Source organism: Cyprinus carpio, chromosome A6 (assembly GCF_018340385.1).
Source record: "Cyprinus carpio isolate SPL01 chromosome A6, ASM1834038v1, whole genome shotgun sequence".
Taxonomy (NCBI): Eukaryota; Metazoa; Chordata; class Actinopteri; order Cypriniformes; family Cyprinidae; genus Cyprinus; species Cyprinus carpio.
The window spans coordinates 26628143-26750038 of NC_056577.1; the positions used below are offsets into that span (position 1 = coordinate 26628143).

The 121896-nt window shown below is 35.0% G+C and overlaps 1 protein-coding gene and 1 long non-coding RNA gene across 12 annotated transcripts; one reads left to right on the forward strand and one right to left on the reverse strand.

Moving 5' to 3' along the window:
- Positions 1 to 21957: 21957 nt before the first annotated feature.
- Positions 21958 to 23204, reverse strand: LOC122145348. Its single transcript, XR_006160292.1, has 2 exons — positions 22247 to 23204; positions 21958 to 22054 (listed from the first exon to the last, which is right to left on the reverse strand). It is a non-coding gene; the product is annotated as an uncharacterized LOC122145348 (long non-coding RNA).
- Positions 23205 to 33470: 10266 nt separating this feature from the next.
- Positions 33471 to 113833, forward strand: LOC109049337 (neural cell adhesion molecule L1-like protein). 11 transcript variants are annotated; one of them, XM_042758761.1, is made up of 32 exons: positions 68094 to 68318; positions 79601 to 79795; positions 81134 to 81151; positions 82146 to 82254; positions 83632 to 83822; positions 84359 to 84481; positions 85247 to 85417; positions 85718 to 85756; positions 86280 to 86391; positions 86652 to 86836; positions 87669 to 87800; positions 88112 to 88255; positions 89279 to 89390; positions 90316 to 90482; positions 90600 to 90759; positions 90840 to 90964; positions 91379 to 91480; positions 92323 to 92520; positions 92747 to 92817; positions 94277 to 94499; positions 96459 to 96574; positions 96768 to 96972; positions 97794 to 97916; positions 103236 to 103412; positions 105111 to 105140; positions 105631 to 105705; positions 108285 to 108392; positions 108872 to 109033; positions 109398 to 109529; positions 110301 to 110373; positions 110480 to 110536; positions 112598 to 112732. In XM_042758761.1, the coding sequence occupies exons 2-31, from the start codon at positions 79702 to 79704 to the stop codon at positions 110520 to 110522; spliced, it is 3720 nt and encodes a 1239-aa protein (XP_042614695.1). In that variant the 5' UTR covers positions 68094 to 68318; positions 79601 to 79701; the 3' UTR covers positions 110523 to 110536; positions 112598 to 112732. The 11 variants fall into 11 exon arrangements, with proteins under 11 accessions (XP_042614688.1, XP_042614689.1, XP_042614695.1 ...); XM_042758754.1 differs by lacking the exons at positions 68094 to 68318; positions 110480 to 110536 and adding an exon at positions 33471 to 33711 and having other exon boundaries at positions 112598 to 113833; XM_042758755.1 differs by lacking the exons at positions 68094 to 68318; positions 110480 to 110536 and adding an exon at positions 52975 to 53107 and having other exon boundaries at positions 112598 to 113833.
- Positions 113834 to 121896: the final 8063 nt, after the last annotated feature.

The window sequence follows — 121896 nt, forward strand, 5'->3', positions numbered from 1 at the left end:
TTTAATAACTAAGGATAACAACTATTCATTTTTAAATATTGTCAAAACATTGTGCAAATGAACACCTTGCCCCTTCCACAGTTTTTTTTTTTTTTTCTGGATTGCTACAAAGTAACTGTCAAATAGAAGTGTACAGTATTTTACATAACTTCTTTTTGACATATGCTTATTAATAGCATGTGCATCACCATTAGGGATTCTGAATTTCCTATGGGGATCTTTAAAACTGGATCATATCCCAGGAGACCCCTGCAAGCCTGCATCTGACAGCTAAAAGATCACTATATTTATATGCTCAACAACAAATCATATGCACATAGAAGCCAGAAAGGCAAAACCTTAATGCAAACTAGCACTTTGAATACATCTCCTTATCCTGCTCTGTTTGTAATCAGAAGTGTTTTAAATGATGCTGTATTCCCATGGAGCTGTTCTATGCTGGAAGAACAGGAAGTGAGTGAGCTTTTGATGGTTTGTTCCTTATCTTTATCAATGTACGTTAAAGAAATTGTGAGGCCCAGGTGCTGCATGATTCTACAGAGCATTGTCTGAACCAATACATATGCTATTATAGTGTGGCATTTCTACTGTTTATGCCTTTGGAAAGAAAATGCAATATGGAAGCACCAAATTTATGCATGAATGTATATATGCATGTGTTAAACGTTTGGCTATTCCAAAACAGAAACAGGGTTTTATTTCTCATTTCTTTTTCTCTCTTTCTCACTCTCTCTGATAGCAGTTAATTAGTTTTAATTGAACATACATTTGGGTTTGTTACTCATCCACGTATCACTCTTGTGCATTATTGTATTTTAAAGTGAATTACAATTGGTTGCTTTGTAGATTTCTAGACATATGGCAGTTATTTATTTAATCTTTTTTCTTTCTTTCTTTTTTTTCACATATATTAGATCACCAGTATGCATCTGTATTATGCATCAAATCTGACTGCAGCCTACACAGAAAGCAGCAGAAAATCAGAAAACCTGGAGGCAATGACATGAGTTTGGCAAACAGGGAATGTTTGTGAAATGTGCTTTGCAAAAGTCATTATTATGCTCAGACATTTTTTAAAAACACCTGACTGCAAGTATTAAATGTAGACACATCGCGTTACATAACATGATACTTCAGTCAATCAATGAACACTTAACTAACATTCTAGTTAAGAGAAAAGCTGTGTATTTGTAACAAACATTTTCTCTTTAATGCGTTGCTTCTGGGCAAAATACCAGCCCATAATCCATAATAACGCTTCCTCCAGTGAAAAAGACCATCCCCTGTTTTTCTCACATCAAAATAAAACCACTAATATTTGTTTAGAACTGGTTTCACTTGTAAACGGTGCATGGTCTGTGCATATTTCTCTCCCGATTTTTTTTTTATTTTTTTTTACCAGAGGACACAATATTATGTTTAGAAGACTCATATTTTACCCAGAAGTTGAAGTTGAAAATGTCTTGATGAAGTCACTTTCGAAGTGAGCAGGTTTTTGTTACTCTACATGGCAAATTCAAGTGACCAGCTAGAAAATGAGTGAAATTTGCATGGGGAAGTTTCTTGATTGGGGATTCCTTTTAGAATTACTGGATTTCACACGCAAAATTCTTGCAGAGCAACAGTAAATGTAACCACACCTTTTAGGTCAATTGATCTAATTTTTCTTTTGTTATGACCTTATTTGATTAAACACTTGTGAACATTGTCTCTGAACCAATGCTTTTGCTTAGTGTGAAGCAGGAAGGCAGGTCAAGAAGGCAGGATACAGTAGCGAATCTCCCGTTATCACTCCTTTGTCTCATGATAAAGGGGCACCCCAGCCACCACCAATATCTTCACTTATTCAGCATGGCATCCTTTCAAGCCAGGGCGTGCCATTTGCCTATTTATTTAAACGTCATCAATATTTAATTTGCAAACGTGTTGCAGAAGATCACAAGAGCACTCACAAAGGACCTCAGGCTGAATATGCAATGCCTTGATAAATATTTCAGCACTCAATTTCCCCAGCTCCCCCACTGACTCACTGTGTGTCTCGAGCTGATGCATGCAAGAATTAAACATGTTATAGCAGTATTTGTTCATGAAAAAAGGAACAAAACAAGCAGGGCATTGCTGAGGTGAGCCATTCAGAAGAAGAGCATTTAGGCTTGATATTGCTACATTATTTGAATTATAGACACACATTCAAACACTCTGACATACTGAAAAACAGTGCATTTATGTCAACCATTTCACTTATATGCATATGTCATTTCTATTATGCAGTATGCTGTCTTTTTAATATATGGGATATAATATTAAAATCACAGTTTTTTTTTTTTTTTTTTTTTTTTTTTACAAGATCACAATAAAGTGTTTATAGGCTAACACATGAAATTGATCAAGAAATATTCCAGGGCTATTTTCTGTCTCTAATTAAAAAGCATGGTTTATTAATATTGTTTTAATTGTTAATAAATGTATAGGCTTTTCCTCTGTCCTCAGTTTTACTAGTTTTAGCAATGTTTCAAATGATATGCTGAGGTTTAAGTCATAATTTAAAAAACAACAAGCAAACATTTTATTTTGTTTTATGTCATTATGTAAATAATGAAAATATAAATATTGAAGTTGCATATATTAAACAGGGCATATTTTTGAAAGTCTAAAATACCCTTTTATAGAAATATTACAAGTGTATTCATTTTTGAGAAGTTCAGGTGCTGAATGGCCCACATAATCTTCTGTGTTCCCTTATAGTACTTCTAAGAATCCATAATAATAAGAGGAATTACAGTCGTATTAACTTCAAATATATGTTTGAATTGAAAATGCATAATACATAAATGCACTTTTGCACTATATACATATATATACACATTGAGGGGATGTAGTCAACAAACTACACAATTCGCAAGGCCTTAAGGAGCAGCTCCAGTAAAGATTCTCTCTCCACTCATACGTGGGCATCCATCAATAAGGCAATTGTTTAAGCTCCCAGCAGAGCTTGGCTCTGCCTGTGAAATTTATGAGAGCCAGAGCAAAGAGACGAGTGGATGAATGGAGAGAGTGAATCCCGCAGGCAGACGGAACAGAGTCCTTAACAATAACAACACAATCAATCAGGTCATACACGCTTCACACTCAAACCCAAGAATGCTCCCAACATCCCCTCCGCATCTTCTGCCTAGCTCATCATTGCGCTTCATGGTAAAAGGTTTTTGAGAATGAATGATAGGACACAGGCTGCTCTATTTATACCAGATTAAGTGACTCAAAGGTGGCATTTGTTACCATCATCATCAAGTAACTGAGCAAATGGGTGCAACTTCCTTTGCATATTTTATCTGTTGTTGCATGTCTCTGGATGATTGGAGAAAGATTTATGCTACAGTAACAACCTGAAATGGCAAAATTGAGTGTAGATGTAAGAAAGCAGTTTGCACTAAATTACACAAATTCACAGTGTGGATGATGTTACCGTCTTCATGTTGTTTTCATACTGGAAACAGCCTCATGGTTAGCCAAATAGCCGCTGGCATCCTAACAGCAATCAGTCACTGTATTTTACTCATTATGCAGCCCACAGGCTGCTGAGAGAAGCTCGGAGGAGGGTTTTTTCCACATCACAGCTGTGAATAACACAGCTTAGCCAGGGTTCAGGTGATGGCTCTTGAATTCACAAAGGGTACAGTTTGTACATGGCTACAACTGTGCATAGATTACTACTAGCATGAAGACTGGAGGCAATGCAGAAAATCTGAGGTCTAGGGTTGCAAGTGCACAAGGGATAGAAGAACAGACAGCATAAAGTCTTGCTACAGAGAGCAATTGTGTTTTGCCCACAAACAATGATGTATCTTTTGAATACAAAAGATGTTACAGGATCGAGACAGAATCTGTCCCCACAGCAGTGTGGCAACACGGTGCATGGGGACTTCATTACAATCTTGACTGGAAAACTTTGAGATGATCACAGAGAATTTTGTCTATTTGTTTGTTTCTTTTCTCTTTGTCTTTTTTTCTCATCTCTCTCACTTTTGCCTCTTTGTTTAGCATGGATTTTGTTCCCACCTGACAGTGTTAATTGCCAGTTCTACTTTAGCAACTCTGGCCATCCGCACTATTATCAGACAACTTTTTGATCTTTTCTAAAAGAAGCCTTTGAAAGTGTTTGTAAAAGTGTTTGTTAGTTTTATAATGGAATCTTGTGGAAATTATCCAGAATACAGTAAAACATTGCTGCTGGGCCACTTGTAATAGTAACCCAGAGATTAAATGCATTTCTCCTTTTTCCAAATCTTTAGATCCTGAGAAGTTAATGCTTCTGCAAACTGTTCACTGCTCATTTCCAAATGAACATGAGATAGTACAGTTATCAGTAACATCAGTAATGTCTACTCCCGTAAAGCTTAAATTACATTCATTTACATACATATTAATATAGTAAGTAGAACAGAATTGTGAGTATATGATGTAGAAACATAAACATGTCTATTAATTTTCATGGTCTGTGTGATGTTTGCTGTAATAACTTTGCAATCTCGGCCATTTTAATCACATTACTCTGTATCTATTCTACTGTTTAATAAGTAAGAAAAGAAATAAATGAATACTATTATTCCGCAAGGACACACTAAAGTTATCAAAAGTGACAGTAAAGACATTTATAACGTTACAAAAGGTTTCCATTTCAAATGCTGTTCTTTTGAACTTCATATTAATTTAATAAAAAAAACATTTAAATATAAATAAATAATAATAATAATAACTGTTTTTTACTCTGTTTAAACGAATGCAGCTTTGTTGACCATAAGATACTTTCAAAAAAAAAAAAAAAAAAATTCTTATACAGACCTCAAACTTTCAAATAATAGTGTACCTATTTCTTTAAAGAAATAGGGCAGTCTGTTCCTTCCAGCTCACCTAAGAATAATAACTACTCAATTTGTATCACTTCATGAGCATATTTTTAAGCATGCTGACAGAAATCTCCAGTTCATTCCTATTGGATGTTGTATAAAGCTTGTCTGAGCAATCAACAGTAACCAAGAGTTTAGCAAAGGCATAGTTCCCTATTTCTAAAATTCTCTACTTGCCTAGTTTTGTGCACCTCGATCCTTTTTGCATGCTCTCCCGCAAGTATCTATCACCATGGTGACTATTTTCTTCTTCTGTTGGAGCACTATATCATAATGTTAAGGAATCCTGAAGCAAAAACATGCAGCCTGCTAAGCTCAAAGATGACAGTCATTTAAAAAAAATATATATATAAATTTGCTAAATTGACAATCCTAATAATAATAAAATATGAAAAAAATATATATTATCAATTAAATATTATCAATAAAAATATATACACATATAATTAGGTTGAGTATACACCTATCTGGTATATTTTTATTGTTGTTTCCATTAAAATGCAAAATGCACATCAGTGGTGACTAGAATTTAACTTTATACTATTTCCCATTTTATGGTATGGTATCCCACTATATATTTGTTTATCTACATGAAACATGAAATGAAACTGTGCTGTGTGCCTGAGAGTTGCGTAAAGTTTGGAGTTCCTAATTGTATGTCAGTGTTTGTTGAGGAAGCTCTTACATCACCAAGGCCTGTCAGTTTTAAGCAGATTTCTCTACACCTCTCTCTCAAATTAAATTTGGTTTAGACTCTCTAAAGCGGTTGTCTTGCTTTAGATGTATGCAGAATAAGCTCTGCAAAAAGAGAAATAGAATTTATTTCTGGGTTGAATAAGACCTGAGGGACAGAAAGTTTCTCCTAAAACACGTTAAGCATCCTTAGCCACACACCTACTCACCTTAAAAAAAAACTAAAAAAAAAAAAAAAAAAAACTGAATATATGCAACCAGAGGCAAATGAGACAGGCTTTCTATGCCAACACTTCACAGCTTCAAACTTTTAAATACACAGGAGGTATTTCAAAGCTCTCATTCAAAATTGATCATGAAGTTCAACACTTGCTTAAAAGCCTAGAAAAAATGCACACTCTACACAGAATCCATAAAATATGCTCGTGACTATGACTAAAAGGCTTGTTAATGCCTTGGACTGCACTATGACAAGCCTTGCATACATTAAAGCGGCTAAAGAATTGCTTTGCTGTATTGATTTTCACTGTGAAGTTATTCACATGTTTGTGCTATACTGCAATGCATTTACCATAAGTAAAACAATTGTGCAAATGAAAGGAATAGGAGGACTCTAATTAGCTGCAGTTATTTCTTCATTTCTCTTATTGATCAAGCTGGTGTGCAAATTATTTAATACAAGCTAAAGAATCAAACATGTTCTTAAGTGTCTAACAGCTGAGAAAAGGCGTCTGTTCTCTATGGCTGGCACAAACACTGTGTCCTTGTCCTTCAGCTGTATTTATCTGCTTTGCTTTGGGAATCCAAATAAACCATCTCACTACTCTTGTAAATAATGAGAATAGGGACTTGCATTCCTCTGTTGCTATTAATCACATCATTTCTCAATCTAATTTGGCTTATATGGCTGACGGGGAATGTGATGCTTGATGGAGTAATCCCACAAAGGTGAGACCAGTTCAATCAGTAGTGGAATATATGTACTGAAATTCAAAGATCTCGTTACCTTAAAGGAATGGAATAACCCAGAATTTAAAATTTGCTGAAAATTTACCAACCTTTAGGCCAAAATGTAGAGTTTATTCCTTCATCAGAACTGATTTGGAGATATTTAGCATTCTGTCAAGCTTGTTTGTAATTGGATCCTCTACTGTGAATGGGTGCTGTCAGAATGAGTCAAACCCATTGTTAATCAATTGATTCCGAAATTAGAAATTAATAATGGAAAATTAAAATAACCATTGAAATAAAATAAATATATTTTGCATTATTCTACCACCAGTGGTACTAAGCAACACTGATCTAGGCTATAGGCATTTTGAGCACAGTTTCAGACAGTAACAGCGGACTTCTATCTGTTGTTGCACATCTCTGGATGATTGGAGAAAGATTTATGCTATAGTAACAACCTGAAATGGCAAAATTGAGTGTAGATGTAAGAAAGCAGTTTGCAGTAGTGGGTGTAATGTGAAGACTGCTGCTCCCAAATAAAGATTCAGGAAACCAGCCTTGTTTCCCAGAGCCTCTTTAGGCATCTCAGGAACATTCTGGGCTGAGATCACTGGCTTGTGTAATCCTTTATAGCGACAAAGGGGTTGTCTTTAGTGCTTCACTGATGCTTTGCTTGGTGTAAGCTTCTTGAAAGTACTTTCACAAAGTCATTTCATCATAAAACCAGGATTTTGAGGAACTCACAGAATGATGGTTTTGCTGTCATTATGGCCTTTCTGAATAGTGTTGGGGATTACTGCACTCAGCTAGCTGAAGTAACAGCAAAGAAACATAGCTCTGATTGGTATCTCAGGCCAACAGGTTGAAATTTTGTTATAGCGGCTGGAACGGGAAGGTCATTTTTAGAAAATACTAGATAAATAACCATTGTGAACAGGAAGAATGGTTTGAAATAGTTCTGTTATCAGCAATGTGTTATCTCTGTTCTCTGCCCATTTGTGATCGTTATGTTCATAAGGTTTCTAACATGAAAGGTCTAAACTTTGTGTGGCTATAATAGTACAAAGGAAGTAACATGATAGAACAACTGCTTGTGCAACTAAAATACACAAAAAATAATTTTGCTCCCTTACGTATCAATGACTCATAATGACTAAGTTTGACATAAAGTAAAAACATCTTATTGACCTGTATTTATCCAATAATTATATGTTTCAGGGACAGTGAAACTCACTTGATTGCCCATGTGTATTTGTACAAACAAGACTTGAGTTTTTTTCCTAGTTAAAATAATCAAAATGGAGATAAACTAGTCATTTTGGAAGAAAATTCAAATGTTTTTTTGCTTTTCTATGTAGTTGCTAAAATGATCATAGTTAGTTTCTCACATAGCATTAACAGGAAAACATCTATTTCACTTTCACAAGTTATATTATTAGCAATTTGAGGAGAAATAAGGGCACATAAAATGTATATAAGGGTCTGGCAAAGATTTTGTGCAATAACTGCCAATAATTGGTGCATTGACCTTCAGTGTGCCCATTTAATCACAGAGAAGATGTTACAAAGCTCAAAAAAACCCTCTGCTGTGGCACTGAAAATCAAAGTTTTAAGCTTAAGTCAAGCTTTAATGAGAAAGATCAGCATTTTATACTTCATTTGACTGACTGCTTGAGGTAGTGTTTTTTTCTTTGTCTTGTATAACCCCAGAACCATATCATTAAGACTCGAGTTCAAGTTCAAGTTCCACAGCTACCCAGGTTTGTGTTCTTTTAGACAAATTAGCATTAATGCTATTATCATTAAGTTAGTGTTAAATAAAAACACCATGAAAAACACAGTATCATTAATTTTACATCTTTACATCTTTACTTTAAAAAAGTACATGCATTTTACCAGTAAAGGAGTTTGCAATACACGTTATCAGTGCAAAAAGCTTTTTTTTATATATATATTGAGTGGATTAGACCACCTAGCTAATGTTCATTATATACAGTATATATATATATATATATATATATATATATATATATATATATATATATATATATATATATATATATATATATATATATATAAACTGCCATTTAAAAATATATAAAAGTTATGCAAACCATTTATTAAGCTTATATGATTTCTTTGTGTTGTTTTTGAAGCATAAAAGCCTTATTCCCTATTTTTTTGTAAATCTATGGAAAAGAGCGACCAGTACAGTCCTTCAAGATCTCTCCTTTTGAGTTCCACAGAAGAAAGTAAGTTGTGGGGTGACAAAATGTTCTTTGTTGTTGTTGTTAAAACCTTATTATAGTAAGATAAAATGATAAGGAATGGGCTTATAGACAGGGGTGCACATAAGTGATCCACAGGTCTGCGTGCGCGACCAAAATAAGAAATGTGCTGTGTAAATTGTAATAATAATAATAATAATAATAATAATAATAATAATAGTAATAGCATTTTATTTTTAAGTTTACTATAAAATATTTGTATTTGTATTTAATACTCCCTTTTTATTTTCAAATAAAATAGTATTATCACACTTTTAGTTAATTATTTTATTTAAAAAAAAAAAATTGTTAATAGTTATATTTGATGGGTCACGCCATGTGCTGTGTGAGGACTAAACCAAATCTCCAGGTTCTCATATGAGAACCAGGCTGAAAAACTTATGTGCACTTCTGCTTATAGATTTTGCAATATGGAGTAATAATACACTGTTTAATTTGCATCCATATTTCACAAACTTGTCATAGCTGTTACATATCTGGGATTAAAAATAATTTAAATAAAGTTTTGTCTTTTCTGAAATGAAGTGTGCAGATGGCTCTGGCCTCATAGAAAGATCTCTCTGTATGTTCTCTGCCCAAGTGCCCATCTGTGATTGTATTCATTTCTAGAAATTCTGGCTCATGTCATACACGTTTATAATAAATGATAAAAAAATAAAAAATAAACATAGAACAATAAACGGTGGTAACTAATAAACGATGCTCAAGTGAGTGTGCAGTTATATTTGCTCTTTATACATGTTTATATTATAATTTCTACTCTGAAACCTAGATTATATATGTTTAGAATAAGATTTCTAACATGAAATCTTTGCTCTACAAAATTTTGTGCGACTATGTGGGAGTACAAAGGAAATAACATAGAACAATCAGTTGTGTGACTAAATATGTTTTCACCATAAAAATGGCCAAACAAGTTAGTGTGGCATTTAAAATTAAATAAATACAACTATTTTAAAAAGCTTGTCAAAGTAAAAAGAAGCATGATGCAGTCAGATGGTGTAGTTATGACATCCAGCAGGTACTGAGCCATGCTAACCAGCCAAACCATGACTCCTTGACCTGCTCCTTATGCAAAGAAATACATACTTGCTGGGTCACTTGATCAGCATGCATCATCAGGGCATGACACATCTTCCATTACCAGTAAAAAAAAATGAATGCAAATATGCAGAGCAGATAAGCAGAGCACATTAAAATCCTCCAAAGTGATGTGACATCCTGCTCCTTAAACCTATAACCATTGCTGCAACTTGTGACAACAAATGCAAGCTCCTTAGAAAGATCAGAGAGAGTACAATTTGGTAAGTTGAAGTGAAATTGCCAACCATGTCCACATAAATTCTTCTATGTGAAAAATTCAGCACTTGACAAGCAGCTATGTCTGCGTATGTGACTGTGAGCATGGATATGTGAGTGTTCTGATACAAAAATGAAAGACTTTTGACACAATCCTTGTTCTTATGAATCATCTTCACAGTAGGTTAAAGTATAAAGGTGCCCCATGGATTGCAATAAGTCACGTATTTCTCTCTTTTCACTTGAAAGTCTCAAATGGTTTGATTAGGGTCTGGTTTGCTTAGGAAGTTGCAAATGTGTGCAGTCTTAAAAGAAATAGCTCAAGATTTGAGTTCTTGATGAAATTTCAAAGAACAAGGACACAGCAGGGCAGAGACACAGCTGCTGTTTTACTTCTCCCTTTCTTAAATGTTCTTTTGTAGTGCTTGTACTGAAAGACAGTTCTGAAGCCAAAGGTGACAGGCGCTTGATGAAAAAACTATGTAACATCACCAGCGTTCACATTTTTTCAGCTCTTTCTGAATCATCCAGTTGCTTACATTCAGGGAACATTGACTGTCAAGAGTCTTCCTTTATTATTACAGCTAAATCACAGAATTATAAGGATGTGCTTACAGCTGGTCCCTTCATGTACAGAATGGAGAGCTGTTTGATCATGAAAAAAACAAGTGTAAATGGCCTTCAAGATGTATTCTTGGAGACGGATGGCAGTCTGTTCATTCAGTGTTCAAGTGAAAAAGACAATTTGATTTAGTAAAAGATGTACAGTAAGCAAAGCAACAAGCTCTTGGCTGAATACAAAGAATGCAAACTTCAAAATTGCATGGCTTGCAATGTTGCAGGATTTTTAAGTTGATCATATAGAATTATTATTATTATTATTATTTTATTTTGTTATTTGTTTATTTATTTGCTTATTGGGATTTAAATCCTAATATTAGAAAATTTTGCTCTGTGACATTATTTTTAGGGAGTTTTTCCCTTAAAGGGCTCATATGATGTTGCTAAAAAAGAACATTATTTTATGTAAAACTTGAAATCGCATCATATGACCCCTTTAATTCCCTTTAAATAAAAAAGGGTCTTATTTTTACTACAGAGAATCATACTGTAAACCATTTATTGTGTTACCCATTTTCTTTACGCAACTTTTTTTATTATTATTATTTTGGTGTTGGGGAAAAATGTGACCATTACATTCCTTGACAGGTTTTGCGACGTTCACTCTGAATTTTCAGCAGATTTCCTCAGACATGCATAATTTATTCCAGATATCCTGGCCAAAATTGGACTCCAAGTTTAGCTACTTTTCGGACAATAGCATCCAGCATTATAGAGGTGGCAGCCCTCAATACCCAGAGAAGAAAAAACAATGAAAAGCCCATCTCTGGGTTCAAACGAGAGGGAAGCGTGATTCATTATGCAGTTGAGAGAGTTGTACAGCTGTTGAACATCACCCAGGACAGACAGAAGTGCCACCAAATTAATTTGAAATCGCACCCTCCATTATGAATGAGGGCCAGGTGTTTCTCATTAAAAGTGGGCACACTGTCAGGAACACTTCAAACTTACATGTGTGCCCACACACACGCACACACACAACATTTTTGGTTGGTGTTAAATTATACACTACAAATAAGCTGGTGGCAGAATTAACCTCTGCCATAAGATTGTGTGTGGATGTAAATGTGTGGGGTTTTGCTACTCTTAGGTTATAAAAATTCTATAAACCTTGTTAGGGCAGTTCTCGTCAAAAATACAGAAAAGGTATATTTAAGGGTTATGTCTATAGTATTATAAGTAGATTTTTAAATTTTTAAGGAAATATGTTTCATTCTCATAGATAGCTTGCTGCTATGATACCAGGATGTTGCTATGTTGTTGCTAAGGTGTTTTGGTTGTTTGCTTACTGGCCCAAAAGACCACACTAGTCTAAATATTCTGGGCCTTTATATGTAAATGTATACTATAGTCAAATGATTGAATAATTAAAATATTATAAATGAAATAAGTCTTATGCTCGCCAATGCTGCAAAGAGTAATGTTGTGGACAATTATAACAGTTTAAAGTAACTTGTTAATATATATATATATATATATATATATATATATATATATATATATATATATATATATATATATATATATATATATATATATATATATAATTTATTTCTATGACGGCAAACGTGAACTTTCAAAGCTAAATCATTCTGCTGATTAGGTGCTCATTTATTCTAAATATGTATTATTGTTAATTTAATAATAATGATTTTTATCATGATCAGTGTTGAACATAATAACAAGGAAAACTTTAGCAATGGCAGTTGAAAATCCAGCTGTACCATCACAGGAATAATTTACATTTTAATATATATCTACTAAATATAAACCAGTTATTTTAAACTGTATTAATTTTTCACAGTATTACAGTTTTTACTGCATTTTTGACCAAATGAATGCAGCCTTGGTGAGAATATAGAGACCTTTCTCAGAAACAAAAAAATTTGCCGTTAGTTTATATAATATAGTATTAAAATGATATATCATAAAACACTTTCACATCAGTGATGAGTTGAGCCATCCTATTGGTCCATTCTCAGTTTCCAGACAGTCAGTTGTGTTCGGAATATGCAGATCCCTCCATCTGGTGTCCTAGACAAGCACCCTTAGCGGCCTGCCCAGTGCCAGAGTGCCCGGTCTCACCCGCACTCCTGCTTCATGAGTTGATCTAGGGTGCCAATGTGACCTGATCCTCAATCAGTGCCAGGTGTTTCTGCCAACAGAATGTGCTGAAAATAAACCTACAATTCATCATGGGAAATAGCCAGCTGGGTGTGTGTGTGTGAGTGAGTGAGTAGAGTATGAATGTGGTTTGCAATGGTTTTTCAACAGGGGCAAGAGAGACAGCTTCAGTGAAAACAATCAGCAGCATCCCATATACTGCACCTATAATGTATTATATAAGTTCATTTTAAATTTTTTAATTGCAAATCCTTGTGTGAGAGAGCTGATTTTAGTGACCACTCAGCAGTTTTAATCATGATTATCATGATGCCAGCAGACTTTACTGAGGATCTGACTGATCAGGAAGTGTGGTACTATTAATAATAATAATAATAATAATAATAATAATAATAATAATAATAATAATAATAATAATAATATATAATCATAATCATAATAAAATTTTAAGATAATCAGATATAAATATTAACATTATTATATATATATATATATATATATATATATAGTGTGGTACTATTAATAATATATATATATATATATATATATATATATATATATATATATATATATATATATATATATATATATATATATATATATATATATATTATACTTTATAATATAAGCAACTGCTATTCAAATATCACCATTAAAAAGTCCCTTTTATAGACTTTATATATAAAATATGATTTCAGAAGTCCATCATAAGCAACTGCTATTCAAATAGCATCATTCAAAGTCCTTTTCCTTCTTTTAGACTTGAATGACAAAATCTGGTGTAATAGCAGCAAATATCTTGACAGGTTTGGATGCGGTTGCTAAAAATGTGTCCTGGGGGTAATTATTGCCACTCAAGTTCATTCATACATCTCTGAGAAGAAAAAAAAATCCACATCTCTGAAAGGTGATAGCATACCAATCAGTTTACAAAAGCATTATGCACTGGCAATCCATCTATCCGGGTGACTCCATTCTTTAAAACCACAGTAATGTTTTTCTTCTTGCACAGGTCTAGGCTTGTTTAAGTGAAATTATTCTTCTGTTGTTGACGGCCAACTGTTATTATTCTCTACTGAAGTGGAGAAGCAGCTGCTTTATCATTTCCTCAGCGTTGCGGGTGGATAGATGCCAGATATGATTGAGTGAGGCTGCAACTTACACCTGTCTCCAAACATCGTGGAACCGCAACAACAGGGAACTCTTTCATAAACACATAACAAGAGGTCATAGGAAACTTGTGATAAAAGAATATTAAGGGATGTGACTGCCTCCTACATTTCAGATTAGATGGATACACACACACACAGCAATTGTTTTATTTTCTGCATATGGCATCACAAACCCGTTGGTGTAGGAAAATGCATTTTGTCATCTATTTTGGTTGTCACAGAAGAATATTTTATTGCTCAGAAGTTATTTTCTTGAAGCTCAAGAATATTAATGAAGTTTTGTTTCATTAAGTACCAACTTTGAGTTTTTTTTATACATATTTTTAAAATAAAAAAAAATTACCATAACTGTCATACACTAAGAGTAGTTACAGAGCTAAAACAAATGAAATAATTTGGTCTTTAAAGAATTTAATGGGAAGTTCTTGAGTTCATATTGAAACCTCTGAGTGATTTTACTAAATGATTGCACCGCTATTGCACACAAGATTACAGTTCAAAAACTGCCGTCTTATTTACTAACCACCCGCAATCCAGTTTAACCAGGCACTAAATGTGCTGAAATAGTGTGACGCTGAGAGCATTTACATTTAATTATTGGAAAATTGTTCTTTACAAATTGCATTCAGCACAAATTTTGGCTGTGGTTGCACCATTTCCTATTTGCATTGAACACATCTCTGTGCAAGCAAACAAACAACACTATCAGTGGGTGAAATTCAATCTTGGTAAATTAAACACTGTATTTTGATTAAGATTTATATTTAGTCATAAAAGGGGTTTTTCAAATTATGTTTACAAGTGTGTGCTAGGAGGTCCATGGAATTTTGAGAAAGAGAATTATTATTATTATTATTATTATTATTATTGTTGTTTTTGTTTTTTTTATTGTTATTATTACTATTATTATTATTTTTATTATTATTTTTTTTTTTTTATAGTTTTATTTATCATTTTATTTTATGCATTAAATTATTTTATGCATGTATGTATGTATGTATAATGTAATTATATATAAATTAAAGGTTTTTTTTTTTTGTTTGTTTTTTTTTTTTGCTTATAGTTGCCATGGTTACTGTGACAGTGATAACTTTCATGTCTGCAGGTGTACAGCTCTGGCAAAGTTTCAGTCCCTAGTTTTCTGATGTCTTCTTTAATAGTTCAAAGCCCTGTAGATGATCTGCAGTACACGTGTCATGTTATGTCACATGTCTTTCTTACAACTCGCATTAATGATGTTACATGAGAAATTTCCTCATTTCACCAAGTTCAGGGTGACAAAATGACTCTGTACTCTTTTAAGTGCTAACCTTTGTGTACTCTGCCTGAGTCTAGCAAAATCTTCAAATGCTTCTCAGCATTAGTAAGCAAAAAAGACCGTGCTTCCGCTTCCATATTCTATTTGTGTTTTTAGACTGCAGCTGAAGTATCGTGAGACTAAACCCTGGAAATGGACATCACTGACTTCACCTGAACTGACCAAATCCAAAGCAAGTTTGCACCTGCTGCAAGATCTGTCTTGTGTTGAAACTGGAGTAGTATAGAAAAAGTACTCTTTTGGTTACATTCGGAAATTTGCTGAGATTTAAGTGCATTTAAAGGAAAAGTTCTAAATGAATGAATGAATGAATGAATGAATGAATGAATGAATGAATCATGTATTCACCCTGCATGCCACTCCAAACCCATTTTCCTTTTGCATTCATTCGCTATTATCAATACGGTCAATGGCACAATATGTGCACACTATATGGGGAAGGAGTGAATAAATAAAATTGCCATGTGTAATATGTTATTCACAGTGATCAGAGTGAATGAAGTTGGCAAACACTATTGTTCATTGTTAATTTGATTTAAAATAACTCATGTTAATTAGACTTAAGTGTTAAGATGTGTTACTATACATTACTGCTTAAAATTTTGGGGTCAGTATTTTTTTTTTCTATTTTATTTATTATTATTATTATTATTATTTTCTATGCATTAAATTGATCCAAACTGAGAGTAAGGACATTTATTTCAAATAAATGATGTTTTTTTCAAACTTTTGTCACAGGAATTAATTACATTTTAAACTATATTCAAATAGAAAACATTTATTTTAAATTGTATTAATATTTCACCATACAATATTACTGATTTTACTGTTTTTTCCTGTTTTTTTTATTTTTTATTATTATTATTATTAAAAAAAAAAATGCTTGGTGAGCATAAGAGACATCTTTCAAAAATATAAAAAATCTTACCAACCCCAAATTTGTAAAATAAATGCTGAAAAATTATTGTTCACTGTTCATTATATCTAATGCATTAAGCAATATTAACAAACTGAACTTTGTTGAGCCTAAAATGGTACCTCATAGCACCAAAATCAATCAATCATATTTGCAAATTAATAAAGAAAGATTTTAATGCAATGTTAATCATCAACCAGGAAGATTAGAACCTAAGATATTTTTCAGTGAAAAAGTCTTTAATCACTAGTATTCAGATGTAATATGTTTGCATTAAGATTGAAGATTACTTGAGGAACATCTGCTCTAAACACAGCTTGTATGGAGCCGTGTGAGTGACTCTTATGTGGCTGTTTTCCATTTCAATAATGGCTGATACTGCAGCATAGCACCCCAGATCTTTGAGCCGACACCGGTCCCTTCACTCAGCTCTAAGGAGAAACGTCAGACTATTTAAAACTCTCAACCAGTCAGTGAAGCACCCTTCAAACCAGCACTGCTCCCTGTGTAACAGGACGCAGGTGCAGACTGTACTGTACTGCTAAAGCCAATTAACAGGGTAGTCTGCTTCAAGAGATGTTTGAATTATGAAATTACCGGACGGTCACAACAAACCATGGCTGGATATGATTCGGAGGCCCTTGACATCTGCCAAAAATCAATGTTCTGTAGCACATTAGAGGACCTTGTCATGGTAAATATATAAAGTACTTATGCAATGCAAACTATATTGTCTAATAATTTTTTCTTGATAATTGGTCTATATTGAGCCAGAGAATAGATTATGAAGAATGTTAGTAACCAAACAATTAATGATAGCCATTGACTTCCATAGTATGATAAAAAAAAAAAAAAAAAAAAAAAAAAAATGCAATGGATGTCAATGGATACTGTCAACTGTTTAGTTACCAACATTCTTCAAAATATCTTCTTTTGTATTCAGCAGAAAGGGTATTTTAATTTAATTTAATTTAATTTAATTTAATTTAATTTAATTTAATTCTATTCTATTCTATTTTATTTTATTTTATTTTATTTTATTTTATTTTATTTTATTTTATTTTATTTTAAAGCTTTCATTTAAACAGTCTGTTAACTTAGATACAATCATTGGGATATTTGTAGTTTATCAGTTTAAACATTTAAATATATTTTATAGAAATGGAACCTTTGCATGTAGTTTAAATGTTGACTATTTATTCATTTGCATACTCAGCACAGTATACTGGGCACTGCAGAAAAGATAAGAATAGTATGGTGATATGCTATTTTGAGCATAGCCATTGGCTTGAGATGGGGTTATAGGCTTCTGCTGTCAGTTCCAGTAAAATAACAAAATAAAATGCAACCAGACACCCCCGATTCTGATATATATTCATTGATATGCAGTATGCAGTTTTTAAGTATTCACAGGCTGGTTATGAACCCATATAGACACCAGTGGTTTTTGTATGTATTTTTCCATTTTTGCTTCTTTCCTTCTCTCTCACACGCCCTCTTTCTACTATTATACATCCTTTCTCTTTACTATTTAATAAGCATCACTCTAGTCCTGTGGTCTAGAGTGTGTGGTCAAGAGACATTATGTGTAATTAGAGATGTATCTGGTCTTTATTGCATCAGTGTTGTCACAATAAACCAGGTTCCTTACATACAAGTACAATATGTCCTGAAGGTCCATATAAGATCAACACAGTCTTCAGTTAAAGGGATAGTTCATCCAAAAATGAAACTCACTGTCATGTCATTCTAAACCTGCATGACTGACTTTCATTTGTGAAACACAAAAGATTTTTAACAAGACAACACTGGACCCTATTAAGTATTGTATATTAAAATAATAATAATAATAATAATAATACATCACTGAGACATGAATGACATTAGGGTGAGTTAATGACAATATCATTATTTATTTATTTATTTATTTTTTGTGTGAACTATCCGTTTAACACAACAGAAGGTCTGTTGTTTTGGTGGGGTGTTTGTGAAATGTACAGGAAGTGTAGCTGTGCTTGGAGCAGTCCATGATCAGTTTCAATACATGGCCAAGAAAGTCATCACATATGCATAATTACAGTGCAAAAATGCAAAGTTTCTTTGGCATACTCAAAGCAACAGATTTTGAAATGCTTGACTGACAAGGTCGCTTATGACGACCTTGGCTTGCATTCGCCTCATAGCGATTGGCTGCCTTCCGGCATTTTTCGCCTTTCATTTGCATAAAGTTTCTCAACTTTTTGACATTCTCAACATTTGCTCTACTCCACCATCAATCTCACAATCCCCTGCTCAAGCCTCCCACCAAGCTCCCATAGAGAGTGAATTGGAAATACCCTCGCCTTGTAGAGTCACAAAATAACAGCATCCTCTTTTGTTAGACCCCTCTGGACATTCCCAACCTCTTACTTGGACACTTTTTGCTTTTGCACTCGTTTTGGTTAGGATTTTTTTTTACTTTTGATGCATCGCCCTTAATCCCAAAATTGCTGTCGTCAGCTCCCGACACACGCTTCCACTTTTATCTTCTTGTCCTCATTGCAGTCAATAAACTAAGTCTCTAGGGGGGAGCAGAGGGAGGAGGACAGAGCAACATGCAGTATAAAAAAGGAAATAACAAAGTTGTACACAAACTTTTGTCAGTGCTGGGCCATGTTGATAATTAGTGTCAAAACAGTGCAGTGGTATGGGGTAGCAGTGGCTTCATTTTGAGCCTGACATGGTCGCAGTGCTCCAGCAGGCTTCAGAGAGCTTCCAGGGCTGCAGAAGAGACATATTCCAGCAGAATGCACCGCCAAGCCCTGCCACTGCCCCTCTAATGAGGAGCGGGACTGTCAACAGTCGCTTCTCTTGCTCCCTAGTCAAGCCTCGCTTCCTTATTCATTCTCTTTCCATCTCTCTCTCACTCCCCATGGGATCCCAGATCCCCATAGGCCTTTTCTGCCATTCACACTGACTTCACAGATGAATTAAATGTCCTCTGAATTGCCCTCAGATGTTCAAAAGTAGTTACAATCAGTCAATAGGCTTGTCCGACTGCAAAATAAATAAATACATAAATAAAAATACTACTTCATGCATTTTTAATTAGTCGTGACAGGTGCATTTACTTTTAAGTATATTTGATCTTGTTTCAAGGATTTTTAGATATTTCAACTGGAAAATTAGATAAGAACACTCATTAAGAATAGGAATTTATGCTGTTTAGAGGTAGACAATACCGTTCTCTATGTGCTTAATGAACTTCACATATTTTAATATTTTCCCTCAAGAACAATAGCTTCTAAATTTGGCAAATTGTTAGCAGATGGTGCTTGGCATGAGACTACCCAAACACTGACAGGTGGCGTCATTGATATTTGATAGGGAGATGGCCTATTCTATATTCCCTACTTTTTCTAGATTACCAGTGACATCAAATGTGTTACTAGATCTAACACCATGCTTGCTACAAATGTTCAAATAAGGGGGGCTGTGGAGGTTATCTAACCCTGAAGGGCGAAAATTAGGCAACATGCTGTGTAAAAGTGCTTCAGTGGTCAGTGCACCAAATGGCCTGCTTTATGTATGAGCGTGACCTGCAGAATGTTTTTGCATATTTTGAGGTCCAAAGTTGATTTTATAGATAACTAATCAGCATAAATCCAAGACAAGAAGGTATTTTTTTTTTTTTTTTTTTTACAGAGCTTTTTAAAGATCTGTGTGGTATGAGACTTATAGAGAGTAACAGCAATACATTTAGAAACACTATTGGTTTCTGTTTGGTGATTTAAAAGCAATAACAACAACAACAACAACAACAACAACAACAATAATATAATAATAATAATAATACTAATAATAATAATAATAATAATAATAATAATAATAATAATAATAATTACGGAAAAGCTTGTTTTTATTCAAACAGCCTCTTGATAATGCTAAAGAGCTGTGGCTAGTCAGCACGTCCATTCTGAAAGCACCTGAATGAGCAATGACATTTTTTGCTGGTCAGGAGCTCTATTTAAAATCAGCCACAGCAAAAGCAATGCATTGCACAGTATAAACCCATGCTGGGTCTCATTGGTGTGACAGAGCCCATGCTGAAGTAATTAAGGACAGGGTCTTTGCTGAAGGGCAAAATAAACAGTCCTCCAGAGACCAAATGCAGCACCATTAAGGCAGCAGGCCATTGCTTCTCTGGAGAACCACTCGCTGACATGGACAGAAACGGGTCGTAATTATAAATTCGAGAAAGAAATGGGGAAAATACACATGGGGAGACACTCTATTAGCTAAGGGACATTGAAAGTCAATGGAGATATAATGTGTGACTGTAGTCATCCGTGATTGATCATAGACATGTTTAATTTTGTTCACTCACTTCATGTGCTTTTAATGAGTTTTTTTTTTTCTCTCTCAATTTTGTGATATCACCCACATAAAGCAGTTTTTATAAGTATGTAATGGTTTTAGAAATTTCAAGCTTTGAATTGATCAAATGTCCACTTCAACTACAATGTCCATGTGCATGGAGAAAGTGTTAATAGTGTACAAGTTTATGATTTAATCCTAATGTCTTTGGTCTAGTGGTGCACCTTTCAAATAATAAGCCCATATGGCCTCTATGATGTCACTTTCTGAAAATTGTTCATTAGGCCCATGGCAATTCACTTTTTCCACCAATAGGGGGCGTCCTATACTTAAAAATGCTTTCAAGTTTGTGATAATGCAATAAAAAAAAGCATTGTTGGTGCTAGACAGAGGATGGCAGCACATGCCCACTCTTAACACAGAGGTTCAATTCAGAACAGGATACTAGCATAATACTCTCAATATTTCTGCCATATGTTTATATTTGAAATATATTTAAATATATGTATATTTTTATATATGCAAATATATTTAACCTCTTAAGCACAGGGCTATTTTGGGGATTTCCGCCTGGCATTTTTCCTACCCAAATTCAAAAGCTTCCCATACCCACATGCAGAGGTGTACATACAAAAGTTTGGTATCATTTTACAGGAAATCCTTTGAAATTACATAAAGCACTGTTGAAATTGATAAAAATGGTTTTATATGTTGTCTGTGTTATAATAAATGGAAAAAAAGAAAGGCGCTTTTTGATTTTTTTTTTTTTTTATAAACTGAAGTTTGAAATTGTATAGCGCAGGTTCTGAGAGGTCCAGCATCCTTCAAACAATTGTATTTGTTTCCAGCACATGTCAGCTAATAGAGGAAAAAGGAAATTTGTTTCTATCATAATCTATGCAAAAGTTATTCTATTCCATCTAAAGGGAGGAATAATACCCTTTTTGTATACATTTTCCGCCTACCCATATTTGAAGTCTACCCATACCCATATTATAGTGGAATAAATGCAATATCTTTATATCCTTTTACAGAAAACCCTTTGAAGTGACATAAAAAGCTGCTGTTTGTGACAAATAGTATTATGTTGTTTCACATATGATGAACCACCTCAATACAATGTGCTTTTTTTGTGTGTGTGTTTTCAGAACAGTCTTTGAAAGAGGATAAGTCACACTGCAAACTAGCAAACTGCTTTAAATTATTAAATATATCTGGTCTATCACAATCTAAAATAGAATCCACAATCTCCAGCTTCATATCATTTCATTTATGTCCATTCTGCATTGGTGTAATGATTGGGAGATCTTACCTGTCTCAATCATCTGTAATATTTCATATTCCAGCGTCCCTTCTGTTGTTTTGACGCATTATCAGCGCTTATCCGCTGCCCGAAGCTTGTACACGACCTTCGGAACGTCAACAAACGAATATATGTTCATCCACACAGTACTGTAATAATCCATGTGTATTTACTGTACTTTCACTGAGATGCATAATATACTGTACTTTTCTGTCAATAAACAGCTGTTAGCGGAGCATACACGCTTCAAAATAAAGAGTCAAATATATAAAAGTAACTAACACGCGTATAGCCTCACCAGATGCGCGTCCTGTCCTCTCCACGGCGACGGTGGTCATCCATAACTTGTAGTATGATTATTATACATTTGATAATCACCGCGACGCGAGTTATTCCGCGTGTGATCTTTGTTTACGGACACTTGAGGACTCAGTATCCCATCAGCCAGTGCTTCACCGGCTGAGGAGGATGTGGTCATCACTGTCCACTCCATCCCCCCGCTGTTGACGCAGAGGTGTCAAATTCAGCAGCTCTGAGTGGAGCACACAGCTCAGACTGACAGCTGAAGGGACAAATAGTGGTTCACAAAAGAGATCCGATCGATATATCAGAAGAAAGCCGCTTAGGCTTGTCTTATGACATGAAGAGCGCTTCTGTCTCAAAGAACTGCGTCTTTCTCTTTGAGCGCGTCTGGACATAACGCTTTATATCTCACCAATGGAAGCACGCAGAAACGTAAAAATGGTCTTGTTTGAAAGAAGAGATTCTAATCTAAAAGATTATATCGAGTATATAGGTATGTGTGGCTGTTTGCGGGTGACTGAAGCGGTGCTAAGATGGATAAATAATAATTTGCAATGAGGTGAGAAATTTTACATCGCGATTCTGTTGAAGATCATTCGATCTGTGATTGTCACACAATAAAATGATCTACATCGTCAGATTCCTGAGAATGAGAGCTTTCTTGTGATATATGACTTGACTGTTTTGTGAAAAATATTTTAAATACACATTCTTATGGAAAAAATATTCCTAATCGTTAGACGGAAATGTGTGTGGGGGGGAAATATATTTCTTAGCTTAATTTTACTACTTTATGAATCATAAAACCCCAATTAATGGTATTCTTTGTAAAGAAAACACTCTAAACTTTCAAATGAACCCATATATGGGCTGATACCATATAAGGAAGGCTTTGCAAATGAAACACGAACATTTTGCATGCTATTTTTGGACCCGGTACCGGGTCCGCAGAGTTTAATACATATTAAAATATATTACTTCACATAATGTCACATATAATGATCTAGCACATAGGTCTTCAATCCTGCTACTGGGGATCCACTGTTCTGCAGAGTTCAGTTCCAACCCTAATCAAACACCCGAGAACCAGCTAAACAAGGTCTTCAGGATCACTTGAATAGTCACAGGTCAGGTGTGCTGAAGATGGTTGGAAATAAACTTTGCAGGACAGTGGGTCCCCAGGAGCCGGGTTGAAGACCTGTGATCTAGCACATATGAGTTTTATAGATAACCAGGCAAATATTTAATATCTTCTGTGCTTATTAAAGTAAAATCATTATTGTTACAATACTTATTACTATTACCACCCTGCAGAAGTTCCCATAACATCTGTTCAGAAGCACACATCTGAATACATGCTCTTCCACCTCATTACAGACTTGTTGCTGTTGCAATGAATAATGCAGAGATTGAAATGCAACGAACTTAATAATAGTTTTGCACTTCTGAACACTACTGAAATTCTGCATGGTCCACAGTATTCTGAACAAACAGACAGCAGACAAAAACACTCTTTAGTTTGTAAAGGATTCTCTAGAGCATAGTTTATTCATTACTCAGTCTAGACCTCCATGTCTGTCTCATACAAACTAATGCATTCACACACACACACACACACACACACACACACACACACACACACACACACACACACACACACACACACACACACACACACACACACACACACACGCGCGCGCAGACTGCACAGACAGGAACCTGATTAGTGGGAAATGCGATTCCGCTGTTTGGTGTGACTGACAGTGTCAGAGAACGAAGGTCTCATCTCTGGATGATACCATCAAAGTGCTGCTTTATTTGTCTTGATGAGGAGGAAATGCCATGTCTCCTCTGCTCAGGGGGGGTGGCTGATGTCATCAGAGTGGCAATGGGAACGTCTGCCTATCTCTGCAGCTGCCAGTAGCCACAGTGCAATCTCACATCATGATGTAGTTTGTTGGCCCACCAGAAGTAGAATTTATTCCATATCCGTTTACTTTCCTGTTCATGATTTAAACCTACAAAAAGGGTTTGCTTATAGTTGTATACAGTAGCTTCAATGTTGTACAGGTACATTCCTAGCAAAATGACTGCATTTATCAGTGGTACTTGCTAAGTGAAGTGTCCATTAAGTGCATACTTAAAGGTGCAGTAAGAAATTTCTGAGAAATGCTGTTGATATTTGAAATCACCAAAACAAACATATCCCTACCAAAAATAATCACACCCCTATCTTGCCTCCACCCCCAATTTTCTGAACATGCTATTCAACACATGCACCTCCCCCATCACTACTGGACACGCCCCTTACTAGTGATTGGCTACAAGTGTGTTTTGGTGCTCAGTCCGATCCACTTTCAACAACGTTTCTCAGAAATCGCTTACTGCACATAAATAATAATCTCCAGTTGCAAGGGACCCTCTTCATAAATCATAAAGGCAGTTGTATATTTTCATGTAAAAGAATGCTGTGAGAAATATACACTACAAAGTGGGGTTGGAAAGATATTTTTATTTTTTTAAAGAAACTGGATCAAAAAAAAAAATCAGTAATTAAATACTATTACGGTTTCAAATAACTGTTTTCTATTATAGGTATATTTTAAAATGTAATTTATTCCTGTGATGGTAAAGCTGAATTTTCAGCAACCATTACTCCAATGTCTACATTTATTCTTTTTGAATAAATTTTTTAAATTTTATATACTATTTATATATTATTTTATTTATTTTATTACAGAAACTGAATAGCAACATACCTAAAAACTACATATGCCCTGACAGCCATTCACAACACTGTAGCATCTTGCAAAAATGCATTGAACGTAATCGTGAACATTCATCTTCTATTTTTCAGCAGAGTTTGTGGATAATGGGTCTACGATTAGAATGTTGTTTTATGTGTCCCATGCTGTGCTGTTTTGATCTGAAAGTAGTTGTGAGACGGAGCGTCTGGCTTCCATGCCGCTGCCAGGCTGATTCCGAAGAGGCACATGCAAATTTCACACAACACTGCCTGGCTTTGTGCGTGCGAGCAGACATCTTTGAGCGCAAGGGACAAGACACTTTCTCCACCCTGATAGATTTATCAGTCGTCCTTTTGTGTGCTTGTTTTACTCCACTGTGGATCCTCACACTGAAACCTGAAATAATCGCATAAGGTCCATCAAGATTATCCCTTGGTGGAGATGTAAAAAAAAAATCTATATATAAGAGCTTTAAAGGGCCCCCGAATCTAAAGGCCCCTTCAGGCATGGTGCAGATGCATATGGTTTGCATGTGATTATAATGGGAATGCACTTTAAAAACAAAGCAATTGATGAATGTGTTAAAAGCAAGGCTTTGCTGAAAAATAAATCCTATATTCATCACCCTCACAACTGAATGCTACGCAAGCTCTAATGATATGCATTTGGATAGCTAGCTAATGAACTTCCTGCATGCCACCTAGATTGAATTTCCATAGCAACCGCTGTGTGCTTTTAAAACAGTTGCGGCAGTAGCTGGGGGAGGAGAATATAAAAAGAGAAAGTGGAAGAAGATGAAGAACTTTGCATCCCCTCTTAAAGACCTCTAAATGAAGATGAAGGTTTTTTTTTTTTTTTACCCTAACTTTGTATTTAATTTTATTTGATGTAGTCTTGTGTACTAATCTCCCATTTATCCACAGGCAACAGGCTAAGCATTAGCCTTGAGAACCGGCAAAAGTGGAGCAGCAATGTTTATTATTTGTGGTCGGTGTTAATGCAATATCATTTTTACTTTTGATCATGGGATTTAAAAAGACCCCAAAACCTAAGTATTAAACTTTAGTGCATAACTGCTCAGTTAGATACCTCAAATTGCATCCCTTGAGGACAGGTCTGCTGTTAGTTTTTAGAGTGATTGGATTTATAATTTTCTCCTGGCAGATGGGTGAATAAAATGGGTGAAAAACGCTTGACATAAAGGGATAGTTCACCCAAAAATGAAAATTGGCATCATTTACTCACTCTTTCTTTCTTCTGGCAAAAAATTATATATTTTAAAGAATGTTGGTAAAAGAACAGTTGCTGGTAGCCATTGACTTCCATATTATTTTTCCATATATGGAAGTCAATGGCTGCTGTCAACTGTTTAGTTACTGATATTCTTCAGAATATCTTTTTCACCAGAAGAAAAAAACTTTGGAACAACTTATAGGTGAGTAAATTATGACAGAACTTTCATTTTTGCCATTAAACTTTGCCTTTAAATTGAAGGACGGACACAAGCCATATACCATTAATACTTGCAAGTCAAATCAGATTACTAACAAATAAGAAACCACAAAGTAACCATCCAGAACACCCTAGCAAACACATAACAATGTGCTAAAAACACTTACAGCCTGTTAGCAACTGCATAGCAGCACTCAACACCCTAGTAACTACATAGAAATGTGTTAAAAATTATTTAGAACACATTATTTAAAGCATGGCGTAGCAATGGCATCAACCTCTCAACCTACACTACCATACACATGTTTGGGGTCAGAATTGATACTTCTATTCGGCAAGCATACATTAAATCAAAAATGGCAATGAAAAAAAAAAAAGAAAATGCTTTAAATTATTTTGAACTTTCTGTTCATCAGTGGTGAAAAAACACTATGGTGTCTTCCACATTAAGTTATGAAGCACAATCGTTTTCAACTGTGCTAATAATAATAAATGTTTCTTGAGTACCAGATCAGCATATTATAATTATTTCTGAAAGATTATGTGAAGACTAGAGTTATGGCTGCTGAAAATTCAGCTTTGTCATAGGCAGTGGCGGCTCATCAGGGGAGGCAGAATTTTGAGGTGAAAATGGGAGGAGGACAAGAATGTGTATTTTTTGTTTGTAATTTCACAGTTGTAATACCATAAAATGTTAATGAAGTTGGAAAGCCTGCATTTCTATTGCTAATGTGCCGAATCTACTGATATAATTACAACCGCTAAGTGATAGAGAAGGGGAGGGGAGGCCGGGGGAGAGTTGAGCTCTCGTGCCTCCGTTGGTAAAAAAAAAAACAATATTTTTCACTTCAGAGCGGATGCATGTTGAGAAAAGAAACCTCGTAGAGGAGGCAAGCCTCCCTTCTGGTATCAACCAATCATCATAGAGAAGTAAATTACGTAAGTTTGAACGTCTCGCGCTGCACTGATAATGCACTAATTACTTATGATGAGCAGCGATATTGAATATTTGATCGCCAACAAATTTACCAAGCTGTCATTCAAACAGTACATATACAAATTTAAAAAAGGGAAGACACGTCTAAGCTTGATATAGAATACAGCAATCGGCTTAATTAAACAGCACAACAGGCAGCTCTCTTTTAACACAGACTTTTAAGAAGGGATGGATGTTTGCTTCAGGTGATAGAACTGGTAAGTGAAATTATATTATATTGTTGTATGTGTGTTGTTTTCTTTACGTTTTCTGACTAAAAGCAACCAAAAAGCCATTTTAAAGCGGTTAAGCAAATAATAATAATAATCGGTAGGGATCCCAGACCAACACAATTAGTGTGCCTCCTCTATTTTAAGACCCACGAGCCGCCACTGATAATAGAAACAGATTATTATTATTATTATTATTATTATTATTTTAATTATTTACATATTAAAACAGAAGACAGTTATTTTAAGCTGTACTCATATTTAACAATATTACTGTTTTCACTGTACATTTGAGCAAATATATATATATTTTTATTTTATTTTTTATTTTTTTAGGCTTCAGAATGCACACAAAGAGACAGACCTATCAGATCTTCTGTCTGGATGGCGGAACAGTGGCGGCCATTGTTTAAAGAAAAAAGAAAAAAACGGAAGGGAGAAAGAGAAAAGGGGGATGCGTGAGTCCATTGACTCCGACATGTGGGTGTTGTTTGTTCCTGTCAGAAACAAATGTCATTCTACCACCATCCAGTCATGTCTGACCAGTCCTATTTCCCATAAGGATGACCATTCGCTGATTCACGTGCTGATCTGTGGGTTTAATTCTTCACATAGCTGTGTCTTATACCAGTCATTCATGTTTCACTTTTTCTTTACAACAGAGTAGTATTTTCAGGGATTTCTATAACGCCTTATGCCTCGTGTTGCAAAGCATTCTGGGACTGCACGTCCAAGAACTTGCTGATAAGACCTGCCATATCACTTAAAGCCCATTAAAAGAACTACTTGCATGTCACTTTATAAATGTCAGGAAATTCTTATGAGATTCTACAGCGTACGCCAAGGGCTATATTTGATGGCTGTCTGTCAGCCAGTGTAAATGACTCAGGTGCAGAATACAGAGAGCAACACGGCTGCTGACTGCAGGCGACAGGGAAAGGGGTGAAAACACCAGGTCAGACTTCAGTGCTTGTCACTCAGCTGAGAAGCGGTATACAGTTTTTTATTTTATTTTATTTACCGTGCACTATAAAATACAGAACATAATAGGAGGTGAAGACCTTCTCTGTCTTTTCCATCTGTATTTTACTGTCACTACTACCTGGTATGTCTGTCACTTAACAATGTTATTTTAGTTTATTGTATATACTATTACTGCATTGTTTGTATTTTATACTGTAAAATATATACTGTCTAGTATATATTTTATTATGTATTTTTTTATAGCAGTTTGGTATATATATATGACCTGGATTAGGTAATGTGATTCCAATGATTTTGTACTTGTAATTGGATTATATTACATTTTAAAATGCTCAGAATCAGATCAGTTACTTTTGGATTGGATTACAAATTATATACCCAGTGGCAGTAAATTATCATAATTTATTGATTCTCCTTTCAAAACTCTTCTAAACTGTGTGACTTTCAGTACAGTTTTCATCTGGTGGACGATAAATAAATGGGCAAAAACATCCATTAGATTTGTGTAAAGAGGAAGATTGAGGCCATAGCAACCATAGCAACCACACAGCAACACACATTAGGAAAAATATCCCTTAGAACACCATAGGAACCACATTAGAAACAACCTAGCAACCATTCTCAAAGTCCCTTTTTTGGGGACTGTTTTGATCGGAAGACATCTTTTAATTGAATTTATTTCATTCGGGAGCCTTTTTTTGAATGTGTTGGTATTAAATTCTCCAAAACTGTTTGCCAATTTAATATTTTAAATCACGCATGCGTAGTCCTAAGCATGCGTCTCAGAATGCTGACTGTTTCTATAGCAACCCGGACTTTTAATAGCAGCTGCAGTGACACGATGAGTTTACAGATTTTCGATTGGCTCTTTTTTTCAGAAGGTGGGGCTTCCTTCGATAGAGCGGCCATACTGAGCGTTTTTCTCTGCCTCTTCCGTGCTTTCCACCCTTCCTTCACATAACCAGCGATCCCTACCCCCAAACTGAAGCCCTAAACCATCTGTCTCACCTTTAATATCCAATTACAAATCACTGCGTGGGCATAAAATGTAGAGACAATATACTGGGGACCATTCTTATTGATTTTTGTCTCTTTTCTTTAATTAGCTGTGCGGCTTAAATTGTGATTTCATCTGCCCCCTGGTCTAACCATATTGATTGCCTGTACTTTCCCATACTTATTCATGCCTTTTTTTTCTCTCTCTCGAGCCCTTGCGGTTTGGCGTGCTAACTGCTATGCTTCTGTCTGATGGGCTGAGATGTGGCAAAATCTCATCCCTCGGGAGAGAAAATCTATTACCATGTTTTGAGCCACCAGTGGGATTTGGGGGGCAAACAGCAAAACTGTTGTGTTTTCTCATCTCTGAATTTCATCAGGGGAATCGAGCAAACATGTCAATGAAATGCCTGAGGGGCCGTGTTGAATTTTTGATGAAGCGAAGCCTCTTCTGAAGAATAGCAACAGCATCTCAGAGTGTTCAGTTGCTGTGGCTACATTCACCCAACAATAAGTTCAGATGTACGAGATCAATCTTGGAGGTTTTCATTTTGGAAGAGTGAAGTCTCTTTTGTTTTCCGACGACATCGGATATGGAGATATCTCTCTTTGGCGCATCAGGGTAAGAAATAAAAGTCATTATTTGCATGAACACACTGTCATTGTGCAGTAATCATCCACTGAGAAATGTAATTATGCCACATTCAATTCTCAGAGACCAGTGGCGGAGCTCGGGAGACAACTTCAAATGTTATGCTTCCGTGAGCTTTACAGAAATGTCTTTGCATTGTACGGTTAAATCACAAGAATTTTTATAAAACCTATCAAAGTCTTGTTTTTGGAGACATTTTTCATCTCTCAAGCTGCCCGTCTTCTCCTCTTCATTGCTTCATTACCATTTAATGATTCTTTGAAAGCATGTAATTAAGTTCTTCATCAACACCACAGATCTCTCCAGTGTCTGCACATCTTTTGTCCAGTGTGGAATTGGAAAATGCTTTTCCACATTGCTATCCACACATTTTAATTGCAAACTTACCACCAGTTATGGCCCCTGCTTCAGCTCAATGATGAGGTCATCCAATAGGATCCAGACTGACAAAATCCACGCCTTCCTGTGACATTTGCTTGGGTTTCGGAGGGAGGAGGTTTACAGGAAGCAGCATATGAAATGGTGATAATGGTATTATGTGGTTATTAAGGGAACCTCTAGTCAATAGCCTGCCATATGAGAATCTCATAATCTGGTTGTAATCAGATGAGAGTGCTGGAGCAAAAGTACATTAAATGGTGTTTCAGCAGGAAGATGATGTGAGATGATTATGTAGTATAAAAAATGGTTATATTGGTTTACGCTTTCATTTTTCAGTAAACATGGATACATCCCAGTACTTTGAAGTAGAATGATTGACAGTATGTTTCTTATCTTTTTGTGTCTGCAGGTAATGGAAGATTTGACATCCACCCAGGAAACCAACATGCTATTAGCCTGATGAATCAAAAATCCAGCCTTGATGTACCACACACTCTGAGATGGAAAGGAAGGAAGACCATAGGTCTACTTAAAACCCTTCAAAGGTTCCTAATGGCAAATGAAAACAACAGAGTAATCCCTTTTGCAAACCAGATGTGTGTGTGTGTGTGTGTGTGTGTGTGTGTGTGTGTGTGTGTGTGTGTGTGTGTGTGTGTGTGTGTGTGTGTGTGTGTGTGTGTGTGTGTGTGTGTTTGTTTGAGTAAAACATAATTTTTGTTTTATTCTGTAACTACTTATGGCATTTCTTCCAAATTTTAAATAAAAATTTTGCAATTTAGAGCATGAAATGACAACTGGGCAAAATAACAAAAAAGATGCCATGTTTTCAGACATGTTTGTTTGATTTAGGGCTTTACTCCCCTGTTACAAACGTAAAGGATCGTATGAAGTTCTCGCAAAATATTGCATTCTAATTGTAGTCTGTCTGCAGAGGCAGAAGTCTAGCGTTTTCTTTACCTCAGAGGGAAATGAATATTCAGACCTAGCATAAGGTCAGCAGACCACAAACAGGCTGCATACTTATTTCCACATCATTTATTCTCATTACACAGTCCTCAGGATGTCAATGGAGCCATTTCTGCTCCACTGATACACCAGTGCGTGAGAGAGAGAGAGAGGCGAGATAAAAGGCATTATTGTGTTCAGGTTGAACTGGTGAACTCTGACACTTCTGAAAGAGGTTGTAACTCTTTGCTAAACTAGTGGTGACTGTTCAGTCCTCCATTTGTCACTGGAAAATGCAAGAATTTCGAAAAGAAAAATCTCTTTAAAAAAATACTTTAATTATTAGAATAGTAGGAAACGGATATGTTAATAGTACAATTTAAATGTTTGTCTCATATATAATGTATCAGTTTTTCAGGTTGTCTGTTTTACTTTGCACACCCTTTGAATCCACAGCGATATTCACACTGCAATTAAGCTTGACTTACAAAAATCCTACTAAAATACCAATCTGCCTCCAGCTGAGCAACATGTTCTGCTACACTAGCCATAACTCAGTGTTACTCCCCTAACCTTTTAGTCATCACATGTCTGATACTCATCACTATAGATTGGTGTAGTGCAAGCACTTTCCTGCCCCTGCAGTAGACGCTTAGATGTGACACGTGTCTGCCGGCTGACAATAAATCAATTTGGATTTAAGAGAGCACCTACTGAGGGCAGTGGGCCTCATGAAAAGATCCAATTACATTTTGTGCTGGGTGAATCTATGATCTTGTAAGCCTCTCAATTAGATTAGATCAGCCCAAATTAGATTAGATTAGATTTTCGCTGCTCATTTGCTGCCTTTGAGGGGATCCACTAGAATGAGTTAGGCACTCGTTTACCAGTTTAGCAGGTATGAATTTCCTCTGTTAATTCTGATGTGTTGGCTATAATAAATAAACTCAACTAAATGGGTTCAAATAGGGGTATAACTGACAAAAGCTATCCACACCAGCGATGGCAAGGTTTAAGAGAAGGGCTACACTGGCCCATTTTAGACATGTTACATTCATTTTATATCCATTTAATGTATATAAAATGGATGTAAAATGTAACAAGTGTAATGGTACACTAAAAATTTATAAATGTCACTTGGTTTGATATATTATATAATGGAAATTAAATTTTGCATTTAAATTGTCCTTTTTGGGACTTTTTTCACTGTATGTAACCTTAAACCCATGGTAATTTCAGTGTATATTTCCATGACAATGTAGTGCCTGTAAATGTTAAGGCATACTATATATAGTCCAGAAGCCACCAACTGTGTTGCTGTCTAAGGTGCTGAAAATACAACGGGCCTCTCTCTCTCTCTCTCTCTCTCTCTCTCTCTCTCTCTCTCTCTCTCTCTCTCTCTCTCTCTCTCTCTCTCTCTCTATATTTATTTATGTATCTATGTGATGTGAATTAACACAACCCTATTTTGACTCTGCTGGTCTTAGCTGGTTTTAGCTGGTCTCCCAGCTCAGTCAAGCTGATCTCCAAGCCTGAAAATGCTCTAAACCCCTCTAAAAACAGCCAACCGGCTACTGTAAGCCCAAAAAATAAAGAAAAATAGCGTGGTTTAAACTTTTAAGGGAACAACATTTTAAGTCATGTTTTTCAAGTCATGTTTTCAAGTTATGTTTAAGTCATGTGTCCATTTGATAAAAAAAAAAAAATAATAAAATAAAATAAAAGTGTATATTCACACATATTCGAACTGTAAAAACTGAGGAAAGAGTGACGTTATACAGTGATTCAGTGCCCTATAAATACCCATAAGACTGAGAAATTCATAGTCACCAACTGGCATATTGTTGGTGTGTAGAGTCACTGTCATTGAGAAAGGGGGTGTGTTAACCCTGGTCACAATATAGCGAAGTTGTGGAGGGTTTTCTCGGTTGCCATGGATTTGTAAAAGCTATTGACTGCGTTCAGTCTTTCACTGAACGTATTTGTAAGAGAAACGCACCACTGAAGGGAAAGCATCATCGCTTGAGACATTCCAGTGTTGCGCGCTGACCTAACAGCTCGATCTCTGCGCACTTCGCACGCAAACTGTTGCGAAAGGTAGGTAATTCTTTGTTTGTTTTTTGGAGAAGAGAGGATTTATTTTCGATTTTTTATTAGATACGCATGTTTTAACACTTTGAAAGCCTGTTATGGGATGTATGAGAGTAAAGCGTTATCTGCGTTCTCTTGCGCATCTGGCAGGTGAAATCAAAGCCGGTTGTTCCTTGAGTAGCTTAATTGCTCTGGACTCCAGCTGTGTAGGACACCCTACCGGGGTTATCCTTTATTTATTTATTTTTGTAAACCTAATGTGTGCTTTCACGGCTATTAAGGATATTTAGACGATTCAGATATGGACACAGAGCTGTTTGATGTTTCTGTCAACGTTTCAGTGTAGGCATTATAGTCAGAACTGCATCGTGTGTCAATGGATTTAACCGATCTTGTGTATATTGTATATTGTATTGCTTTTTTGCTTGAGCCATATAGATGTATAAAGAATGAAACTGTTAGATTTGCAGCTCCTTTTTTCTTGGTTTATTGCAGCAGCATTTGTACTCATGAGACTTAAGGGTGTAGTGCAGTATGTGAATCTAAAATTTATACTGGCTTGCAGTTCTTTCTATGCAGTACTGTACATACAGGTATGTGGTACTTTCATTGCACTTGTGGTGCTTTAAGAAGATTGTGCTTTTGAAACATGCCCTTGGTAGCCCTTGACATCCTTACCACCAACATTAGACTTGAATAGATGCTAATTTTCCTCTACAGGATTGATCTCTTCATTACTTATTTATTTTTTTATTTTTATTATTTATTGCAAGTGCTTGGCTTGCTCTTGGGTTCTGAACCCCATCATACTATAAAATAGTGAACTTTTTAAATAGATATGTCATCAAACTCTCTGCAGACATAATTTCTATATGAAGTCATTTCAGATACATTTTGATTCAGATGTGACCAAATGTCTGAGTGGGTAAGTTGTTTACTTTGTTCATTTTCACCAGTTTCAGGCTGATTTGCACATCTTTTTTAAACATCATAGGCAGGTATTATTATTTTGCCAATGTGATTAATAACCAGTCATAGCAATATGGAGGCACTGCCTCCTCTCATGTGACTTTTCACTTACAGTATATCACTAAAGATTCTTTTAGAGAAGGCAACACTACCTGTTCTTCCTTTGAGAAAACCCTGATGTTTTTGTATTTTCAAGAAACTAATACATTGATGGAAATAACTTATAGCCTGATGTAACATCAAAAACCATTGCAGAACCTTTAATTTTAAGAGTTATAGTTGTAGAAAAGCCATTTACATAACATGTTGGCTCTGTGAACTCCTTAAGTAGGCTCTTTAATGTAAAACATATTGAATAGCCCTCAGAGTTGAATTTTAATGTGCTTATGAAGCCTTTCCGCCTATTATGAAAATCAGATTCTTTCTAAATCTGTGTCATGACAGCAAGATAAGTTACTCTACTGTAATGAAAACAATTAAACTCGCATTAGAGACAGAAGGCAGCCTTGCGTGCTTTGAGACTTCACGAGTGAATTCGGTAGGATGAATTAGCACGATGATTGGTTTCTTCTTCTAAAGAGTGTGGAAAAGCCGGATAAGAAATGAGTTGGATGTTCTTCCACTGAGACAGTGGGTGTGATTTGCTACTAATGAGTGGTGGCAGAGGAATGAACATTGTGCTCATCTGTGCTTGTGAGAACACCATAGATTGCTGGTTTTCTATTAAACCTTTTTAAAATTCCCATTACAAGGAGCAACAGGCCTCATTTATATCAAATTCAAATCTTGCTTATGTCTGATATCCAGTAGGGCTGATTATCATTATCATTATTATGCAACAGTTAACCTGATAAATTGGGTTGGGTCACACATTTGTGTTATTTACTGGACGATTTAACTGTGAATAATGATATTTTATAATAGCAAAGTTCAGTGTACTTTATAGTAACAAAGTTCAAGGTTTCAGAAATTGTAGTTCTAATGAACATTGTCATCCTTTCAAACCGATGGGTGGTAATGTTTCATTTTGGATTTGATGACCAAGAGCTAACTTACCCATTTTAGCAATTCAAATTTTAAAGGAAAATCAAATGAATGATCAACTATTGTTCATTTGAATGTTCGTGACGTCTTATCTGAGTTTAAACTGGGATTCTTCATGGAATAAAGGCGATTTATTTGCCAAATTCTGCCAGTTGAGGCCACTGTGAGGAAACTAGGCCAAATTCCTCTCACCAACAGTCCACAAATAGAACAATGCAGTATGGCACCATAATAATGAACAGTATTGTGTGCCTATCAGATGCCTGCCACCCAATAAAATGATTTTCTATGCATAATGTTTATGTGATGATCAAGTAGTGTCGCTTATTGTGGAGAGTTGTGCTGTTCTCTAAGCATTAAAAATTTATGATTTAACCTGGCGGGTGATAAAATTACTAGTGAAGAAAGGACCAGAACATCTTGGCAACTGCATAGGAACCTCCCACAACACCCTAGTTTTGTGCTAACGGGTCTTGCAGTCATGCACCAAAACTCAAGTTCTTTGTACTCTTTGAGAGTCACTTTAAATCAATGTGTGATAAAACCTTTTTCTTATTCATGATATACTTTTATCTTATTCAAAGTTTGCAAAAACAATCCACATTTCATTTTGTTTGGGAGATAACCTCTGTGGCTGAGTGCAATGTAGGCTAACTGATTTTCACTGTGGATTCGAACCATCGCAGACAGAGATGAAACCTACAGCGAGGCCTCTCATCTCCATGTGTGATGCCATATTCACTCAGACATACAAATTCAACTGAGGAACACCTGCGCCCTAAGCTAAAAATTGTGCTGCATCTCGCTTTTCATTTCCATGCAAGCTTAATGCAGGCACCAAAGTTTTCTAAAGCAGAATTACACTAAATAAATAAATAAATAAATAGATAAATAAATGAGGGTGGCATGCCTGAAAGGAAGCTAAGATGTGATGTGAATCCATGTGAAAGGGAATTTGAGAGGGAGGAAAAGTTATTCAGAATGATCTTTTCAGTCTGGTTTACAAAAGCAACATTACTGGAAATGTCACAGAGCTGACATTTCCAAACTCTGCATACTGGTTTGTAACAAAAGATTTGGTAACAAACAAACTTTAAGAAATAAAATTTTTCTCAAGGGCTAAGTTAGAGTACTGTTGTTAAGCTAAACTTATAAACCGCTTCAAAAGGATATTTCGATCCAAAAATGCAATACAAAACATTATGTATTTACTTATTCACCCTTATGTTGTTCAAAACCTTAATGACTTTTTCGCCTTCTTTTTTTTTTTTTTTTTTGTAAAAACATTCTTAAATAAATCTAAAAATATACATGACATGCACACTGTTTGAAGTTATGACATAGCTTTGTGTGTGGAAACAGAATCAAATTAATGCATAAATGAAATTTAAGAGATACAGTTTGTAAAACGTAATGGTTTATTTATACAGTGTTTACAAAGTGCTTTGCATATATATATATATAAACAAATATACAATAATATATGTAAACAGTAAAAACAAAATATGATTAACATTAGATAACTTTTTATATAAAATAATGTAAAAATATATACAAATATTTTAAATGTATTATATTATTATTTTCTAATTTCACTACTATGTATATATATAAAACTTTAGATTTTAGTACTTCAGAATTTCGAATGTTGTTTAGCAAAATTGTGTTGACTACCCCTTTCATAATTTGAACACCTTGGACCTATGCTGTACTTGTTTGTCTATTACATGACATTACAATATAAGCTTCTGTTGTCAATAATAAGACATTGCTCACAGTGGCAGCACCTATAGATACTCTTTTTCATGATTACTGGCTTGAAACCACTATCTCTAAGATCCACTTATTTTCTATTAAATTATTTTCTCTGAAGGAGAGGGCAGCGGCTGTGTGTTTGTGTGTAGCCTGTGCATGTTGTGGTTTTGAATGTGGGTGTGAAATAGATCAATTCTTCAGCAATGGGGGAGGGGAGTAAAGATGCAGTGATTATAGTGATGGAGATTCTCCCCCATACCTTATTTAACAGGCTGGTTGTCATTGGAGTTGCTCGGTCACCGTCATCAATTGCACCAAAAAGAGAATTAATATGATGAGGTAATACTGAAGGACAAACCTGAGAAGTAGGTCAGTCTTACAAGACATGTTCAGCGTTCCCTTTATTCATCCTTTCCCAGGAGGTAAACAGAAAGCAGGGAGAACACCAGGCCGGTAAATTTTGCAAATGCCTAAGGCAGTAGGAAAGCACAGTTTCTGTACCAATCATCTAGCATTAGATGTTGTTTGATCATTGAGGGTGTTTTTTTTTTTTTTTTTTGATCTTGAAATACTGGATCGTTAAATACTGGAGTTAATAGTCATTTATGATTCTGAGAAAGTGCCCTTCAGCTGCTTGTGTATTTGAGGTAATATAATATCTGTCATGCACTATATTTCAGAGAGAATCACCATTCCTTTTTAGGGTTAAGTCAAGATTGCAACTTAAACATTGTAAACGTTTACCACAGTATTGTTTACCACAGATTATTTTACTCAAGATTTTAAACAAAGATATGATTCTGAATCTGATTCTGGTTCTGAAAATCTCAAAAGGACGGGTGGTGAAAGAGTCTTCAAGGTTTTGACATAGTGGCTGCAGCACTTTATAGCTATTTGTTTGTTCATTTTTTATTTATTTATTTATTTATTATTATTATTATTATTATTATTATTATTATTTTTTTATTTATTTATTATTATTATTACTTCATTCTGGTGTGTAATGCCCATTATTCACTATCCAGTCAATTCTCGATAGAAAAAGTCTCCCTATATATATAGTTTTTCATTCAAACATATGTCACAAGTATGTTTCTTGTAATTTGTAATTTCAGCTTTATATCTAGCAATTGTGATTTTAGCTCCTAGTGTACTACTTTTTTTGTGTTTTATTCTGAGGCAGAACCTGACCATACCTCTCAAAGTATAATTTGAGTTATGTTAAAAAAAAGCACACACATTCCCCAGGATGAATAAAGGTAACAAAAAAAGAAAATAGCTTCTTATTAACATCATGCCTTTGCATCCTTATTCATGTGTAACCTTATCAGGTTAGCTTGGATGTAGGATGTTGAAAGATCAGCATCTTTTTTAAAATAAAACATCACATTGTTGCACAGGCCTGTGAGGAAAAATAATGCCAGCGGCAACATTTCCTGCAGGTGCCCATCCCCCGGCATGCCTGCGGTCAGAGTTTGATTAATGGTCCTATCTCTTTCACAAATCTCCACTTCCACAGATGCACTTTAAATCTTATTCATGAGGCAGGACATATCGGTTAAACAACAGGAGATACGATTCTGAACTTTTCAAGACTGATCTCGTACTGCACCGCAGGGTGCCACATTAAAAAATCATGCTAGTATATGTCCCATAACATGGTGTGAAATATAGCATGCTCATGATATCTATGATATAATATTCCCAGTGATAGAGATATGAAATGCAAAGCATGTGACACTGATGGAATTTATACGAGCCATTATTCAAATCAGCAAGACCCAAACTGTGAAGAGAGAGGATTATATAAATAAAGACAAAAAATGATAAATGGGCTTTGACCGCTTATGGAATAGTGACATCTTTGTCCCTGGGGTTCTCATAAAGGAGGTTGTGTTATGGGCAAGCCTGGAAAGGCACTGCAAAGATGGAGTAAAGGGAAAGAAAGGATTCTAGAAAGAAAGGATGAAGGAGGATAGATGTGACAGCCATAGGGACCTAAAAGTTCATGGCAGTGAAAAGGCTCATTGTGTCCAGGGACGTGATATGAAACATGCAGAGGTTTGCTTTTGCACCAGTTTGTCCTCTCGCTATGTAAACAAGGATGTACCAGTCACAGGACCTGCAAGAAGACCTTTAATGAAGAAACCTTTAGATGTTGCGTTAACAAGCTCCTTTATAAATTTAAAAGGACAGTTCACCCAAAAATGAAAATTCTGTCATGTTCTTCCAAACCTGTATGATTTTCTTCTTCTTCTGTGGAACACAAATAGAGATGTTTTAACTTTTACGTTTAGTTCAGTGTGTTATGTACTTGACATTTCTTTGTTTTTAATTAATTGTTAAATTTACTAGCAATTTCTAAGAAAAATAAACCACAGGTTTTTGTTGTGTGTGTGTGTGTGTGTGTGTGTGTGTGTGTGTGTGTGTGTGTGTGTGTGTGTGTGTGTGTGTGTGTGTGTGTGTGTGTGTGTGTGTATTTATGAAAGTATTTTTATGAGCCTTAATTTTAGATTTTTTTTTTCTTATTATATATGTTTAAATATGCTTATTATTTTTTAATGATTATGTATGCAGTGTGTTTAAATGGAAATGTATTATTGTTTACAGATATTTGAATTTTAAGAAAGGCTGTTGCAACCCTAATCTCAAAAATTGACAAAAAATCACCATAAAAGCAGTCAGTACAACTCAGGATCTATATTTCAAGTCTTCTGAATCCAAATGATAGTTTTTTAAGTAAATATAAAAAACGTAATTATTGACTGAATCTTGCTTGACAGCTATGTTTGACATATTCACTATAATTGTTTGTAGTGTTTTCTTCAATACAACTTCTCCTTTTGTATCGCTAGGACGAAAGAAAGTCATACATGTTTTGAATAACAGAAGATTTTTTTAATGAATTATCCCTTGATTTAATGATTTAAGCATGACTTAAATCGATAGAGCAGCGAAAACTAAGGTAAATAATTTAGCAAGGGCTTGTGGGTCATTAACTTGTTTTATTGTCTGAGGTCAACCTTCATGCCAGAGCTAAGGACTTCAGCTTGTCTTCCATCACATTGTAAATCAGTTCTAATGGGTATGAACTTCATATGTGCATACATAAACAAAAACAAGACCAGCAGGTGCAATCCCCATGTGAATGAAGCCATTTCTACATTCTCTAATGCCCACTTCAATTTGTTTAGCATACCCTATGGTCTTAACAAGCCTCTTTATACAGTATAACCAACTCAGAAACCATCAGAATGACAAAGTGTGAGACCAAAATATAACACCCCCATTAATTGGTACCCATTACATTGAAGGTGTTATAAAGAGATGCACAAATTCACAAAAAAAAAAAAAAAAAAAAAAAAAAAAAAAATTCCATAGACAGAAGATGTTTACTGGCTAAGAGCGGTAAAACGCCATTAGCCAGGCATCAGAGGGTTGATGAGCATTGATTAGAAAGAAAGCATGGAAGGCATAATAAATGGCTCACAAAATGAACTTCAGTCTCTGTCAGTCTCTCAGTGTGCACTTAAACCTTAAAGACACTGTTGCAAAGAAAAGCGTCTTTAAGTAATTAGATTTAGCCATTTATATGTGAAGTGTTGCACAAATCCCAACATATGACCAAAGTTTTCCTGGAAATGTGATTGGATTTAACCCAACGCTAATCGAATTTGCTAGTTAAATTATCAAAGTAATTACATTTGACTCATTTGGCAAACACTCATTGTTGATGTGAGAAGAACTTGCATCAGTTCTCAAAACATTGTGGAACTAATGCATCCCAATAAAGCCATAAAAGCTTTAACTTAAATGTAAATTTATGTTCTGAACCAACCAATCTGGACATTTTGTTGCTGGATAGCTAGCCATCATTCAGCTATTGTTCTGTCTGTCTGTCATTCTGAATGTCTGTCTGTCTGTTCATAAACATTCAAATGTTAAAGCTTTTAAAACTTTCAAACAAGGATTTGCAAAATTCTTAAAAACATTGCCTTTTCTAATTAATAATTTTAGTTATAAAAATGTTAAATATTTTTATCTGTTTTTTTTTTTTCATTTAAATTTGAATGACAATTCTACATCCTGTTTGCTACCTCAATTCAAATTAATTTCATGATTCAGGAATAGAATGCGAATTCAAAAAACATTCTTTGTGTGACAAATTTCTCTGGAGATTTACTGTGTTACTCCTGGTTACGACACCGTTTAATCTCTGACAAAGAGTTTGCGGAAGGATAAGACAATCTTTGTGTCTGTCCTTGGCACTGTGCACACCTAATCGTGCTTAGAGCCAGAAGCACAGCGATATTCAAGATCTCAGTGTTAACATCCTGCAGGAACAGCAACTGTTGTACAAGAACGCTGCCAAACCTATAATTCAGCACTGCATTCTGGGACCAAAACCCCATGTCCCTTACTGACCCCACCAAAAGCCCACAGCCCTGTGACCTCATTACAATTTCTTCTACAGGTCCCACTGAAATCCCTTAAATTCAAGACAGATTCCAATCAGTTCAATTTAGCTTTGTATTTAGAGGGAATACAGATGTGCTGTTAGTTCCCATAAGGGTGATTTGTCACTAATTTGGGAAGCCTTGGGAAATAAGGAAACTGGGTTCTTGAGTTACTTGGGTAACAAGCTTTTGCATGCAGCTAATTGTGATGAAAAATGCTGTTATTGCTTTAGTTTCCTACATCCCGTCCCTGTAGCTCAACTGGTGCTAGCTTGATTCCAATACACAAACTGATAAAATGTATGTTTTCATGCACTTGAACACAAGCATCTGGAAAATGAATAAATGTAAATATACATCTTAAAAGCTTAAACACTGCTGCAGTTACATTATTGCAGATGCCATTATAGCAGAACTCAGGAGGGAATAGCATTTGATTTAGACTTTATTTGAAGAAATGTAATCACTATAGCTACATGGCAGATTTAGGTACATAAAGTAGCAGAAAATAGAGCATAAGAGATGGTAATTTCAGCTTAATTGTTTTAGCAAATTACAAACATGCAGGTACATCAGCAGAATGCTTTAGAGTAGAACAAACAAAGTCTACTGATGCAAGATGCTGACGGTTTACAGTACTAAACTGTAATGTTGCTAACTTTGCAGTAGTGCTTTCATAGGATACATAGGATAAAGGCAGAATGATGTAAGCAGATGCAGCAGGCACATGTTTAGATTTTTTGTTTGTTTGTTTGTTTGTTTTTTAGAAATCTAGTGTTGTGTTTGGAAGCACATTTCCATTTTTTTTTTTTTTTTTTTTTAATGTGGCAGAAATGGGGTTTGTATGTTGTGCGCAGATCAAATCCTGAATGTTTACATGCAAAATTGTACTTATGTAGTGTTTTAAAATGATGTTGAAGTGTGTTGGCTGCAAATGTAAAAAATTTAAAGTCTACAGAAACACTGATTACATTTAATTTATGCATTCTGCAGAAGGTGAAAATCTCAAGACCCTTAAGTCTCATGAAACATTTAATGGTTTAATAAAAGTTCAGAGTAATATTTTATGTTATGTATCCTGGGAAATGATTGTCCTACTTTAGAATGAGGATATTATAACAGTTATCAACTAATCACATAGACACAATGGCAATGAAATCAGCATAGTTGCTTAAAAGCTGAAACTAAGCACTTCACAAGCTGAGTGCCAAGTTTTGTTTTTTATGTTGTTTAGTAGTAGTAGCTACTCAACTGTTGTATTAAATCTTAAGTTGCTATATGTGTGATCACCCCTTAACAGTCAGATTCAAATGTGAAAGACCATGTTTGTATGGTTGTTTTAAGAAACATATAGGATACTAATCTGATTCTTTATCATTCTCAGGCCAAAAGAATGACAAAAAAAATAAAATAAATAAATAAATAAAAAAAGAGCTATTATTGGGTTTCATTATAGGCTGTCCTTGACAAAAGAATTTCAAGCAAAACATCTCACAATTAACCCTAATTAGTGCATACTGATCCTTTTTTTTGCCATTCTGCAATTCATCTTCTCTTTTTCTTCTAAGCTTTAGCTGTCTACCTATTACCTGTGTCTTGAGCAGGTTGCTGCGCTCTCCTAATTAGCATCTAGCTGGGAAAGCGAGCACGGATGCGTTACTGTCAGCGCCGAAGCCCCTCAGAGACCTGCTGTTATATGACTCACCTCAAACATGGCTGCCAAAGTGGTTTCACTTTTTTGTCAGTCATTGTGCTGGCTGACATGGATGAGAAGAGACATGAACAAAGCAGTTTCGCACACTTCTTTCCAGCTAACAATGTTTGAGGAGAATCGGTATGTTAGCTTTCAACACATTCTTTTTCTATATGCTCATGTGTCTACATGCATAGAGAGGCTTTGTGTTGGGCTAAATGTGTATGACAGCATAACAATAACCGTTAGGCATTTCATCAACATCATTTGCATAGATTGTTCAGATCAAAAAAGGTCTTTTGTGTCACTGACAAGCATCATTATAACTGTCGATTTATATTTTAATTATATATTTACAAAATAGTTTTTCTATTACAAACCAGTTTCAGCCTGTTGTATAGCGTACATTTCAACATTCAGCAAAGGTTATTCGACCCCCCCCCCCCCCCCCACCTTCATTTAGAAATGTCACAGATCCAGAACTGTCAACAAACCCAGTGGTAAATTGCACGATGCAGGTGTTCTTCCTGCACCCGAGGTCTGTTAAATGCGACCCTTGTGTGCATGTGGTGGTAATTGGACAACGGGGCTGTCCATCATACAAATGGGGTCGGGAATCAAAAAAAGACCTGCCTATGTTTTCACAGGCCATCAGCTATGATTGACACGTTGAGCTCTGCTGTGCTAGAACAGCCCCGAGTGGTTTGTATCTGATTCATTACATCCACTAACTGAATCTTTCAAGACTGCTGTATTTGAAGTTGTTTTTGCTACTCTTTAATGTACTATTTTCCATTGACTGCAGCTAAGCCGGTTACTATGGGCAACCTGTGTCACATGGGACCCTTGATAGAACTACTAGCATGTGAGGTGCCTGTGGCGTAAATACACCGTTTCTCCACATGTGCACACAATAGAAGGAAAGGAACACTATTTCATCTGGCTGGTACCATGAGACAGAATTCATGCAGTGCGTATTGGTGTGATAAGAAGGGTTTTTTTTTTTTTTGCATTTTTAACATTATTAATAAGAGCTGCTTTTCATTTTCAGATGGGTTTGACACTTTAGCGCTATTATTGAGCAAAAAAAATATTTAATCTTTTATTCACCCTCATGTCGCTCCTAATCCATATGACTTGTTTCTTCCATGCAACCTAATCTGCACTGTAAAAAATAAATGTTCAATGTTGAAAATAAAACAAAGATTATTGGAGTATGTTTTACAAAAAAAAAAAAAAAAAGATACTAGTATTTTTACTTTAAAATTTCATGTTTAATTCAGTGTGATAATTGCTTTTTTTTTTTTTTTTTTTTTTTTTTTTTTTGTGAAATATAGTAGCGATTTCTGAGTAAAAATTTTAAATTCTACACCAAAATATTTTTCAGTGTGGAAACAAGTCTTTTGAAGTCATATGATAGATTTGTGTGATATACTGACTGAAATTTGCATCATTATTCACAGATAATCTTCCCTTCCAGCTGTTAACCACTGTAATCAGATCACTGAGTCACTGAGAACTAGTAACCAGATTAGTCAGCTTTCCTGAAATAATTCTGGAAACTGAATCATTATGTGAATTGGATAATTGTTTAAACTCACTCAAAAGAATGATTTGTTCACAAACTGGACAGTGCTACCTCTCTCATAAATATGTCAATTGGAGAAATAGGGCAGAGAACCAATCAGCTGTACTAATTTAATTTTTAATATTGCAGCTATTATTGTTATTTATTTATTTATTTATTTATTTTTGAAGTTTGAATGCTCTAGTCCTTTAATTGCATGGAAAGAGTGACCTGCTCCACAGAAAAGAAAAAAAGTCTATGGATTTGGGAAACATGGGTTGATTAAATAATGTAAGAATTTTCTTTTTAAGACTTCTATGATAAACTTGTCCTCATGCAGTCATTCACAATCGTCACCAACCAAAAACAAATTTGAGATCTAGTGTGCCAGCTCATGCATTAAAACTCACATTCCACTAAATCTTTTATGCCACCCCCTAAAGGGTACTTGGGCAAGCTCTTATCCATTCAGTCCCAAGTGCTCAGCATTCCTCTCACTTGACATGAACATCCTTTGCTGGACCCAAGCGGCCTTTTATTTGAATTGTGTCTTCAAACAGAAACTATGCTGTTTTGGTCGTGTTAGTAACTTTCTCAACCAGCCTAATTTGGAATAGATGCACTTCTACTTGTTTTCTATCAAAGGCATTCTGAAGAACTTCAATATTCTCGAAATGATTTGAGTATTCCAATTAGCCACAAAATTAGCAACCAAAAAAAAAAAAACATCTTTAAAATTAATGTAGGTTGACATTTGCAACCCATTTTTCTGCAGCAATATGACATAAAAAGAAAGAAAAATAACCAAAAAGGATCATAATTTTAGAGGCAGATAAACTTTAATAAAGTACATTTTGACATTTTTTATTTATTTATTTGTATTTATTTATTTATTTTTATCATGGATCGATAACTAGGCTTCAATTCACATAACGCTATGTCATTTTGGGAGTGTTGGATAAAAATGCTGGATGGAAACACAGATACACATATAATATTACAAAGTTTATATGAAATCTTTATACACACATATATATATATATATATATATATATATATATATATATATATATATATATATATATAAATCAGTCCACAGATGTGCATAAACCATGATGGAATCACATTTATGAATACATTTCTAGAAGTGTATCAGAAAGGTCATTTGACTGAATAATTCACTCAGAGAAGTATTGATTTTAAAATATAGATTTTTTATTAAAATTGCAACCTGTTTATGAAATGTCAAATAGTGTTTATGACATTCTATTCATAACTACTAAGTATCAGTCTATTAATAATGTAGAAAGTGCTCTAGAATGATAAATAATGCATAATCTTAAACATAGTATTTGCTATGGTAGTCAGAAAATTGCCATGTTGCTGTACACTGCTGTAAGTAATTTAACATTAGCAGTGGAGTCACGTCACCAAATTGCTTTTGTGCTGTGAAGTGTGTATGACACAGTGAGCTTAACCAAACCTAGCAGTGAATGCTAACAACAGACTTTACCTTCACTAGTGAGCACAAATATCATCTGTTTTGCAGAGCGAAAGCGCGGTTTTTGGGATACAACAGCTTTAGCAGATTAGTAGAGCGACACCTAGCACATTAGTGTAAAGACCTTAGTCTTAAGGTTATCATTCCATGCATTACTAGCATGATTGTTGCCATTTTAACCTCCACTTCACATATTATCACATGCACAGTTTCATCGGTACTTGAAGCTAAAGGATTGAAAGATGTGGCATTGCAAATGGATTTGTCTCAAATCTACTAGCGGTTCAGAACAAAGTAAAAAGGAGTGTGTCAAAAGTGGCAAGATATGATTTTTAAACATTTTTTTCATTTTTTTATTTAGTGAGCATACATATTTGTCCACTTGGTCTTGTCCACCCTGCACAGACTATGAGGGGTAAATGATAACGGATTGGAAGAGTCGTGTCTACCTGCCGTTATCAATGGAAGACAGCTGTTGTGAGGAGATATGCTGGGAATTCATAAAGGTCCCAAGCTTGGCAAGATGATTGCTCTCCACACTGCCTGAAATGAAACCCCTCCTCCCTTGTATTATTTTATATAGACATGCATTAAAGGATCTGTAAAGCAAATGGAATTTGAGAACGCAGCTGGCAAGATCCAGCATGATTTCGGAAAAACAATCATATCTTTGGGGAAAATGGGGAAAATAACAAATTCTGTGAACAGATGTTCACAACACAATGGCAGTACTTCACTTCTAAATAGCTTGTGCTAATTTTTAATATTAAAAAATATTATTTCTTTAATCTGTAATATTTAGATTTTTGTGGATGTAATTATTTTAAAAAGCATGTATTTTTTCCTCAAAATATTGATGTCACAGTTTTATAGCATACTGTTCAATAGCAAGTAAATGTATACTATAATACTGTGATATATATATTTATATAAAATGTCATATTCAGTGAATCTTTATGCATCAGCTAATTGGTTTAACATTGAATGAGTGAACAATTAACTGGTCTGATCAATTCTTTCTTTTACAAAATGAGAAGAATACTTAATCATGTGAAGTGCACCAGTGACCAGAGGGATGAAATCTGTCTCATGTGGCACAAAAATTAGAGCACAATCAATGCTAACTGAACACGCAATCAAAGACTAACAGACAGAGAGCAAGAATGAGCCTGATGCATGTGGCATCACAAACATTCAGGGACAGTTTCCTGTTACCCTGCATGCTTAAAGCTTGAATTAAGACAGGCAGCACAATCAGCAACCTTGCTAGCCAGGATTGGGGGGATGCAATCCCAGAGCTACCACGAAGTAGAAACCATACAGCCATCATCATTAAAATGCCACCAGTGGCTCAGAGACCATAATGCGCCCTTTCTGCAAGTGCTGCAGTTTTATCTGGCTCATTTGAGACCGAGGAGACCAGAGCACTATGAATTATCAGCTATGGGATGTTCCTTCCTGCTAGCTCTTGGTGGTATCCAGGAACAACCGCAAGAAGGAAGCATGTCATCCTACTGCAACAGTTTTTTGCCCTTTCTTTTCAACCCTACCACCCGTCAGCCATCTAATAGGGGTTTTAGTCTTCATTTATCTTCATTTAGGGTGGGGAGAGGGGATGGTTTTGTTTACTGTTCAAAATATTACACGTCTGGAGAAAAAGGGAGGAGGGGTGGCCAATGTAGACTGGGTTTGAGTGGGGGGAAGGGTGCTTTCGAAAGACTCCTATACTCGCTTTTCCCCCAGACTCCTAATTACTCTGAAACATTCTTCCATCGTCTCATAGTCAGTGCTGACAACAGTTCAGAATTAAAGATCCTGGATGCCCACAAATGGCATTAACATGTAGATACAAAAATGCTATGTGCATTTATCATGCTGTCGACAACGCTATTGAAAATGGAGTTAGTATAATAAGATGACAATACACATTAATCAACTCTATTTACCAACTACAGTGTATATATATATATATATATATATATATATATATATATATATATATATATATTTTTTTTTTTTTTTTTTTTTTTTTTTTTTTTTCACTACAATCCAATAGTTCAATGGTCCCCAGTTCTTCCCTCCCCCATCAAATTGAACACCACACAATCAATGAGAGGTTGACTTAACACCTGCAGCTCCAAAAGCCACGAAGGAGCTTCAGCATGTCCCGCGCTTAGCAATGCCATTGATTGTTACTCTTAGTTGAGCCACTGCTATCCGGTACGGCTGATCAATTCAAGCAGCTATAGTGCACAGAGTGTGTCAGATACTGAGAGTGTATTTCAGGGAGAGGCACACTGTTAAACAAATTAAATTTGCTCATTTGGATCTCTTGGTTAGCACTACAAGTATTAGAGAAATTCTTGGCAAATCAGACCATGGATTCCTCATCAAATGCTTAGATAAGGGACATTGCAGAGTACAAGAAACACGCTACAACATATTCAATATATTATTTATGAAAACATTGTAATGTCTTATACAGTTTTGCTTCTAAAGTAAATTTATATTCTTTAAGGATTTTTAGATGTTAAAAGAAAAAAACACGTTTCTCTCCAAAGTGGTTCACACAAAAAAAAAAATGTTAGCAAGCATTCTGTGTTGAAAATACACATCTTTGCAGTACACAGAATGTGGTGATACATATCATATTAGCAAATGAGTTTAATGAGTGTATGAACATTTCAAACTACTCTGATCGACTGATAGTTTGCCACTACTTAAGAGATTAAGATTTTATCAGTGCACAAAATAAATGCACATTAAGTGCACTGTAATGATTTGCATCAATCAAACCAATACTTTTAGAGCCACTTAAAATTAGTGATCAAAACCACCTCAAAATAATGTGTACATTACTGTATACTGTAATGCTTGAAAAGTAAACATGCGTCTGTGCCCGAAAGGGTTAACTAAAGCTATGAGGCATCAATTATGATTAGCCTGTGGCTGCTCATTGTCACTAATCAATATATATATATATATATATATATATATATATATATATATATATATATATATATATATATATATATATATATATATATTTATATATTATATATATATATATATATATATATATTTTTTTTTTTTTTTTTTTTATAATCAACAAGCAGCTTTGCCATGCAGAACGAGGCCTGACAGTGTGCTAGTAATGGCACTCACTCCTATGATTTGTTACCCCTCGTTGTGTGCGATCATATCAGAAACATAATGCCTTTCCGTGGTTTTACTTCATTGGCACTTCTGTCTTGTACCAACAAAGGGTCATTGCTCATTTGTTTCTGTGTTGTCCCCATTTCTCATATCATTCTTCTTCAGGGCATATGTTTGGTTGGAAAATGCGTAACCCTGTGATGGACTGGCAACCTGTCCTGGGATGCTGGGATAGGCTCCAGGAATCCTGTGATCCTACACAGTAGAAGAAGTATAGAGAATAGATTGATAGATTGAAGTGAAATGGCTGTCTGGAGGATTTAAAGGGATAGTTCACCCAAAAATGAAAATTCTGTCATTATTCACTCACTCTCATGTACTGTAAAAGTTTTTTTTTTTTTTTTCTTTGAAAAAGACATTTTTAAAGAATTGTTATGCAGTTCTTTTTTCAGGCTTGTGCACCATTCAGAATTCAATTGAGAATGAGTTTAAAATTCAGATCAATTCTTTAATTTGAATTGAATTTGAATTTAAATTGGAATTTGAATGTAAGTTAGTAGAATTATTATACTATTATTATCTAATAATGAATGACACATTTGTTACAGTATTTATTCATGTTTGTATATGTTACTTAATAAAAATACAAATGTCCATTATTAGTCATGTTAGCTCAGGTCTATTAAATAATATTAACAGATACAATTTTTGATTTATTAGTAACTGTTTACATCAACATTTACTATGATTAATAAATGCTTTAGAATATTTTCATTGTTATCTAATGTTAACTTATATTAGTAAATTAATTAATTAATTATATAATACACCTTATAATAAAGTCAAAAGTAGATTAAGACTTCAAGTCTTCAAAGCCTTGTTTAAAAGTGTGATGGATGGACGGATGGATGGATACCTACATACATACATACATACATTCATAGAAAAATAACATCATACAATTTCATAACTATATGAGGGTAACCAAACATTTTTGAATCAAATGCAACAAGGATTCGGCCTAAACTAAAAAAAAAAAAAAAAAAACTAAAACAGAACAAACTGTGCTGGAAAAAGATGTCACCTTAAGGGTAAATCCCTATTTTCTTTTATTTCATACAAAGATTTCAAGATCTATCCTTTAAATGGCTCAGCTCTGGCACAATAAATCTGCTAGACCTCTGCATCACTCTGTAATCTTCTTATCTAAAGGGCAGGGGCCCTACCCTGCCAGCAGTAAAAGATGGACCATTTACACAATCATGCAGCTCCTCTCGCAGGTTTTTGGATGAGTGAATAACTAGTCTGCAGCTAATCAATTGTATCTCTCCTACTAACCTCATTTTAGATCTGAGATCATGATGTGAATCAAAGCATCCTTACAAATGTAAATTCAGGTGGATCTCTAACCTTTAATGCCATTATCACTTTGGTTACTAGAGTATGATATAAATTATGCATGTTTTGGGGGTAAAACAACAAAGCAGATTTGCTGACTTGAACTTTTGAGTGTTGTCGGATGAAAGCTGTGGGTGATATAGGGTGTGACGCGCCGCTCAACTGAACAAACTGTCCCGCTGTGTTACACAGCATGTGTTTGAATCCCAGGTCAATAGCAACCATCATTAGTGCCAAAAGCAGTCAGATGGGATGTCGGCCTTGTCTCTTTCAGAGCTCCTAAAAGATATCAGGATCAAATCCATTAAAAACTACACTGTGGAGGGGCATCTTTTATTCGGTGTGAAAGTGGAATATAATGGGGAAGTGTACCATGTCATCTGAGTGGATGGGTATATTCATCAGCATGGAAATGACATCATGTGTGACTTTCTGCCTGTGCCTTTTCAAGCTTGATATACAGAAAACATTGTGTTGTAGATTGTAGAGTCACTGTCAAATGTGAAATTCAGATTTGTTCAGTTTTTACATTTTAAATTTGTGTTAAATTATGCATGCAACAAAAACAAACAGATTTTTAGGTTTTATATAGAAAACATGAGAGATGTTTGCCAATGTCATAGTGCTAGTGTTTTTTGGGTAGTGCCTGACTATTTTTGCAAAGTCTCTTTGTGTGTTGTGAAATACTTCTATTATTTTAAGTCAGTACAGTAGTCTATTTTTTGATAGATTTAATTTTGTACACATATTTTTATTTAAAAAAAAGAAAAAAAAAATGTAAACTCCAATTGAAAATTGTATAATTGTATAATTGAAAATGTATTATTTTTCATTTATATGTGTGTTGTACCAGGGGGTTGCTATGTGGTTGCTAATGTATTCAGAGTGTTTGTTAGTGTTGAAAAGTTAGGACTTAGGTAGTTGCTTGCTGGTTTCTACACTGTAAAACGGTTCTAAACTTGGTTTTTTTTTTTTTTTTTTTTTTTTTTTTTTTTTTTATACCTGGTGTAGTAGTCTATTTTTCAATATTTTCTTTTTTTTTACTATTATTCATTAAAAAAAAAAAAACTATTTTTAATTTTAAATATATTTTTATGTAGCAGGTACTGTCTATTGTTCTTGATAAAGTATGTTAATGTAAAGGTTAAAGATTAATAATTCCCTCTAATCTTTTCCTAAACATGTCAAAGACAATGCACTTCTATAGATTTCTAACAAGCCCCCTTCCCCTACCATTAAAGTAGATTTTAAAATACTGCCACCTTGTGAACCTCGAAGCTATTTCTATGAAGGGCAAGATGAAAAGACCTGACATTTGCATTCATATAAACAGCCAGGAAGTGTTTGTCCTTTTCGCTTGCGATTTTCCCCTTATAATTTTTAGATAAAGCCCCCGTTTCTAGGACACGTCGAGCAAACTGCCAGAGAACGTAATTGACTGATGAACTAATAGGCGGGAAAAGCAGGGGGAAAAAAACACAATGCCTGATTTACTGCCTGACTTTAAAAGTATCACAGAGGCAAAAGTACATCAATTGTTGGACTTATCATCCTCATAATCCTGACTTCTGAATATAAGCAAGAATCTATAAACCATCTTAGATTTAACAGAGTCTTTCACTGAGGCGCAGGAAGAACAAATACTTTCATTCAGTGCCTTCCAAAATGCAAATTCCCCTGGCTCTTAACATCTTTTCCTTTTTTTATTGGGGTTCCCATGTCACAATATGGCCTCAGTAGGTCTTGCGTGTGGTGCCTCAGTCCTGTGGTAAAGACTGTTGGTTTCCTGTGGTGGTGAGAGGTCTGGTGACATTCTCCACTTGGACAAAGCTGAACTTTAATTCATGCTTCAGTAGATAAAGGTAACTTTTTGTTGTTTTATTAAGTGATGCGTTTATTATTTATTAAATGTAAGATTTACTTAAAAAATGCAGCATGACCAGTGTATTCCGATTTTAAAGAAAGTTATGTTCTGGTTCTTTTTAATAAATCTCAGAAAGACTCATGAATCTTGAGTCTTGTGTTTTTAATTTGGGGGGGGGGGGGGGGGGTCTGTTTGAATCAGTGACGATACATAGTTTGAGTAATATAGTGGAACACATTTTAAAATAATAATTACAAGGAACTGAAACCAAAATCCTTTATGAAACAGTGAAACAAGTGAAACAGAAACGTCATTGTGGATCTGAACAATACCCGGTGGCTCAGTCACACTCAGGTAGCCTCTTAGTTCTTGTCTCTGACTTTTGAAAACCTTGACGGGAGAAGTGCTTTGCACACTTGATGAGAGAACATTCATTTATGAAATAGAAAGTTAAAGTAATTATATTATCTGGGACTCTTCGAACCAAGACTTCCTCATCACTGAAAGGAAGATGTGACTTTAGTATCACAACCTGACTCTGCTCATTTTTGCTGCCCCAGTTTCACTTTTGCCCCTTCCAGCTCTTCATTGAAATAAGCTTAGTAAGTTTCTACATAACTTGATATTCTAATTGCTAAATGCAAGAGCAAAATCGAATTTCCTATATTATAAAAGGTTGGAACCCTGATAGTAGACTTCAAAGCTTTCGACAGTCTGACAGTCCTGTGGCCTGCGGTTGCCCTCCAGAAAACATGACTACATTATTTTAATATATGAGTGTGCATTCCCACACTCTAGATCAGGGCTTCCAAAGCCTTTATGTCAGCTGAACTCCTGTTATCTCAATACATTTACTTGAAGTAACCCTGAGATTTTAACTAAATATAATGAATTTTACAATCTCTTTGCATGAAACAAAATACTTCTATTTTTTTAAGTCAGTACATTAGTCAATTTTTATATATAGAATTAATATTGTACACTTTTTACATGTGATTTTATTCATTTTAAAAATGATACCATTTTATGCCATTAAAATTCAATTTAATGCCTCACAGACTTCTATGCAGACCCTCAGATGAATCAGTGACTTAGTTTAGTGAATTGTTTAGGCCTGTTTTCCCAAATTTGAATTACATAATTCATCTGAAGAAACAATTTCATAAATATGAAAAATTATAGATTTAGGTTAGTTATTCTCAATGCCAGCATCATATTTAGATGCAGAATTTGCACACAGAGTACTGTACCAATATATTTTCCCCTTTTACCAGTTTTATCTTTTATCTTTTTCATTGTGCTATAAGGTCCATTTACATGAAATGATTCTCATGAAACAACAACAATGGAAATCTGACATCATTGGCAAACACTCATGAGGAACTGTGCTTATGTGTCATGTGCCTTTCATCTGTCATATGCCAAAAAACAAAAAACAAAAATAAAAAAACATGCCAGTCAGTTGTGGAATATTAATATATTAATAATCTAAGCAGGATATTTCCTTTTTGTTTTTCTCCATTCAAATGTATTTTATTCAATGAACTGAAGTACACAAAGCTTTCTCTTTCAGCATATATGAATTTTAATGTGTGTCAACAAGGGACCTAACCTATTTTTTTCCTTTTCAATACACCATGTTTTACTCAAGAGGGCAAACATACATTTGGGGGATATTTTGCACTGTTTGATGATGCAGTACTTAGAAACTTTAACATGGAAGTAGCTGGGTGTGTCTAGCCAAGCATTAGACTGTCTGGTGATTTTAAAGAGTCTTACATCAAGCAAACAATACACGTTTTTCTGTTTTCATTCATAGAAGAACATGCTAATCATGTCTTGTAATATCTGATCAGTTGCTGTTGCGCTTATATTTATTTTGTGTATGGCTTTCATCTTTGAAGTCTTTGTTAGACACAATGAACACTTTAGAGAATGCTGGGTAGATGATTGTTTAGACATACAGTCCAAATAGCTGCCCTTAAAGTCACAGAGAGCCATTTTCAAAGCAATGTCCATCTATCCTTTAATTTCCTGACATATGGAATATGAGTGAATGCGTATCAGCTGAATGGACAAAAACTGCTTGACCACATGATCTGTCTGGATCTAATCTCAGATATAATTCTTTTATCCATCATTTGAAAATCATTTAAATTACAGCCGCCATGATCACCAGAAAATGTTCACAACTGTCTCGCTAACAGAAAATTTGGCATACCGCCTGTATTCCACCGCCTTAATTCCACAAGCCAAATAGTGCTTAGTTCTGGAAACAATTCATAATGAATCTAATTTGCATAAAGGAGGCTTTTGTACAGCTTAGTAGAATTTAAATGCATTTAAAGTGTGATTAAACTGAATTGTGGGTGGTTCAGCTGTTTTATGCAGAAATACAGCTTACACAAGTTGGCTTACACAACTCTTCAATAAATTTGTCCCATAATGTTCCCTTAAAATCTTATGTTTTATGTCAGCACATACCATGACAGTTATGTCAATCCCCATACCTGTCATTGTATGTACAATACTGTAAACAGGATTTTTTTGGATTGTTTTAACTGACATAAAATATTTTTTCACCAAAAAAAAAAAAACTTGTTTTCAACCCTGAACTTTCTTTTAATACTTATAAGATGATTATTATCGTTTTGTATATCTGTTTTTATTAAAATTGTTATATTTTACCATTTCTTTTCTGTCATTTGGCACATAATTCATAGGCTGTTTTGACACAGGAAGCCATTTACACAAATGTCAGTTCCATGTTAATGACATGTAGGCGTGACATCCTATGCTATCATTCATTTCCTAAACAAGTTATGTGAATTAGTAAATGGGAGTATATAGTCTTTGGATCAGATTTCAAATCTGATTAACCAACCCTGAGTCTTGTTGACTTATTGCAAGGACACAATGTCCCTCAAACCAATAGCACAAAGACTCCTGAGAATGTCATTCATTAGCGTCCATTCAGAGCACATGCTAATTGCAGCCAAGATAACCCTAGTTTGCTCTTTAACCTTCTGACCAGCATTCATCGAATTCATTCAGCACTCCTTAATTCAATCCACACTTTGGTTGCGGCTGCTGGCGTCATAGTAGAAGGGTAATATATTTAGGCTACACTATCAGTGTTTTAACATCTGCTCTCCAAATGACATTGTACACAAGAGCTGGAGGTCTCATGATAATAATGAAGAGAGGATATGGGTTGAACTCAATGTGTTGGCAGCAGTCTATAGCCTTAGGCTGAACAATGACAGAACAATCTGAATGGATGCTAGTTGAAGCTCCCCCATGTGATATTGTCCTCATTTTGGCATGTAATATCCATTAATTATACAGTGGGTGTAGCCGCTATGAGTCAGGTTTAATCTTGTGCTTTGAAGGTTTAGAAAATAATTCATTGTGAGACAGGTATTGATGAATCAATGGCATGTAGTTTTAATATTAATAATTGCATGTATATAATAAAAATATGAATTTAATGAAAAATGCATGTAAAGAGAATAAAAGATCAACGTGAGGTCTATTCCAAAAAAAAAATAAAAATAAAAATAAAGCCCTTTCAGAACAGTCAACAGTCTTCCCTAAAAAGGATGTACTCAAATTTCATTTTAATTGTAATCCTGTCCTAATAATCTGTTTTTAACAATGCTTTCTGTAAAAATGGCTATTTTGTTATATAGATTATTTTTCATAATTATTTAATATTTCATAAATTCATTATGTATATATAGTAATCCATTTTAGAGTCATAAACTTACATATATACAGACACTGATATATAATACCCTACATATTATTACAAATAATTACATGTAGATAATATACAACCCCAATTCCAGAAAATTTGGGGTGTTTTTTATGAAATGCCATAAAATAAATGCTATTTGTTAATTCTCTTTAACTTTTATTCAACCGACTGCAGTACAAATAAAAAACAAACAAACAATGTTTTCACTTAATTTTATTTTGTAAATATAAACAAATTTTGATTTAATGGCTGTAACACACTCCAAAAATTTGGGACAGAGGCATGTTTACCGCTGTGTCAAATCAATTTTCCTTTTATTTACAATGTTTACTTGTTTGGGAATTGGGAATTCTAATTGTTAAAGTTTTGCAAGCAACATTTTCATCCAATCTCGCCTTATACAAGACTTCAGATGCAAAGCAGTCTATGATCCTCATTGTCTAATTCTCCTTTTTCATGACTGGTCATACATTTTCAATAGGAGACTGATCTGGACTGCAGGCAAGCCAGTCTAGGACACTCAATCTGTGTCAACGAATCCATGCTGTTGTAGCACATGCAGAATGAGACCTGGCATTGTGTTGATCTAATAACCATGGACTTCCCATTAAAGATGTCATCATCACTTCATAGAATTGATGTATAGCTTTGTTCTAGAATAACATAGATTTAAGTTGCATTTATTGTCATCTGAGGTCTCAAAGGTCACACACATTCAGCAGAGGTTTCCTGCCTTACCCTACACAGATTGAGATTCACCTGATTACTGTGAACTGTTTCAAAACAGTTTAATTCGAAAATTCTATAACTTTTTCTCTTTTATTTAGCCTCTTAACTTTTTTGGAGTGTGTTGCAGCCATCAAAATCAAAAACTTGTTTATATTTACAAAATACATTTTAAGTTGGTCAGTGAAAACATTGGATATCTTTTCTTTGTACATTCTTGATTTTATCGCATTTTACAAACTTTTCTGGAATTGGGGTTGTATATAAATATAACATTGTTATATATAATATATAAAATTATATTTATCTTATTGTTAACTATTCTAATTCAAGCATCCATTAGAAAATATTTATACACATTATTATATATAAAATTCTGAGAAATCTTATATGTCCTATGTTAACAATTGTAATTTAGAAAACTAATCCTGTCCAAATAGTGCTTTAAATTCAAGGTTCTTTAAAGATGTCAAACCATGATATCATGCAGTGAGGAACACTCTTGGTTAAAGAGCCGTTAAATGTTGGAGATTTCCCAATAGCTCTTTCAATAGGGTTAGCTCTGCGTGTACACTGGGATATCTCAACACCACAACAAACTCCCACCCATGCACCGTGAATCACAAAGCTAAACTATTCACTTTCCAGACGCAGCCTTTGATATGAGTTTGACAAAGACGCCTCTGTAAAAGCTCTCTTTTCACTGGGCTCTTTAATGCTGTGGCTCTCCTTTCAAGCATCCTAAAGATAATTTTCAGTGTTCTTGAGTGAAACAGGCACATGTGTCATCTGTGAGCCTCCCCACAGGCCGCCAATGAGAAACTCTAAAGCCTCTTACATATGTTGAGCTTAGAGATTACTTTACATTATTTGAAATCATCAGGGTGGAGGAGACAGTTGAGATTTGCGGAATAAGCTGGATAAAATGCAATCTCTTTTTTATCACACAGTGTGGAGAAGATAAGGTGTAGAATTTCACACTTGGGCTGTTTTAGAGTCATATAATAAACCAAGATTTTTTTTTTTTTTTTTTTTTTTTTTTTTTTTTGGAGTAGGACGAATCCAGCATGTGGGCCGTAAAACTACATGATACCTTACCCTCTGAAATGGCTTAAGTGGACAATTACAAAGTTATATGTCCATGTCCCAGAGTGCTTGTAAGGAAACCTGCACTTTTAGCCCATGGGGTTCACAAATACCAGATGTGCACTGCAGGTGCTGCTATATTTTCAATCATGACTTCTCAAATGTATCTGTAGTGTTTAACATAGATGGCTCGGTTACCAAAATCATATGAGGACGTCTAAAATTTGGAGAATTCTATAAAATATAGGTTGTTATGACTCTTCTAATGTAGATATGGATTGTGGGTTAATCTCAAGGGGAGCATTGCTACAAATGGGGGAGATTACATTACATATCTTAAAGCATTATGGAATTAATTTTGTACAATGGTACTTCAAAATAGTAAATACAGTGCACAATCACTATAGGCCTATATGTAAACATGACATAAGGAAGCACTTCACTTTACCACACATTCTTCTTGTTGACTTGAACATCATTAAATGACTTTGTGTTTCTCACTTTTCAAGTTTCCCCTAAAAATTTGCTTTAGATTCTGTTGCTTGCAGATTAATTGATTGATTTAATGAATCTTGGGATGTCAGGACATTTGCATAATAATGCAGTTTTCTAATACATCTTATAAACTTCCGCCTGTGGCGTCTTTCATTCTGTATTTATTAATTGGTTCTGGGGAAGAAAAAAATTACACCTTGCTGAGAAAGACGAGACTGTATCTTTCCCAGCATTAAATTGTACCTGAGGCTAAGAACTACTGGGAGTTTTGTTTTATTGTTGCTCCCAGAAATTTCTAATTATAATTTTATAATTTAATTTGCAGTTTCCTTATCCTGTTCATTACCCACAATATGTATCCTACCATTTCATTTTCATTTACAGTATATATGCAAATTATTATGTGTTTACTATAATTGCAGTATATTAATATGTTTTATATGATTATACTAGAGTTTCAGTCATTTGTTTACAAAAAATAGCTTTTTTTAACATTATTTCATATGTCAGGCTTTACAGGGTAAATTATTTAATGTTACCAAGATTCCCACACTATTCTCACAACAAAGAGTGGGTGTTTATATAATATTTCAGCTGCATTTCCAAAATATTGAATCTTCTCAAGCATTCTCTCTATAAACTGAAATTTACCATTTTCTCCACACTGTTCCTCCGCGGTCTTATAGAAAAACACTTGTGCATTCCAGAGGCATACACGACTGTGACCCGCATGTCAATGCAACATCTTGCTTTCTTTCTGAGTGTGGAGACCTCCACCTCATCAGGAGAAACTTGCTCATGTGAAGCTGATCCTTGATACATTATCCGCCGCAGGATTAGAGCAGTATTACAACATGCCCTTCCATTCCCCTACCGCAACCTCCCGGCCTCCAAAGACAGACCGCTGCTAACCCTCTCTTTAAAAGGCATTAGCTAGATGCTTTGCCTTATCATGGGCTTACTAACTACTGTGTTTTATCTTATTAAGGGAAGAGGATGAGAAGGATTGATATAGACGCCTTCCAGAAACATGCATCTCACTAGTGAATCTGATTTAACAGGAACTGTGGTGTCTGTAGGAGTGGTATGGATTCCACCTGGAGTGCTTTATGATAGAATTTTTATGTGATGATAGTCAGTGAAGCACTTTGCCTGCAGAACCATGCCATTAAATTACTATCAACCGTTTCTTTTTTCTTTTTTTCTTTTTTTTTTTTTTTGTAGGAAACTTGAAAACCAGCCCTTTTTGTACATGCACAGGCGGTTTAAACGTGGATAGGTTGCCATGCACACCCATTCATTTGGAAGAGACATGGTGGTTATTTTAATGATTTTGTCTTTGCAGCTTTGTGTTTGTATTGCACTCAGACAGCTTGTGTACACATTCAGAGTACTTCAGGATGGCAGACCCTCTTCATTGTTGAGGTTGACCCAGGGGGAAATAGTTTATTGATTTCTGGGGTAACATGATTAAAATGGGTTTCAGGAAGACCCCGACTTGTCAACAAGATGAGAGACTTGGGGCAATAAAGAGAGCCACAGAGGAACCGCCTATCAGATAGGACACTACTGACCATTTTTTTCCTTTGCCTTTAAAGGTGCATTGTCAGAAAGTGTAAATATATTAATATATTAAGCCAATATTTATTCTGATTCTATGGCCAACTACCAATAAATGGCTGATGTTAAAACTTAAAACAATAAAATACTCTAAAAATATTTTTTAATTCTACTGAGTAAATGTAGGCATTGTAACATCATAACGTATGAAATCCAGATATTCATTTTGAGATTACATAAAAAATGTGTAATTAAATCACTATATTATTATGATATAAGTTATTTAAGTGCCATTTTGCCAATTAATTACAAAGAAACAGCAGGTAACATTTTGAATTAAACGTAAAAGTTTTACCCAATAATCTGTTTTATTTACAACTGATTAACAAAAGATTATCATTGTTGTCATCTGCACTGTGATTTTTTAAATTTTTTTTTTTTTTTTGCTGTGTCCCATACATGGAATTTGTGCTCTGCATTTAACACATCCAAGTGCATACACAGCAGTGAGTAGTGAACACACACACCGTGAGCACACACACATACACATGGAGCAGTGGGCAGCCATTTTTGCTGCGGTGGCCAGGGAGTAGTTGGGGGTTCGGTACCTTGCTCAAGGGTCTCACCTCAGTTGTGGTATTGAGGGTGGAAAGGAGCTCTGGTCATTCACTAACCTTGCCTACATTCCCTGCCAGTACTGGGACTCGAACTCATGACCTTTGGGTTACAAATCTGACCCTCTAACTATTAGGCACGGTATACATACATACATACACAGTATATACATACAGTGTGTAATATGTTTTTTGGAGCCACTGTGCAGTATTAAGCTTGCAAAACATAATCCTTTAAATCTAAATTCAAGACAGTTTGACAAGTTAACTTGCCTGTTTTGACACCCTAACCAGGACATCTCAGCAAAAGATGTTTGTTCAATTGACATATGTTTGCACAATATTTTTGTTGGGGCGGCTAATCAGGAAGAATGATCACATGCTCACTGATGCCAGTGATTGCAGAGAGTGCCATCTGTGAATAAGGCAGCCAGAAAGAGTCTGAGCTCTCTCGACCTCTCCCCCTCTCAGGTTGAGTTATGTTAACCATATGGCACACTAAGCCTCACCCAAACTTCACTGAGCACTTTAACGCACTTAGCTTTGTTAATTCCATTTTGAAGATGAACATGGCTTTGAGTTGGTGGCTTTCTCAACAGCTATGTTAAACATGATATATTTTCATCTCGGCACACTTGTAGACTGTATAATGAATGCCTACAGTAAATTGTGTCCTGTATGTTGCTGCTTCTATAAACTTGCGTCTGGAAACAATTTAGATGCTATTAAAGTGTCAAGGGTAAAGGGGAATTGCATATAAACAGGCAATCAAGACAATGGGTATTTTATTAGAACGACATATGGTGTTAGAGTTCACAGAGCATTGCACATCAGATAAACGATAATTATGACATGTTTGAAAGATTTCAAAAGGAGGTACTTGGCAGTAAACCAAATGAACTTTGGGGGCTCTATAGATCAATTCAACCTGATAAATTATTTGAGTAAATTGACCTTACTTAAAATAAATACTTAGGAGAGCATTTTCTACCACTACACAGGACACCATTGATCAGTGTTGTTTGATTTCAGTGACACAATCAATGGCAACTAGAGCATGTCAAACAAGCTAATTCATGCTAACTTTTTTTTTAGTTCTTTTTTTTTTTTTTTTTTTTTTTTTTGCATCAACAGCTGTTTTACTCTTGAGAGTGGATTTCAGGATAGATCAGGGAAGCACTGGCATTGAAAAGTTATAAAGTAAAGAAATGCATGAAAATGTGTAAAATTACAAGGGCTGTCAAACTAAATATTTAATATTTAAAATTAATTAGATAATTTTCCAAATAATTGTTGACAAAAGCCCCCAATTGAGGATTATTCAAAGGCATTACATTACTGTGGTGAGTAAATTCTACAAAAAAGTGGCTTTAAAAGTCATATTATTATCTAAAATTATTAATTACATTATTACATTAAACAAATGAATTATTTAAATTTAACAATACAGTTTAAACTAATTAAATTGAAGGCCATATTTCAGTGATTTTTTTTACACCAACCAAGCCACTAACTAACCTTATTTTCTTAAAAATTCTCAAAATATTTTCTAAAAACTTATACATACATGCTGCTTACTTATTATTGTAGCACAGTTTGTGTTGAATACAGTGTAATCAGACTTTAGCCATTAATAGTTTTATAAGAAACTGTAAAAAAAAAAAAAAAAAAAAAAAAAAAAAAAAAACATCTGTTGCACAACATGTTATGAAATAGATGCATAAAGCATATCAAAAGTAGTGAAAATGTCTAATTACTGATTGTTTAGATTATAAAAGTAGCATAATTTGGTGGTTCTGTAGGTCTGGAAAGAGTTCAGTTCAGTAATCATTGCACACTGGATTAGTGTTCAGTCAGCAGGAGAACATCTTTATTTGGTCTGTTGAACTGGGCTCGTCCTGCCCCTGACCTACATGCCGTACAGCAGTCTTTATGCCTCAGCCTATACCACCAGCTCTGAGACACACTCTAAATGCTGGTGCATATATCATCTTGACATGCTGGAGGGCATTGATCAGGGCCCAGGTGAGCTCACTGTGTAGGTTGTCAGCATTGCCTGAAGGTTAGAGGGGGGTTATTTCCCATTGAGAAATGCACCTGTTCTTCACTCTTCTGTGCCCTTCACTGTTTTGTGGTTTTTGCAGGTTGTGGTTTTGTTCCCTCCTTGTATCTGTACAGTTATGATTATGGGGAAATGTTAAATTGACTATCCTCAGACAAGGTTTGGACATATTTTGGACACATTACTAAATATTACTATAGAGAGAATAAAAATCAAGAATGTTTTCTACACTAATAGAAGACAAAAGCCACGTCCGTTAACATTTTAAATTGATGATGCAAATGAATCATTTAATCAGAGTTAATTCATTTGAACAGACACTTGAACGTGAAAATAAATCTATCTTGTTAAACCTTATACTATGCTATCAAAGTTTAAACTTAATGAAGACCATATTTAATCGGCCTCTCTCTCTCTCTATCTATCTATATATATATATATATATATATATAGAGAGAGAGAGAGAGAGAGAGAGAGAGAGAGAGAGAGAGAGAGAGTATGATATATGCTATATGACATGTTATAGTCAGATATGTCAGCGCTAATGCAACACTCATCGCCGCGGATTAGTAGGTGATCTCTTCAGCAAGCCGACGTGCAAACTGCCGTAAAAGAGACTGAAAGTAAGACACACAATCATCTTCATTAAATGTAGCAAGACTGAATTATCTTACGATTGCTGATGCTCTCTTTCCTGTTGAAGTCTTTAATCTTTAATCTAATCAATAAACAAATTTGATCTGATGATGAATAAAATGCAGTGCATATCTGTTGCTTTCATTAACATGAACTCTGTTAATTTGCATATAGCGCGGGAATTGAAGATTGGATTTATATCTGTTTTGCCTAGACACATTTATGTGGCCAATGGAACCGTTTTAACAAATAAGATAGCTATCCGATCAGAGAAAACACATTGGCAAATAGACTCGGGAACCAATAAGATTTGCGTGCAGTTTCTAATGGCGTCGAGCGCGCTCACTGGCTGCTAATGTAAACAAACAAACAAAAGTTCCCGTGTGAGCAGCATATTTGAATGAGGAAGGACATAATTCTGTGTGAATAGGACTGTTTTTAAAATATAAAGCAATCAAATGAATTCTGATAACTTGGAATGGCGAACACAATCATGTGGACTACTTTTATTCGAGTCTGACATTTACAATGACCATTTTCTCATTCCTGTATTACGAATGAAAACGTCTGGAGAGACATGGAGGTGAGTAAAAGACTGGATTGCTTTTTATTATTATTATATTGTGGGCCAAATTTCATATCAGCAAATGCAATGTTTTTCCCTTACTATTCAACATTGAATATGGTGTCTAGTACACTGCTTTGAGACATTAGATCCTTGCGTCAGTAATGTTTATTTCTGTGTATTTATATTCCTTTATGCAGGTAATAATAGTAATTGTATTTTTTGTATGTTTATGATATGTGCATGCTGCTAAAACTCTGAAAGCAGCAACAGCTCTAGGAGACATATTTAGAAGACATTTTTTTGTTGTTGTTGTGAGTGCCTAAGTATGTCGATGTGCACAAACTGTATTGTATGAGCATTATGCTTTATTTGTATATATTTGCTTTTTAATGGTCTTGTATCAAGTAAAAGCATTTTTAAATAGTAATTGTTACTCCTAGTACAGACATGTTAACCACAGCACACGATATTGTTTTGTTTGACTCATTTTCATAAGTGAGATTAGTCATATATAGTTTATTCAATTACCAAGCAACAAAACAAACAACATAAGTGGGCGCAGAACATGATTATGATAGATCAAACAACCTCAACCGATTCCTCCATATAGCGGAAAAGTGAAAGAGCGGTTTCTGACTGTGAACAGTGAATGAAATCGAGGAGCGGAGGAAAAGAAAAAGAAAGAATGGATGTGATCCCCTAGGCAGAGCCCAAAACAATGTCAGGTTTGTTCGGCCTGGTTGCGTGAAGACTAAGCTTGGTGGAACTGGCAGCTTGCCCTCCCGTTCGCTCTCTATAGCCCCTCCCGTCACTCTATTCTAAACCCTGTTGCTTTCAGGAAGAAGCATTCCTATGAAGTTCATCAGGCGTTTTTCTGTTTGTGCGGCCATAATGGAAGCTTCATCCTTCGAGCACTTAAAAAGGACATGCTGGGGACTGGAAGGGCCCCGTCAGTTCAGCACCGGCACAGTGGCGCTTTGAGTGTTCTCTCTGTCTGGCAATCTGCTCACGCTATCAAACAACCCTCTCTTCCTGCCAAAACCTGTCTCTGTCCCTCCTTCAACCAGTATAGGGGGGCATTTAAAGGGTCTTGTTCACATTACTGCCCAAGTTCAGATGAATAGGCTCTTTGCAGAACAGCTTAGCATCAATAATAGATGTTATATTTGTTCGCTGTGCTTAAGACAAACATTAGTGTTATTACGTCTACTCAGCATTTAACTCATTTAACTCAATACTTAGTAACCAACCAGCTATGAGGTGAATCAAAATATTACAAACTTTAATTTGAAGCAAAAAAATAAAAAATTTTAATAATAATAAAAAAAAAAAAAAATTGACAAAACAACAAAGGTACAAGACTTTGTATTTAATGGCTTGATGTATTTAATGAGGAAAGAAACTACAATCCCATGAAGCATTGCAAATGGTGAAATATAAAACTTTTTGCCTTATCAGTGGGTTTTCCCTGCAAGCTCTTTTGGTGATTTGCTGGCCACATTTTCTTATATGTTGGAATTTGGTTGAATTTTCTCTAGAGCATCATGGGTAATGCAGTTTTTACCACTGTTTTTGTCCACTGTTAAACATGAAAAAAAAAAAAGTTAAAATAATGCATTCAGATGGCTTCAACAAAAACATATACTGAGTCATTGGTGCAGTTCTGTCTTTAAGGTTTATACGTTATGGTCAAAAATCAATTTCCCTATGGAGAAAAGGAACCCGACTATTGAAATCTATTGATAGAGATTTTTTGCAATCTATTGGTAGAGATTTTCGCAGAATCATGGGTAATGTAGTTTTCGCCTTGACATTTCACCATTAAACATGTTAAATAGGAAAGGGGAAATGGTTTTGGCTTAACGAAAACACACTTAAGTGATTAATTATCCTGATTGGAAACAGATAAAAAATAACTGAGCAAGAATTTTACATGGAAAAATATGTGAAAGTCCTTCATGCATTTCAGATGATCTCATGGCTTGGGTAAGAGTCCCAGATAATTAAATTAATTGTACATGTAAATGGCAAGCACATGAAAGAATCCATTTTAATTGAATCTTAATTAGGAGTGTTTATGGCGCCTGTACGTTTAATGATGTTTCCTGTAATTGAAGGCACATTGTATGATCTCACCTCACATGGAGAGCACTTGACTCATAGAGAGCATCATTTCCTGGAGATCTGAAAGACTAATTATACCTTTACCTATATGGGCACTCTTCCATTTGACAGACATGTCAACGGCACCTACATCAGCATAATTCAAGCAAACATGTCAAGCCTTCCCGATTTCAGCCTCTCCCCACACCCATTTCCACATCATGCATCACAGTGAGCCTGTTCCACCTCAGCATTGCAGGATGGGGTGGGGCTTTTGTGTTTAGATTGTGTGACCATGTTCTGCCCTGTGTTATTTGCTCTGTTGGCAAATCACATGATCCCCAGAGATCTAGTCCTATTTGTGAGGTACAAATGAACTGTTGCTGTCCACTGGCTTTTGTCAATCAAGTGGATTTAATATAGAGGTTATCATCATATTTTGGTCCATGGTGATCTTGCATCCCCCCAATGTTTTGAATTAAGAATTAAGTAAGACACACAATGTGAATTTATATGTGATTTATGACAGGGATCCTCAAATCTTGCCCTGAATGCCCAATGCACTGCAGAATTTAGCTCCAACCCTGATCAAACTCACCTACCTTTTCTTAGATTTGATCATGCATAGTTTTCTGAAAGGATTGTGTATTGTAGTGTTTGCTAAGGATACCATCACTTTTGCTGTTGTTCATGCTTAGAGTTTGGGATTTGATATCTTAGGGTAGCTTAGGATTCAAATTTGAAGAGATTTTCTTTTCTACTTACCCTGACCAATGAGAAAATGATAGAAATCCATATCTGTGGACCAGTATATCATAGACTCTGGGGTGGGTTCATTTGACCACCCAGTACTACCTAGAAGCAACTGCATAGCAACACACTAAAAACCATATTGAACACCTTAGCAACTGCATAGCAACGCCCTTGCAATCACCCAGAACATCATGATGGCTACTCTTGTACCAGCAAGCACTGCTCACACTGTCTTCATAAAATGTAAAAGCGTGACTAAACTAATAGTTTTCTTAAAAAAAATAATAATAATGTAGTCGTCTGTAAAATGTGTATTGCAGTTTTTCCTTTTTAATATAAAATGATACTGAAACTCCAAATTAACCCCATTTAACCGTAGTGACGGTGTTACAAAAGGAAAAACACGGATCTTGACATCCATGGCACAAAACATTGACAGGTCTCCCCATGCATGAGTGCTTTAAATGCAACTTCTTCTATCCAGAATTCCTTCACTCTCTTTCATTCTCTCTCACTCATTCATTCTCTCTCTCTGTATCTCTCCTTCTTTGTGTACTCCATGTGAAAAGCACTCAGATCTGGCTTTGTGGGAGTGATTGTCACTCGTTTAATGAGCTTCTTTGCCAGGCGAGAGGCTTTGGCAGCATATGTCTCCCCAGTGCCTCTCTCGCTCCGCACCATTCTGCGCTAGTGGCGGGGCTTCTCTCCCGCGTCTGCTGTGGTAGACGTTTCTTTGGATTTCCTCAGCACTCTCTGTTTTTTTACGCCTGTGGGATTAGACTGAGCAGAAGAAGAAGGTTCGCCTGTCTTTTTGAGGATGAGCGGACAAGAATGCAGCAGATTCCTGTGAGTATTTAGGCTTCTGTTTGATGAGTTTGTCTGAGCTTGAAATAAAAGCAAGCCAGTAGAGGGAATTACTACTGTAGTATTGTGTGCTGTGACCCCCCGCATGTGTTTCAGAGAGCCTTTGGAGGGACAGTGAAGCAGTATGTGATCTGCAAAATGATTTTCTTTTTATCCAGTGCTTAAATATGATTTAATATTAAGTGCTACCTTTTTTTTTTTTGTACATTACTTTTTTTTTTTCTTGCATGTTTCTTGTGACTAATGTCCATGTCAGATGAATTTTTATTTTTATTTGACACTCATATTAATATGTTGGCTTATTAGTTCTCATGTTCTGTTCTGTTGTCATTTTTATTTTGACCCCCAGATTTTTCTCCAATAGAATGGATGTTACATTTCTGAAAAGTGCATGTCAACTTTGTGGTACAACAGAGTGTTAAAAACTTCAGTAACATCTGCCTGCTGGATTTAGATTTTTTTTTTTTTTTTTTTTTTTTTTTTTTTTTTTATTATTATTTTGAGGGAAAACAAGTGTTAAATTACAAATTAATACTTTTAATAAATTATTATAATATATACTTAAAGTCAGTCTTAGAACATGTGGGTTCAACCTTTTTTTCTTGATTATTTTTATGCATTTTTGTTTTATTATTATTATGTTGGTTATTTAATAACTTGATTCTTTAATCTTGGTGATTTTCTATATGGATCTTAATAAATACCTCCATGAGGTCATAAACCAATAAGCATATCTATGAGGTTACGGGGTTATATATGTCCAATAAGCAACCTTTATTTATTTATTTATTTATTGCAGATTTTGTCTAAATTGAAATATCTCTAAATGGTTTGAAACTGCTTTCAAATCCCTTTACAACTTTGTGTCGTGTTCTGTTTCGTAACACATTAGTAAAAAGGCCAGTCGTTAATTTTAGCATTGAAATGGTAAAGAAATCCAGATTGTTTTAGTGCTTCCGACAGAACTGTCAAATGGCTTATTTAAAACAAGATTATCCAGATGTTACGGAACAAGTTGTAACATGTTCTACATTAATAGCTTGTATGAATCACCTTCTACACACCACAAAAGTCAATAGACACAGGTGTGCCATTGTTTGGAAAGTATACAGAGGGGAATTAGTGTGGTATTTACTCTATGACAAACACTAGATATTTCTTTGCCTTAGGAATAAAAAATTCTGCCTACAAGAGGAAAAAAGTAAATTAGCTTTAGATTTGTCAGGGGAAGGAGATAATCTTGGGCACAAGTTCCATTTATCTTGTCTGGCTACAACCAAGTTTCATCCTGGAAGATTGCCAACATCCGTCAGATCTGAATGAACGTAGCCAGGGCTCTTGCTGTGTCAGTTCCCACAAAATAACACTCCTGTCCCCCTGGTGTGCCTGTTTCCAATCCCCTCTACTTCAGGCCACTCAACACGGATTGCAGCCTAATATGATCGCTGTCCAGGGCACGTAGACTTCCACTCATCTCAAAGACTTCAAAGAAAGAGGGTAATGGAAAAAATAAAATAATAATTATAAAAGCTGAGACACAAAAGGGAATTTCTCACTCAGCCAGTTTCTTCTCACATGTACTTGAAATGGCACATATAGGAACATTTTTATGCTCTCTCTGTCTCTCTCTCTATCCCTCCCCTCCTCCCTACTTGACAGCACATCTGTGATTGCCGAGCAATTGAACAATCTCTTTCATTCTTCACAGCCGTCTTCTGTGACCTTAGCCGTGTGGACAATTTGTTTCTTTCTCGCTCTAAATTTGGGCTCTATGCATTTGGGCCCAACAACACATCTGTAGAACATTGCAATCTGGTCATGAACTTATTTTTAAACAGCTGAAATTGTGAAATATTGACCAGCAATGCAAGACGCATGTATTTTAGGGTATTTGAACTTTACAGCTTACTGAGTATATCGCTACCGAGTATAATGCATTTCTCATTACTACTTGTTTTCACTGAAAATGCCTTTCATGAGCAACATTGTTTGTTTCTTTTTCATTTGTTTTGCAGCAGACAGAAGCAAGTGCCAATCTGTATGTGTTTTGGGTTGGTAGTAAAACCAAAGATGTAAGAACATGAATAAAACGTTGAAGCTTGTAGCTTCTCCTGAGTCATTATATATTTAGAACTGTAAACAGTTGGCAGTTGGGCTTGAATTGATAATGTAAATGTATTGTAATTTGGATACAACAGAGACTTGTGAAGGCAGAAGGAGGGAATCTGATCCAGGAGAGTAGTGCTGAGGACTTTGATTCATCTAAGTGACTCTTGAATCTGTTTGCAAAAAATATTTGTTCATTAATTCTACAGGTTAAGTCATTATGTCAGTGGGTCTTTTAGGTGTTATGATTGATGTCAGTGAATTATTTACTAAATTGAAAATTGACTCACATGCTTGATCTTGAACGAACAACATGCCCTACAGCTCCCTCGTTCAGTTTGTTCACAAACAAGTTCATTAAATTAGTTCATAAACAAGATTTATTCTCATTCAGTCTCATTCAATGACTCTTGTTTAGTGAAGGGCCGTGTTCGTTTGATTGTTCCAACTAATGAAATGATCCTTCACAACCCAGATTTAAACTCTGTTTGTTCACTTTATAGTCTTTAAAGACAGGGAAGCAGTCACATGTTTCAAAATCGAGAGACTTCAGTGAACATTCATTTGTTCATTTATTTAAAAGATTTGTCTAGAAAACATTACCAGAATCAGAATCAGAAAGAGCTTTATTGCCAAGTATGCTTGCTCATACAAGGAATTTGTTTTAGTGTCACAAGCTTCCAGTACACAGAGACATCAACAACACAGAGACAATAAAAATAAGATGAGAATACAAATACACACATATGTAAATACAAATAGACAAAAATAGAAATAAAATAAAATAAAAATAAATTGTATGTACAGTTGTGCTATAGATGATAGAATAGGAATAGAATAGAGTGAGATGCAGGGGTGTACTAGGATGTAGGTGGTAACAAATAAATATAAGGTTATTGCACATGTATCTGTACTAGTATACGTACATGTCATTTAGGCCATTCATTTTGAAAAGCAGACGCGGAAAAAAAGCTATAGTTTATAATCTATAACATCTGTCCTTTGGTTATTCTCTGAATGTGTATTTTTGTCCCGACAAGAACATTTATGAGAGGAAGTGAGATCATTTCCACTAGGGAACCCACTCCATAAAATTTAAGAAAAGCTGAGGTTGAAGATCAGGAACTGCTCTTGGTTTGATGGCACTTAAATAAATTGCACTGTTGACAAGGGAGATATTAATCTCTGTCACATAAGTTCACAGGGGTCACAAGGTCATCCGCCATTTCTCCATTGGATACTTAAGGCTAGGAGCTATTTTCATTGATTATAGTTCTCTCATTCTCTTTTCTCATATTTTTTTCACTCTTCTTTCTCTCTCACCACTTGATAATCCATCTGTACGTCTCAGTCAATACACCTGCGCGTCATTCTACGTTGCGCTCATCCACTCTCCCACTCCATCAAAAAACAATCTCTCCACTTCTCCGTACGGCAAGTTCATGATCCACGCCCACACCATCCTTCGCCCACATTCATCTATGTTCTGTCTCCTTCATTCACTCCCACATCCTTCTCCCATCCCCTGTCAACGACAGAGACGGTTTATGACTTCTTCATCCCACTATCCTATTCCAAAGCTGTCTTCTACCTGCCCACATCTTTTTCTATTCTTGCCCAAATGCATGCTTTCTACCTCTAAGCGCAAAGCACCCCTGCATTCCTCACTCGTCCCTCTGTCCCATCCCATTCCCCCGTCGAAGCCTCGTTCATGCTGCTGTATTATTGATGGGCTGGTAATTCAACCATTCAGTCTCTGGCATGCATGCTAAAGCAGAGTCAAATCTCAGTTAGCCATAGTTATTATTTAATATTAGAGTCGTGTCTCTGCTTTGCCCAAACAGAAATTTTAATAATATAGATGTTGTGTAGCTGATGCCTGTTGAAGCTGGTATTTATGCATTATTTATGCTGATTTTTAACAGTTGCAGTGGCCATGATGAAGGGCTTGAACAGCCAAGTTCTATTTTTCAGATGTTTTAAGGTTAATAGATATTGTATTGTAGAATGATATGGGTGCTCTTAAAAGTCACAAATTATATATATATATATATATATATATATATATATATATATATATATATATATATATAACTAACAATTTAATCTCACTACTCTCTCAATCAAAGATTATATATATATATATATATATATATATATATATATATATATATATATATATATATATATATATATAATCTTTGATTGAGAGAGTAGTGAGATTAAATTGTTACTTTTCTGCTGTGAACTCATGTCTCATCTGAGAAATCTCAACAATGTTTTAAACTGTGCTCAGAATAAAAACACACATCACATTATTCCAAGGTCAAGTTACTTTTGCTATAAACACAACATTTATTTTATAGCTCTATACTCTTATTTGTGCCTATTTTTTTTTTTACTTTAGGAGAAACATCTGAGACAAAGCTGATACATAAATGAAACTTAATTGAAATCATCTGAGCTTTACTCATTTTTCAGTCTTTTGGTGTGTAGAATTTTATTATCATTATTTCTAATTTTTCAATGTGTGTGTGTGTGTGTGTGTGTGTGGAAACCATGATACACTTTTTTTTTTTTTTTTTTTCAGGATTATTTGCTCAAAAAAAAAAAAAAAAAAAAAAACTTTATTTGAGTTTCTTGAGCACCAAATCAGCATATTCCTTATGATTTTTGAAGGGTCTTGTGATACTGAAGCCTGGAGTAATGGCTGCTGAAAATATATTTTTAAATGTTTTTAATTAGAAAAACAAAAACAAATCATGCATACATGTAATGTGTGCTTTCATATAATATGTTGTTGCTTCTGAAAATATGTAGCCTAAATGTAGCATCTTTATCCATTTTATGTTTTTGTCCACACTGTAATCAAGCCAAACGAGAGATTAAAGTGACTAAATGGATGAAACACTCTAATTAGAGCACAAATTGAGGAGAAATATGCTAATTGCTCTTTAGTGTGAGTAATCTCACCAATTTCTTTAATGTGCTAGAGAGATTAAATCAGAATCAGGGTCTTATCCAAAGGTTTGAGAAGGATATTCAGGCATCAAGACTCTTCAGGCAGCAGAATATATTAATCCAGTTTAACAAGAGAGGAATGAAGCTAATCCCATTAGTGGCCTTCATAGTGCGCACACAAAGTTTTCATACTAAATGGCACTTAAATGCTGGGCATGTGCTGAATAGCAGATATCTGTCTACTTATTGACAATGCAGTGGTTTTGAGACCATTTGAAGTAGAAATACTGTAAACAGGCAGCTTTGCTAGCATTGACTCTTTCCTTGCCAGCTGTTAAAAGTGGCATAATGCACTCTTAAATGGATAGTTCACCCAAAAATAGTTGATTCAATTCAGTCCATAAAAGCAGGTAAATTGGTAATAAGTCAGGGTATCATAATTGGGTTTATATGGAGCATCCTGTCTTTGCCAGCAAAGCCAGATTGTGGCTCACCACTTTGTGCCAAATTTTTGTTTCAGGAAATCCAGAGAAATCTCAGACTGTGTAAGGCAAGACAGGACACCTCGGTTGAATGTGTGTGACCTTTGAGCCTTCAGATGTCATTGTATGAGAAACTGTGATGCTGCTGTGTGAAATATAGCCATGTGGGCTTGGGAGTACTACGGAAAACTGCTGTCACTTAACATAGTCTGCAGCTGCATCAAGAAATGCAACGGGCTCATCTTAGATTGTTCAAAAGACAATGAAAATGTATGCTGTATTCAGATGAGCCCACATTTCAGCTTGTTTTTCAGGGAAACCATACATCCAATTGTCAGTCCCAAAGACAAAAGGGACCATCCAGACGTCAGTCCATGACAGGTGCAAAAGCAAATGTTTGTCATGGTATATGGGGTCATCAATGCAAACGGCGTGGGTGACTGGCATATGTGTGAAGGTACCACTGACATGGAGGCATATACTGGAATTGTACAGAGACACATACTGCCATCAAGATGACATCTTTCATGGGAAGTCCATGGTTATTAGATTGAGACAATGCCAGGTTTCACTCTGCATGTGCTATAACAGCATTCCATAGACACGTGTGGATGTGACTGACTGGCAAGCAGATCTGTCTCCTATTTCATGAAAAGGAGAATCTGACTAGTAAAACTATGGACTAGTGAGCAGCTGATGTCTTGTATCAAGCCAGACTGGGCAAAACTATATAAATTCCTTAATTCCCAGATGATTAAAATATGTAATTGAAAGGAAAGTTGAATTGACATCATGGTAAACATGCCTATGTCCAACTTTTTTAGAGTGTGTTGTAGCAATCAAAATCAAAATTTGTTTATATTTATAAAATAATTAAGTTGGCCAATGAAAATTGGATATTTTTCATTTGTACATTAGTCAATCAAATAAAGGTTAAATAGAATGAACAGATAACATATTATTGATTTTCTAGCATTTCACAAAATGTCCCAACTTTTCTGGAATTGGGGTTGTAGATGCTGTTTTAATCTGAAAATTGGCAATACTGGGCAATAAATATCCAATATTGATGCTGATACATTTTAAAAAACACTGATATTAGTTAATAACCAGTATGTGCAGATGAATCGTGTATCCCTACATGTAAGCATTAAAAGCATTTCTGCTGGTTATTTATTAAAATACAGCCAGTAATAATCAGATAAATGGTGATGCTTTGGCAGTGATGGATCCTGTTGTGTGAGGAGTAGTTTTTCCTCATAGGGTTGAACAGCCAACTGCCTCCCTTCCACTGCCAGTTTACTTCCTATTTTTTTACTGTCCTGATTTACGCTTATCCTCCATGCTAAATGAGTCTTCTCGGTGGGCGAGTCGAGTGTGCGTGGGGCAGGACGCCATCAGTCAGTTGGGGAGAAAAGCTTGCTCTTGATTTCTCTCAGCCCAGACTCTACCTTCTCCTCCTCCTCTGGCTCTTACTCTAGACCGCTTTGCCCAGGCAATGCCAGGTCAGAGTTCACACAGACCTTCCCACGCTGGGCAGCTTTTACCCCTTGCCAGTATAATTAGACTGAGACGTGGGGATTAAGAGCAGGCTGTAGTTGTTAAGAAAGTTCTACTTTGTTGTTTACAGGGTAATCCTTAGGTAGGCTGTATGGGGATGAGCATTGTTAGATTTAATGTTGCAGACTGAAATGTTTAGAGGAGCTCTCTTTGGTTGCAATTTTATCCTACTGACATTTCCTTACAAACAAGTGGATAGAGTTGATTGGTTCATGCTGATCTATTTGTAAGTGCCAGATTTATAGGCCTTCAGGCAATCTGGCTTGAATATTCCTATGAAGACATTTTATGACAGGAGGCTCAGTGAAGTCAACTTCGCTCTGTTGTGGTTAATAGGTAGAGTATATCGTTAGGTGTGTTTAGCACAGAATGCGCTTTTGTGTTGACAAAGATGTGATGCGAGCAGTGGAATAGGAAAAAAATGCAGGAAGATGGGAGTTGAGTTGAAGTTCTTTTAACTTGAGCACTGCGCTTTTAGAATGCCATTTCATGCATGAGACGTTGCAAGAGATGCGAGCGCAACAGTCAAACGCCTCCATGTTAACATAGAAAAAACAGTGGAAAAGAACTACTACTAAAATCGGTAAAGAACTACTACTGTATGTCTGAAATTTCATGTTTGCTTCATGGTTCATGCACCTTTTTTGCAAAGATATTTATTTTACAAGTGATTTGTTTAACATTTACATCATGTTGACAACTTCATGTATGGTGCATTTAAAATAGAAATTTCTTTAACTAGAGGGTTAATAAAGAAAAAGATGCTTGAATCATGTTGTAGTTACATTTTTAAGTTGACTAGTTAAAAATCGTAAAAATCGAGAATCGGTCAAAGTCTGATGCATTCTGATTAATTGGTTGGCACTAAATGACTCTCTTTCACATAATCATGTAAAATCTGGTTCATTCTTGTCAATCGCTTCATACCAAATGACTCTCACATAACAGGTTCATACTAAACTTTCTCACATATGTTACTATGGAAAGACTGATTCATTTGGCTAAATCAGTTCAAAATAAATTACTCTCTCACATATGTTGCTACTGTATGGAAAGACCAATGCATTTCAGTGAATCAGTTCGTACTAAATTACTTGTATGTTGTGATGGAAAGTCTGATGACTAAATGACTAACTCTCTCAAATATGTTGCTATGGGAAAGTAATTTTAATCTAGTAATTGAATCAGTTCATACTAAACAACTCTTTCTTATACATGAAAAGTCATTTTTGTGACTGAATCACGCTAAGCGTCTCTCTCTCTCTCTCTTATATATGTTGACATGGAAAGATGGTTGCCATGTTTGGTACTAAATGACTCTCTCACACATATTGGAATGGAATGTCTGATTCATTCTGTTGATTTGATTCATTATAAAGGACTCTCTTATATTTTGTGATGTAAAGTCATTGTAGTTGTTTTGATCAGATGGTTCATGTAAATGAACATATTAACATATTAACAAAAATATTCTCTAAGTGTAGCACTTCAGGTTTCATTGTAATTAGTGCAGTAGTGAAAATCCAAGGTGCATTGTATTGGATCAGGATGGTAAACATATGCCAACTAACACATCACACTGGTCAGTAAATCACAATCCAATTAGCTTAGTGCTTTACCTTTTGATTTTAATCTGGCCACTAAAGCTAGACACCATCTGTGGGAGATAAAGCAGTCTCGGGGCAAGCGGTAAAGCCTCAGGCATTGTCTTTGGCTCCAAGAAATGCATCCAAGTCCAACAGGCCATAGCCACAAGCCTTTCAGTCAAGGGGTGAAGAAACCCATCCTTTCTAGTGACATCACAGAGGTCATCTCAGGGGTCACCGTAACCAGCACTAAATCACAAAAGCTCACCCCGGCAAAGTTAATACCATTATGAAGAAATGCAGGCATGTGGAGCAGAGTTCAAGCCCATCAGAAAACAAGAGCCCCCACTGAGGAATGAAGCGAATCGACTCATCCACACAGTGGTCAATTATTCAATTACTTCTCCGTTTACTGGTGTTTGACCTCTATGTTTCCTACTGGATTTGTTAAGCAGAGGAGAAGATTAAGGGGAGGATGGGCTTCAGAAGTCTGACTGAAAAAGGTGGTGATTGAATCAGATGGTGGGGTTAAAACGGAGGGGCAGTGAAGTGTGGTTATCTCTAATGACGGCCCCAAAGAGAACATAACAACCAAACCCCTTTTTGGACTTTAATAAGACACTTGAATAATTGACCTCATATGGTTTCAAAGAAAATGTAGCTCCTGAAGGGGTGGAAATGACTGATAAAGTTGTATTTTGTGAGCTTTGGGCCTTCTTTTTTTATTTCTCTTTCTCTCTTTCTATCTCCCTTCCTCCCTGAGAACAACTATTAAGCACCAGTGAGAGTCTGTTGTAAAGTTTGTATAGAAATACAGACATTGAGAAAAACTTTCCTGTGTAGGTAGTCATTTAACAGATGATTTTATACAAAGTAAATTCCAGTACAGGGACAATCCCCTGAAGCAAACTCCCCCAGCACAAGTAGCTGGTGCACAATGGTGATAGATCATGGTTTGGTTCTTGGGGGCCTCAAACTAACAGGCACAGTAATGTACATACTAAATCATAATGATGGGACACAGCATATCACATACAGTACGATTGCGATTAATCTCACATTTTTTACTGTATTAATTTATTATTTAGACTCTTTTTTTTTTTTTTTTTGCTTAAATTTTTTGCTCATAATCAGCAACTGCTATGCCCATTACACACATCCCTTGTCTGTGTGTTTGTCTTGCATACAAGTGACTTTTTATTTTTTTTATCAATCGTATTATTTATTTATTTTATTTAATTTTTTGTACCTAATCTGCTACTGGTATGCCTATTATTCATACTATTGTACATTTTTGGTTACATTTTCCACATAATCAGTGACTGATATGACCCCCCCCCCCCCTTTTTTTTTGTAGTTGTTATTCATTACACCTTGCCCTGCGTTTTTGCCCTGCATACAAAGGACACTATATATTTTATATAATCCACTACTTGTAAACCTATTATTCATCACACATTGCCTTAGCTGTGAGTTTAGTAAATAATATGGCAAACTATTTTGGTTACTTTAAGCTCCCAATAAGTGCTTTCAACTACATTTAACTTTTTTTTTCTTTCAAAATCCATTCCACAGAACCCCATAGATTTTTATACCAAACTCACTTTTGAATAAAGTCTACAGCTTCTGTCTGACCCTAATTATAGGTGTTTTAGACTAACAGGCACCAGATTGTAGTTTTGGAAGTACAAGGCTGATTCCCAGTACACCATGAAAGGTGACCTCTATTAAAGTTGCAGCATTGTATTGCCAGCGCTGTTATGAATCTGAAGGGAAAATGGGCGTGAACTCAATTTGTCTCCATGCAGATGTCTCGCTGGCACCAGATTTCAAAAGGTTAAAGCAACTACTGATCCCTTACCACACATGACATCACAAGAGACTGTGCAAGATGACTTTAATGGCAGCAAACATGACATTTAACTCAAAGTTCATCCACTTTGGTAATAACAAAGCGCCATATTTCTAACTGCATATTTAAGCATATCTGCAAGCTTTGTGATTTAACAGCTGTGTGATTCTGCTCTCTCTACTGCATCCAGCTAATCAAAATCTGTCACTGTTATAGTGCCATGAATTCATAATTCAGAATAATTTCTGCAACAGCTGCTGCACATTACCATAACTGCAGGGGGCTCCATTTCTTTTTTTTTTTTTTTTAAGGTTTCATTTTTCGTATTCAGCATTACGAAGGGGAAACGGAGGGAAGAAATGTGCCTGCCACACATACACCAACAAACAATTTACAGAAATACAACTCATGTCTCCAGGGACTCAGTGATAGAGAGCTTTAATATGGAGATTCCTCTCACAGATTCTTTTCAAGTAAATACAAGTTGGAATAGACAAGTTACTCAGCAGGAGACATGCAGAATATGCAAGTCTTTGTGTCTGTGCAGGTGACAGGGTTGTTTTTATATGTGATGTTGTGGGCCGACTGTAATCATACGGTCGCTCGGAAGTCTGTGTATTGTTTATACACACATGGGTGTGCATGTGTGTGCTAATGATTTCTTGTTTGCAGCTGAAAATCTGTGTGCCAGTAAGATCTGTGTTGTATTTTGTGCAGGTAGCGCAACCCCAGACTGTGTTGGCGTGAGATGCACTGACTCCTGGCAAACTGCAGCATTCCCTGTCATCCTCCGCTCTCCTCTGAGGCTTTGGCCAGTCATGCGGTTGCTACGGAAAATCCTCCTCCTATTGGGTGCTTTCCTTAATATGAGCTGCAGGTATCAGAGTAATGCCCTGGATATTCCACTTGAAGGTAAGTTGAATAAATGACTTGTTTTTCTTCTATAGTATTCTAGTGACGTCTATTACAATGTAATGTCTATAGATTGTTAGTACTGTTTTTTTAAATTTAATTGTTTGCTGTGTGAACAATCTGGCCTGTTTGAAACAATGTGACTTAATTTCACATAATTGCAACTTTATTTTCAAATTCGTAACTTCATATAACATTATTGTTACTTAATTCCTTATAGATTCTACTTTATATCTCACAGTTGCAACAGTCTGTCTCAAAATTTTGAAATTATCTCATGATTTCGACTTTGTAACTAAATTGCTATTCCATCTGCAGCAATTACAACTTCATATCATTTCAGTTGTGACACAGTTTCTGAAATGCTACTTTATATCTCACAATTGCCTTTTGTATATCACATTCGCCACTTTATTTCTCACAATTGTCTTTATATCTCACAGTTGTGGCTTTATGTCAGTTGGGACTACTTCACATCTCACAAACGCGACTGCATCCAGTATATTAAAAATGCAAATTTATGTTCATGTCAATTGCAACTTTTGCACAAAAATGATTGTATTTCACAATTGCGACTTCATATCCCACAACTGCAACTTTATATCTCAGATTTGCAAGTTCATATCGCACAAACACCATTGTTATTCCATATATAACAACTGTAACTTCATATTCATATCAGTTGAGTCACATCAGGTGACTTTATCACAATTCTGATTTCATATCTTAAAATTGTGACTTTTTCATAATTGCTACTCATAATTTTGAGTTTATATCTCATAATTGTGACTTTTTCTGTCACACTTTATTATTATTATTATTATTATTATTATTATTATTATTATTATTATTTTACATTTGTCACATAAATTGTTTTATTTTTTACTCTGAGAGGGAAGCAGGCTTCCATAGTGAGCACATCGTTCTTACAACTAATCTGTTTGAAACTGGGTGTTTGTATGCAGGTTCACTCAAGCTGAGAGCAGGTATACTTTATTGCTAGGACTATGTATTTTACCGTTTCCATGGAAACCAAATAAAAGTTTATTTTGTTGCTGTTAAATTATTCACAATATATTTTTTAGGGCCTGAAAGATATCTTAGGGGAACACAATGCTGTTCTCTGTCTTTTTTTTTTTTTTTTTTTTTTTTCTTTTTTTTTTTTTTTTTTTTCTCTCTCTCTCCTGCATTAATTTAATCAATCATGGGCCTGGATTTAATTGTTTGATGTCACTGAATTATTTGTTAGCAGTTCAACAGAGATAATATCTATATGGTTCTAACAAATCCCTGCACATTTGTTTCTCTGTGTTCTTCCTGCTGCGGTGGATTTGTTAGTTTTAGCACTCGTGAACAGTAAGTTTGTAATGCCGCGCCATCCATAGAACTAGAAATTTCCATCCATAGAGGCCATTATCATCCTCCAACCATGAGACTTCTTTTAAAAATCATGCATAAATACAGAAATTTGCTCTTTTGTTGGGGACATTCACAATGACATACTACTACTGCCTTGATACTATGGTATCAGATGGGGATACCATGATACTTCATAATTATCATATTCAAGTCCCTTGATGGTACTTGATGGTATTTGGATACCATTGTACTACTATGGTACATCCTGAATGGTATTTATTTTTTTATCATAAAATCAAATAAAAAAATAAAAACTTTTTGTGAACACAGTCTAATTCAAATTTGTTATTTTTCATAGACAGAAACAAATTAAACTTTTTTTGTTGTTGTTAACAGAGTAGAAATGTTAACAAGAATGTTCCCTCAAAACAAAGCATTTAGATGATTTTTAGAGTGTTTGTGTGTGTGTGTGTGTGTGTGTGTGTGTGTGTGTGTGTGTGTGTGTGTGTGTGTGTGTGTGTGTGTGTGTGTGTGTGTGCATGTGCATAGTGGACAACTTCCAACAACAGAGCCAGCAGACCACTTTACATTTGTCAAATTGTAACTCATACCATCACTCCATCACGATTTTGATAATGCATATCCAATTTTACACTCAAGCTGTATTAGCCATTAGTTTCTTCCTGTTCTAAACCACAAACAAACTCTCATTGACATTATTTGACTGGATCATTTGCCATTACCTGATAACAACTCATTCTTTGGCCAACAGAACAATCAATGATTCAATATCTAATTATGTTCTCCAACAAACATTTTGTTTACCTTTAGTCTTGAATGCATTGATCAAAACAGTTGATCTGATTGTGGAAAATCATTACGATTGAACCAAAGCCATTTAACATCACCATTTGCTGCATGCAGGTTGCACGCTACCATTTTTTCTCTACATTCTACTGAGCACTTCCTCTCTGGCTGTTTCTTTATCTAGTGGAGCAGCTGCCCACTATTACAGAGCATTCACCTGCCTCTCTGATCGCCTTTCCTTTCGAAGAGAGCTTCCCTGTGAAGTGTGAGGCTACAGGAAACCCTGGACCAGAGTAAGCAATTATACACACACAAATATGCTACCATTCAAATGTATATATATACGAAAGAAGTCTCTCCAAGACTGCATTTTTTTGATACAAAATTATATTTTAATACTGTGAAAACTGTCTTCTATTTTTAATATATATATATATATATATATATATATATATATATATATATATATATATATATATATATATATATATATATATATATATATATATATATATTTTTTTTTTTTTTTTTTTTTTTTTTTTTTGGAAAAAATAAAAAAGTTACTTTTTTTATAATAAAAACAGTCTAATTCAAATGAGATTTTATATATATATATAGACAGAAACAAATCAAACACTTTTTTTGTTGATGTGGTTAATAGAGTAGAAAAGTTAATAAGAATGTTCCCTCAAAACAAAGCATTTAGAGAATTTTTTTGTATTTTTTTTTTTTTTTTTTTTTTTTTTTTTGTGCATATTGGACAACATCCAACAACAGAGCCAGCAAACCACTTTATATTTGTCAAATTGTAACTCACACCATCACTCCATCATGATTTTGATAATGCATATCCAATTTTACACTCAAGATGTATTAGCCATTAGATTCTTCCTGTTCTAAACCACAAGCAAACTCTCATTGACATTATTTGACTCGATCATTTGCCATTACCTGATAACAACTCATTCGTTGGCCAACAACACAATCAATGATTCAATATCTAATTATGTTCTTTATTATTTAATATATTATTAAAAATATATATTTATTTTTTAGATGGCAAAACTTAATCATTCTTATATGATCTAATGCTCAAGAAGCATTTAACATTATTATCAGTGATGAAAATGGTTGTGCTGCTTAATATTTTGGTAATAATAATATGTTATCATACGGTATGGAATCTTAATAAATGAATCTTCAGCTTGAAGTTGTTTTACCATTCGTCTTCCTCTACTAATTACTTGCTTGTGCTAGTTTTGCATCGAAAACTAGACCAGGGATGGAGGAAACGACCTTCAGGAACAACTGCAAGAGTATCATCATAGTTCTTCCATGCTGGTTGATCAGCATCACCAGCTATTTTCACGGGTGAACAGTGCAGCTGTGCTAAATCAGCACCAAAGCAACATGGAAATTCACCAGGGTAGATCATCGGTAGAACAGCTCCTAATATTAAAAAAAAAAAAAAAAAAAAAACATCAGAAACACCCCACTGGCATTTCAAAGCACGTTTCAAAGACTTGTCTGAGTATTTGATGTCATTTTAAATTGGAAAACCTGAATGTGGAAATCCTCTGTGCATGCTTGTGTTGTTTTCATCATATTTCAAAGGACGCACACTGAGTGGTGTAATTTCATTTAATTACTGATCATCTCTGTTTTTTCAGATTCAAGTGGACAAAGAATGGTCAAGACTTTGATCCATATCAGGACCCCAGATTGATAACATTACATGATTCCGGAACATTCATCATTCCCAATAATGGGAATCTCACAGAATTCCAGGGCAATTATCGCTGCTTTGCAACCAACAAGTTAGGAACGGCAATGTCGGAAGAGATTGAATTCATTGTTCCGAGTAAGTAATGTATAACTTTGTGCTGTATGTTCTGTAACGACTCTTTCGGAATGATTTAGAGACCGGTGTCCAATAAAACAACCGCTCTGGTCCTTAGTGGGATATCCATTTTACTTGCCCGCTACAAACCCTTGAGCTTTTCTTTCTTTTTCATCACAGTGTGTATGGACCGTGAGGAGAGGGCTGATGAAAAATGAGTTTTCTCCTCTCTCTCCATCATTTTTCGACGTCACATTTCTCATTTTGTTCTGAAATACATCACATAAATCTCCACAAATGTAACCAGAGCAAAGAGTCATCACTTACCAAACAAGACCTGTTTTCAATCACTCAGTTGACGTACAGTTTCAGCAGCAGAGTGATGTGTTAGTGGCAGATTTTTGGACTAAATTTAGGAAATTGGAACAAATAATCTTTTCCCAGGAATGCCTTAGGGAAGAAAATCTGTATTATACTGCCACCTAGTGGTAATTTAATTTGTAAACTGGTATATATAATGGTATGTATCAATTCATTTTGTTTGCTAATTTCTGTAGATATTCCAAAGTTCCCTAAAGAGATCATCGATCCGATTGAGGTTATGGAAGGTCAGTCAGTCATTCTGGAGTGCAACCCACCCAAAGGAATCCCCCCACTGCAAATCTACTGGATGACATTAAGTAAGTTCAAGTTAGGTTATTTGGGTTAAATTAGTCTAAGGCACACCCAAAGCGAGTTCAATGATCATATGATCAATATTGCACAGTTAAAATGATTTGCTGGCATCTATCGGGAAACAATTGTTTATAAATAATTTTATATTATTAATCTAATTGTTCATTTTTAAAACAAATATATAAAAATAAATAATTAAAATAATATTTATTATTTTAATGATATAATATTTAAATTATTTATTACTTTTGGACAGACAAATGTGTGTAACAGTGGAAAACCTGGCTATGCGAAAACTTTAATAATGTTATAAATTGTATTACTTACTTAAAGGAATAGTTCACCCAAAAATGAAATTTTCTTAAAATGTACTCACCCTCAGCTTCACAAGATGTATCTGAGTTTGTTTTGTCATCAGAACAGTTAGAAACATTACAGTAATCCACAGTAACATCAAACCATTGATGTGAACTGGTGGTCTGGAGTCATGTGGATTAATGGGGATTATTGTAATTCTGATGGACTCTCATTCTGGTGAGCAAGTGTTGTAATGCTAAACTTCTTTAAATCTGTTCTGATGAAGAAACAAATTCATCTGCACTTTGGATGGCCTAAGCGTGAGCAAATTTTCATTTTTGGGTGAGCTATCCACATCTATTAATGTTCATTAAAGTAATCATAATATTACTGTAATATCACTCTTACTAAGCTAAAAGTGTTTTGAGCTTAATTAGAATTTTTTTTTTCTCAATTTCTGTGAAACATCACAGGTCTACAGCACATCGAGCAGGACGAAAGAGTATCAGTGGGTCTCAATGGGAACCTGTACTTCTCAAATGCCATTGAGACCGACAGTCGCAGAGATTACTGCTGCTTTGCTGCCTTCCCACGCATTCGAACCATCGTTCAGAAAACTGCCATGTCTGTTGTGGTCAAAAGCAGTACGTTGAAATACTAATTTCAAGAGTTTGATTGCATAACGTGATAATTTCTTTACATGACCAGCATCGATTTTAGATATGTCAGTCATGTGCATGTGATACATTCCCCCAATTTCTCATGTAGTCAATCTCCAAGCACTTGCTGGACTTCAGCAAATCAGCTTGATATTGATGCTTCCTGTGCTTTTGTAATACTTCATGTGAAGACTTGTTGGTGTATTTCATATCCATATTATCTATTGTTTTAGCTGTTATTGCATTTGCCACACATATTTTATTTGTCTCCATTTCTTCATCCAGACAAGTTAATGAAGGACTCTGGTAGCGGCAGAGGTTATGGTGAGTGACATTCATTAGGGATGCTAAATGGGCGTAGAACAGCTTCTTTGTTTTTAATAAGTTTTGATTAATTATTTCATTCCATGTCACATCATACTTACCTACTCTTTAGCCCAGATTTGCAAATCTCAAAGGTTTTATGTAATCAACTTATGGGAAATAATTTATAGGTTCACCCATGACTCATTCTCTGTATTGGATCAAATGTGGTGTGTTATTTGTTCTATGTTACAACACTTTCTTGAATTACTCATTTATAAAAAACAGCATTTTTGCAGTTCTTTTTTGTGATGCTAGTTGTGTAGAAATTAAAGCATTTAAATCAACACACCTGAGACAACTTAAATACAACATGTTACATTATATTATATTATATTATATTATATTATATTATATTATATTATATTATATTATATTATATTATATTATATTATATTATATTATATTATATTATATTATATTATATTATATTATATTATATTTCATGCATATTTATATATGTAATCTTTTAACTGTTATAAAGCAAACTCTCTCTTGGAGAGGAAGCCCAGTCTACTGACGCCCACAGGAAAGGAGTCACATACATATCTGGTGAAAGGCGAAGATCTTCAGTTGGAGTGTATTGCGGAGGGCTTGTAAGTGTCATTGTCTGATTTGTTTTATTAATTCAGTTGATTTGTTAATCCAGTTAGGAGCTTGGCAATCATTTAAATTATACCACTTCAAAATGCATTTGAAATCTAGTATGAATGTTTCAATTATTATTTTGTAAAAAAAAAAAAAAAATTCAATTAAGAGCATTAGATTAATGCATCTAAATACTTTTAAATTATTGAATAGTTCACAAAACTTTATTATTAGACTTTAAAATGTTTTGATTGTTTCTATCTTTCAGCCCCACACCAAAGGTGGAGTGGGTTAAAATAGGTTTCCACAAGCTTCCGGAAAGGGCCGTGGTGGAGAGTCATGGGAAGTTGCTTACTATTGAGATGGTGAATGAGGAGGATGAAGGGAAATATATGTGCAGAGTCAAAAATCCCCATGGAGAGGTTGTGCATTATTTTCATGTTTCAGTAGAGGGTGAGTCACATTAATGATCACATTAATTTTATAATCTAACCACAGTAAATGTGCCAGTGTTGCTTTATCAATAGTTTCAATATCATGTCTGCATTTAAAGTCACTCTTTGTGTTAAAAGAGCGCCATCTTCTGTCCAAAGACAAAGTGTGCTTGCAGGACTAATTCATGACATCTAGATATGCCCCAGGTTTTACAGACAATACTTAAGACTAGTCCCAGTCTAAAAGTCTGAGCTGTTTCAGCTGAAAGAAACTTGCACTGATTGATCTTAACAACATGTCAGTGCCTTTGTTTTGTGTCAAAATGCACATTTATAAAAATTATGTAAATGTCCTAATTGAGCTATGGCCTAATCTCGGTTTAGTCTAAGCCCTGTCTGTGAAACCTGGCCATAGAGTCCTAACATAATACAATGACATAATGATAATTTTAGGGATGATAAATATTAATTTTCAGGTTATCGAGAGAACAATTATGCATACATATAACAGATTACCATTCATAGTTGATAGCAGATAACCTTATTTTTAGTGTTTCTGTATTTTCATCACATACAGTGTCTGTATTTTTTTCCAATATAGACCTTAGTCAGGGTAAACACCATAACACAGAAAAAAAAACAGTCCTCTGAGGGATAGATATATCTATATTTTTAAGCAACAAGAAAGGTTGGGCCACATGACTTCCACACACACCATCTTGACCTTTAACAACTGTTTGTGTTAAAACATCGGTGACTATTAGGAAATATCTGACTGCTGAATGCCACGATTGACTAATCTGAATTATGTCATGTGTATAATATGTGACTTGATTCTTCTGCATGAACAGAGCCTCCTGAGTTCGAGATTGAACCTCAAAGCCAATTGGTGACGATTGGAGCTGATGTGGTGATCAAGTGTGTTGTGAAAGCAAATCCTCAACCTAGTGTTGTATGGAGGGTCAACGGCCGACTGCTGAAAGGTAAACATTCCTAATTCCTGTTTCAAATAACTGAAAAATTATTTTGATTACACTGATTTCAAATTATTGTGCCAACTGACTTCAAAAATGGCTTTCTAAATGGCCTATTAAATAATGTCATAATGTTTGTTAATGAAAATTAAAATTAGGTGTCACCAGTTTGTCTGTGCGTGTAAATGGGTGCAATTACATTTAATTAATGATAATGATAGGATGGTCATTTTACAGTAAATTTTTTTTTAAAAAGGTGTGTGATTAGGGGCACAGTGTGGTATAATATTTAATCCATATTTTTTATTTTTTTATTTCAGAGGTCCCAACATCCAATAGGAAGGTCTTAAAAGATGGCACCATTTCCATCCACAATGCAAAGCCCGAAAACAGTGCTGTTTACCAGTGTGAGGCCACAAACAGACACGGAACCATCCTAGTAAATGCCAACATCATGATCATGAGTAAGTAAACTGTACACGGCTGTAACGGATTTGCATTCGTTCCTAAATGAAATATGCTGAAGAAAAAAAAAAAAAAAAGATATATATATCAGCTTTAATAGAAATGTTCAAATACCAAAAACAATCAAATGCCGATTTTAAAGACAAAAATAATTATTCAAAATGTATAATTTAACAATTTTATAATTTAAGTAGAGGACAATGTGGTAATCATGATTAGGCATAAAATGTCTTCAGAATCATCCATGCATGTGAAAATAAGCTGAGAAGAGAAGAAATAGTTGTAACCTGGCTCACAAGAAGATAGGAATCATGTCTTTGTAGCAGTTTTTCTGGTGATTAAGGGATAATACAAGACTCCTAACGAATGTTTGTCAAAAGCAAAAATGCTACAAAATGCACATATTTTGTGAGAAAGTGTAACATGCTTGAGCATATTTCCCAAAATTAGTAAGAAACACTATTGGATTTCATTAGCAAATATGATACAGGGCGGTGTCTCCACCTTTCTTATGGGATACTTTTGGTTTCATTAACTCTTCTGTCAGTTCTGATCTCCAGACACACTCTCCCTCAGGCGGCCAGATGCTTTTAAGTATGAAAATTTTTGCCTTCCTCCATTCATATTCAGTTGCTAGAACCAAAGCATGTTTCATTTTGGAGATATAATAAGCTGCCAAGAATCCTCACCTTCAAAAAAAAAAAAAAAAAAAAAAAAAAAAAAAAAAAAAAAAAAAAATATATATATATATATATATATATATATATATATATATATATATTTATATAAACGCAAAAATGAAATTAATAAAGAATCAGAAAAAACATATCTCAACTCTCTGTCCGTAACCCTGCAAACCCGCTTACCTCCCCTGATATAGCAGGAATCTGCTTTTCCAAGGACAAGGACTTTTTTTTTTACTAAACTGATAACAACGTGCATCACAAGACAAGAGATAAAGAGACTAATCCAATCGTGTTTTGTCATGTTTAATGGTGCAATGCTGATAACTCTCTCCCCAGACATCCAGCCCCTGATCTTAACAGAAAACAATCTGCAGTATATGGCAGTGGAGGGGAAAGGTGTGGTCATGCACTGTAAGGTCTTCAGCTCACCAACATCCAGTATTACATGGTGAGTAGAGCCTGCTGTAATGGATGTATTTGCACAGGCCAGCAGAGGGCAGCATGGCTCTATAAGTGTTAGTGTTGTAGCGATAGAATGTCTTTTGTGTGGTTTCACGCTGGTGAAGCAGTTTACTCAAGGGTGGGCCCTCAGGCTGTGTTCAGCACTGTGATAATGGGGTAAACTACTCATGTGGATCTGTAAGTATGCGACTGTTATAAGTTAAGTTAATGCAGACTGCAGAAGCGTTGACTGTGGTGGCACATACTGTAAGAGAAAGCAAACAGAACATTTTATTGAATTCATAAAATCTACACCATCATTCAGAAATTTGGGGTTGGTAAGATTTTTTAATGTTTGTAAAAGAAGTCTCTTATGCTAATCAAGGCTGGATTTATTTGATAAAACAATATTGTGAAATATTATTACAATTAAAATAATTTTTCTATTGTAATTTATTCTTGAATGTTCAGCAGATTTGATATTGTGGAAACCATTTTTGTTTTCAGTCCAAAATAACAGCATTTATTTAAAATAGAAATAATTTGTAACCTTATAAATATCTTTACTGTCACTTTTGATCAATTTAAAGTGTCCTTGCTGAGAAAAAAAAGTTGAATTATTTATTTAAAATCTTACTGACCTTAAACGTTTGAATGGCAGTATTTCTAAAAATAAAATTAATGTTTTAATTTAAAAATTCTGTGCCTTACACACTAAGCAGATTAAATCTATTAAATTATGTAAGTTTTTTTTTTTTATCCTGTGATTTATATTTTATTAAAAAGTAGCAAAAATCTATTTGGATTATAGTGGTTTACAGGATTTTAGGTAGTGTTTTTTTTTTTGTTTTTTTTTGTGATTTCTTAGTTCTGTTAGTTCTTAGTTGTTAGTTTAGTTCTGAAAATGACCCAGTTGGTTTATGGTTGCACAGGAGTAAAACTGACAGTGCCAATTCAGTGGAAGGAGAAAGATTTTCTGTTTATAAGAATGGTTCACTGGAGATCCACAACGTGATGAAAGAGGACATGGGGGAGTATTCTTGTTTTGCTCAAAATACGGAGGGCAAAGTTGCCATTGCTGCAACACTTGAAGTCAAAGGTAAGCGAAACAGATACTCTTTTGTAAATCAGTCAATTTCAAGGGGTTTACTAGATTCAGTAAAATCAATCTATTTAGTTAATCCATATAATCCAAAATGACTGTTTTCCTTGTCAGATCCCACCAGAATAGTTGATCCTCCACACGATTTGCGGGTTTTGGTCGGAACTACTATCCAGTTTTCATGCCAGGCAGAGTTTGATCCCTCCTTTGGTGATGACTTTGAGATCCTCTGGGAAAAAGATGGCATGGCCCTCAACGGCAGCGAGAACACGCGGTGAGATACAACAGGATGTCATTCTTCTACAGTAGTGAATGTCAGAGCTGTCTAATCAGTGTCTTGGCTGGTGTCTGTAGATATATCCTGGATGATGGAGTGCTTGAAATCATTAACGTGAGCTTTGGAGACCAGGGCTTTTATGTCTGTGTGGCCAGAACACCAGTCGACCAGGACATGGCGGTTGCACAGCTTTCAGTTGTGGGTGAGTTATGTACTTTTGGTCTTTAAGGTTGAGGAAAGTAAAGATAGACAGATGTTTTGAGGGCTGAATTGGGTTCAGCGCACGACACAGGTGGGATTTGGCTACCTGCTGCTCCACAGCTGGAATTATACACTTAACAAGACAGCACCACATAGTATTTGTACAAATAAACTAGCTGGAGACATGACCTGGCAGGTAGTGCATGAGCTCTGACATGTTTGAAACCAGCTGGAGTCATTTCCCAGACCCAACCTCCCTCTTCTCCCTGTATTTTCTTCATTTCTCCTACTGTCTCCAAAATATCTATAAAATGGCAGCAAAAACAAAAAAACAACAATATCATGCAACGAATCTGACTGAACTCGAGATACTTTATCGACTGACAGGCCTAAATAAAGTTTGTTGTTTCCTTAGATGTTCCTGATCCACCAGAGGATGTGGTTCTTTCCGAACATAATGGCAGAAGTGTGAAACTGCAGTGGATTCCAGGAGATGACCATAACAGCTCCATTACTAGTAATATAGTCTTAACACCCATATTCTTCATATACTGTATTACTAAACTTGGATGCAATGGGTACAGATTATAGACTAGGACTTGCACAGCCTCTTGGTTTTACTTGTCGACTTGTCATCCAGAAAAGTATTTAGTTTGTTTGGTCAATTTTTACCTTATATAAATGACTCGACATATGCTAATTACACTACCGTTCAAAACTTTGGGGTTGATAGTATTTTTATGTTAATGAAGTCTCTTATGCTCACCAAGGATGCATTTATTTGATCAAAAAATACTGTAAAAACAATACTATAGTGGAATATTATTATTATTATATTATTACAATTTAAAATAAGTCTTTTCTATTTTAACATATTTTAAAGAGCAATTTATTCCTATGAGGCAAAGCTAAATTTTCAGCATCATTACTCAAGTCTTTAGTGTCACATGATCTATTAGAAATCATTCTTATATGCTTATTTGATTCTCAAGAAACATGTTTTCTAATTTCATTGTTGAAAACATTTGTGTTGCTTAATATTTTTGTGCAAAATGTGATTTTTTTTTTCAGACCCCAAACTTTTTGAACAGTAGTGTAAAATGTAACTAAAATTGTATGTAAATTTAAGGCATTTATGGACAGATTAATTTTGCTCATGCACTGTAAAAGAGCAGAAGTTTTAATGCTTTACTCTAAGGTCTGTTTTCTACCTGATCTAACCTTTAACAACAATTTTCATTGGTGTAACCTAATGTAGTCAGTTTGAGTCAGTCAATTTAAAGAATATTTCCAGAGTAAAGCCACTTTATTAAAATGTTGTCTGTGTTGACTCCAGTTCTAATTTTAAACTTTGTGCAGAGTTTGTTATAGAGTTTGAGGAAAGCCAACATGAGCCGGGCAGCTGGAGGGAGATGATGAGAGTACCAGGAAACCATCACTTTGCTCTGCTGAATCTTCATGGACACGTAGACTACCGATTTAGAGTCTCTGCCACCAATGAGGTGGGAAGAGGTCGGCCAAGCCAGGCCACTGAAAGATACAAAACTCCAGCATCAGGTATCTATGAGCTCTCCTACTGTTTCTCATAAACACTTCACATTTACATATAGCAGTGAGGCCGCAACTTCATCACCTACTTAACTTTAAAACATTCAAACTTGTGAGATAATTGATTTTGTCGTTTAAGCTCCAGTCTATAAAGTGCATATTTCACAGGCTATTTTTCATTCTTCCACTAACAATTTCATCTCCAACAAAATCCATATTTCTGCTCTTTCCAAAGCACCTGACAAGAACCCAGAAAATATCAAGATTGAAGGTCATTTGCCACATGAAATGGATCTCAACTGGGAGGTATGATGCTAACCGTTTAGTTCTAGTAGTCTTTAGGAATATCTAAAGTTCAAAGCACTGGAAGGGCTGCACAGATAAAGTAGGGCTCTCAAATACAGAATTTCATTTAGCTCTCAGAGGGGGAGTGCAAACTAACAGTGTCAGTTGTTAGGTTCCAAATATCGATAAGCCTATTTCCCGAGATACCAGTTTTTGCATAGCAAAACATGGCTATCTTTATTGCCATGCTGTTGGGAAAGTTACAAAGTTCTGCTGAAATGGATCTTTCTGGACACAGGTTCCCATCAAAAGGAGCCCAGGGTCAGTCTGTGATTAAATATTGAAAGGAACAGGATACATAAATTTAGATTTTCACATAAAGGTGAATGTCTTTTACAATTTCTGAGCTATTACTTTGCCACCTTTTCATACTAATGCACCTACTGTACTTTATAGAATTATGAGGAATATCATTGTTAATAGTGAATGTTAATGAATAATTGCATTTAGCTCGATCTTTTACTGCAAGATGAATGAACTATGATAAAATCACAGTTAGCTGATGTACCTTAGAGCTTTGTTAATAAAAGTCAGTTGTTGCTTGACATGATAAATCATTGGCAATAAACCAGGTATATAAGCACTGAACATTCTGCAGAAGTTACCACAATAATAGACATGCTTGAAAAAAAAAGAAGAATTATAGACAAAAAAAGGGGGGGGATAAAAAAAGTAAATACATAAATAAAATAAAATAAATAAATAAATACTACCGTTCGAAAGTTTTGGGAATATCAACAAAGGAAATGTTCCTTGAGCAAAATCAGCATATTAAATATGATTTCTGAAAGATCGTCTAACACTAAAGACTGGAGTAATGGCTGCTGAAAATTCAACTTCGCCATCACAGAAATAACTTACATTTTCAAATGTATTTGAAATGGATTAATTCAAATGAATTATTAAAATGGAATAGTTATTTTAAACTGCAATACTATTTCATTACTGTTTTAACTGTATTTTGGTGAGCATAAGAAACGTCTATCAAAAACATTACCAACCTTAAACTTAGAAAGAGTAATTAAAATATTATTTCACATGCTTATTTCTCAGACATAACAAACAAAGCATAAATATACAGTTCTATATGCAGGTATCTACTGTAGCTACTAACCATTTTGAGCAAAGTATCTCTAATTCTTCCTCAGAAGTGCTCATTATTTAAGCTCAATCTGATAAACGTTCCCCCTTACTCTTGGAAACTGAGTAAAGCCAGCCAGTCTAATTGCATATGTTGATTTTTGCCAGTGTTTGCCATATTTTTTGTGTGCAATATTCATCATATGGTCAGCAACAAATGGTCTGTGAGCGTGCACTCAATAAATTAGACAATAAAAACACCAAGTGTTCACCAAATACTATTTCTTTTGATTTACTGTTTCTGTCAACTGAACTGAGCTCTTTCGTTCTCCTGTCACAGCCACTGTCACCTATTGAACACAACGGGCCTGGTCTGGAGTACAAAGTAAGCTACAGAAGACAAGGCACTGGAGAGGACTGGACGGAGCACATGGTGAAGAGGCACTCGTTCGTTGTTAAAAACACCCCAACGTTCGTCCTTTATGAGATCAAAATTCAGGCCAAGAACCACGCGGGCTGGGGTCCAGACCCTGAAATAATAACAGCGTACTCAGGAGAGGATTGTAAGTAGGAGCAACCTCCATTGTGTCTGAGCTGTGGAGATGAGCATGCATTCAAATAAGCCAATACCACTGACATTTCACTCACTGTCAAAGCATTGCAGAAGACAAAGCAGGTGAAGATTTTGAAAGACGCATCTGTCTGTAAGGGTCTTATTACATTGCAAATAAACATTGCCTGTAAACGGAAACTCATACCCCCACCCCAGCAAAAGTGCAGTACATGTGTGACGAGAAGATCTAACCTAGAGGACAGAAAACACTGATGAAATACCATCTTGCCTTTACACGACATCCAAACAGTAGCGATGATATACCGATTTGTTGTGCCTTATTGAGGATATTAAATTGCACAACGGGGAACGATTTCCTCATTCAGAGTCTTTGTAGACTAACAAATGAAATGTTATCATGGCTATGAGCTATTTACATTTGTAGCTATAATTATTCTCTTGCCTTCAGTTTTCTTTTGGAGTTGCCCTCCCGATGTTATCTCAGGTTACTACGTCTCGATTAGTTTAGTCCCCTTTTCTTTCTAAGTCTCTCTCTCTTTTTTATTTTTCTCTTATCTTATTTGCCAGTGTTGGGGAGCAACTAGCTGAAAGTAGTGAATGAATGCTAAATTGCTGTTTGTGCGTATGCAAGCTGATGGAATGAAAGTATGATTCATTCAAGTGAACCACTTCATTTTGAAGGTTCATGTGGAAAAAAAAAATATATTCAGAAATGAGTCACCTGTTAGAATCCCTGCATGACAGAGATTTTTCTTTTCAGATTCCTTAATTGTTCTGTTAAGGATTCTTTTAATACTTTTAAAGAGATGGTGCACAAAAATAATAATAATAATAATAATTCTGTCATAATTTTCTCAACTTCAGCTGATTACAAACCTTCCTCTGCAGAACACACAATAAGTTATTTTGAAGAATGTTGGTAACCAAACAGTTTTGATTCCCCTTGATTTCCATTGATTAGCACTGATTTCCGGTCAAATTTTATAGAAATTCAGAGTATATTTTTGATTAACACTTATGACTGCTCAAAAAAGGTGACATTTATTAAAGCTAACATTTTTTTAACAAAACAACATAACTGTTATTCTAGAATGTGCTGAATGTAATAAATATATTTTAATCACATTTTCATGCTGCAATAAGCATTATATTTTACAGTAGTGTGTTTGAGACAAATATAACAACAGTCATGTTGAAACCTGGGTCAAAATGGATTCAAACGCAAAAAGTTTAAATGGGGATATTTTAAAAACATACCTTAAATGAAGTGTATTTTGATAGTATTTAAACAAGTTTGGTTTCCATACTAAAAAATATGCATTTTTTCAAAACATACCCAAATGCATCATGAGGGTTTTCAAATATTGCATAAGGGCTGTTAATAATACAGTGTTTAAAAAGTGGATCTTGTTTCCAACCCTAATAGTTATATAGTTATAATTAAAAAATATATTGCTTCCATCAGTGTAGCTAGCTTAATTATAGAATATACAGTATGTTAAATATTTAAAATTATATGTAGCTTAGCTTGGCAAGGTAGAGTTTTAATGTTGCTTCCCCAACACTGGTGTTTACAAGGTTTTATTCCATTATAATCATATCTCTTCCCATTAGCAAGTGTCATGGTGTCAGTGAGATTGTGAGATTACTTAGATTGTGTATGGTAAATCACCGAAGTATAGGCACTTTGCCAAGCGTTTGATAACGAAATGTAGTTACAAAGCATAAAAACAATATTATAGTCCATAATTCCACATAAATAACTATTACTGCCGCCACAGTTTTTCCCATGATTACCCACAAAATTACACCACATTTCTTGGTGATTATTTCACGGATATAGCTGAATCTAATTCACTGGCATTATCTTGATTTAGGAGCAGTGTAATCTGAAGGCAGCTATATAGAGCTTTTTGCAATATTTAATTTGCATGTTATTCGTCCATAGTCCCCTCAGCAGCTCCAGAGAATGTAGCCATAGACGGGATGAACAACACCATGGTGAAGGTCAGATGGGATCATGTTCACAAGGACAAACTCAATGGACATCTGGGGGGCTACAGGGTAATTCCACACCAACATGTGTTTTGCTTTGTAGCCATGGTTTAAAGGCCAGTGACCCCTATTTTGACCTTGAAGCTCTTCTTGTTTCCCAGCAAGCTGTCAAAACTATCCACATGTATTAATCGATGGTGGTATTTTACTTATTAGCTGTATTTCACTACCTATGGACTAATCTAACCTCATGTACTTACAGATAAGCTTTTGGAGGCTTCGTAGTCTGCTGAACTCAAAGAAGACACATGGTGACAAACACACATTGACATTCTCAGGCGAGAGGAACCATACGGTGATCACAGGGCTTAAGCCGTTCTCTGAATACAGCCTCATTGTCATGGCCTTTAACAGCAGAGGAAACGGACCTGGCAGTCATCCAATCAGCTTCCAAACACCTGAGGGAGGTGAGTGAGGAGAGACGTGTGTGAACACTTGAGCTAAACATAACACATTTGGTTTTGTGATTTAAGGCTTTTGCACAGATTCCACCCCCCCACCAACACACACCCCCAGCTTCATACTATCTGTCCAGTTGAAGCGTATCAAATACATTTGATATTTAGAGCCTACTTTAGAACACACATTGTTATTATTTGTCATGTTTCTGTGTGAGTTTATTGTTTTTGAAACAATTTTAAAATTCTTGTAGTGTGTAATCCTCGGTCGTTTAGTGTATAGTATAACGCCCAGTTGTTCTGTGTAACCAGTTCCAAGTCAGCAAGTGTATGATGCCTAGTGTTAAGTTAAAATACGTTCCAATTTTAAAAGTCGAGTAGCACATCCAGCCTTTAGTTAACCTTAAAAGACATGCTATGTTCCAATTTGCATACTATACATCCTAAATCATATTTAAAATTAGAATTAGTGTGTCCGAAATCATAGTATGCTGCAAATGCATGCTCAATCTAATGGCTAATATTAGAAATTCAATTAAAAATAAAGAGTGTTAAAAATCATGTCAGTGTGAGACTGATGGTTAAGGAAGGGATTGGTTCTGGTTTGTCATGTGACCAATCTAGAATATCTGGAAACAAGTTTGAAAACCTGGAAATGCAAATGAGATGTGAGACCTTTGATGTAGGGGAAGATGTCTTTCATGGAAGAAAGAAAGTCACAAAGTTTTGGAATGAACAAATGAATAATAATGACCATTTTTGTGTGAAACGTTCCTTTAAATTATTAATATATCTGTCAATTCTTTCTTTCTTTCATTCCCTTCCTGCAGTTCCTGGTCAAGTGTCTGCTCTCAGTGTTACAAACGTCCAAAATCACAAGATTACCTTGACCTGGTCTCCTCCGGTTGACGCAAATGGACTCATAATTGGCTACATCCTCCAATATCAGCTAAGTATGTGAACATTGCATTTCTAATTTGCTCATAACCATCGCTATAAATGTCTGCATCTTGTTGTGAGGGTTATGTGCTGGGGTTTGAGTAAACAGCTTTTATTTCTGATATTCATTTTTTACATGGCCAATGACGCAGCTGCATTATTGGTCATTACAGTGATTCTACAGTGAAACCACAAACCACTGGATTTGTATTGAATGTTTTTAGACTCAGTCATTTAAAGTGCCAGAGTACAGAAGTAAATTTGTTTGACACAGACAGGGATGGGCAGTATTTATGATACATGTATTTCAAATACGTATTTCAAATACAAAATAGTATTTTGTAATTTGTATTTGATAGGGTGGATGCAAATGGCTTCCTATTTTGTATCAAAATACTTCAGTGTTTTGTATTTTTGTAGTTTTAAAATACTGTAAAATACTTTGTAAGAAGTCTACATGATGACACCATAAAAATGTGGCCTCTGATTGGTGCCTGCTCAATAGACTAGTTTGCCCGGATTTGTTGAGATCAGAACAGAAAATTCATTCATATGGAAGAAGGTGGTCAAGGTAAGAAACGTGCAGGCTGCCAGCTTTCCAATTTTTTTTTTTTTTTTTTTTTTTTTTTTATGCATAAATTGCTTTAATTTTTAACAGTACATGTTAAGTTTTGGTGTTCATTTTAGTAGCCTAGGCTAAATAGTTTACCAATTAACAATGTTCTTAAAAACTATTATACCAAGCAGCAGCCCCACAATTAACGTTAGCTTGCTACTTTCAGCCTATGTTAACTTCATCGGTTGTACACAAAAAAAATAAAAAAATAAAATAAATAATAATAATAATAATACAGTGTTTCAGTGTTGTACAACATTACATTTTAATGCCATGATATTGGTGTAATGGTAAACTCGCGTGGAGCAGCAGCATTTACTGTGAGCCGCCATGAGAAACTTGTTTTGCTTAAAGGCATCAGTAGCTAAAGAGACCTCTGCAATGTAGTCCACAGGCTACACACACTCATTCAGTACACTCCCTTACACACACACACACACACACACACACACACACACACACACACACACACACACACACACACACACACACACACACACACACAAACTTACTTTCTCTCACCCACATTCACACATAAGTTTGACTGTTTCTGTTAGAAAGTTTCAAATGTTTTGGAATACCTGTTCTGTAATATTCTCTTTTGGATTATAAGTAAATGTTCTTACTACATTATTAATGTGTATGTGTCCACTATACTTCTATGGCTCTGAATAGATTCAGTGGTTGGAGTTGGGTTAATACTCCTTGACAAGTTCTGTTGCTATACTTTCTGTTTACATTTCAGGCTACATTTAAAAAACAAAACATATTGATCATTTAATAATTGTTTAAAAGCTAAAATGTTTGTTTTAAGCTTCCAAATAGTTGTCCAATGATTGATAAATAAATGTTTGATTACTGAATATTGTACCCTAATTGAAGTAGCGGTTTAGTAGGATCATGATTTTACGTACCATTGCATACCTGACACACAATTATAATATTTATGATTAACATTCAAATGATTAATTAGTTAAAAACTTGTTGCTATGAATTCAGGTGCCATCACTTTGTTCAGTTTGCCATCATTGTTTGTCATTGAGTCAGTGTTGCTGATGCAAAGTAGGCAATTCGTTACCAAACACCAAGTAACTAAATTGGGATAAAATTATGAGTCATTCACAAACTGTTAAACATTAAACTGTTGGTTACATTAAAACTAACCTTCATCTGGGAGATCACAGGGATATGTGAATGTTTGATCTGTTAACTGGTGGCATATGTCAGGTTTATTGCATGATTCGGGCAGAGAAATGCTGTTGCTCAAACATTGTTTACTTAATCAAGTCAGTGTAATAGTGAAGCAATAGATCAAATACGGCAATTGATGGAAGGTTTGCGAAGAAATTCCATGCTCCGTTTTAAAAGTTTTTTTTTTTTTTTGTATTTTTAAAATACAAAAATACATTAGTTTATTTTGATATATGGTGTGGCTGCTGCATTTTGTAGTTTATTTTGATAATCTTAAAATGAAGGTATTTGGTATTTTATTTTAAAATACATTTTGATGCATCTTTGCCCAACCCTGGGCACAGAGAGCATAAAAAGCTATTGCCCTGTGTCAACATGTTGCCTGTGATGCAGATGAGGATTTGGACATACAAAAACAGCAAAGTGCTGTTTGATGATTCATGTTTCATTACATCGAGTGATGCCTACGTCTCACCACTAGGAGATATCGTTGTGCCACCTACCTTAGGGTTGGCAGCTGTATCTTATATTCAGCAGAGATTACAGTGTTCTGAAAATAACTGCACAGGACTTCAATAAGACACAGTTGTATATTTGCTAAATGATTTATGGAAAACAATTACTTTGACTTGTTAAAGTTCCCTCACTCAATTTGCTTGTTTTTATTATACAGGTCCTGTTATATTGAATTGAAAGCACATTAGTGAATTAAAAAGCTATTTACTGCATGCTATTAGAGTATGCTTTGGTTTTAATTAGGATTTACAGTGAGAGACACTGCTGATTACATAAACGTAGAAGGTTAACAATGCACACCGTACTAATAGTTAAGTGATGCACTATAAGGAAAACCAAAACAGTAGGAAGCTATATCTGTAAATATGTAGAGTCATGTTTTTTTTTTTTTTTAAGATAAAGATTTTGTTATTTAAAATGTAATGGTAAAATTAAGAACAATTGTAGCCAACCAAAAACTTTTAGACCAATCATACGCCACTGTAAACCGGTAGCATGCAAGCATCAGCATCACTCAAACCTTTTTAATACTATGGCTACTACACTGTAATGAGTTTTAATTAGTATTTTTTATTTATTTTACAGTTAAAATATCTAAAAAGAAAGCAACTATATATGTTATATAGATAAAAAAAAATATTGAAAAATCTCCACATTTTCAGCTCCATGTGAAATTAATATTCATGAGCAAAGCTAATAAGTTTTACATTGTGCTATACCGCCACTTTACAGATTGTTTTTATGCCCCCAGGGAAAATGTGTTTGAAAAATTGGTTTCCCTTTATTTTTCCAAGAAATATAAGGTCTGCTCATTGTCTGGTCCAGGGATTGCCAAACTTTTTTGTTAGACAATGCAGTTTGACCTAAAATATTTACTTGAAGTAACCCATGGAATTTTAAGTAGATATTAAAATAATTTAAGTTCTCTTATGTCACTTAGTGGTCACATGACATGCAGGTTAACAAAACAAAATATTTAAGTATTTTTAGTAAGCATTTCCTTTTGATTTGTCTTTATTTTAAATGTATTTATTTAATTTTATATTTTTATGGTTTAATGAATTATTAGCTTTTTGAACTCCCTGCAGTTCCCTCACAAACCCCAGTCTGGGAAACCCTGGTCTACTGTACATGATCATGAAAAAGACATCTGTGACCCGGTATTCCATTGTGATCAAGCTGACACCCTTTCTCGCACTGACTCTATGGTGTTTTACATGCATCATATCACAGTATAACACCAGGCTGCGTGTGTTCACCGCTCAACACGCAACCAGATCCCATAGGAAAGATGACGTACCTGATTATGATGCATACAGTCTGGGAGGCCTCGTGAGCTAATTGTGTTTGATGCTGCAGCTGATCATTGAGGCCAAGTGTCAGGTTGCATATTAAAAGAAACAACATTTTCATCAGGAGAGCTTGCTAAAATCATTCTGCTCCCTTTGAAGTGGCCTCATTGAAGTCCCCTTGAAGAAAGTGGTGTGCAAAATGCTGGGAAGAGAGCACACAGCTGTACCCATCGAATGGAAAATAGCAACTGGGATTAAACAGCCACTGCACAGATGGCCAGCCGCCAGATCCAACTATAAAATCGTACAGAGTTAACAATTCAAACAGTGAATTACGGAGGATTCAGATTTTTGTTTGAAAGACTTATTGGGAATTATTGTGAGGAAAGGGGGACATGTTGCAGTACAGATCCAGACCTATTTAAACAAAATAAGCGCAATAGCTCAATAACACATTATGAGCACATGGACAAGAAATTATGTTTTAATTGGTAGTACCCAGTTCGGTACACAAGTGCTCCCTGGCTGACTGACAGCTACTTTCAAATGCACACATGCTTATGTGTGTGCACCATATGTAAATAACGCTTGTCCCTTGCTGTGATGCATGAAAGGTCATCTGCAGTTCTTGCCAGGGTTATTAATGCAAAGTGGTTTGTCATGAGTGAATGCAAAAAAGAGAGAAAATCTGGTTTGTGTCAAAATATTTAAAGATTGTGTCTAATATTTAACGCCAAGACAATGCCATTGTTTTTTCATGCTATACACAAGTTAGAGATTTTGAGTTATTTTGCTTCCATAACATCTTCTTTATAAATATCATTTATTTTTGTTTGATTTATGGAGTAATAAAAATAGATATCCAAAATCCTCTTTGTAAAAATCTCCAGTATGTCAACAAAATGAAACAAGAAATTTTGAACCTGGCTTGATCTAATATTCAGATTTCTGCTCTGGAAACGTATAGAAATGAGTGCATTTTTAATTAGATAATCCCTTATTTGCATATTTAAACACAACATTTTAGAAAACTTGTAATACAAAATTAAATGTCTTAATGTATTGTGATAAATTAGCCGGGGAAGTGTGAGATGTATCTACAGTATTAGTTAAAAGATTTACCCTATTCGCCAGTGGTGTTTAGCCTTAATTAATTTATTTGTTCGCTATTGCTGACTGTTTACCAATAATTGCTTGGAAAACTTTTTAATATTTGTTAATATTTGACTTAATGAAAGGAGTGTGTTCAGTGACATATTAGCATTTTATTTGTAAAATATCTAAATAATTAATGTAATACAATTAATGTTTAAAAAAAATATTATATATATAATGTATTAAAATATAGCCATGACATGTCCACACAATAACATTGTGAGACTTTTGCATCATGCCATAAGACATAGTATTGTGACAACCTTATTTCTGTGCAGACTGTCAGTCTGTGTCTGTGTCAAAAACAATATATATATAGTTTTTGACCTCTGGCTGACTAAACACTTCTGATGTTTCAATGACATGGCCTTCTTGCTACCAGTCCAGCTGAGCGACCAAACACAACACACGATGAACACATGCTGCTTTGCTGCATAACTTTCTTTCTTGTTTATAATCTGTGTGAACATCCAGGGATTCTAATGTGTGGAACTTTATTAATTTGTTTAGAAATGTACCATACCTTGCATTGATAGCATGCTCTGTTTCCTTTTCCTGTTTAGTAAATGACACAGAGGAACTAGGTTCTCCGACGACCCTCAACATCTCTGCTGACAGCAGTAAGCTGCACCTCCAGGATCTGGAAGCAATGAGCAAATATAAGTTTTACCTACGGTGCTGCACGCGGGTGGGCTGCGGACCAGCTGTCAGCGAGGAGCGCACCACTGTCGCTGAAGCGAGTGAGTACGGGTGGCAGCTGTTCAGGGGTGGGGGCGTCTCGAGGGAGTCAGTCTGTGGCATTCCAAAGGACAGGAAATCTGGCTTTCTGGCATGGATGACCAAGTTGCTGTTGTTATGGGCATCGACCCGGCGAATGCAGGGGACATTATTTCGACCTCCCATCTCACCAAGCTTTTCATATGCCTATCTAAGCATTTCTTTATAGCTAAACAAGATCATAACAGTGAGCAACTGGGCTGCATTCATCACTGTCTTGGAAGACCAAGCGCTTATTGATTTGGGGGTAAAAGCTTGCCTGCAAAAAGGAAGAAGAAATAATGTGTTGCCTTTGGGGATGGAAATGTTGGATTGCTATTAATACAGACATAGAAATAAGTTGCTAATCAACATCAAAAAATATATTAAAAGAAAAAACCACACAACTGTGAATTTACAGCACATTTATCATGATTAATGGTTCGAGCCACCATACTTATCATCGGCAGTTAGCAGATTGTTGATAAAGTGCTGTTTATTTCCGTTTCGCTGAGGGTTCATAAGGAAGTTGTGTTTACGGAAAAAATATGATCGAGATGAAAATCCCAAGGCATAATTCCAGTATTCGGCAGGGTAATAGAAAACAGTCAAGAAAACAAATGACTGGTCTGATGTGAGGGGAGATATCTTTATGTGTCAGTGGGAAACAACTGCTAAAAATCAGTTGATTTCAAAAACAGTTAGTAAAATGTGTTTCATTTAAGCACAACTGGGAGTATAATATTGATATTTTTTATTTTAAAAGTATCATGGTATTTCTGCACAGTACCATGGCAATACCATGTTTTGTTTTTTAGTTTTTTTGGCCATGAAACGTGGTGAAACTATTGTATTATTTGAAATAGCTTGGTTTCCATGTACTGTACGTACCATTCTAAATAAATATTTCTAATATATAATATCAAACAACATTACTGCCCCCCCCCCCCCCCCCCCCCCCCCCCCCCAAAAAAAAAAAACTTAAGTAAAGACACAACAGTCCATTTTCTTTTCTTTCTTTTTTTTTTTTCTTTTCTTTTGCTGCATTAGTCATTTTTGACATTTTGGGCCATTTGCATCCATAACGTCTTCTTTCAGAATAGTGGAAAGAAAATATCCAAAATACACATTTATGTGTACAGTTCAACTATTTGGATTTGTAGATTTCAGTTACAGTTGCAGTTTAAAAGTATAATGGTATTTCCATGTATTTCTGGACATGTTACCATGGCAATATCCTGTTTTTGGCCACAAAACCATTGAATTATTTGAAATACCTTAATTTCCATACAAATACCATGGTAAAAGAGTTTTCCCTACTATATATATATATATATATATATATATATATATATATATATATATATATATATATATATATATATATATATCACATACCATGGTATTTCCATCTAATGCATAAAATATGCATTTCAAACCCATTCTTTAATAGTTTAATATTTCTGGTGTGACATTTAAAAATATGACATCATATTTTTAAATACTTTGGAATGGAATTTTCAAAGCTTTTTGCTATTACATTCTTGCTTTAATGCTTCGGTAACAGGCACTGCTGTCTTATAAACAAGCTGTCTATGAACTAAAGTTGTCATGATTTCAGTGTCTTTGTGTCGTCCTTGCAATATGTCTTTTTCATTGCTTTATTGCTTTTGTTTTGCCAGCTTCAACAGATGTGGCCTCTTTCAACATCAGTATGAAGTCTTCTGTTTTCTTTGCACTAGCTAACACACTAGACTAGAGGATAAAATTGTAGCTGTATTGCATTGTAGGACTCTATCTTAAAAATGCATGTGTACATATAGGGTAATCAAATCTTTTTCATATTGCAGCAAAATGCTGTTTCTTTCTTTTTTTCTTTTTCTTTTTTTTTTTTTTTTTTGGTCATCCTTGTGTGAGTCTAGCTGATAGTATATCTCTTCCATAGATGAAATTATATAAATCTCACTATTAACCTGTCATCTTATCTATGTCGGTAGCTGAATCTAATTGATTTATTCCATTTAATCCCATTCAATCCATTCAAAATATTGCTTGCATAATGCTATGGTTCAGCTAACACAGATAATTTTTATATTTCATTTAGCACCTGCTCGTTTAGTACATCACATGGCTACCTCTATCTTAGCCACAACAATCCCTTACAATAGTTCAAACCATTTAAAATACTGTCTTTCTTTTCAGGAAAATCCGGCTCACAATTTCCTCCAAGAAAAACCACTGTTTCCCCTGTGGCTAATGCTACTCTTTCTTCCATAGGTACTAAATCACACAAAAACAAGTCTGAAAAAAAAAAAATTAAATAAATAAATAATTAAAAAATAAGAAACAATTTGGCCTTTTAGTAAACTAGTAAACTCTACAAATATTCAGTTTTGTAATAATAGAAACATATTCAAAAGTTTGGGGTTGTTAAGATTGTTTTTACAATAAAACAGTAATATTGTGACATATTATTACAGTGGTTTTCTACTTTAACATATTAAAATGTAATTTACAAAGCTGAATTTTTAGCATCATTAATCCTTCAGAAATCATTCTAATATGCTGATTTGATTCTCAAGAAACTTTTCCTATTATTGTCACAGTTGAAAACAGTGTTTAATATTTTTATGAAAACCATGATATAATTGTGGGATAAATAAAAAATTCAAGTCCGTTCTGTCACAATTCAACCCAGTCTCATATAAAAAACAACTGAACACATTCTTGCTGAATAAAGTATTAATTTCTTTAGAATAAGAAAATAAATAAAAAATCTTACTGACCCCAAACAGTAGTGTATTTAAGGATGAAGTGTCAAGGTCTGATCTGTATGGGACTTATCAGGGGACTGAGGAATAGTGCTGATGTAGCACAGAAGTGGCTTTTAAATGGATAAGAGGAAGCCGTTTAAATTCTGTTGCTAAATTTCCCCACAAAAGTGGCTTTCGGTACTAGACTTGCAGGACACGTGTGGCACGAGCTTTCCTCCCTCCCGCTGTGGCAGCAGATGTGGACTGACAAACCTCCAGCTAGCTCGCTCAATATTTATAGCACCATTTCTATGTCAAGCAAAGGTGTCACACCGCACCGATGATTAATGCAATTTCTACAATAACAGGGTGGATGGAAAAGCATCACGATTAGAGGATGTCATTCAAGCATGGGGCGATGGGTAGGATAGCCGTGGTCCTTCAGTGCAGATGGATTCCTGAAAAGAGCCTGAGAATAAATGTGTTCCATTTGCATGTTTTGCCCAAAGGGAGAGGTGTTGTGTGATTGAGATGTGTGGTAATGAGTTTTGACAGCAGACAACAGTCTGCCTAATTGCTACACCTGAAGGTGATGAAAACACAAGTTATCTGTGATTGATATAGCTCCGGTGGCACGCCATGTAGGTAGCAATTGTCCAAGTCAAATACTTTTGGCTTCCTGAATAGAAACAGTGTACGCTGTATTCAGGTCTTTCTGCAGCTCTCAGAATTTGGTGACTGCGTAATTACTACTCTGCGACTCTATCTACAATTATCTCTTATTATTTCTTCTTATTTCGCCCAGTGTAACAAGCACATCATTATTTCAGGTCGTTAATCGGGTCGTTAATTAGTCATTTAATTACAGAAGACTTGCAGCTATGTTGCTGATGGAAATTTAACTCCACTCTTATATTCATTCTATCATCTGAAGACCAGCCATTTTTTTGTGACATCCCATCACTTTAATTTCTTTACACTGTGACACTTGGGTTTCCAGGGACAAGTAATTAGTCTGACCACAATGAAATGTACAAATGCTCTGTAATGCAACAAACTACCAGCCAATCAAAACACCTTTATTGTTCACATGACAAAATTACAGTAATGATGAGATCCTAAGTAGTAAAAATGCCTTTGCCAAACTGGTAATTATTTTGCTATAGTTTGAGCACTCCAGCATTTGTAACTTCACTGGTAATGTCATTTATTAGTCAAATATATTTATTAATTAATTAGTTATTATGAGGGTTTCCATTTGAAGCACATTATTTTATCTGAGGATGTGAACAACTCAGTGTTTTATTTATTTATTTTATTAGTATTATGATAATTCCAAGGTGACATTAAGCTGCACAAAATTTTGTTATGTGGAGTTGGATTTAAACCAATCAGATTTCCTTGTGGGCGGGGATTACCTTCTTAAAAACAGAATGTGTAGAAAACTTTACATATAAAATTAGTTTTTATTATTTTCTCTGGTTTCACACCTGGTTAGGACAGTGTTAAGGACCGTTCACACCCAGAACAATAACTAAAATGATAAAGAAAACTATAACGATAACTATTAGTATTCACACCCATGCACATTATCATTATGTTTATTATAAGCATGCGCTGCAGTTCTGTTGTCTGCCACTGTAAAAGCTTAGGTCCTTTAAATCAGGATGGATTCTGATTGGCTGTCAATGTTTTTAATGTTCATCAGCTGAAAAAATAAATAAATAATAATAATTCAAAATGATTCCAGCAATATCGTTTCTCTGTTCTGTTGTTGCTAATTCCAGTGTGGACTCTGGTATTCTTTTAAATTTATAGTGATTTTTGAAACTATAACTTTATAGTTATCGTCCTTGGTGTGAATGCGCCTTAAATACCTTTTCTTTTGCAGTGCATTGGAACTTGAAAATGCATTACAAGTCAAAAAATATGGCTAGGCCAATAAGCATAGTTTTGTTGAAGTGATGTCTGGCAAAGTTCATATTACAGCAAATACAAAGAAAATACGGAAGGCACTCTTTCTTCTCCAAGTCATCTAACAAGAAACCCTTCCTCATGTCATTTACAGTACTAACCCTCTGTGTCATTTCTCTCTTTTCTCAGCTGTGTTGAATATTAGCACCTCAGTTAGTCACAACTTTGCAAATATCAGCTGGATTCCAGGCAAAGAGCAGACGGAGTCAGAGTTATATGTTGCCTTTATGAACAACCGTAAGCTTTTCTTGCTGTTCTCCATCCTTTTTCTTCTAAATGAAACCTTGAGTTTCAATAGTGTTTCTCACTCTAGTCTAAATTCTCCATAGTGTTTGTGTAGTCACAGTAAATTCAAACAAAAATAAAAGTTCATTAGTGATTTGTCTTTAGAGCATTATCATAGATTTAGAAATAGATATATAGATTTATAATAATAAGTTATAGCATATAAATAAAATATAAATATTAAGGCTGTCAACCTTTTTTTTTTTGTAAATTACATGATATAATGTTGATGGAATTTACAAATACCTATAGTTTAAATTTTCAATTGAGTTACTTTTTTAAAAGTATTACTTTTAAATGTATAGCATGTTAAATTGGCAGCCATAATCATTTTGACCTCCCCCCATATACATAATTATGTGTATATACTGTACATAGTACAGGTTTCTTAGTATACTAATACCACTTCACCCACTATGTACATCCTGTAGGTGAAGGTAACTGGAAGATTTCCGATGCGCTAAATTCATCTAAGACTTTCCACATCATTGAAGGGCTCGAACCTGGGACTGAATACACAGTGCGTCTTATGACTAAAAGCTGGGTTGATAATTCTAGTATTTTTGAAGACGTTATCAGGACCAGTGCTAAAGGTGAGGAGAACGTAGTCTCCAAGATGACAGAAATGCAAAGCAAAATCGTCTTTTTCTCTTCTTTTCCCATCTCATCAAGAGTTCCGAGCAAAATCCTTTGATCAAATTGTCATGCGTGGTGTGTCTCATGTCCATCCCAGAGCATGTGTTCTGTGGATTTGATAAAATGAATTATGCTTTATCAGCCTCTGCCACTGAGTAATTATACATGCAGTCTGGCAGTTTAATATTAATATTTGCACATTTCCATTCAAGAGTTTGCCTGGTGTCTGTCATTTAGTGTAAGATGTTCTCAGTGGATGTCAACATTCAATGCAATGTCCTCAGGAAATGTCAAACTAAGAGAATGCTTTGTCTCTCACAGGTCTGGCCAGCATTCATGGAGGCATCTCCAACCAGGGCTGGTTCATCGGGCTCATGTGTGCCATAGCTCTGCTCACCCTCATAGTGCTCATAGCATGCTTTGTGAACCGAAATAAAGGCGGAAAGTACTCAGGTAATCTCTCACACAATGAACCAAATCATTTTCTTGCAAGAGTTCTTTTGTGAATGTGAACTGAATCTGTTAAAAAGCACTCAGAAAACAAAAGCAAATGTCCACACTGTCTGAAGATTTTCTTTTAAGAGTAAAAAAGCCAAAAGGTTTAACAAGACAAAAAACACACTGAAAGTAAGACAGAAAAACATTATATATCACATTCACACCTCGATCATCACAGTAGCACTGGGAACATGTAAATGTGTTTATATTTAGAACATTTTGCACATCTTCCTTGGGGGCTGCAAAATGAGTTTGACTCAAAGTTCTACCCAATAATATAGTTGTTCTTCTAAACTGCTGTAACCTTTACAGCTGTGATTTTTTTTTTTTTTCCTAATTATTGTACAGAAACAGCATGAGCCAGATCTGTTCATTCACATGTGTTAAAATGAACTTGCAGATGTGCTTGCTGATGCAGTACAATTTTAATAATAATAATCTTAATGAATGAAAAACGTTGATGGAACAGCTGGTATGAAATGTAGTTACAGGCTAACCTTAAATTACCTTTACGTACATATATTTATGTGTGTAAATATAATTTAGACTATTTATTAGACTATTTTGAATGGTAGTGTATGTGTGTGTGTGTGTGTGTGTGTGTGTGTGTGTGTTTTTTTATATATGTATATATATATATATATATGTGTATACATACACACATACATACATACATACACATACAGAGTCTCTCTAAATTTAGAATGCTCTCTTTTGTTCATTCAGTGAAAGAGAAAGAGGACCTGCACCCCGACTTGGAGTCCCAGGGCATAAATGATGATACCTTCTGTGAATACAGGTATTTTAAACCACCACCAGGATTTACTGCACACATAGTGGTAGAATGACGGCAACCTCTGACACTGTTTCCTTGTAATTTGTGCATTTTTTCTTTGGTTTGAAAGCCAGCACCAAACCAGCCTGAGCTCTGGACGTGCAGCAAGCTAAAGTAACCACCACACGTATGTGCTAAACAATAACAACAAAACCAGTGTTGTTCACACATCAGTGTCACTGATGTGTTCCTGTTTCATGTGGTGCTTTGTGAGTAGCTAGTACACATGTAGCACTTTAGGAACAATGGCTTTGCTGTAAAAATTAAAATGACGTTGTATTGAGATCGAGCGAACAAAAGATTACACAGTAAGTTGAAAGACACTTATCTTGAGGCCAGCAATAAATGCGTTTCTTGTTTGATTAATCATTCGGCGATCCGATAACAATCTCTTTGAGAACAGTGTTGGTAGTGACAATTATTCATCTGAAATATTTTGAGCAGGTTATCCGAGATGTGTTCACGATGAAGGCTGAACTCTAGATGTGCCTGGCTCTTTGTCTTGCGTTCCACTATTTGAAACACAAGGCTTGTTTTATGCAGATGTCAAACAGTGTGTGAATGCATGAGCTTCACAGTTTGAGTGAAGATAATGCATGCTCAAATGCACCCATCCTCCTTCAGAATCGCAGAAGTTTTAATATTTCTATGATATTAGTCCTTCCACTGGGTGTGGGGCTGGTGGTTTTATAGGCACATGCACTGTGTGTTTGAAACGGGAATTAATTGTTATGCTGGAGTGTTTCTCTGTTGCTATTTTAAAGGAGTTGTTCACACAATAATGGCAATTATGTTATTATTTACTCACCCTCATATTGTTATGAACCTGGATTTTTATTTTTATTTTTATATTATTTCTATTTCAGGCCTTCTGAAGACAAGTAGATTTGTGTAAGGAACAGACAAAGTCATTTTTCATTGTAAATTATTCCCTTTGTCAAATTGAATTACATAATCGACTTTAAAATGCATTAGTACATTTATTATTTGTTAAACACGTTTTGATATTGAATTTTGGGCACAAACAAGGGCTAAACAGTCTCCTCATTATATTAAGTAAAGCACAACTTAAATTTCAAATTTTTCCTCACACAAAGTTTGCATAAGACTTTAGAAGAGTTACCGTTCAAAAGTTTGGGGTCAGTAAGATTTTTTAATGTTTTTGAAATAAGTCACTTTGCAAACCAAGGCTGCATTTACTTGATTGAAAATAACGTAAAAAAAATAAAATAAAAATAATTAAAATAATAAATATTGTGTAGAATTATTGTAATTTGATTTTTTTTTATTAATTAATAAATATACATTTTTATTATTTTAATATATTTATAAAAATAAATATTTTTATAAACTGTAGTCTATTTTAAAAGCAGAAATTTTTCCAGTCTTCAGTGGCACGTGATCATTCAGAAATCATTCTAATATGCTAATTTGGTGCTCAAGAAACGTTTATTATTATTATCAATGTTAAAAACAATTTTATATTTTTTGCTTCATTTCCCCCCAGGATTTGATGAGTAAACCCAGAAAAAAAAACAGCATTTATTTTGAAACAAATTTTCTGTAACATTCCGTAACAGCCCATTTTTTTATTCAATTTAATGCATCCCTGCTAAATAAAAGTATTAATTTCTTACCTTTCCATTAATTTCTTAACTTTTGATTTGTTTTGTTTTTACTGACCCCAAACTTTTAAACAGGAGCGTGTATAATTGAAATAGAAGGCACATATGGACTGTCAATCTCATTTGGGATCATTTTATATTTTATTATGCTTTTTTGATTCATTTTGGAGATTGACAGGTCATTATTAATTGTATGGAAATAGTTGCATGAAGATTATTCATATTTATATAATGAGTACATGATACATCATCTAGCTCCTCTATATCTACTAGAGCAGTGTTTCCCAATCCTGGTCCTGGAGAACCCCAAACACTGCACATTTTTGGTGTCTCTTATCTGACACATACATTTGAGGTCTTGGAGGTCTAGGTCTTCACTAATGAGCTGATGAGTTGAATCAGGTGTGTTTGAATAGGGAGACATCTAAAATGTGCAGTGTTGGGGGTTCTCCAGGACCAGGATTGGGAACCACTGTACTAGAGGAAGGTATTGGTTTAGCGTTAGACCAATCAAACATAACAAAGACAGCCGTACTCAGTTATGTTTCCCATGTCTTACACAGTGATGATGAGAAACCACTGAAAAGCAGCCAGCATTCGTTGAATGGTGACTTGAAAGGAGGGGACAGCGGAGACAGCATGGTAGACTACGGCGACGAGGATGCTCACTTCAACGAGGACGGCTCTTTTATCGGAGAATACTCCGGACGCAAGGAGAGGGTCTCCATGGAAATCAAGGGAAACAATCAGAGCACAGCATAATGGACCACGGACAATTTATTTTGTTGGACAAGCTCTCACAAAAGGTCAGTGAAAAGGAAACAGAAGGAAAAAAGTGCAACATAATAGCACCTGAAGGACATTTTTGCAATTAATGTGTTATTGTCAAACTCTCAGTCATACTCACATCATTTTACAAAGCTTAGTTTGTTTTGCGAGCTGTATCTGATCAATCATGTCAGTTGTGTATACTTTTGTGGGGTGTTTTTGTATGAAATCTTTGAAAATCATTGGTGACTTTGGAGCTACCAGAAAGTTAGCTTTTTTTGTAAATGCAAACTCTGTACACTGTTTTTGCTTTCTTTGTGTCATCATGTAGCCAAGCAAGTTTTATGTCAGGGTATGAACTTTGTATTTTTATTTTTCGTTGGAAGCAAATATTATTGACATTTTATATTTCAGATACTGTATACTGTGTATTCATTAAATGTGGGTTATTATGTGTACAAAGGAGTTGTTGGTTAAATAATCATAATTTTTGTCGAAATCCAAAAAGCATAAGGCAACATAAGGGTTGACACAATTAATCACATGCTTTGTTGAACATTTTTGCATTGAACTGATTATTATTAATGGTTCATGCTATACTAACAAGCTGCATAGCCATATTCAGTACCACATAAACCCTACAGCGAGTCTGCTGCTCTTAACCCGTTAGGCATAAATCAGTATATCATCAAATAGGCACACATCCAATGTTCATATGTTTAAAAAAAAATTATAAAAAAAAAAAATGCCTCTTTTGCCTTAGAATGACCTTGATGTTCTGGTAAGTATGACGTAATGAATCACATTCTCATGGATTCTGTGAAACAGGGTTGGAATTCATTAAATCCTATGAAATAGTTGTACAATTCAGAAACAACACAACTCCTCCAGAAAATTCATTTTTATTTGTTTTTGGAATAACTCCACATAGAGTCAAACCAAGATTCTGTACAATGTTTCTGTAAATTTTGTTTGCATGTTGAATGAGGTTTGTGTGCAGATTTGACATTAAATTGTATCATTTTTCTTCACTCTGGGTTTGCTGAATGCAGCATCGCAGCTTTTTTGCATCTTGAACCTTGTGTGCTGCTAAATGCCTAAACGCATGTATCCTACTCTGGTGCTTTTATGAACATGCAGAAAACATTTTACGTAGCTTTCATATTCCAGGCCCACTGCTGGATACATTAAGGTAAATGCTGACTGATGGTGACAAGGACTTTAAAAAACACTGGAGTTAACAGCAAAAAGTATTGGATACTGCAGGCAGAGTCTGTGAAAACATATATCGTAAGTAAAGATCTATAAAATAGTACATCTCTTTGAGAGCTACGCACCATATATCAGACATTGTGCTCAATAAGCTTTCATCCCAGAGGAAATCTATGTATTTGGATGTAAGAACACGGATGTGCTCTGTCAGGGAAATAACCTCAGTGAAAGTGTTGGAGCAGTTGGAAATGAGACAATGAGAAGAAGAACGGAGGGGTCAGCCACTCCTCTGATGTGTTCAGCATATACAGATACGGCATCTCGCAGCAACACAGAAATATCAATAATGCAACATTTTTAACTGAGTGAGCAGCCTGAGGATACAATAGATGAAATCCACTAAATAAAAAGCTAAAATTGTATAAGAAAGCCCAAAGATCTGCCTCTGTGGAGCAGCACAATAAAATGAAAATATTTGCAACTTCAGTTATAAGGTAGGAGATAGATAGATAGATAGATAGATAGATAGATAGATAGATAGATAGATAGATAGATAGATAGATAGATAGATAGATAGATAGATAGATAGATAGATAGATAGATAGATAGATAGATAGATAGATAGATAGATAGATAGATATTTGTCAAAAAAGTGTCCTTTCCAAAAGTCTCCAAAGTTCTTAATGTACATCTGAAAGCATAATCTCAGCACATTGCAACTTGGCAGCAAATGAATTGGTCCCCAAGTCTAAGGGGCCGTCAGCAATTCACTTTAGATGAAAGCTTCATTCATCATCATTTTTCTCCTATGTAAAGCAACTTCAGCAAAGTAAAGAAGAGAGGGATTTTTGTAGCAGTTTTTAAAAGATATGAAAGTGTCCTCTCTTTTTCTCTTCTCTTTCTCTCTTTCTTTCTTTTTATTTATTTGTTTGTTTGTTTGTGAGTTAAAGTGAGTAGTATTTGGTGGGTAACATAATCTCAACAAAGTACTACCTGCGCTGACCCTCTCCCAGAATAGCTTTTATTAGATTACTGATACAACTGAAGATTAACTCAATAATACCTTTAGTGTTTTGTTCAAGGTTTGGCTGGTTAGTATGACCCAGTTTGCTCCTGCTGAGATCATGCACATTCTTGCAGTACCAACAACCAATAAGTTCCTTTCTGTTGCAGAAATATCTGGACAGTTTTACATTTCTAAAAAAAAAAAAAAAAAAAAAAAAAAAAAACTTTTGTCATATCTTTACTAAGAATTTCTTTTAAACACATTCAACTTTGTAAAAACTCATTTTATTTTCATTACCCAATTATTAGCTTGAGACTTATGCATTGGCATTACAGTACACATGAGATGCATCCTCACAAATTATTAGCTTGAGACTTATGCATTTGAATTATTGTAATTTTGAACACCTCAAATTCTCACATTTTCTATGTGAGCTGAATTTCATTACTGCTATCTTTCACACATGCAAATAGAGCTATAATTTCTCTCTCTCCTGTTAGCATTTATTTTTCTTTTGGAAATTGAAACATATACTAGTGTAATGCCTAAATTTTCTATAATGAGGTCTGTATTACATAGAGGAACATTAGATGAAGTTTCTGCAGCATCCAATCAACAGCCATCTCGTTTTTACAATTAGGAGTCTAGATAGCAGAATGACCCAGAGATGCTGAAATATCTTTGTATTTAATTAATTTATATTTCTCACATGTAGCTAGAGACAAACCTCAGGTGAAGATGAGGCCACAGCACAGTGCTCACAGAGACAGTGTTTTGATTGGATTTTCTGCAGTCTCTGTCTTCATTACTTGCTGTAGCTTAGCAATGCATATTTTCTTTAGTTTTAAAATGTGATACCTAAAATAAAAGAGCAAGTTTCAAATCAGTGATGAATATGGCTAAAGTTCAGTATTATGTATGGTAGTATTGAGGCATGTTTAGCTGGCATAGTAGTATACTTAATACTTTTTCAGGTGACTTTAAGAACATATTAAAATGTAAGAATTTGTAAATATTTGAGTTAAAATAATATAATACTACTTGTATATTATTGTAAATGTTCTTCTAAGAAAAAGATTAATTACAATTACAATGCCCAAAACATTTGACCTACTGTAGCAACACAATGGACACTGTAACAATATGAGGACTACATTAATAGTGCATGAAGCATAGTTCTCACAGAAGTTACTTTCAAACCAAGCAGTTTTCTCTTGGTCATTGTGGCAAATTCACGTCCAACTTGAACACCTGTGAAATCTGAGTTGAGAACATTTTCGCCATTGCGCAAAACTCCATTTGTGCAAGCACATGTACAGTACCATTGTTCTGCAAATTTTTGTGGGCAAAACTCAGTCATTTCAATTGAAATTACACGATTGGGGATTTTGACAGATTTCACCACTGGTTCGAGTTGGTCTTGCAGATTTGCCATGTTAACCAACAGAAAACTTTTTGGTTTGAAAGTTACTTCTCTGTGCATGTGCTTGATGCATTGCAAGCAATGGACCATTTTTTCTGCAAAATTTGGCTAAAGTGACCGCATTTTAAGTGTGACTGTACTTTTAGAATCAGGTATTCTGATGTTGCTGATAATCCAAGATATTGGTTTGTATATGTTCTGGAAGAAGGTACCAGACTGCAACCAAAGATTTGTTTCAGAACACATGCTTATGTTGAGGTGAGAATTGATTCAATAGTGGCAGTGTAAGATTAAAGAGAAATGTAGAACCGCCTGGGGCAGACTGAACTTCTAGATATCTCAGGGGATACAACCTTTTTAGTTCTGAAGACAATGTTACTTTCCCATTTGAGGTTTTTAGTAATGATGGCTCCAAGCCTAGACTGTCTAGACTGTGGGGACAGTTTTGGTGATTGAGACCATCAGATTGAGAAGCTCTGAAGATCTCTACTGACTTCATAGCATTTATCTGCACTAGTACACCAGATGTTCTACCTCCTTTCTTTATAAACAGGTTCATTACAGTCGCTCAGTAGGCCAATCAGTGTGATTATGATTATTTGTGATTATGTGTCATATACGTAAACAATTTACCATTCTACTTGAATATGCTTATTATTAATTATGTTGCTAGGCAGCTGATTAAAACGTCCTCAGATTATGGCAGACAAATACAACGTAGATCATGTTGGTTGTATATGTATACTTTCATTAATATGACCAGTGCCTATACCTCATAATGATAAATCTGTTTCTGATATGGTGCACGGCATACAAATAAACACCCGTGTTTATTTGACAAATGACTTGACAAAAATACTAGCAAATTATTTCATTATACTGCCTTCAAAAAACAGGGAGCATATATAGCTCTATATAGCCACATCATTCCAATATTTCCTCCTTGTTTATTCACAGGGGGAATTGAATGAAATGTAGTCAGACTCTGATGCCATATGCATACCTCGCTGCCTCAATGGAGTGGGAAGGGCAGACTCAGTAAAATACCATTACTCAGATAAATAGAGCTAAGCGAGCAAAACAGGTATTGGCTTTATTGAACAATAAATCAGATGCCACCCTCCCCACCACTTCTAAGAAGCGAAGGAGGAATTTAGAGACCACTACTGCCTGTGACAACACTGCTTAATTCATGCAATCAATGTGTGTGCCTAGTCAAAGTATTAGAGGTTTATGAATGTGCTGTGGAGAGACAAACAGAATATGTAAGTCATAGTCATAAACAGAAACACCCAAGTGAGTGTGTTTTCAACAGGGTGTTAGAATATAATATTGTGCTTTGAAGAAACAAGCTATCAAAAATCAAGTCTTTATACTACAGACCCTCTTCACATGCTATTTGTTTAGAAAGTGATCTATATAAATTAATTGATTCCAATAGAGTTTAATGTTAACATTTCAAATTAATTTGAAAATAAAATAGTTTAATAGATTTCCTTCTATTTAAAAAAAAAATGCATAGCACACAAATAGGTTAAATAATCAAATTGTAATTGTGTTTTATTTAATGTTAGTTTTATATATATATATATATATATATATATATATATATATATATATATATATATATATATATATATATATATATATATATATATATATATATATATATATATATATGTGTGTATATATATATATATATAGCTACAACAGTAGGGGCCATTCACACAACATTAAGCTACAACATTAGGGGCCATTCACACAGAATACGTTTTTGCTTTGAAAAACACTAGACATAGGCAGGGGAATGTGGATACGAATTCAAGGTCTCAAGGTCTTTTTTAAAGGCTGAACTTCTTATAATTTCTGCTTCTTTTGTCTTTTGCAGCATCTTGTGCATATGATGCAGCATTTTTAGAATGCTGTTTTAAGCACAAGACACTGCAAAAGATGTGGGAGGCAAGTGCAGTTGTCAAAGATGTCCATTTATTCTGCATGAAAAACAGTGGAAAAGTAGCACAATGGAATGGAAAACACCTTCTTTGTGAATGGCCCTGTAAGTGGCAAAAAAGCAGGTTCTCCTTTCACAGCATACATTATTTTGGAAATATATATTTGCAAGCATATAAATCATATTACATATTTTTAGGTGCTCTTATAACAGCGTGAAATAGAATTTTTGTTTTTCTCTGTCTGCTGCAAGCAGTTGCAATATAGAGTAATCAGTCACTTGGAATTAACGGCTCAGGTGATTTGCTCTAGACAAATTGTATACAGAATTGAGCACCCTTGAAGCAAAGATAGGCGATATCAGGTCACATGCTTCAAGCACTGCATGCACCAGCCCAGCAACTGCCATTGATATAATTGCTTTCTCAGGGAATTTTAGAACTATTTTTCAGAATAGCGTTAATGAAGGACCACACAATGGTCAGTAGAATATAGGCCTACTAATGATCTGGAAATGAAATGTAAATGCCCCCCCCCCCCCCCCCCCCCCAAACCCCATGTTATAAGCTTGCATATATAATTGTTGTTCAGTTAGGTACACTGTAAGAAAAAATATGTAGAAACACTAAAAAGGTACTAGTCATTTTATCCTTTAAGTTGTAACCCTGTAACCTTAAAACACAAAATACAATGTGGAATTTAAAACAGTTAAAACACCTGTGAAAAATAAATATGGATTGTTCATTCATATTAACAGTACATTGTGTCCTATTTTTAAAGACATTTGTGTAACATGCTAACTACCAATACACTGCTTAAAACTATAATTGTTCAGAATGTGCAGTTTTACTAGTTAGTAAGAAAATACATAAAATGTGTAACTATTCAATAATTCAATGTTGTAAAAAATCTGTTCATAAAGATGTTACTTATGTTACTTTTACAAATTAAAATATTTTATGTTTAGTTTATTTTTATGAACAAATAATATTTAAAAAAAATATCTTTCGCTGAGATTTGAGTAATCTCATTGTGTATTCTATATAAAAACGCTGTTTTATGTAATGGTTATGCAATGACATCATCACGCAATGACATCACAACGTCATTTAGCAGCTTTTAGCAACAAATTGATCTGCCTTTATCAACTTCCCCTGAAACTTAGTTGGCAACACTGTACCAGATGTTGCGTGCTTTTATAGCTGAAACTTGGCAGCCACAAAAATGCCATGAAAGCAGAGAACATCACTCATATTCTTTTTTATACTTTGTTTTTCATTGTGAAACAGAACGCCCGCCGGGAGAGCCAACTGATTGTCCTCTATTTGTTTTTCTTCTCTAGTCACATTTGATCTTGCGAGTCTCCATGAGATCTTGTGTCACTTGTGTCATCCCTACAGTCAACAAGTGTTTGGTCTCACAGTCTGGTCGAATCATCTAGTGTGCACATGCAGAGGATTATAAGGCTTAAAATCTGTTGAAACTGTCTTTATGTCAGTGGTCTACCGTGGTTTTAAAATCGGTTAAGTTTTGGAAATCGTCTAGTGTGCAGCCAGCTTAAAATGACGAATGGGACACCCTGCAGTCGTTGATACTGGCAGAAGTTAGAGAAGTTAGATTCTGATCAAGTGAGTTGGAAACAGTTACGCTTAAAATGCTGCTGATATTTTTGTTTTCCTGCATTTTATACGGACTTTAATGTCAACGTTACATTGGCTTTGGATGTTGAGGCAGAATTAGATTAGATTGTTTTTTAATGTCTTAAAAAGTCCATGCTTATAAACTTAGCTCATTTAAAGTGATTAAACAGTGCACATATACTCATACCTATCAGCGTGTATTGCTTTGTTGCAGTTGAATTGAGTTTTGCTCGTGACTTGCGTCGCAATGCGCCACAGTGTATTGCGTGTATCTATCTACTTAGAAATTATTTGTTCGTCATGTAGTATACCGCTCTCTATATGCATCTCTGTTTAGTGTACAAGCCTGTCACTACAGAAGTAATGACTTAAATTCCTTGAATTATATTTACTATATATTTACAACATGAAGGCAGACAGTGTCACAGACATAGCCTAAATGTCTGCTTCATTATGTCTGACACAGTGTGTTACACAGGTTGGAAATTCCCGGATCTGACCTTCGTGGTGAAATGATGCTTTTAGATGCAACAAAGCCATTGTAGAGAAAATAGCTGGGAAAATGGAATGTAATCACCCCAGATTACCTAACTGAAAGCCTTCACCCACTGTCTGCCCACAGAACCTCCGACAAGGAATATTTAAGAATGTGCTGTGAGCATCAGGGGTAAAGGTTTGACTGGTTAGCTTTGACAATTATCCCCTGCTGGCAGGTGCTATAACTGCACCATTATGTCGACAGAAAATTTCTTGTCTTGGTATTTTATAAGATTCAGGCTGTTTTTTGTTGCTGTTGCTGTTGTTGTTGTTGTTGTTGTTTAAGTGATCATTTAAATTTCATTGAAATCTTTTTAGATTCAATTTAATTCATTTTATAGATGGAAACCATTTGAAAGTTCATTAAGACTTGAAGGATAGACTTGCAACTCAGTTGGAATTTTATTTTATTAAATAACAGCGTGTCTCACAAATGATGATTCATCAATTGTTCTAAAGTCATACTTTTGTAATAAAATGTATTCTAAATTTATGAAATAAATGATGGAACAACTGAGACAATGTGTAGGCAACAATCACACATACTCTGGGTATATATATATATATATATATATATATATATATATATATATATATATATATATATATATATACTCACATATACACATATACCCTTATAAATGTGTTAAGATGAAATTTTATACATAAATATTTCATCTTAATTATATTTCATCCTAGAGAGAGTAAGAGGTAACAGGTGCTGTCTAGTCAGAGCTGTGATAGTTTCTTTGCATAAAAATACAGATACGCATAGCCTATGTACAGCTGACTAATCGGAGGTTTGTAATCTGTGTCTCTATAAAAGGCATTTAAACTGCTTTGGAGGATGGCACTTGCATTGCTCGAGAATCTCAGGTGAGAAAACATCTTTAAAGAGCATGCTGAAAGTGACGGAAAGGAGGAGATTGGGTGTATTTTATGCAAATTATTAACTTTATAATAATAATAATAATAATAATTAACTATTAACAAGCTCATTTACAGTTAAAATTGATTAACATTAGAACCAGGGAAAGAAAAAATTAGGTGCTCATGTACCTGTAGATTAAGTATAATTTGTAAAGTTCTCATGTGCTTATAAATACGAATAATCCACAAAATTATTAGTGAATGAGACCCAGTGTGTCAGTGGTGACATTTCTGATACTAATTTAAGTTTGTCACTGGTTACAGATGTTATTTGCTGTTATAGTGAAAATAGAAAACTTTGTTGCTTGACTTTATTTGTTTATACAGACTATGTGAACGTAGCCTGCCCTGTGGTTATTATTCTTCATATTTTATTTTTACATAAATTATTATTCA

What these genes read in the sequence shown, in the direction of transcription:
- LOC109049337 (XM_042758754.1), top strand. Translation starts at nt 79,702, where the DNA reads ATGCGGTTGCTACGGAAAATCCTCCTCCTATTGGGTGCTTTCCTTAAT. An exon ending in TGGTAGCGGCAGAGGTTATG is followed by an intron (nt 85,757 to 86,279) that starts GTGAGTGACATT and finishes ACTGTTATAAAG; the next exon opens with CAAACTCTCTCTTGGAGAGG. An exon ending in ATACAAAACTCCAGCATCAG is followed by an intron (nt 92,521 to 92,746) that starts GTATCTATGAGC and finishes CTCTTTCCAAAG; the next exon opens with CACCTGACAAGAACCCAGAA.